General features: G+C 39.0%; 1 protein-coding gene and 1 non-coding gene across 3 annotated transcripts; both read right to left on the bottom strand.

Moving 5' to 3' along the window:
* Positions 1–21,824: 21,824 nt before the first annotated feature.
* Positions 21,825–130,978, bottom strand: RGS7BP (regulator of G protein signaling 7 binding protein). 2 transcript variants are annotated; one of them, XM_012462282.2, is made up of 6 exons: positions 130,111–130,978; positions 129,021–129,187; positions 59,511–59,641; positions 41,788–41,935; positions 37,903–37,973; positions 21,825–27,307 (listed from the first exon to the last, which is right to left on the bottom strand). In XM_012462282.2, exons 1-6 carry the CDS (start codon positions 130,273–130,275, stop codon positions 27,216–27,218), a joined length of 774 nt encoding a protein of 257 aa, XP_012317705.1. In that variant the 5' UTR covers positions 130,276–130,978; the 3' UTR covers positions 21,825–27,215. The 2 variants fall into 2 exon arrangements, with proteins under 2 accessions (XP_012317705.1, XP_021528872.1); XM_021673197.2 differs by lacking the exon at positions 21,825–27,307 and having other exon boundaries at positions 37,899–37,971; positions 130,111–130,319.
* On the bottom strand, positions 61,724–61,829 carry LOC135274974 (U6 spliceosomal RNA). Its single transcript, XR_010342713.1, has one exon. It is a non-coding gene; the product is annotated as a U6 spliceosomal RNA (small nuclear RNA).
* Positions 130,979–140,442: the final 9,464 nt, after the last annotated feature.

The raw sequence follows: 140,442 nt of genomic DNA, 5'->3' as shown, positions 1-140,442 counted from the left end.
GAAATCATAACAAACAGTCTCTCAGACCACAGCACAATCAAATTAGAACTCAAGATTAAGAAAAGCACTCAAAACTGCACAATTACGTGGAAACTGAACAACTTGCTCCTGAATGACGAATGGATAAACAATGAAATGAAGGCTGAAATAAAAATGTTCTTTGAAACCAATGAGAATGAAGACACAATGTACCAGATCCTAATGGGACATATTTAAAGCAGTGTCTAGAGGGAAATTTATAGCAATAAATGCCCACATGAGAAACAAGGAAAGATCTAAAATCAAGACCCTATTGTCAAAATTGAAAAAGCTAGAGGAGCAAGATTAAAAAAACTCAAAAGCAAGCAGAAGACAAGAAATAACTAAGATCAGAGCAGAACTGAAGGAGATAGAGATACAAAAAACCCTTCAAAAATTAATAAATCCAGGAGCTGGTTTTTTGAAAAGATCAACAAAATAGACCACTAGCTAGACTAATAAAAAAGAAGAGAGAGAGAATCGAATAGATGCAATTAAAAATGATAAAGGGGAGATCACCACCGATTCCTCGGAAATACAAACTACCATCAGAGATTACTACGAACAACTCTATGCACATAAACCAGTAAATCTGGAGGAAATGGATAAATTCCTGGACACTTGCACACTTTCAAGACTAAGCCAAGAAGAAATTGAAACCCTGGAAAGACCAATAACAAGGTCTGAAGTTGAGGCAGCAATTAATAGCCTTCTCACCAAAAAAAGTCCAGGTCTAGATGGGTTCACAGCTGAATGCTATGAGACATACAAAGAGGAGCTGGTACCATTCCTGTTGAAACTATTCCAAACAATACAAAAAGAGGGAATCCTCCCTAACTCGTTCTACGAGACCAACATCATCCTGATACCAAAATCTGCAGAGACACAACTAAAAAAGAAAACTACAGGCCAATATCCATGATGAACATTGATGCAAAAATCTTCAGTAAAATACTAGCAAACCGAATCCAATAGCACATCAAAAAGCTTATCCACCACGATCAAGTAGGCTTCATCCCAGGGATGCAAGGCTGGTTCAGCATACGCAAATCTATAAATGTAATTCACCACATAAACAGAACCAAAGACAAAAACGACATGATTGTCTCAATAGATGCAGAGAAAGCCTTTGACAAAATTCAACAGCCCTTTATGCTAAAAATGCAATAACTAGATATTGATCGAATGTATCTCAAAACAATAAAAGTTATTTACGACAAATTCACAGCCAATGTCATACTGAATGGGCAAAAATTAGAAGGGTTCCCTTTAAAAACTGGCACTAGACAAGGATGCCCTCTCTCACCACTCCTATTCAATATAGTATTGGAAGTTCTAGCCAGAGCAATTAGGCAAGAAAAAGAAATAAAGGATATTCAATTAGGAAAAGAAGAAGTCAAATTGTCCCTATTTGTAGATGACATGATCGTATATTTAGAAGACCCCATCATCTCAGCCCAAAACCTCCTTAAGCTGATGAGCAACTTTGGCAAAGTCTCAGCATACAAAATCAATGTGCAGAAATCACAAGCATTTCTATACATTTCTAATAACAGACAAACAGAGACCCAAATCATGACTGAACTCCCATTCACAATTGCTACAAAGAGAATAAAATACCTAGGAATACAACTAGCAAAGGAGGTAAAAGGTCTCTTCAAGGAGAACTACAAAATACTGCTCAAGGAAATAAGAGAGGACACAAACAGATGGAAAAACATTCCATGTTCATGGTTAGGAAGAATCAACATTGTGAAAATGGCCATACTGCCCAGAGTAATTTATAGATTCAATGCTATCCCCATCAAGCTACCTTTGACCTTCTTCACAGAACTGGAAAAAAACACTTTAAACTTCACAAGAGAGCCTGCATGACCAAGACCATCCTAAGCAAAAAGAACAAAGCTGGAGGCATCACATTATTTGACTACAAACTATACTACAAGGCTGTAGTAATCAAAACAGCATAGTACTGGTACCAAAACAGAGATACAGACCAGTGGAACAGAACAGAGGCCTCAGGAACAATGTCACATGTCTACAACCATCTGATCTTTGACAAACCTGACAAAAACGAGCAATGGGAAAAGGATTCCCTGTTTAATAAATAGTGTTGGGAAAACTGGCTAGCCATATGCAGGAAGCTGACACTGGACCTCTTCCTTACGCCTTATACAAAAACGAACTCCAGATGAACTGAAGATTTAAACATAAGAATTAACACCATAAAAACCCTAGAAGAAAACCTAGGCAAAACCATTCAGGGCATAGGCATAGGCAAGGACTTCATGACTAAAACACCAAAAGCAATGTCAGCAAAAGCCAAAATAGACAAATGGGACCTAATTAAACTTAAGAGCTTCTGCACAGCAAAAGAAACTATCATTAGTGTAAACCGGCAACCAACAGAATGGGAAAAAATTTTCACAATCTACCCATCTGACAAAGGGCTAATATCCAGAATCTACAAAGAACTAAAACAGTTTTACAAGAAAAAAACAAACCCATTTAAAAGTGGGCAAAGGCTATGAACAGACACTTTTCAAAAGAAGACAAATATGCCGCTGACAAACATATGAAAAAATGCTCATCATCACTGGTCATTAGAGAAATGCACATCAAAACCACATTGAGATACCTTCTCATGCCAGTTAGAATGGCGATCATTAAGAAATCTGGAGACAACAGATGCTGGAGATGTGGAGAAAAAGGAACACTCTTACATAGTTGGTGGGAGTGTAAATTAGTTCAACCATTGTGGAATACAGTGTCGTGATTCCTCAAGGACCTAGAAATAGAAATTCCATTTGACCTGGCAATCCCAAAGACACATGCACACTTATGTTCATTGCAGCACTGTTTACAGTAGCAAAAATCTGGAACCAACCCAAATGACCATTGATGATAGACTGGACAGGGAAAATGTGGCACATATACACCACGGAATACTATGCAGCCATAAAAAACGATGAGTTTGTGTCCTTTGTAGAGACATGGATGAACCTAGAAACCATCATTCTCAGCAAACTGACAGAAGAACAGAAAACCAAATACTGCATGTTTTCACTCATAGGTGGGTGATGAACAATGAGAACACTTGGGCACAGAAGGGAACAACACTCATGGGGCTAGGTGTGGGTCTGGAGGGGAGGAGAGCAGGGGTGGACATTGGGGGGTGGGAAGGTTGGAGAGGGATAACACTGAGAGAAATGCCTGATGCAGGTGACGGGGGTGGGGGTGGGGGGAGATGGAGACAGCAAACCACCATGGCATGTATGTACCTATGCAACAATCCTGCAGGATGCAGGACGTGCACATGTACCCCAGAGCCCACAAACAATTAAAATAAAAACTGAAAAAAAAATATTGACCTTGTATCCTATGACCTTGCTAAATTTACTTATTAGATGTAATACCTTTTTGTAACGTCTTTGGAATCTTTTACATAGACAACTACATCATTTGCAAATAGAGAAGTTTAATTCTTCCTTTTCAATCTATATGCTTGTAATTTCCTTTCTTGCTTTATTTCACTATCTGGGAGCACTAGTACATTAAAAAGTATAAGTAATAGCTTTATTGAGATAATTCACATACTATATGATTTATCCATTCAGTGGTTTTCAATATATTCACAGAGTTGTGAAAACATCACCATAATCCATTTTAGAACATTTTTGTCACTCTCAAAAGAAATGCTATATCCATTAGCTGTCACTTCCCATTTCCCCTGCAACCTCCCTACCCTCTATTCTAGGCAACTAGCGATCTACCTTCTATCTCTATAGATGTGCTTATTCTGGATATTTCACATAATTTGAATAATATAATATGTGGCTGAGTTCTTTCACTTAGCATAATATTTTCAAGGTTTATTTATGTTGTAGCATGTGTCAACACTTTAATCCTTTTTACTGCCATTATTATTTTGTTGTATACTTATACCACATTTTATTTCTCCATTCATTAGTTGCTTGACATTTGGTTTTTTCTAATTTTTGGCTATTGTAAATAATACTGCTATAAATGGTTGAGCACAGAGTTTTGTATGAACATATGATTTCATTTCTCTTAGGTATATACCTAGGGGTGAATTTACTGAGTCATATGGTAACTCTATGTTTATCTTTTGAGGAATTGCCAAATTGTTTTCTGAAGCAGCTGCATCATTTACATTCCAACCGGCAGTATACTAGAGCTTCAGTTTCTCCACATCCTAGCCAGCTGTGTTATTTTCTGTCTTATATGATAGTTCCAGTAAAATTTCAATAGAAATGGTAAAAGTGGACATCCTTACCTGCTCCTCTTCTTAGAGAAAAAGTATTCAGTCTTTCACCGTCAAGTGTAATGTTAGCTATAGGCTTTTTGTAGATTCCCCTTTTCCTTTTGTGGAAGTTTCCTTTAACTCCTAGTTACTGGGGATTCAAATTTAATACCTAATTTTTTTATTTAAAAAATCATGAATGGATATTGAATTTTATCACATGCTTCCCCTCACTTATTGAGATTATGATTTTTCTCCTTGGTTTCTTGATCTAGGGAATGACATTGATTCTTGAAAGTTAAACCAGTCATGCATGCCTGGCGTAATCCTTCCCTTTGGCTGTATTGTCGTCTGTCAATCTATCTATCTGGTTGTATTTTACTCACTAGTGTTTTGTTTAAAAATCCTTTTGAATAGCTATCTCAGTGATTGTTTTGAATTTTCATTAGCTCTTTTTTTTAAATTGCATTTTAGGTTTTGGGGTACATGTGAAGAACACGCAAGATTGTTGCATAGGTACACACATGGCAGTGTGATTTGTTGCCTTCTTCCCCATCACCTGTCTGGCATTTCTCCCCATGTTATCTCTCCCCAACTCCCCAGCCCCTGCTGTCCCTCCCCTGTTTCCCTCTGACAGATCCCAGTGTGTGATGCTCCCCTCCATGTGTCCATGTGTTCTCATTGTTCAACACCCGCCTATGAGTAAGACCATGTGGTGTTTGACTTTCTGTTCTTGTGTCAGTTTGCTGAGAATGATGGTTTCCAGGTTCATCCATGTCCCTACAAAGGACACAAACTCATCGTTTTTGATGGCTGCATAGTATTCCATGGTGTATATGTGCCACATTTTCCCTGTCCAGTCTATCAGCGATGGGCACTTGGGTTGGTTCCAAGTCTTTGCTATTGTAAACAGTGCTGCAATGAACATACGTGTGCATGTGTCCTTATAGTAGAATGATTTATAATCCTTTGGATATATACCTAGTAATAGGATTGCTGGGTCAAATGGAATTTCTATTTCTAGGTCCTTGAGGAATCCCCACACTGTCTTCCACAATGGTTGAACTAATTTACACTCCTACCAACAGTGTAAAAGTCTTCCTATTTGTCCTCTCCAGCATCTGTCTCCAGATTTTTTAATAATCGCCATTCTAATTGGCGTGAAGTGGTATCTCAATGTAGTTTTGATGTGCATTTCTCTAATGACCAGTGATGATGAGAATTTTTTCATATGTTTGTTGGCCTCATATATGTCTTGTTTTGTAAAGTGTCTGTTCATATCCTTTGCCCACTTTTGAATGGGCTTGTCTCTTTTTTTCTTGTAAAACTGTTTTAGTTCTTTGTAAACTCTGGATATTAGCCCTTTGTCAGATGGGTAGACTGCAAAAATTTTTTCCCATTCTGTTGGTTGCTGATTCACTCTAATGACTGTTTCCTTTGCTGTACAGAAGCTATGGAGTTTAATTAGGTCCCATTTGTCTATTTTGGCTTTTGTTGCCAATGCTTTTGGTGTTTTGGTCATGAAGTCTTTGCCTATGCCTATGTCTTGAATGGTTTTGCCTAGATTTTCTTCTAGGGTTTTTATGGTGTTAGGTCTTATGCTTAAGTCTTTAATGCATCTGGAGTTAATTTTAGTGTAAGGTGTCAGGAAGGGGTCCAGTTTCTTCTTTCTGCACATGGCTAACCAGTTTTCCCAGCACTATTTATTAAACAGGGAATCCTTTCCCCATTGCTTGTTTTTGTGAAGTTTGTCAAAGATCAGATGGTTGTAGATGTGTGTTGTTGCCTCCAAGTCTTCTGTTCTGTTCCATTGATCTATATCTCTGTTTTGGTACCAGTACCATGCTGTTTAGATTACTGTAGCCTTGTAATACAGTTTGAAGTCCGGTAGTGTGATGCCTCCAGCTTTGTTCTTTTTGCTTAGAATTGACTTGGCTATGTGGGTTCTCTTTTGGCTCCATATGAAGTTTAAGGTGTTTTTTTCCAGGTCTGTGAAGAAGGTCATTGGTAGCGTGATGGGAATAGCATTGAATCTGTAAATTACTTTGGGCAGTATGGCCATTTTCACGATATTGATTCTTCCTAACCATGAACATGGAATGTTTCTCCATCTGTTTGTGTCCTCTCTTATTTCATTGAGCAGTGGTTTGTAGTTCTGCTTGAAGAGGTCCTATATGTTCTTTTTTAGTTGTATTCCTAGGTATTTTATTCCCTTTGTAGCAATTGTGAATGGCAAGTCATTCTTGATTTGGCTCTCTTTAAGTCTGTTATTGATGTATAGGAATGCTTGTGATTTCTGCACATTGATTTTGTATCCTGAGACTGCTTAAGTTGCTTATCAGTTTCAGGAGATTTTGGGCTGAAACAATGGGGTTATTGGTTTATTGAAGGTTTTGGCTTCTTCCTCATTTAGACTTGGGAGGATGCAAGTGTCCAGGAATTTATCAAGTTTTTCCAGGTTTACTAGTTTATGTGCATAGAGTTGTTTGTAATAATCTATGATGATGGTTTGTATTTCTGTGGAATCTGTGGTGATATCCTCTTTATTGTTTTTTATTGCAACTATTTGATTATTCTCTCTTTTCTCTTTTATTAATCTGGCCAGTAGTCTGTCTATTTTGTTGATCTTTTTGAAAAACCTGCTCCTGGATTTATTGCTTTTTTGAAGGGTTTTTGTGTCTTTATCTCCTTCAGTTCTGCTCTATCTTAGTTATTTCTTGTCTTCTGCTAGGTTTTGAGTTTTTTTGATCTTGTTCCTGTAGTTCTTTCAATTTTGACGATAGGGTGTTGATTTTAGATCTTTCCTTGCTTCTCATGTGGGCATTTATTGCTATATATTTTCCTCTAGACACTGCTTTAAATGTGTCCCAGAGAGTCTGGTATGTTGTGTCTTCATTCTCATTGTTTTTGAAGAACATCTTTATTTCTGCCTTCATTTCATTGTTTATCCAGTCAACATTCAAGAGCCAGTTGTTCAGTTTCCATGAAGCTGTGCAGTTCTGAATTAGTTTCTGAATTCTGAGTTCTAACTTGATTGCACTGTGGTCTGAGAGACTGTTTGTTATGATTTCCATTCTTTTGCATTTGCTGAGGAGTGATTTACTTCCAATTATGTGGTTAATTTTAGAGTAGGTATGTTGTGGTGCTGAGAAGAATGTATATTCTGTGGATTTTAGGTGGAGAGTTCTGTAAATGTCTATGAGGTTTGCTTGTTCCAGGTCTGAGTTCAAGTCCTGGATATCCTTGTTAATTTTCTGTCTTGTTGATCTGTCTAATATTGACAGTGTAGTGTTAAAGTCTCCCAATATTATTGTTTGGGAGTCCAAGTCTCTTTGTAAGTCATTAAGAACTTGCTTTATGTATCTGGGTGCTCCTGTATTGGTTGCATATATATTTAGGATTGTTAGCTCTTCTTGTTGCATTGATCCTTTTACCATTATGTAATGTCCTTCTTTGTCTCTTTTGATCTTTGTTGGTTTAAAGTCTATTTTATGAGAGATGATAATTGCAACTCCTGCTTTTTTTGTTCTCCATTTGCTTGGTAAATCTTCCTCCATCCCATTATTTTGAGCCTTTGTGTATCCTTGCATGTGAGATGGGTTTCCTGGATACAGCACACTGATGGGTTTTGACTTTTTATCCAATTTGACAGTCTGTGTCTTTTGATTGGGGCATTTAGCCCTTTTACATTTAGGGTTAATATTGTTATGTGTGAATTTGATCCTGTCATTTTGATGCTAGCTGGCTGTTTTGCCTGTTAGTTGATGTATTTTCTTCATTGTGTTGATGTTCTTTACCATTTGGTTTGTTTTTGGAGTGGCTGGTACTGGTTGTTCCTTTCTATGTTTAGTGCTTCTTTTAGGAGCTCTTGTAAAGCAGGCCTGGTGGTGATGAAATCTCTGAGTAATTGCTTGTTCATAAAAGATTTTATTTCTCCTTCACTTATGAAGCTTAGTTTGGCTGGATATGAAATTCTGGATTGAAAGTTCTTTTCTTTAAGGATGTTGAATATTGGCCCTCACTCTATTCTGGCTTGTAGGGTTTCTGCTGAGGATCCGCTGTGAGTCTGATGGGCTTCCCCTTGTGGGTAACCTGACCTTTCTCTCTGGCTGCCCTTAGCATTTTCTCCTTCATTTCCACCCTGGTGAATCTGATGATTATGTGTCTTGGGGTTGCTTTTCTTGAGGAATATCTTTGTGGTGTTCTTTGTATTTCCTGGAGTTGAATATTGGCCTACCTTGCTAGGTTGGGGAAGTTTTCCTGGATAATATCCTGAAGAGTGTTTTTCAGCTTGGATTCATTCTCTCCATCACATTCAGGTACACCTGTCAAAAGTAGATTACGTCTTTTCACATAGTCCCATATTTCTTGGAGACTTTGTTCATTTCCTTTTACCCTTTTTTCTCTAATCTTGTCTTCTCATTTTATTTCATTGAGTTGATCTTCAACCTCTGATATCCTTTCTTCTGCTTGGTCAATTCGGCTGTTGAAACTTGTGTATGCTTCGTGAAGTTCTCATGTTGTATTTTTCAGCTCCATCAATTCACTTGTATTCCTCTCTAAGCTGTTTATTCTCATTAGCCCTTCATCAAACCTTTTTTCAAGGTTCTTAGTTTCTTTGCATAGGGTTAGAACATGTTCTTTTAGCTTACAGATGTTTCTTATTACCCACCTTCTGAAGCCTATTTCTGTCAATTCATCAGACTTATTCTCCATCCAGCCTTGTTTCCTTGCTGGTGAGGAGTTGTGATCCCTTGGAGGAGGAGAGGTGTTCTGGTTTTGGGTGTTTTCATCCTTTTTGTGCTGGTTTCTTCCCATCTTTGTGGATTTATCTACCTATCATCTTTGTAGTTGTTGACTTTCAGATGGGGTCTCTGAGCGGACGTCCATTTTGTTGATGATGAAGTTATTTCTTTCTGTTTCTTAGTTTTCCTTCTAACAGTCTGGCCCCTCTGCTGTAGGACTGCTGAGGTCCACTCCAGGCCCTGCTTGCCTGGGGATCACCTGCAGCAGCTGCAGAACAGTAAGGGTTGCTGCCAGTTTCTTCTTCTGCTATCTTTGCCCCAGAAGGATACCCACCAGATGTCAGTCTGAGCTCTCCTTTATGAGGTGACTCTTTGGATATACGGGGGTCAGAGAGCTGCTTAAGGAGACAGTCTGTCCTTTATAGGAGCTCAAGTGCTGAGCTGTGAGCTCCATTGTTCCATTCAGAGCTGCTGGGCTGGTATGTTTAAGTCTGCTGCAGCAGAACTCATAAACGCCTTTTTTTTTTTCTCCCCAGGTGCTCTGTCCTGGGGAGATAGGGCTTTATTTATAAGTTTCTGTCATGCTGCTGCCTTTTTTCAGGGCTGCCCTGCCCAGCGAGGAGGCAGCCTAGTCACAGTCTGCCTGCAGAGGCTTTGATGAGCTGCTGTGAGCTCCACCCAGCTGCTGTGATAACTTCCCTGCAGTCCTGTTTATAGGGGTATAGTTAGAACTGCCTCAGCAATGGCAGCCCACCTGTGGAATGGCGGACTCTCTCTGTATTGGTGGGCTGCCTCGGCAATGGCGGGCTGCCTCAGCAATGGTGGACTACCTCCATAGTGGTGGACTGCCTTGGTAATGGTGAACACCCCTCCCCTACAGAGTTGGACCATCCCAGGTTCAGCTGTGTTTGCTATGAAACTCTCAATCCAGAGCATTTCAGATTGCTGTTTTTTGTGGGGGTGTGACCGGTTAAGCCTGATCACCTGGCTCCCTGCGTCAGACACCTTTTTTTCAGTTGAATGAGTGACTCTGTCTCCCAGGCCTCTCAGTCACCAGTTGAAATGGCGCCTGGATTTGTGTGATTTCTCGTGCATAGACCCACTGAGCTGGCTGAAACAGCCGCTGGAGACTCGTGGCACTTTTTTCACCTGGGAATCTCCTGACCTGGCTCCCTGTTTCAGTCCCCTTTTTATCAGCTGAATGGGCAACTCTGTCTCCCAGGCATTCCAGTTGCCTGTTGAAAAGGCACCAGGATCTGTGTGATTTCTCGAGCATTGACCCACTGTGCCAGCTGTCAGCCACGTGGAGATTCATGGTGCTTTTCTGCCTGGGAATCTCCTGGGCTGGCTCCCTGTTTCAGTCCCCTTTTTATCAGTTGAATGGGTGACTCTGTCTCCCAGGGGCTCCAATCACTAGCTAAAATGGCACCCAGACCCGTGTATTTTGTGCAGAGACCCGCTGCGCTGGCCAAAACAGCCACACTGGTGACCCATGGGGCTCCTCTGCCTGGGAATCTCCTGGTCTGTGGGCAATAAAAATCCGTCTGGAAATGCAGCATCCACTCACGCTCCATGCTTTTGCTGGGAGCTGCAATCCTGAGCTGCTCCTAATCAGCCATCTTGGATTCTCTCCAGCTCTTTTTTTATTCTGTGATTACTGATTTTCTAAGAATACACTATATTGTTTGATGAGGATGCACTATCCGTCCAAATGTATTAGAGCATGGTTAGAACTATCTCTGTTTTCTCCAGTGTTAGTGTTTCTGATTTGCTTGTTTGAAAGTCTCTTTCAAGTTGTAGACTTTCCTCAGATATCTAGTGATCCTTATTTGTTTGTTCATAGTTAAGAATGAGCTGGTTAAAACTGACTGTCATTTGACTTATAGCTTCACCTTTGGGTAAATATATGAGGAGCACAGAATAGGTTCTGACGTTAGAATTTTGTGGTGTACTAGTTTTTGAACTATCCACCTGGTTGTCCTTTATTATTGTCCCAATTTTTAGTAGAACTGTTCAGTGCCATGACCACGCTCTCCTATATACTCATGAAGCAAAGCTATTGTATGTCCAGTAAGCACACAACCTTTTGCTTCAGTTTGATGATTTCTAAGCCTTTTGTCTCTCAGGAGAAGGTGATATCCTGCTCTGTAACAAGTCATACAATTGGTTCAGCTCAGTGAGAGACTCACCATAGCAATATGCAGCAAAAGCAAAACTTCATCTTGATCAAACTTTGAAAGCAATGTGCAGTTATATCAATGTTCTACTAATGAATTTGTAGAAATCCTTTCTAAGTCTGAGAAAACATAAGAGAAGTTGATTTCTGAATTAGGGATGGGAAGAAGGTTATTTTTAAGTAGAGTGGGCTGCTGAAGGAGGTGGAAGAGGCAAGCCTGCATCAGGTGCCACAGTCAGGTTTCTGAACATTTGGGGGTAATGTGAATGCTGAATGCTGGCCCCATACTTTACCTCTCTCAGTTGGGGTGGTGACTCCTCTTTTCACCCATATGGAGGTTGGGTTCTGATATAGATAAGGGACAAAATGAAATCCCTAGAGATAAACAGTGTACTGTATTAAGAGACGGAATTTTAGTAGGGGAGTTAAGGGAATTTTTTTAAAAGAAAAAAAAATGGATGTAGCCAGGTGCAGTGGCTCACGCCTATAATCCCAGCACTTGGGGAGGCCAAGGCAGGCAGATCTCTTGAGCCAGAAGTTCAAGGCCAGCCTGGGCAACATGGCAAAATCCCTTATTTACACACAAAAAAATTACAAAAATTAGTTGGCCATGGTGGCACATACCCTTAGTCCCAGCAGCTCGAGAGACTGAGGTGGGAGGATCACCTGAGCCTGGGGAGGTAGAGATTACAGACAGCTGTGATCATACTACTGCACTTCAACTTATGCAACAGAGTGAGACCCTGTCTCAAAAAAAAAAAAAAAAAAAAAAAAGGAATGGAAACAAATTCTCCATGGCAAAATTTTCTACATGGCATAGTTTCTTTTTCTCTCTTCCTTCTTAGATATCTAGTGCAGTAGATGGGTTTGTGACAGCTTTTTCTTAGGCATATTATTTCACTTTAAACAGGAAGTGACCAAGGCATAGTGACCCAGGATCACATAGAATGAGAGATAAGCTGACTTCTGCAGTTTTGTGCAGGCTAGAATAATACCTCATATCCTATAAAGCCAAACTTAGAGTACTCTCCACCATGTTACAGTTTCCTGAAATAAAAATAATATAGACTTTCACCATGTGGAGTTTTGTGGAAGAATTTCTTCATAGCAAAGTTTATCTTGCAGCGTCAAAGGGTAACAGCTGAGGCCCAAGCACTGTAAAATCATAATTCAATAGTGGTATTTCCTGGCATCTATATTAATTTATGGTTTTGTATTATTTTCTGCTAATATATGGTGATTTTTGGGCATTCTCAACCTCACTTTTGATAGGAAAATGGTAGTTGCCAATTTGATAGTAAAATACTCTTATGAAAGCCTAGAATAGAGATGTGATGGTTTTGTTGATTGAAAAGAGATCTATGTGTTTGACTTGTCAAATGATCAGACAGTAATGTCAACAATTTATTCATTTGAAATATTTCTTCAGAGATGACTGTGTGCCAGGGAGTCTTCTGGGCACTGGGGATCTAGCAGTGATTAAAAAGAGACAATAAACCCTGTCCTCATGGAGCTTACATTTTAGTATGGGGAGACATGAGTACAAACAAATTCTGTCATATGTTAGAAGATGATAAGCTCTCTGGAGGAAAATAAATTAAGGAAGGGAGCTGGAATGCTCGGCCTCCTATTTTAGATAAGATAATTATATAAGACCTCAATTAAAAGCTACTGTAGAAGATGCAGTTGGTGTCTTGCCCAGATCCCCTCTTCTAAGTCAGTGCACCTTCCAGTTGCCACTTCATGGCCCCCGCCTCTCTCCTGGGAACTGTCCTTTGCTGATATGCCATCTTTCCTCAAGAGGGTACTCTGCACAGCTCCCTTGCCAGATGGTCCACAGCCAATGCCTGACAGGTATGAGGGTCAAAAGCTGGCTTCTTTGCCTTAAGGGGGTACAATTAGACTATGAAGTTTATGCCCCAGATCCTGTCCCTTTCACCCCCAACAGTGGATCAGGTGAAACATAGATTTTACCTGAGACAACATCCTTGCTCAGCTCTTTCCTCTAGGATAGGAAAAGAGGTAAGAGATGAGCAAGGAGAAGAGTATTCCTTCAAAAATATTATTAATACATGCATATAAATCCTTATCTTAGAATTTGCTTCTATGAAACCAAGCCTAAATTTGGATACCAGAATTGTCCTGGGAAACTGATTCTAAGGATAGGATTACTCTCCAGATAGATGGCAGTGAGGTCCCTAGTCCTGATAGCAGGCTAGGGACCTCACTGCCCTCTGTCTGGTGAGCAATCCCAATGCTGAGCCTTGGCATGTTCTAGCAGTGTAATTTCTAAGGCATTCACCTGTCCTGTTGCAATTTGGACAGGATGCAGGTAGGAGGGGATGCACTGGCTCTGGCACAGGAGAACTAGCAATTAGGAGGGCTGTAGAAGTGGATGGTCATTGATGAGGGAAAATAGACTCAGGGCAATCAGTCAACAATCAAAAGCGAACTGTGAGAATGAGTGGGCCTTTTGGGAAGAACATAAAGAGACCCTCATATTCTGTAGCTGGAGGGCAGACATACCTGAAGACTAGACACACAATACTTAGTTTTAAGAGGAGCAGAGTTGGCTGGATGCGGTGGTTCATGCCTGTAATCCCAGCACTTTGGGAGGCTGAGGCAGGTAGATCACCTGAGGTCAGCAGTTCGAGACCAGCCTGGCCAACATGGTGAAACTCTGTCTCTACTAAAAATACAAAAGTTAGCCTGGCATGGTGGCAGGCACTTGTAGTCCCAGCTACTCAGGGTGCTGAGGCAGGAGAATCACTTGAACCCAGGAGGCGGAGGTTGCAGTGAGCTGAGATCATGCCATTGCACTCCAGCTGGGCGACAAGAGCAAAACTCCATTGAAAAAAAAAAAAAAAAAAAAAGAGGGTCAGAGTTTCAGAGCAGTCTGAATTCGTAATACTGGAGTTAGGGTTCCCATAGAGATGAAGCTCTGGAAAGGGAACTTATAAGTATTTCCCCTGAGCCCGTTAAATTGCACAGATTCTCCAGAACCCACCAAGCCTGCAGAAATGGCTCACTCCACCTTGTGGAAGATGGAGCCGCTACCCTTCATTTTGAAGATGATGCAGACATCTCAAATGATACTGGGACCTTACAAGACATTGCAGGTCTTCCTCATTGGAAGGAAACAGGATCTGCCTCTGTTTCCATTTCTGGCTGCCAGACAAGTAACTAAGGTCAGATCTACAATGGTAGATCTCACATATGCTAGGCTTGTGAAAGGAGGTGATGAATTATACACCAGAGGAGTTGACTCACGTGTACCAGCAGAAACCAGAAGAACGTGGATCCTAAGAGTGCTGGATCACAGGGTGACAAAATATAAAGCTGAAAATAGAAACACTCTTCTGTGACATAAATTTAACACTTTGGTAAGGGTCCTGGAAGATGGTTTAAACAGCAGTTATGGTATTTGGAAGCTTGATAAAAATAATGGGCCATACTAAATAAAGTTGTGATACAAGAATGACCGTGCGGAATATAGAGAAAGGGATTAGAAGACTCAGAGAAGTGAGCATGTTGGCATAGATCCACTATGAGACTGAAAAACCCACCAGCTGACTCTGTTCCTTGGGAGGATGCAGAGGACACTTTATTTTCCAAGACAATAAGGACTGTCCTAGTGAGGGCGTAGCAGTATTAATAAGGAGTTCTGTGATGTCTATCCTGTGTAGGACAGGGCTGATGGTAGAAGAGGCTCTTATTGAACTGGAATCCTATTAGCAATAGAGATGGTAGGATCCTGGAATAACAAAGCCAGGCGGAATCATCTAATCATCAGAAGCAAGGTGGGCATAATTACTGTAATGGACAGCAGGATCAGAATAGCAGCAGGAGAGATGAATCTGCAGGGATCTTTGGAGATGGCTAATAATGGTCATCAGGTATTCCTATAAGTAAGATAAATGGAAAAGGTATTACTTAAAATATAATTTGAAGGGAGCAAAAATGGATGAGCAGAAAGCTGACATCACAATCTCTTATCCAGTTTCCATATATGAACCAGTTTTCTCCACTCATCTACTGATTAGGGGTTACATGGCCATTAAGATGGTCTCTGCAAGACTTGCAAAGTTTATGCAGTAATGATTTCCCTAGTCCTTCCCCAGATGGCCCCATGACCATTTATTCAGGACACCAAACAATGGGAAAAGGGGAATACTCAACTCTTTCAAGGACTTTGGATGAAGGTTCTGAGCTCACACTGATATCCAGGGGCCCAACACCTGTTAGAGGAAGAACAAGTGGAGTCCTGACCCAGATTGGCCTCACAGTGGGTCAGCGGCATCCATGGACCCACCTAGTAATTATTTCTCCTGTTCTGAAATATATAATTGGAATGAATATACTTAGCAATTGGCAATTCCTATAGAGGAAGAGCTGTTATAGTAGAAAATACCTAGTGGAAGTCCCTCAAACCTTTCAGCCTCATCAAGATAGTTAATCAAAAACAATATAACATATCAAGGGTAATGGAAGAAGTTCACGGATGGTGAGTCTTATCATGTCCCCATTTAACTCACCAGTTTTGCTTCTTTGCAAACTGGACAAACCATAGCAGATGCGGTGAGTAGACTGTCACAAGCTTACCCAAGAGGCTCCAACAGTAGCTGCTTTGCTGAAAGTGGTATCTTTACTATAACTGGTTAATACAGCCACAGGTATGTTTATTATGAGAGTTTAAGATAATTCCAAAGATATCTACTAATTGTAATTATAATAAAAATTATTACAGAAAAAGATGCAAGATGTTTTAAGAGGATCAGGATTCTAGAGTTGTTATGGGTTCCCAATAAGAGTTGCTAATGTTATCTTCCCTGCAACAAATCAACTATCTTTAAGTGTCACTAGCAGAGGTTTTCAGGGAAGAGATGGGGAGGGAAACTTTAAAAGCCCAGGCTAAGTTTTATCAACAGGAAAGTACATGTGCACTATTACAAATTATGCTACAATGTTATGGGCTTTTATCTAACAATGAAAAAAGCACTCCACGTTCTCCTTGTATAATTTTTTTTTTTTTTTTTTTGAGACGGAGTTTCGCTCTTGATACCCAGGCTGGAGCGCAATGGCGCGATCTCGGCTCACCACAATCTCCGCCTCCTGGGTTCAGGCAATTCTCCTGCCTCAGCCTCCTGAGTAGCTGGGATTACAGGCACGCGCCACTGTGCCCAGCTAATTTTTTGTATTAGTAGAGACGGGGTTTCACCATGTTGACCAGGATGGTCTCGATCTCTTGACCTCGTGATCCACCCGCCTCGACCTCCCAAAGTGCTGGGATTACAGGCTTGAGCCACCGCGCCCGGCCCTCCTTGTATAATATTATTTGTCAGCAGATGTATACCTGGGGTATAGCCCAACTCCATGTCCTCAGAAGACCTTTTGGAACCCAGCTTCTCTATCTCCAGTAGACCTCACGTTTCCACAGCACTCTGTGTCTTCATAATATACTTTCTAATCACTGAGTGGTTGGGTACCTGGGATATAGCATAACTCTATGTCCTCAGATGACCTTTTGGAATCAGGCTTTTCTATCTGTAGAAGACCTTACCATGCCTCATGACAGCACAGTCTGAGCCTATTGATTGAAGGGTTCTTTGTAGAGAACATTGCCTCTCTCCACTAAGTTGATGGCATCGTGTTAACTGGACTTGGTGACCATGAAGTACTGTGAATGCCTTGGTAAAACACATGAACTCCAGGGGATGGGAGATAAACCTTGCAAAGATTAAGGGACCTAATACATCAGTGATGTTTTTAGGGGTCCCACAGTCTTGGGGATGCTGGGACATCCCTTCCAAAATAAAAACAAGTTATTGTGCCTTGTATTTCCTATTATTAAGAAAGAACTATAAAGCTTGGTCAGCCTCTTCAGGATTTGAAGGGAGCATATTTCCACTTGGGATGCAGTTTGTCCCAAGATAATTAAAAAAAAACGAAATTTTTTTTTTTTTTTTTTTTTTTTTTTCTTGAGACAGAGTCTTGCTCTGCTGCCCAGGTTGGAGTGCAGTGGTATGATCTGGGTTTACTGCAAACTCCACCTTCCAGGTTCAAGCAATTTTCTGCCTCAGCCTCCTGTGTAGCTGGAATTACAGGCACTCGCCACCATGCCTGGCTAATTTTTGTATTTTTAGTAGAGACAGGGTTTCACCATCTTGGCCAGGCTGATTTGAACTCCTGACCTCGTGATCCAGATATAGCTGATTCTTATTATCTCTCTGAGGAATAGAGCTCTGATCCATGTATCAGATGATGTTAAGGATGTTAGTTTTAAGTGGGTCCCAGAGCAAGGAGGGGCTCTGCAGCAGTTTTAGGGTGCAGGATTAGCAGCCCTGTCACTTGGGTCATATTTGGCAGAGGCCATGGTACTAGAGGTATCTGGGTATTTGAGGATGCTAATGGAGACTCTTGCAAACTCCTATAAGAGAGTCACAGCAGAGACCCTTAGGGTTTTGAAGCAAGGCCATACAATCTGCAGCAGAGAATTCTAAACCATTCAAAAGACAGCTCCTGGGAGGGATGAGGCTGTGATTGGACCCAACAGCATTGGTTTGTGGTAGACGGAATAATGACGCCTCCAAAGATGTTCACATCCTAACCCCTGAAACCTATAAATGGGTTATTTTACATGGCAAAAGGAACTCTGTAGATGTGATTATGTTAAGGATCTTGAGATGGGAAAATTATCGTGGATTATCTGGATAAGCCTGATGTAATGACAAGAGCCTTTATAAGAGGGAGGCAGATGGGTCTAAGTCAAGGAAGGAGAAGTGATGATAGAAGCAGGGGTTATAAGCAGAGAGGGAGGAGAATTGAAAATGCTACACTGCTGGCTTAGAGATGGAGAAAGGGGCCATGAACCAAGAAATGCAGGAGGCCTCTAGAAGCTGTAAAGGAAAGGAAATGGATCCTTCTCTAGAGCCTCTGGAAGGAATACAGGCTGGCAGTCCCTGCATTTTAGACCAGTGAAACTGATTTCTGACCTCAGAATGGTCAGTTGATAAATTTGTATTTTTTTAGCTACAAAGTATGTGGTAATTTGTTACAGCAAAAATAGGAAACTAATACAAGCCTTTCTCACTAAGGCTTAGAGACATTCAGCCTGTCGAATGTCCAACCTGTCGTTAACAGAGATTAACACTGTGCCCACGATACAAGGTCATTTCTTGATAGGAACTACTGGCCACTTGATGGCAAGTTGATTGCATCTACCTGACTAGGATTAACCTGTTTTCTGAATGTAGATTTGCCTTTACTGTTTGCAGGGTTTCATCCTGCACCATTCTCTGTGGACTCACAAGTGTGTGATCCACTGAAATAAGATACTGCATAACACTGCCTCCGACCAAGGGTCCCATTTTATAGGAAAGGTTATCAATGAAAACATGACTACGGGATTCACTGTTCCTGTCACACACTCCACCCTACAGAAGCTCCATCCTGGTGGAGTGATGACATGTCCTCTTAAAGGAGAGGACACCTTGCAACATTGGGTATTATCCTCCAGGGTACACTATTCTCCTTAAATCAATGGTCACTATGTGGTTGTGCCTCTAACAGATAGAATATATGGGTCCAAAAATCAAGGACTGAAAGTAGGAGTGGCCTCAGTAATCCACTGTATGCTTCTCATTTCTACAACTTTAGAGTCTGTGGGTCTAGATATCCTGGGTCCTAGAGGGGAGGAAATGAGTCCCACTAAACTTTAAGCTACAGCTGCTACCAAGTTATTTTAGATTCCTTACGCTACTTAACTTGTAGGCAAATAAAAGAGTTACCATACAGATAGGGGTAACTGGCCTTGATGATGGTAAGAGAGGGCTTCTACAAAATAATCGTGATGCAGATAAGTATTTGGCACTCAGGTGACCTGATGGATCATTTCTTGGTATTCTCATGCCCAGGTTTAACTGTAGGTTGAAAAGTACAGCAAACACAGCTCAATAAGGGCATGGTAACCCTCAGGACCTTATACCCCTCAGTGAGGGTCGGGTCATTCTACGAGGCAACCCAGAAGGGCCAGCCTAGGATGAAGGGTTCAAGGATTGGGTGGTAGAGTAAGGAGATGATGAGAATCAGCTATACAGTCTTGGGACCAAATGCGTAAGTGCGGGCTGTGGTTTGTCCCACTATCCCTCTTTTTATTTATGGCTCCAGGAACTGTGACAACAGAATTCAGAAGAAACTATATCTGAATGGAGCAAATTTAATGTGAGAAGCAAGTGGACCTGAGCAGTGCAGGGGGCAAACTGTCATAAATGCTGTGGTGCCTGCCCAGATTTGTATCACGGGGGCATAGCATTGTCTCTCAGCTGCTGTGGATGTTGGCTGCTGTAGCAGTATGCATTCTTTTGTGCTTAGCTTTTGTCCATTCATCATTGTTATGGTTATATTCTTTCATATGGTTGTAAGCGGCTGTAATGTAGTTCATTTGTTTTTGCTGCTGTTTAGCATTCAATTTGCTCATTCCATGCTTCTATTGATGGAGCTTTGAATTGTTTACAGTTTTTGGTTACTGCAAATAATGTTGCTATGGATATTCTTTTACCTGTCTGAATACCCATATATTTTTGTTGGGTTTCTATCTAGGAGTGAAATTATTAGATCAGAGAGTAGATAATAGATAATGTTAAACAGTTTTCCAAAGTGGTTTGTGTCCTGTTAGGCACTGTTTCACAACTCTGTGGGTGTGAAGATATTCTCCTTTATTATCTGTAAGTTTTACTTTTTAACTTTATATAGGTAATCAATTTGGAATTGATTTGTGTGTATGGCATGAGGCAGCAGTTGAGTTTACATTTTTTTCTATATGGAAATCAATATTTGATTAAAAAACACTATTTAAAAGATTTTCCTTTCCCCGACGTTCTCCAACACAGTATCATTCAATGTTTTGTTTGTTTGGTTTTTCTCCATAAATGAGTTTTGGTTCTAAGCACATAATTCGACAGTTATTTGGTTGAACCTCTTATGATGTTGGTATTATTATCCCCATTTTACTATGAGGAAACTGAGGCATGCAGAAATTCATTTAATGAACAGGTTCTTCTGTATAAAGATTCACCTCATTAATGCCTTAAACAAGATAGACATTATTTTATTTATTTATTTTTTTAGGAAATAGGATGGAAGTAGGTGGTCCAAGGCTGCTAGATATGAAAATAAATGAAATTTAAAATTTATTGGAATCCCCCAGACACTTTAAGCCTTGAGAGAGATGTGACTGTGATCTGAGCCAAATATGATTACAATCTCTGTTCTTAGATTAAAAATTAACTTGCTTTATCATTTTTCTTGTTCAGCTCAATGGCTAGAGAGAATTAAATATCAGGGACAAAACCTCCTGCCTTCTTAATTAATGACCCTTATTATAGACTAATTTCTCCTTTGTTGTATTGCTTTGCCTAGACCAGATGACAGAAAACTCATGGTTATTACACCCTATGTAAGAAGGTGTTAAGTGTACCATTCCCAGAAAGAAATACTGCCTATAAGCAAATTGCTATATGTGCCAACCTTGTATGAATAATATAATTCTGCTAAAATCTCCTTTGTCTCTGCCTATAGAAATAAAACCTTAACTTCCTTACTTTTGAACACTGACTCTATTCCTTTGGAGATGGTGTTTCTGGATGGTCCGTCTTCCCACTTGAGCTTGAAGAAACTCTCTTTAAGTTAGATTTTGATTATTTTAGGTCGACATAGGGAACTTCTGCCATCCTCAGTTGGTGTCTATTTCTGGATCTAGGATGGTTGCTTTGGTTCCCACGCTCATGTTCTCATTGCAGAGGGAAGAAAAGAAGAGCATAAAAATGCATGCCATTTATTTAATGAATGTTACCTGGAAATTGCACACTTCCACTCGTATACTTTTGGCCAAATTCAGTTATACAGCAATACCCACATCCAGAAGAGCCCAGGAAATGAAGTCTTTAGGTGACTAGTGGTGTCTTTGAGTTCTCTATTACCAAAGAAAAAAAGGAAAGAATGGATACTGGAACTGCTAGCCAAAGGCATGTACTTGGTTGCAGTATATCTGAGATTCAAACCAAAGTCTATGAACTCCAAGCTGTACTGTACAGCCCTTGGCACCTAGCTGGACCACAACAGTTTGCCCTTTGAAAAACTTCTTGGGATATGTTCCTGTTAGAATTTCATTTCTAGATGTCTCTCCGGGGTGTGTGTGTGTGTGTGTGTGTGTGTGTGTGTGTGTGTGTCCTTTTATTAGAAAACAAAATTATTTAACTTAATGTATTTCTTTTTCTTGCTGTAGCTATCAGAAAACCTGAGCTAAATTTAAAGCTATTACTATTGTTAGTGAAAAAGTTTCTAAACCTGTTTTATGCCTTCCTCCACTGACCTCACTTAGCAGTTTCTTTCTTTCTCTCCTGCCTTCTTTCCCAGACTCTTTCTTCCTTCCTTTCTCTTTCCTTCTCACCACTCTTTGTGTCGCTCTGTCTCTTCTATTCTCAAAAGCTCTGGTGCCCTGTTGTTTCCTCTCCATATCCCCATTGCCCATATCTTGACAAAGAATAAGCCAAGCAGGGGATGGGAATGGGGTGGAGAAAGAGGATGAAGACAAGTGGTGAGTCAAAAATGTCCCTCTCACATATTCATTTTTTAAAACTTTTATTATTAGTTTTTATTACACAAGTAATACATGTTCATTGTAGAAAAATTAGAAAACACAGAAAAGCAAAAAGAAAAAATAATCACCCATAATCCCACTACCCATAGATAACTACTATTAACATTTTAGTATGTGTCCTCCTAGCTTTCTTATGCATATATATATACATACATAGATATATTTATATATAATTTTCTTTTTACAAATATTGTGTCATACTATACATACTGTTTTATAACATGTGTTTTTCATTTAATATATATTGTGAACATCATTGTTTATTCCCTGAAAAATTATACAGATACTACATGCTCATTGTGGAAAAATTAGAAGTTACAGATATGCAAAAAGAAAATATAATTGCTCCAAATCTCACCTCCCAGAGATAAATGCTGTTAACACTTTGGCAAGTATCCTTTCAGACTCTTTAATGCACACATGCATGCATATATTTTTAAGAAGGGATCATACTATAAATATTCCTCTATAACTTCCTTTTTCATCTAACAATATAGCTTTTACATTTCAATTAATACACATATGGTGCTTATTCTTAATTGGTGCACAATATTCCATTGAAAGGATGTACCATATTTAACCAACCCTATAAAGTAGGCTTATTTACATTTTTCCACTTCTCCAAATAATGCTGCTATAAACATCCTTTCTTGCATATACTTTTGAATAATGAATAAATGCATCTTAGCTCATTTTATTTTCCAACCCATTTAAAGGAGACTTTCCCTAAAGTGGAATTACTGGGCATGCAGGAAAAATATATTACCAAAATATTTTTTCAGAAAGGTGGAATCAATTTATATTCCTGTTGACTCTGTAAGATGATGTTATTTCCATACTTCCTTTTTGTCCCTGGGAACTTTAATTCTTTATGCTCTTTGCCTTTCTGATTTGTAAAAAGGAGTATATGCTATTAACTTGCATTTTTATTACTAGTATATTAAAACACTTTCATATTTATTAGTAGTAGATTATTTTAGTTTACTGTGCATTGCCAGTTTGTGTCCTTGATCCCATTTTCTGTTGAAAAATTTGATTCTCCTTGAGTCATAAAATGTCATTTATTCATTCATTCATTATCCACTCTTTCAATAAGTATGTTTTCAGCATTTGCTTTGTGTCTAGCATTGTGTTAGGTGTATAGATACAACAATAAGCAAAATAAACATGGTTGCTGCCTTCTTATTTTTCCAATTTAATAGGGATAAACAGGCAATTAAACAATAATGAAAACGTTCAATAGGGAACGAATGAAATGGAAACAGTTGGTTGAGAAGGGGGTTGTAGTCATGGAAATGTCCCAGAAGTAGTGATGTTTAAGCTCTTGATATGTATTTGAGATCTACACTTTTTGTTGCATATATTGTTTTCTCAGTTTGGTTTATTACTTTTTACTACATAAGAGTTTTGCATTTTTAATTAGTCAAATTCCATCCACCCATTTTTTCTGTTTTTTTCTTTTGGTGTCACTCAAAGAAAGGCTTTTTTCATACTAGATTCAATAAATACCCACCCACTTTGCCTGCTAGTCTTGTTGTATGTTTATTTATGTGCTTGAATATGTAAATCCTTATTTCATCTGGAATTTATTCTGATAATAATTATGAGGTATAGATATTTCTCTCAATAAATGGCTAACCAGTTATCCCAATATAAATTAATAATCTGAACATTTTTCATCTATCTGGAATGTCATCTTTATAATATACTCGATTATTTTATATTATTAGGTCTATTATGGTCTATATATTTAATTCTAATGATTTATCCTGAGGTCAATAGTATCACAGCTTTTTCGCATCCTACCTATGGTTACCTGAAAGTTCAGCATTTTGTATTTGTTGACATTCCTAAGACAAAGAAATGATAGACATTGCTTGGGTGTGTGTGGGTAGTGTGGGAGGTTTGGCTGGATGATATCTTAATCCTTTCAATGTTGACACTTTCAGAGTTTTAAATTCCAGATGGGCTCATTGTTAATCTGGTCCATTTGTTTGCTGTTTATAACAAAGTAGATGCTTTTACATTCTTTTGTGTCACTCTGAAGCTCAGCTTTCAGTAGGTGGCACTATTGCCAAACACTGTTTCCTGACTGGTTTTATAGAAGCATAGAGAAACAAAATGGTCTGGCAATTTTAGAATTTACCCCAAGAGCTTTAATTGATTAGAGGAGGCATCAGGACTATGCTACTTCTAAAGCTCTCTATGTACACCTGAATAATGGCATAACCAGTAGTTTGCAGTGAGTCGGCTCCTAGATGCATGCAAAACATTATTGGACAGATTTTTTTTTTCAAGTGACATCTTGGCCTTGTGGGCATTTCTTTACTTATCTTACACAAAAGTGCCTTTGGGCCTAGCCCCTGACTGATTTAAAGCCCAGAAATGTGGTTTTAAACAATGTGGTCATGGTGGAATTCAGGTGATTTTTACTTTCTTTCTATTTGGTAGTATTTTTCAGATTTCCCACAAAGAACATGTATTGTCTTTGTAATCTGGAAAAAAATCAACACAGGATATTAAAGATATAGAGGGAAAATGGGTGAATGTATGCCACAGAAGTTTACATCCTTTTCTGTTTCAAGCATGTGGTATATGCGACAAAATGAGTTCAGTGTTCTCTTCTTACCCCTAGAGATCAGCTCAGTGTTATTGCTAATCTGAAAGTGAATTACCAGCAGGAAGCAGAGACAGTAGAACTTTATCGCTTGGAACCACACCTGAGAAAATCCTTTGGTAGGTGAGAGGAGAGTGGGGCAGCTCCTAAGGGATGCATTGGCTTATCTAAGGGGAGATGGTGAATTACCTACTATGTAACCATGGGCCAGTGCAGGTTATCAGGATTTTGAGCACTAAATTTATTGTAGGATATGCTACTGAAAGAGGATCTATAAATCCTGGAGTTTATCTGTGGGAACTACAAAACTGATCAAAGGCTGGAAAACAGGCACTATGAATAAAAGATACGGTAGCTGAATATATTACCTTAAATATGCAAAGTCTGGCTAGGTAATTAGACAAATTCCTATCTCCATGAATAGCTTCTACAGCCTTTTCAGACATGGAGGTGAAACCTGAATTTATTAACAGTCTTCAGTTGTACAAAGGACAATTGCACAGAAGGTAAGTGTTACTTTCACATTGAGACTAAGGTGAGAATGAACACAAGTTAACCAAGCGTAAGTTATTTAGGTCAGGCATTTAGAGGAACGTGCTGAACCTCAAGATTGGGCTTATCAGTTAATAACTCTACATGGATTAGTAGGAACTAGATTGAAGCTAGAGTTCATAGAAGTATGGGAGAGGGCTGAGGCAGGTGCTGAAAGCTGCCAAACTGGGCTACATCAAACTCTCAAAAACAAAGAGATCTGAAATGAAATAACCTTAGGGGATGAAAATGAATTAGATTCAGGAAAGGATATTAAGCTTAAATCAAGGTTTTCAGACCAGGTAATTCTGGGTTGCTTGTTTTGCCAGGGAGTATTCACCCTAAGAGTCTTTAAATAACCAAATAGTTTTACAAATATTTGATTCAGAAAATGGTGATTTTCTCATATAGCTTTTCATGGCTACTTCTTTTTTTGAAGCCAGGTATGCCTATAACCATGTATTAGTTACTGGTTCATTAGAACACAACTCTAGATTCAAAGAATAAGGCCAAAAACCAGCTGGTATGATCTAAATAGAGACCTGTGTAACATTCTCTTCCAACCCTTTAATTCCTTCACTTTCATTTAAAAGAGCTAGAAGACAATTCCAAGTATAATTTTCACATCAGATATCAGGATGAGCTATATGAAATTGCCATTTTGTAGGTCAAAACAGTCAAATATAGGAAATTTCATATAATTCAACCTAATACAATAATTATTACAGTAGTGTTCATCCATACCTTTCTTCATCTTCACTAAAGCTAAAGGCCTTAATATATTTAGTTTTTAGGTCAAAATATAGGTATACATATAGATGTCTGTGCATATAAGTATTGAGAAAAGTATAGGGTTGGGATTAAAGATGTGTCTTAGATAAACCACTTAGAGGCATCTAGCTCATCCTTCTCTTATACTAGATACTGGTGCCTCCTGTCTGACTTGAAGATTTTTCAGACCATGGAAAACAAGAAAAAAAGTGCAAAGACTTGATCTTTTAACCCAAGGGAAATTTTGTCTGAGAAATGGGCCAAAGGAAGAACAGGGGAAAGTATAACAAAATTTGTACCATGTTATAAGTTTAGTGAAGAAAGATCACAACAAAGCTGTGAGCAGAAAAACAAAGCATGTGGCTTCCTCCTTTCTAAAATGTAGTATTGCTTAATGTGTCCTGCTTTCAAGAGTCTAAGTGTAAGACAAGACACCAAGTACACATTGGAAAAGTCTTACCTGCATAGTCATCTAAAATGAGACAAGCTTAGCTTAACTAAAAAACTTTATTAACAATGTAAAATGTTAAATATTGTTACGATCTGAGCTAATTCCAGCATGCCCTATAAGATTTAACACTATGCTGATGTGCAGACACCATGCTTCAGATTTCAATTAGAACAAAATGTAATAATATTTGATTTTACATTTGAGGGTAATTGTATATGTTACTACACCATTTCCTAACTGGATTACTTCATTCTCCAAGAAGCTGAAAAAGACACCATTGGATCAAAAAGAAATTAGTTGCCCATATGCATTTGTACGAAGGTATTAGGATTATTGTGTATTTACAAAATTTAAGTACTTTTTGTAAGTGGTTTTTGTTGCATTATAAATTAAGATACTTTCATGTTGAAGCTCTTAGATTCTGACAGAATGGAAGACTAAATGTAAATGAGTGCAGAAAAAGCAATAGGTGAGGTGGTATATGTTTGCTTATAATAGTATTTCTAATGATATTGATAGATTGGTTTTCTGAACACAGTTTTTCAGTTTTAAATAGATTTCTATGTTTAACGACTTCTTTTATATATGATAAATTTTAACATGAGATCAGCAAGAGCTATACATATACTATCATATGTGAAATATTTTTCCTCTGTATAATACATTTAAAAAAACCTTTAAATAATTTAAAAATCATAAATCTTGCATCTGTCATGGCATGGTTTGGAGCAGACATGCACAATGTCAGCTTTAAAATTTCCTTTTAAAAACAGCCTGCTTTTTGAATCTGTTCTTTTTTTTTCTTGACGGCAGCTGCTTTCAAGTGTAAAATCATTTAAAAGGGCAGGGGGAGGCGGATAAAAGTAATAAGGAAGCATAGAAAACATAGTCAAAAACCAATAACTGTGTGGTTCAGCTGTCTGGAGGTCCTCGGGTTTTGTGATTTTTTTTCAGATGTTCTCAGTGGGTTTCCAGGAGGAGCCACCTAGCTTGAGACGAGACAACACAGCCCAAAGAACCTTCTCTTCCGTCTTCTCACCAGGGGGTATGGAGTTAGATTCAGAAGGCTGCTGTCATCTGTGATGAGACAAAATGTGCACATGAGTGAGGTATAGACACAACAACCTGCTTTTTAGGAAGTGGCTTAAAAAACCCGCTATCCTCCTAATCAGGATTTGTCAACCTCAGCACTGTTGGCATTTTGGACCAGATAATTCTTGGTTGTGGGGGACAGTCCTGAGCCCTGCAGGATGGTTAGCAGTATCCCTCAACTCATCGGATGCCAGTAGCACTGTATGACAATTTGTGACAACCAAAAATGTCCCTAGTTATGACCAAATGTTTCCTGAAGGAGAGGCAAAATACCTCGAGGCTGAGGGCTACTGCTTAAAATTGAACTGAAACTGCTTAAAGGCAATCTTTCAGTTGGGAGAAGTATATACTTTATTTGAAAGAGCACATGTGTATGAGTAAGGCTGGCTTCTTTTCTAAACCTGCCTCTGCTATTTGCCAGTTCTGTGACTTTGAACATGTAACCGAAGTTTGCTTTCTGTAAAATAGGATTTAATACATCTTAGCCCAGGTGAGGATTAGATGAAATAATCTATGAAAAACATTTAGCTATGGTGGGTAGCTTAGTGTCTAGCATAGAGGAAGCATTTAGTTAAAATAGCTATTATTAACTATTTTCCTTTACATTGGATCATTATCGTGCCTTCATTCACGGAATTCATATCTCTTCATGTTTCAATTATTTCCTATTGAGTCTTTTCTCAGCACTTCCTATAGATTTCTGTATACAAGAGCATTCAGAGAAGACTGCCAGCTGTTGAATTAATATGTTTTGGTTTGAGATTTTTAGGATGATGATGAGTACAGGAAGAAATAAACCAGTAAACCTAATCTGGTTTAAAGAGTTGGGTTTTTTTAAAAAAGTACAATCCAAAAGAGAAGATGGGTAGAAATATCCTGTTGAAGCAGAACTGGCTGATGTGGGTTCAAGACACAAAGGACTACAAAAGGATAATCTAGAATTTTCTAACCAGGGCAGTGCTAGGACGTGGTCAGACTGGAGCTAAGGTCAACAAAACGGTTGATTGGCATTGGTGACTGCTATGTACCTAAGCTTTGCCAAGAGTAGTTGCACTTTCCTTCCAGAGTAGGGTAAGGAGTTCCCTCCTTTCCTCATTCTAGTCTTAAAGGGAATGGAGGCTTGGCTAAGGGCACAGAAGCAGAAGTTAGATGAAGAGATAGCTAAAGTGAAGAATGTGCCCCACCTCAATAGAACTGATTTGTAGAAGAGGGCTTGTTTTCCTTGATTACTGAGCCTAGATGCTGTAAACCAAAAATAAAATCATAAGGCCTCCCCAACCACCTGAATGGACCCCTACTCTCAGCCGACTGCATTCCAAAGTTAACTTGAAAAACTAGTTCCAGCCATGCTGGGAAGAGGCAGTTGAACTTTCTTCCTTATACTCTCCTCCTATTTGGGATTCAGACAAAGCTGACTGGAGTTAACATCCCACAGAGACCTTAAGACTGATAGAACAGACTCTTTAAGTCTGATAAGAAATATTTATAATTTATTTTCTCCGAAGCCTGCTACCTGGAAGTCTCATCTACATGATAAAACCTTGATCTCCACAACCCCTTATCATAATAACCTAGACGTTTCTTTCTATTGATTCTAGATCTTTAGATAATAACTTAACCAACTACCAATCAGAAAATCTTTGAATCTGCCTATGACTTGGAAGCCCCACTTCCAGTAGTCCTGCCTTTCCAGACCAAACCAACATACATCTTATTTGTATTGATTGATGTCTTATATCTTCCTAAAGGTATAATACCAAGTTGTAGCCTTATCACCATGGGCACATGTTCTCAGGACCTCCTGAGGCTGTGTCATGGGCATGTGCTTAATCTTGGCAAAATAAATTTCTAAATTGATTGAGACTTGTCTCAGCTACTTTTTGGTTTACAATGCTCAGGAAACTGCCGAGAACAAAAATAGATCCTGGCTTTCCAGTCTTGTTACATAAAGTTTCATCTAAGTGCCTGGGCTTCTCCCCCCCTTCCCAAAGGCTCTAATGTGTCACACTTACTTGTAAATTAGTATCACCCACCAAGGTTGACAGTGTTCCTTAGAATGTTGCACTATGTTATATATTTAAATAGAACTAGAGTAGCAAGTCCAAGCCAGAGAAGAAAACAGGCACCCCCGCTGGGCATATCAAATGAATCAAACACAGTCTACCCTCCCAGTCTCCAGAGATTAAAATCCTCTCTTAAAGCTCATATTCTGTTAACATGGAGAAAAATAGGGAAAATAATTTACTATAGGGAAATAATTTACTATAATCTGGATGTCAACATTTTGAGAGTGAAAAAGAGGATATCTTTCTTTTAAAGTTAACTTGCCCCCAAATAGTTAAGACACTGAAAACAATGTTAGATACTAAGCATTAGCCTCACTTTTCAGGAGAACCTTTCAGAGATAAAACATGAAATATTTGGAGCAGAAAGAAATAACTACTTTTCTCATTATTTTTAGGACTCATACTTCTTTAACCATGAATTGATCAATGTATTTAACCTGGTTGGATATGGCAAAGATATAGCAAACTCTGAAGGGTACAGAATTTTACCTTTCAGTATCTCCTTGGACTCTGACTACCCTTTCTGAAACTCAAATTCACCTGGAATTCAATGCTTCCCTAAAACAGAGTCACCAAAACTATGAAGATATTTATGAGAAAGAAAGATCTTCATAGTGCTCTTTATTTAAGACTTAGAAGATGTATTTTCTAAGTTCTGGTATCTCCTTCCCTTTCCCAAACACATATCTGATTTGTGGAGGGACTTAAGAGGTCTTCATATGTTACAGAATGCAACTCTGATGTGTTTTGCTCCTATTAAATGAGGAAATGTCTACCACAATGTTATATTTACAAAGGAAAATGTATATGTGTATGTTACGGTTGTATGTTTAGTTCCACTCTCTTGTTTTTATATATATTAAAAGCAAGTAGGTATTATACACAGATATGAAGTTTTTATCAAGATTGACCCTTATATCTGTGTATTTACTACAGTGGATTAAAAAAACACCCCAAAGCCTTTCAATAGCACAGCCTTTGTGCTATTGAAATTCTCCTTGCTCAGCCTTCTTTATATGTATATACACACACATATATATGTATGTGTGTATGTAACCAGATATATATCTATATATATACAGCATATGTATACACACTATGTACACATACATACACAATATACATATGTATGTCTGTGTACTATATGTCTCTCACAAATGAATAGAATTGTTAGGATTGAGGGAGAAAGTGCTCAGATATTAAGCAAAGGGCAGGCTGCCTATTAAGATGCTGAAATTTGCCAACCAGTAATGATGCCTGGGATGGTCTGAAGTGCATCCAGCTCCAAGGAAAGGTGTCTCTCCACATTGATTGAAATCCTGTCTCTGAAGGCCTATCTCAGTAGCTCCAGGGTAGGGCCAGAGAATCAGCATTTCTTACAAGTTCTCAGATACTGCTGCTAGTCCTAAACCACACTTTCAGAACCACTGAATAAACAGAAGGGCTGCAAGAATGTAAGCAAAAGGGAATGTTTCCCACTCATTCTAAATTTTCTGGAATTATCCACTTGAACTTATCAGAAAACCTTTGATTTTTATTGCAAATGTTTGTTTAGATGTGGCTTATAATTAAAAATTTTCTAGCATCTTTTCTCCAAAGTACGTACTCTCAGAAAACTATAACCTAAGACAGTTTTAAATGTAAAAATGAAAGGTGGAAAGGGAAGCAGAGTAAGTAAAGCATAGGAGAAAGTTAAAAAAAAAAAAAAAAGGACAGCAGGAAATTTGGCCACCAGTAAGTTCAAACCTCAGTCATTCAATGTTTAATTCTTTTACATTATTTTAAAAATTTTTATTTATCTTTGGAGAGACAGAGTTTTACTATGTTGCCCAGCCTGGTCTTGGACTCTTGGCTTCAAGCAATCCTCCCACCTCAGCCTCCCAAAGTGCTAGGATTATAGGAGTGAGCCACCATGCCCGGCCTCAATGCTTAATTCTTGAATGCTGCTAAAGCCAGGGATACTGCAATTCCCCCAAACCACTTCTCCATTGCTCAAATGTATTTTGCTAATAAAATATTACTTACACAAGTGATAAGAAGTGCTTCCAATACATTGCAGTTACACATTTCTATTCCAGGGGAAAAAAGAAAAAAGAGACCCTCAGGTAACCCAGTGGTTCTCAAACATTAGCTGCATCAGCATCATCTGAGGGCTTGTTAAAGCACAGATTGCTGACCCTGCCTCCAGAATTTCTGAGTCAGTAGCTCTGGGGTGGGGCTAGAGAATCAGCATTTCTTACAAGTTCTCAGACATTGCTGCTGGTCCTGGTCCTAAGAGCACACTTTGAGAACCACTGAATTAACAGAAGGCCTGCTAAGTACAAGGCTCTACACTGGGTACTGAGGATAATACCAAGATGGGTCCTAATAGAAAGATGGTCCCTGGCCTCAAGGACCTTTCCTTGAGTAACTATGAGGCTTCATGAAAAATACCATAAGAGAGATCTGAATACATTGCTATAAAATTTCCAGGCAGGGGAAGTGGAGAGGTTCCTCCCATTTGTAGAAGAAGGAAGAAGATGTTTGTGGAAGATTCATGGAGGCCCTGGTGTACATTCTGGGCCATGAGGAATGAGAACATGGACATTTGGTGGAAGTGGCAGGGGATAGGCATTCTGAATGGAGGGAACAGTGTGAATAAAGAGAAGTGAAAAAGGGCAGCCTATATTTGGGTCCAAGTGAACAGTCCAGTCTGGCTAGAATAAAGGGCTTATGAAGGAGGAGATAACCCCACACAGAACTACTTAGAATTCCCTAACTATGCCTGTACTTTCTTTTGGCTGCTGCCTTTGCACTTGCCACTTCTCTTTTCAGAAAAGTCCTGCCTCCTTAGACAAATGGCAAGCCCTCCTTCAGAGATTAAACATTTTCCCCTGCAGTCTTTTCTGACGCTACATGCTTCTGCATTCCTTCACATTCCCATTGCTTCTATAAACAATCGCTACAGCTCTTGGCACATCATCTGCATCCAATCCCATCTTCCCACCACTCTTTAAGCAACTCTTTATAAAAGCCTTAATGAATTTACCCTGGTTGCCCCAGCTCATCATCTGCCATTCACTTCCCCTCCTCCTTAGCCAGGCTTCCATGCCCAAAATTCCAAGAAAGCTGCTTTTGCCAACATCACAAGTGACTACCTTGTTAAATCCTGTGGACACTTTCAGTTCATATTTAGCTTAACCACCAGCCATTCCTTCTTTGGAACTTTCTTTGATTTATTTCATAATGCTCTTGTAGTTTTCATCTCATTCCCTTTTGTACATGGCTCTTCCTGCCTGTCAAACCTTACGTTTTGGTATTCCAGGACTCTTGTCTGTGCACACACTGTTGGTAGGGCTTCAATTCCCACTATGCTGATGATGCTCAAATCTGTGTTTCAGTCCTCTCAGACCACATGTCTCACTTCAGCACTATTAACCACTGAGCACTGCTCCGGACGGTTCCCTCATGTCCAAACGTTATTCTCTGCCTTTATTACTGCTCCCGTGTTCTTTCAACTTGGTGACCAACATCATTATTTACTCCATTTTCCAAGTGTGAACTTGGGTTTTTTCCTTAATTCTGCTTCTCCTTATGCACCACATCCAATTCTCCCTGTCCTCCTCTCCAATCCCCTGACTTTAGGTAAGATCTTAAGCATTTCTCACCTGGATTACCTACCTGCCTCCTCATGAAATCCTTCCAGTAGCTCCCAATCCTCTTAACATGGCCTAAGGGGCCTTAATGATACAGTCCACCTACCTCTCTTCTCTCTCTCTTAAGCCTCTTGTCTAGAGACTTTCCCAACTACTTAAGAGCTTGTAGTTTATTAAAATCCCTCCTTTTTCATCTCCCCATATGCCTTCACACATCCAGAATCTTCTGCCTAGACTATCTTTTTTGTATCTCTTTCTTTGGCTAACTGCTACTCGTCCTAAAAATTCTCAGCACAGATACCTTCTAAAAATCAATCCCTAGTAATTCCCCATTTTCAATTCAAGCCTGGGCTAGATGAGAATCTAATATACCTTGTAGCAACCCATGTCTGACAGTTATGGCATTTTATATTGTGAGCACTAATTTCTGTGTCTTTCCAATTGCGTGTGTGTGTGTGTGTGTGTGTGTGTGTGTCTGCATATGTACTAGTTGTGTTCAGCCCAACTCTGAAAACTTTACCAGAATCTATGTGAGAGGAGGCATGTGGCATTTGGAAAGGTTTCCCAGGTGATTCCCATCCAATTTTTCCCTGTTGTGAGGGGCAGGTTTTAGTGGGGGAGAGACATCCCCAGCACCTAGCACAGAACTTGACACAACATTGGTGACCATTATATGTTTGATAATGATGGCGACAAAGGCTGCTGGAGTGAGAGGTCTGTTTTTCCTTCAGTAGATATCATGAGTAGACATTTCATATTTATGAGTAGGAGCTCAACATAATAGAGTAATACATTAAGAAATTAGATTGGTTTATATATGTCACACTGAATCCTGGACAAGAGATTGCAGAAATTGCAAAGGATATGGGGCTACCAGTAAAACTGCCCAGAATGACTTTCAGACAGCAGCTAGAAACACAGAAAATCTTTATGAGGCTCTTGGGGAAAGGACCTAAAAGGTCATCTCTATGCTAGATGGTGGCATACCTGTCCAGTGCTCTTCAGCCAGATATCTGAGAACTCTTCTGCCTGACACAGCCAGGTTTGGTTCTGGATATGGGGGTCCTAATTGGAGGAGCATGCTAGGAGTTTGGGAGAACTATTTCTAGGCTCAATTTAGTCTGGAGTAGTATTGTTCACAAGAGGGGACTCATTTTAGCCCAGGTCATTTCCTGACTTACCTACTTCCAGACTGATTCTTGTGCGTGGCATCAACGACCAAATTTTGTGCAAGAGTGAACATACCAACACCTCCCACAACATTCATCAAGTCAGAATTTTGGAAAAGGTGAAACTGTCTTTCAGGCTTAATTTATTTCTGTTGATTTGTTTTGTTTGATAACAGCATGCATTTAGAAGATGCTTGTCCTTCACTTTCCAATCTCCTTTTAGCCTTTGTCAATAACCTTGCAGGCTCCCCACAGGTGGTTCCATTTGTAATCCATTTGACACAGCGAGACTATCATAATTAATGAAGTTCCCTACAGCACTGCCAGTGACCTAGAATGTAGGACAGGAGGGGTGCTGAAGCAGTGGAAAGAACAACGGGCTGAGAGCCAGGAGATCTGGCCCTTGTCTGCAGCCCGCGGTGGAACTCAGCAGCGCAAGGGTGGCTTGCTCTTTTGTGCATCTCTTTGCCTCCAGTCTTAAACTGGATGGATGGAAAAGAAAAGGCTCTGTCTAAAAATGAAGGCATAATCACTAACCATTAAAATTCCTGCCCTTGGCCATCTTCCTTTCTTACATAAGAAAGTTGATTTAAAGTAAACTGTTGTTGAGTCCACTGAAAGTTGATTTAAAGTAAACTGCTGTTGAATCGAGTTTTGACTGTAGTAGAAAGAGGAGAAGGTAGGATTAAATCTTTAAATGCTGAAATAAACATGGAACAGTTTTGGAGTTGAGGGCTAAGAAAGAGCCTGGAGAATAGGGGACTCAGCGGCATTTTTACAGGTCAGGGGTTGAGACAGGAAAAATGGGGACCAGGAGTGGTATCTTTTATCTTTTTTCTGATTTAAAGACTCATGTAAATAGAATAAAAAGAGAAAAGAAATAAGCAGTCAGAAAACAGATGGCTTTCTATAATGGTTTTCATCCCATTAGAATCATGTTTTGACAATAAGGTCCTGCAGAAAAAGAACTGGAATACTTTTCTCCACATTTTACCCTGCACCATTTCCTACACATATTAACCTAGACCTGTATAATAAATAAACCACCTGAAAGGAATTCCAGGAAGGAATTGGGGAAGCCTGTATGGTCTATCTCAGTCTACGTAGAAAGAAGAATCTATGATATTTGTTCATTAAAGGTGCCATATGCGTCTGTCAAAATGTTCCCAGAGAGACTCGTCAGGTCCCCTCTGGATCCTCCAGTTCAGACACAGTCCCCTTCCCCAATGGTCAGCTCAGTAGGCTGTGAGGTCATGTTAAACACATATAGAACAGAGATGTATTGTCGCATGTGAAGGGTTCCCATTTCTCCCCTCAGGGAAGAAACTCAAATTTCCCATAATCCTTTACTTCAGTTATTTCTGATTATTAAAATCCTACTGCACCACTTCCTTCTGAATAAGTTCTTGCATCTCCTTTCTAGCATTTTCCTTTTTATTTCCCAGATAGATCCAAGGTTCAAGTCCTGGGTATAATTTATTTTGATGACTATTCCCTTTTCAGTCATGTTTTCACTCACAATACCAACCTTCAATTATTATTATTATATTTTAAAAAGTAATTACAATTCTAATTATTTTTTTCTCTGTGTGTAAAGGTGATACAAAGTCATATAAAATATTTATATGATATTCTTTATGATTAGAAATGACCTAACTAAATAAAACAAAATTTCTGTCTTTCTATTAACAAACAGTCAAAAACTGCTGGATGAATGATCACTAAATGGGGAGGGAATGTTTAGGATGATGTGATTTAAAATATAATGGTTTTCATCCCATTAGAATTATGTTTTGACAATAAGATCCTACAGAAATTCAGACTGGGGTGCCCTGGGCAGCCATCCTCCTGGAAAACTGAATGTGAAGGAGGGCGAGAGGCCAGGGTACAACCATTTTAGGAGCCTTGCCAAACCTATGAAGACACTGAGGACAGCTTCAGACATGAGCTGCAGATCTAAAGTCCCAGGGCCAATGCTTTGAATTGCAGGCTCAAGACCAGCCTCACATGTACACTACACATGGTCTGTTGCAGAGTGAGTGGTAGCAGGGATTCCTTTATTTGATGGTGATTTGGGGTTCTCTTGAGCAAAGTTGGGTTGACCAGCTTGTGAATAATAACAATAACAGTGACAACAATAATAATAACAAAGCATTTGTCAAGTGTTTGCTCTCTAAGTTTGGTAGTAGGCACATGACACATTGCTTCATTTAATCCCCACAAGAAACTTCTGAAGTAGGTGATACTATTATCCCCTTTGCAGGGATAAGGAAATACATTTGCAGAAGTCAAACAGTTTGTTCCCGGGTGCTAAGCTGCAAGGTGGCAGAGACAGCATTTGAACCCAGGGCTAGCTTTAATTCAAAGCCCTTGGTTCTAAACACTGTGCTTATTTCTGGCAACAATCTTCCATGTAGTGGTCAGAGCAGTCGCTCATCACTACAGCATGTTTTCCACTTTCTTAAAATATTACACCTGTGGCTCAAGCCAGTTGGCCTTGGTGACCAGCCCCTTCAGGCGATGTTCTGAGTTATCTGATGTGCTGTAGCCCCTGCTTATTTTCTGACCTCCACCCCTGTGCAGCTCAGGCCACACTACTCCTCAGCCTCTTCATCTGGTGTTCTCACTTCCACCCCTCCACCTTCTGCTGAGCTGCTCCTAGAGCCAAGAGGAGCCTCCAGCTCCACTGCCAAATCCACCTCCTCCTCCTCCTCCTCGCTTCAAGTCAAATGGCACCCTGTCTTCCCTCCCATCAGGCTTTGCTCAGTGAAAACAAGAGGAGTTTCTTTCTTGCCTCCTAGAAGCCTTTCTTGACCTCTTGTACCACTCTCTGAAGTTGATACTTCACCTATGGCTGCTTCAGCCATGTATACTTAATGTAAGTGCTTATTATTGGTCCTGTCAATCTCTGGGGCTGCAAAGGTAGGTATGGATTTAACAAACATCCATTGTTTGTGACAGGTGTTATTCTACTATGTCCCATGCTCCAGATACTGAGGATGCAATAGTTTCAAAGGCATGCAGAGGACTTTCCCTCATTCTAGCCCTCTCATTTCTGTGTTAGGGCATACACTCCCACAGGATAGTTCTGGAGACAGACTGCCCGAATTCACATCCCAGTTTTTCTACTTACAGCCTATGTGACCTTGGCCAAGTTAGCTAACGTTTCTGGGCACCAGTTTCTAATAAATTGGGAAACACTAATAGCATTTCCCTCAAAGTTGTTTAGAATTAAATAAGTTAATACATATATTGAGAAATATTAACATGTACTGAGAACTTACAGCATGCCACTATTCAAAATACATGCAAAGTATTTTGAATAGTGGCATGCTGTAAGTTCTCAATATATGTTAATTTTTTGGATTACTTTTTAAAGATAATTACACAAGTGGGTGGCAGAGATCTTCCTTTGAAAGTGTTCTTAAGTCTCTTGCTGTGCCTGCAATGGTGCTTTCCACAGTTAGTAACAGGGCCAGTGGAGGAAGAGTTTGTTTTAAGGTCAGAATGTATCTCAGGCCCCCTCAGAGCAAGCTGACTCTTCACCAGAGTCTCTAGCCTCATTTTGATATCTATTTGAGGAAAGACAAATGAATGCTCAATGCCTTCTACTATTTGTGTAAGACACATGCTTTAATTTCCAAGAAACAATTCCCAAGGTTATCCCATTAAAAACATCCTCTGCCTCAAAGAGAAATGACAAGACTCACCTTGATTTTTCAGTGGTAAAGGCATAGTTTCCCTGAGTTTGCTTAAAAGGTTTTTCATTTCTCGCATGTCTCTGTAAAATTGATAAAAAGACAGAATAATCAGCTGTAAATTTTCAAAACGAAATCTCAAACAATCTATTCTATGAGACAACTGAAGGATGAGAGTCTGTGTCTAATTGTACTAGCTCTAGTTTCCACTAGGCAAATATTGAAATTATTTTGCTTTTACAAGAAAAAAAAATCTGAGATGAGTTGGCTCAGGAAAAAATGAGAGCTACTCTGCCAAACATTTCTACAGGGCATTCTCCTGTAGGAGCCCTCATCTCTGCCTCTACTCTGACCTGGCTGAGATCAGAGAAGAGCCATTGGCCATGAGGACAGTGCTTTAGATTTATAAAGAGAGGCCAAGGATATACAACTGGAGCAACAGGGCAAACTTGAGGAATGGGTGATGGTGCTATCAAGGCTTTATGGTCAGAGGACTATAGTGGCTGTGTATATTCACTTGCCGTTATTTGCTTGTTTTTCAAAATTTGTATAAATTTAAGGGGTACAACTGTAGTTTTGTAAACTTGACATATTGCATAGTGGTGAAGTCTGTGTTTTTAGTGCATCCATCACCCCAATAATGTGCATTTTACCCACTGAGTATTTTCTCATCACCCACAACTTATCACCCTTCTGAGTCTCTGATGTCTATTATTCCATACCCCATGTCCATGGGTACCCACCATTTAGCTTCCACTTATAAGTGAGAACATGTGCTATTTGGTTTTCTAAGTTGCTTCACTGAAGACAATGGGCTCCAATTCCATCTTCTGCTTGGTTTTAATAGTCTTTTGTTACCATGATTAGAATTCAGCATAACTCAGGTATTAAGCCTTCACTAGGGCCAACACTTATTAAATTGACTTGGAGTAATGAAAGAGTAACAAATTCTAAAACTTCCAGAGAAGAACTCCTTACAATGGTTGAAACAGAAAGGGGTGCAGTATGGGAAAGAGAGGGAAAACTACCCCACCTCGGGACAGCTGGGCCTTCCTCTAGCAGGGACCTGTCCCTCCACACTTCCTGACTTCAGATCACAGCATGCAGTGCCACTGCACACATCCAGTATCTTCCTTCATCTCAGAGCATACATGGTCACAAAACCCCCGAACTGTAAAGCAGGAAGCCATCTCAGGAGGCTTCTAGTCTAAGGTAGGGGAGAACTGACCTTTTGGAACCCTTGGCACAATGGTTCCTACCCATGTCCAGGTAGTTGTGCATTGAAGACAGTGCTCTTGAAACCACAGGACACAGTGGCAGATTTCATTTAAAACAGCCATGAGCATAATTTGGTACAAAAGCAGATGCATCTTTTAATTAACTGAGGATAGGTAAGCACTGGCAGGAACCATGGGTTTAGGAAAGTTTTGTGGGGAAGAATATCCTAAAGTTGAAGAAATTGTACCCATTTATTTTTCTTCTGGCATTTGAGGAAAGACAGTCACCATTTAATTTTAGGTATGAAACCCCTCAGTCCACTTCACAAAACACTACTGTTCTGTTGAGCATGGTTTGAGGACCACTTTCTTAGGGTAATTCTGGAGACCTCATGGGGGCTCCTTTTCAAGTATTGACTGATATGTGAAGAGTAACTCAAGTCTCAGTAATAAGTGATTGGGAAAAAAAAAAAAAAGGGAAAGCAGCCTTGAGGATCTGCAGAAATATACCTGTAAAAATATTCTGGCTGGGTGCGGTGGCTCACGCCTGTAATCCCAGCACTTTGGGAGCCCGAGGTGGGTGGATCATGAGGTCAGGAGATCGAGACCATCCTGACCAACATGGTGAACTCCCGTCTCTACTGAAAATACAAAAAAAAATTAGCTGGGCATGGTGGTGCACACCTGTAGTCCCAGCTACTCGGGAGGCTGAGGCAGGAGAATTGCTTGAACCCAGGAGGTGGAGATTGCAGTGAGCCACGATCGTGCCACTGCACTACAGCCTAGATGACAATGCGAGACTGTCTCAAAAAAAAAAAAAAAAAAAAAAAACCATTCTAAATCCACTCCCATGGGTGTGAGGTGTGAGGATGTGTCTATGCGTGGCATGCTGATCAGGTGAGAGAGGAGGGCAGGAAAAAGGAAGCAGGGCCCCACGTCCAGAAATGCAAAGCAGTCTGTTTTCGTTTAAGATTTCAAAGGCAGATGGAATGGGTGAGAAAGGGCTAGGAATGCAACATGGGGGATTGAGGCAAGGTCTCCTCTAATAAAGCACCAATTCTCCACCTTGGCTGTGCACAGGAGAATCACCTTAAGCCCAGGTCCCGCCCCAACAGAGTCTGATTCAGTTGGCTTACAGTGGCACCGAGCGATCAGTATTTTAAACATTCCCTCATGATGACTTAACTGCATAGCCCAGTTTGAAACCCGTTATCTCTCAAGGCAGAGAGCCAAGGAGAACTGAGTTAGCCACATCCCAGACCAGGTCCACTGTGCCTACTTCCATCTCCTTTGACCAGAATCTGGGCTTTCAGGCTGAACTGAACCATTGCCAACACTGTGGGCCATAACTATCCTACTCTTACCACCATCCCTTCTTATAAGCTTATAAGGCTTAGATACAGCTGCTGTCCAAGGTCTGCAAAGGAAAATGGCTTCACTGATGGTTTATGCCCTGATATGGCATTTCAGCAGATATTTTTTTTTCCTGGGAACAGAGCTAAGAATTTTCTATTTTATAAATTAAGATAAATCACTCCCTCATCATTTGTCTATAGTGCAATCAAACTGTGCCAAACAGCTTTATTGTTTGAATTGTTGCATTCCAAGCTTATACAAAATCCAAGTTTTATTAATAGCACATAATTACCACATGCTCCAATTTTCTATAAACATAGAAATTTGGTAATTAGCTTTAGAATTATATTACAATCTGAAAGTAGAACCACAATGGCTATAAATGCCATTGTGTGTTATATTTCTAAAAATAAAAAAAATAAAATGTTCATTATCTTGTCAGTGACTCAACCTCATACACACAGAACACTCAGTGGAACTGCCCAGTATTCATTTAGCTGCTTGGTGCCAGCTCTGGGGACATTAGTAGCAAAGGGCACAGATATCAGTGTAAAGGCAAATAAACAAGAGCTCTATCTTACTGCCTCACAGAATGTCATTTTTAGCATCTAGATGGGACATGGTATTTATTATAGTATTATTATTACTCTCTTTTCTGAAATGAAACAAAATTACTGTAGAATCTCTTCTTTTGAGGAAAGAAACTGCCTCTCTAGAAGTGAGCTACTGAAGTTAAGACAATGCATTAACTTGCTTTGACCACTGAGGGGCCACCAGCCACCTTATGGAGAGTAAGAGAAGGGGGTCCCTGGGAAAAGCCTTTTGTGAAATGGACAAAATGCTTAGCCTCCGAATGGCAGCTAAGCAGGCTGTTCCATATACCTGAAATCGGAGACTCTACTGGAGGCATCTTTGTGTAATTTTGGATTTTCTCCCTTAAACAAATGGGAATTTTGGGCACCAGCCCAGTAGGTGAACTGTGACAGCATGTAGACTTTCTTCCCTCCAAGGCAGCACACTGTTCTCATTTTCCACAGAGATACAATGTGTTGGAGTGGGAGAAGCAGAGGCCTGGGAGCCTGAGCCTACTGTGGGTGCTGCTAGTGTTCCTCTGCAGGATTTGGACTGCTTACCCTCTCTTGTCTCAGTTTTCTTGTCTGCAGATTAGGCAGTCTTCAGGGTCCCTGCCAGCACTCTGCTCCTCTGGCACACCAAAGAAAGCACTGTTTCTGAGTCTGAACTAGAAAACCTTGTCTCTCTGTGGCTCCTAAGAGCATTAGCGGGAGGAGGATTGGCAGTCTATTCAGGGTAACTTCCCACTTACCTTTCAGTGTTCTCAATGTCTGTGGAAACCTGCCAGGAATGTTGCTGACTATCTACGGGGGATGATGAGGAGTCTTCTAGGGCAGGTGTTTCAGCACTCTCCTCAATTTTGCAATCCAAACTCTTGGTTCCCCCACCAGGTTCCTTTCCTAAGAGAGGGAGGGTGTTGGTAAAGAGAAGAGGAATAAGAAATTATAAATGCAGGTTCTATACACAGGATGTCAGTGCAAAGGTTGGCTATGCTTTGAGTCAAATGCTCCATTAGCCCTAACAGCTTTCTGAGTAATAAAATAATTATATATACACTTATGAGTGTGTGTATTCGTGTGTGTGTATGGCATGTCTTCACAACATTCTGGAAAGACAGCTTGAGGTCAATGCAACCTAAAGATCAAGATAAAATTAAGGCCTCTGTCTTTGATAGAGTATTAGTGTTTTATATCCCATTCTTAGTGAATTAGATTAAGTTAGCTCAGGAGGAGGAAGTTAGCTTGTGAAATCTACTGGCTTTTAGTGCTTAGATGCAGGGGCAGGTAAAAGGGCCAGGAGCAGGTGACACCCAGCGGAAAGAATGAGAACCCCTGCTGTTTTCTCTGATTCTAAACACTGGCCCTCTCAGCTTGCAGCAGGGATCACACAGCTGCCTTCCAATTCCTTGGCTCTCCAGTCTCCTTCAGCACATCCTTCTATGAGAAGAGAGCCCGACCTTGATTCAGCCTTACACTGCCGAGACCATAAAGCACCATCAACTCAAATGTGAAAACCATGTACTAGGTAGCCGTCCACAGCAGTGCACTGCGTACCCACTAAGACTTGTATTTACCATGATTGACCTCAAGTGAATAAATCAGTACTTTCTAGAAACAAATCTTCAAACTGGTTCAGCCATAAATTTATATGAAATTACATAGAAAGTTGTGATCTATGGCCTAGGCATAATCTCTGAATATGTTTTATTCTTTCTTGAAAATCTGTGCATTCACAGGGGGTATCCTATACCATGGAAATGGTCAATGAGACCCGAGAACTGAATTTTAAACCTGGCTTAGTCATTTGTTCATTCACTCACTCATTCATTCATTTATTTACAAATATATCTTGAGTGTCAGCTACCAGCACTGGGATTGATGCTAGAGATGAAGAGATGAAAGAAAGCGTCTCAGGAGCTTACAGTGCTGGAGTTAAACAACAAAAACATTATACAAATAATTACAAAGCTGTTGTATAACATTATGTAGTATGGAAAAAGGGTAACTATTATATATAGTTTTTTCTTCCTTTATCCAGTTTTATTTTTATCATGTAGATATGACTCCAGACTAGTTGTTAAGCAACTCTTACAGCCTGTATCATTGAATATTCTTGAGGTAGTGGCTATATCACCTTACCTCTTAGCTCAGTTTTCCTAATCCTGGTGTGATTATTTTGCATTAACAAGAAAACTAACAAAAAAATGAAACACATAAACTTGTGAAGAGGATGGCTGCTCATGGTAAAATCTAACAGGAAGTTTTTTCCTTGGATTCCTGCTAGAGGGAAGTAGCAAAAATCTCATCCTGCAGTTTCTAACCCATGTGGTAATAGCACAAGGAGAAAGAGCAAAGCAATTAATTGGTTGTATGCCTTTCACCAACCTATAGTAGGAATCAACCTCTGAACATTCAGCTAGAGCACATGTACAAGTTTACTGAGGAGAAATTTTGATCCTTTCTTGTGTGCTTTATGCACATTGATCCTGGATGATGGGACTTGCCTGAGGAATTGTTTTTCCAATTTTATGGTATGCTCTTGGGGGGATGTTAATTAAGCACATAATTTAGCACATTACCATTTCACAGTTGGAGGGCATTGACCTCTTAAAAGCATTTGCATTTTGCCTCCTGGCAGAGTATAGCAACTGCAGTGAGTCTACCAGCCACATATCTCTAGGCAGGGTCAGCCTTAGGATGTGAGTCTGAGCAGGGGTAGCTAAGGGGAGGGGGCAAAAAGAGGGCTCCCCAAAACAGTCTTCTGCTTTTCAAAACCTGAAGGCTTCTGTTACACTCCTGTGGATTGGAAATGCCTTGGGGAATGGAGTATGGTTTGGGCATCAAAGAGGAGGAGGGGAAGAAGATTCACCATAATTATCTGGTTCATGGGCTTTGGGGCCATATTATTCCCTGTCCTGTGGTCCAAACTATAGAGCCTGAAGCTTTTATCCCAATGGGGACAAGGGAGGACAGTGGGAAATGTGATATTCCTGGTTGGAGTCCTGTCTCCACCTCCCTCATATTGTACCTTTTACATGCAAAGCCATAAATGGAATCTAGTTGACAGCACTTTTGATTATACTTAATACCTGTGATGATTATTCTACTTATAAGACAAATGCCTTTCCGTAACTTTTTCAAAGTAAAGCATCATTTTAAGGATTTCAAAGATCCTGAAACAGCCCTATGGGCTTGTAAAGGGAGGTAATAACCTACTTTTCCTATTTTCAGTGACTTTTAGATCTAACTCTGCTAAAGTAGCTGAACCAGAATGGAAACCATGAACGTTGGCCCTCAGGTTAGGGGTTTCTGTGAGCTCACAAAATCTCTGTGGAAGTTTGATACAGTATCTTCTTAGCTAACATGCCTTAAAAGATAGAAAAGATCATTATGGATTTAAAAGGTTTTCAATTCCAGAATGTATGTGGTGTCATGTTTACTCTGCAAGTGAAGTATAATTGCTCTCATTTACCAATAGTACTGGACTTTATGCTAGGATCCCTTTTCACCACATTACCTGTTTATTGCCTTCATAGAAAGGTCCTCTATCAGAAATGATCTTGCTTATGTATTTGGTTACTAGTTTATTGTTTGCCATCCCCAGCCCCACATTCATCTCTCATCTCCAAACTTTGTAGATAAACTCTGTAAAGTCACTAATTATATCTGTCTTCTTCAATTCTGTAAGTCTACTACCAAAGACCAAGGCTTATACACAGTAGGATCTCAACAGACATACAGCATTAAAAAATGTAATTATACTATGTATGTTATACAATCTGCTTTGCTACTGTAGTCTGGCTTAGAGATATTTTCATGTTAGTGCATTTTAATTTATAGAATGCTTTCTAATGGATGGGCAGTATTCCATAATAAGGAATTTATGTTATAATTTTTCTCTTTTTCCACAATATGCCAATATTTATATAAAACAGATCCTTTGAGGCAGAATACTGAGACAAAGTATATGTATGCACATTTTATGTTTTAATATATATTGCCAAATTGGCCTCTGAAAAGGCTATGCTAATTTATACTTTACGTCCACCAGTGATAAACCAGAGGGCCCATTTCCCTACCTCTTTCCCAGCACTTCATATTATCAACATTTAATTTTTGCTGACCTATTGGGGGGGAAATAGAATCTCATTGCACTTTTATTTTTCATTTACTTTATTTCTACTGAGGTTAAACTTCTTTTCTTTTTTGTTTTCCACTTTTTTAAAAAAATTTAAGTTCAGGGGTACAGGTTCAGGTTTGTTACACAGGTAAAAATTTATTTTCCTATGTTTAATTGATCACCTTTCTTTCTTCTTTACATTTTCTACTTGTATCATTTCCCATTTAAACAATGGGTTGCCTTTCTTATTGATTTGTAGGGGTTCTCTCCATATAATGGGTACTGATCGTTTGCTATATATACTGTTTATATCTCTTACTCTATTATGTCTTTTAATTTTGTTTGCAATGTATTTTGTCAAAAGTTAAATTTGTATAGTCAAAGCTGTTCATCTATTCTTTTATGTCTTTTGGTATTATGTCTTGCCTATATTTTCTTCTAATACTTGCACAACTTTGAAATGTTCAGTTCTATAATTCATCTGTAATTTACTTTCATGTATGGTATGATATAAGAATCTAAATTTTTAGCTCAAATGAAGAGCCAATTGCCCCAACACCATCTACTGACTTTTCTATTGACTTTGCTCTTTCTAATTTATTAAGTGCCCACATAAATGTGGGTTTATTTCTGGATATGCTATTTTATTTTATTTTATTTTATATTTATTTATTTATCCTTGTGTCAATTCCACGACATTTTAATTATTATGTTTTTAGTATTTGGTAGAGAAAGTTCTCCTTCAGTGTACTTTTTCCACTGAAATTTTTGAATCCACTGCAAATAAAACTATAAATTACTATCATGTGAGACTTTGATCTTTATTAAAGCATGAATCATTGATTACTTTTTAAGTATTGTCTAGGTTTAATGGTTTATTTAAAATGTTTTCTCTTCTTGAGTTAATTTTGATAATTCATTCGTCCTAGAAAACCATCCACTGACAACATTTTTAATAGTAGAAAGTTGAATATGGTTTTCCCTTGTAACTGTTTCATACCCTAATGCTGTTTATTTATGGCTCCTGATTTCTTTGTATACCACCTTTTCTTGGATTTCAAACATATCTTCCTCTTTCTCAAATTCAGTTTTTATTTTTGGAAGCATATCCTTGACTAATTACTTCAGAGGAGACCTGTGGAATGCAAAATTTCTTAGTTTTTGCGTGACCAAAAATACATTTTCTTCTTCTGCTCTCTCTCTCTCCCTTGGTGCTCACACTTAGATTCTAATTGGCTGGATATATAAATTCATTTTTAAACTAAGTTTTTCTAATAACTAGTACGACATTGTTCTCTTCTCTTTTATCTATACTTAGGGATGCACCAAATTTTTTTAACTTTGATTAAATATGGTTCAATACAATTTGATTCTATACTATTATTTAATATATAGTCTATATTTAAATTTCCCCAATGGTTTCAATAAAATACTTTATCAGTTCTTTTAAAATGAGGGATCCATTTAAGGATTATGCACAGCATTTACTCTTTTTTTTTTGAGACAGGGTCTCACTGTGTCTCCCAGGCTTAAGGCAGTGATGATGATAGCTCACTGCAGCCTTGAACTCCCTGAGATTTCACCTTGCTTGCAAATTAGGCTATTGTAGTTTCGTGGATGCTGGAAGAAGACATGAGATTTCTGGGTCAGATACAAACGTTATTTATTACTCACAGAACAGCAATAGCCAGAGGATCAGCATTTGTACTGGTTTTTTGAGTCCTAATTCCCACAGTGAGGTGCAAAAGGGCCAAACAGTACCTACACACACACTGGGCTGTGTGACAGGAGTGGAGAACCCTGAGCTTAGGGATGCTATGTCTTTTATAAGAATGTCTGCCCTTTGCTGAAGAGGGAAGCATTTTCATTGTCCTGAATAGTAAGCATGCCTTGCTCTGGAAGAAACACTGTTTCTGTTTTCCAAGGCATTTCCTAAATAAACATCCTTGAAAAGTTAGGGTAAAACAAAGGACAGTCAGTGCCTTATTTTGCAAGATGTGCCGAATGTGAGAGACCAATGGAGAATTGTCTCCCAACACTAATTAACCCATCTATTTTTATTTGATTGATAACATTTTTACTTCCAACAAATCTGGCTGCTTCCTTTATGTTAAAGACAAAAATTGTTTTATGAATTTGCACTCATAAATCTCTTTGCATATATTGATCACATATATTTTAAATTTTTATCACTTTTAAAATTTGTTCAAGTGTTAGTCATTTGTTGTATTTTATTTTCTTTTTATAGTGTTTGTTTTTCTTAAAAATCTTGTCATTCCTGAATGTCTATTCAAATTTGTTTTTCAGGACCTCTGTCTGCCCATTATTATAACAATGTCCTTCTTCTGGTGATGATGGAGAAGGGGCAGGGTGTGTGGCTGGATGATATGTGTGTAAAGCATTTCTTCTTCTTGCATTGGAGATGCGAGAGTTTCCCATCTCCAATGAGGGTACCTGGGTATCCTGCCTGGTTTTGGCCCCGTGCCTGATCTAAGTTTCCTGTTTACAACTCCAACACCAGTGAAATATATTGAGCAATTTAGTCTGGAAAAAGCACTGTAGTCATGTGCTCACTTTCTTTTTCTTCTGCAGCTGTCCTTGTGGAGGCTCAGATTGATTTTATACTCTTTTCTGCTTTGCTGCCCAGTCCTGACACTCACACTAGGTGTCCTCCTGGGGCAAGCACTGATAGTCCTGCTGCTCAGTGTGGGGTAGCCCAGCTTTTCCTTAATACAATTTCAAACATGAATTTTCCTGACAGCAATTCCAGCAATCTTTCCCATGATTTGCATTTGTTGACTCTGAGTTTGAAGAATCTCTGGAATTGATCTCATTTTCACAGAAAATTTCTCCTGCTTGAATTTCTTCTTGAGTTTCTTATCTGCTAGGGTTTCCTCAGTTCATTTATTTTCACCAATCTAATCCCAATTGCTTTCTAGCTTTGACAGATTTCTCAACATTTCTAGTTTGTTGAAGTCATCCTTCCTTGTTTTTCAAGGTTGTGGGAGACTGTTTTGTGTTTGTTATCCTCTATTTTCTTTTACTCTTACTACTAGAAATGGCTGTGTGACAGAGCTATGGCCCATGGACTCTAAGCAGGAATGATGTATGCCTCTTCCACACTGGCCTCTAAAAGTCCTCCTGTAGGATCCCCCAGGATTTCCTTGTCCCCCCATTGACCATTTGATGAATGCAGAGAATGGAAAGAGCGACACTGCCCACTCTACCTAGCTCTGGCATTGCACTGTGCCATTAGTGAATAATGAATTTTATTGTTCTAATCCATTGAGATTTGGTGTTATCTCATACAGTAGTTACCCTATGCTGACAAATACAGGAACTAATATGGATTTATTCCTTGTATTTTATGTTTTTTCTTTATTTCAGTGGATTTTCACCAGGAAGGAAAATATATGCATAAGTTCAGTCCAACATCTCTGAATAAACTTTTCCTCTAATTATACTCTCTTACTTTTGACAATAGATACAGAATGAAAGCAATTCATTCACTTATTCAATAACCATTAATTGAAACTTTACTCTGCTCCAGGCACTCTGCTAGGTGCTGGGGATACAACAGTGAACATACTCATGGTGATCAAAGTCTAGAGAGGACAACTGGTAAGAAACCAGGCAACCACCTCTCAATGTAATATGTGCCATTATTAGTATCATGGAAATTCTTGAGGGACACATTAAGTGGGCATTGGCCCAGGCTTGGAGGGTGAGGAAAATCTTTCTGAAGAAAGTTATGACCTTCATAAATTATGACTTGGAGGGTAAGAAAAATCTGAAGAAAGTTATGACCTTCATAAGTTATCTAAGTTATGACCCCAAAAAAGTATAGGGATGGGCCAAGTGAAAGGGACAGGGCTAGGGTGAGGTAGGATGGGTCATATGTCCCAGGCAGAGGAAAAAACTGGAAGGAACCTGCAAGTTGATGTTCCTCAAAGTAGTTCAAGATGGCTCGAGTTGGGTTATAAGGGTAGGTGAGGTGGAGATTACTGGTGAGATATGAGACTGAAGAGGTTCGCAGGGTCAGTTCATAGATATTCTTCTGAGCCACTTGAGGCAGCAGAGTCATCCAAACCTGGAAAGTGGCCAATTTGAGTTCTTTATCCCCAGCATCCCCCGCTTTGACAGGTTATCCTCAGAACTGAGCACTTGTTTTCACATATCAGGTGGGCTCTCTGCCCTCTTCTTGGAAAAGAGGTCAACATGTGCTTCCAAATGGTGACTTCAAGTCAATGTTTTGCTTTGCCCAAGGGAGTTGATGTACATTTGAAATCATTTCTTATTATGAAATGAAAAATTCCATCCCCTGAAAAATCAATTTCAGGCCTCAGTGAACAAATATTTTCTCAGGAGGGGAGGGGGCAGGGGAGGAAGAGAACCCTTAGAGCACCTTAAAATCATACCATGCTGGTTGAATCACTGTTTAGAACTAGGACATCAAAAACTTGGCCACTTTCCTTAGAGTCTTGCAAAGCTTTTAGCCTTCAGCTCCTTGGGGATTTCCATGTATTTTTAGTTTGTTTATGGATAATATAATAGGCATGTTTGAGGAAAATTTAAGGGAAACCACCCATGAAGCACATAACAAATTGGAAGGCTGGTTATTCTTACATTCGTGAGAAATTGCTGGTCATTCAGGAGAAACAAAAACACATCTGACTATGGGGCAGTCTCAGGGGTGCAATAGAGCACTCTCAGCTTCAGAAGTCCTCAGCACAGGCACCAGAGGAATGGGCTGGGAGTCCTTTATCACACCCACTCTAGAGACCTCTTTCCTTCTCATCTCTTATTTCTCCCATCCTTTCTCTCCCAGTTGTGTTTCCCCCATTCTTCTTTTCTTTTTCTTTTCCCTTTCCATTCCTTGTTGCTTTCCTGCCTGTCTTCAGCCTGCCAGTGACAATGGGAGGCACTGCCATAGATAGTGTCTTTTTGGACATCCTTAGTTTGGTCTCTAGTGTTCAGTAGAATGAGTTTAACTATTTGAGCGAATTTCTCCAGGAATCAAAACAAAATAAACCAGTCTTCTCTGGGATGATACTGTATCACTGCCCTATCACTTCCTTGGTGGCAGGAGTAAATTTCCTACATCTTTTGTGCTCCTGACACATTACCTGCTATGATACTATGCACAGAACAGGCTTTCAGGATAGTTTTCATGCTGACTGAATGTGAACAACAAAATGAACATGGCTTACGTCAGATTCATGGATGCTTATCCCAACAGTTATACTAACTCTTACACATTTTCATAATTGCTAGGTGCTTTTTAACTCCATCACTGTGAAAAGGACTGGGGAAATGCAGGCTGTTTTTTTAAGTAATCCACTCTTATTCTCTTGTGTTTCTAAAAAGTACATAACTTAACTAGAAATAAATTATATTAATTCAGTTAGTCATTTACCCTTATTAAAAAGTAGTTTCAAAGGTTTTTCCACATGACAGTAAGAAGATATTCTTAGGGCCATAAAACACATGGCAAAAAATAATAATTACACCGCAGCCAGAGCTCCATTCTTCCCATGCACTGGGAGATAAACATTTTCCAATTCAGAAGAGATAGAAAACCATCCCCTTCCCCTACTGCCCTATGGCCTCTGGGCTCCTTGTGGCACTGCTGTCCCATCACAGCCCCCAGAGTAGCAGCCTTCATGGTAGTGCCAAGTAGCCATGTAAGAAGCACAGAGCCCCCTTGGAACACAAGAGAAGAGCAAGCAATAGAAGATACATTTAAAGGATGTCCCGTGGGGCTCTGATTGCTCCCTTTCCAGCCCCTAACATACAGCAGCACAATGTACAAGATGTATTTACTCTAGAGTTAATTAATTCAGACTTTTCCATACTGGATGTCATGGCTAACTCATGTGCCTTTTGGAACACATGAATATTTCATTTTGTTTATTTACCTTTACTGTATATAATAGTTTCTTAGAATTAAACTCTTTCACCCAATATAAAATATTTTGTAAATAAGATGACCTATGGAGTTTAAATTCTCTCCAGCCTTGAAAGTAACTCTCTGAACTTAGTGTTATTTTGGTAAGAAACTAAATATACAATGGATTTTAGCTATTAAGCAGGGTTTTGAAATATGCTCACTAATCATTAAATAAGATAAAATTCAGCTAACTGTGCTACTATCCTTTATTTCTCCATTTGATATGTCCTCCTGCCCTTCTCCAACATAGCTTAGTAAGAATGGTCTAACGCGGGGGAATAACCACAAACTTTGGGACCAATGTGCCATGATGTTGGGCAACTTACCTCAGTGAGCTTTGGGTTCCTCATGTGTAAAATGGAGAAAATATACTTGAGGATAAAACGAGATCATACGTATAATGCATCTGGCAAGTAGAAGGTACACAGTAAGTGGAAGCTACTATCATTGCTATTGCTATTACCCTATTCTTTTTTTTTTTTTTTTTTTGAGACAGAGTTTCACTCTTGTTGCCCGGGCTGGAGTGCAATGGCACAATCTCGGCTCACTGCAACCCCCACCTCCTGGGTTCAAATGATTCTCCTGCCTCAGCCTCCCGAGAAGCTAGGATTATAGGTGTGTACCACCATGCCTGGCTAACTTTTGTATTTTTACTAGAGAAAGGAGTTTTGCCATGTTGACCAGGCTGGTCTCAAATTCCTGACCTCAGGTGATTGACCCACCTCGGCCTCTCAAAGTGCTGGGATTACAGGTGTGAGCCACACCACCCGGCCTGCTATTATCCTGTTCTTCAGCCAACATCTTCGTTGACTAAAGGTGAAAAATAGTATCCATATGAAGACATGGAGATAGAATAGAAGAAGCCTTTATATTATCCTCGGGTTTCAGAAGTTGGTTATTTTTATATTCTTCAAACACTACATGTATGTTCTGGTCATTGGTAATATCAATGTTTATGAAATTGTTTCCTTCTTGTTGTTCAGGTCTCAGATTAAATTTTATCTCCTTGGAGAACTTTGACTGCCCCTTCCAAAGTAGCCACCCAGTCACTTTCTATTACATCATCATCCATTCTATTTCAGTTATTTGGATTGTACTTATTAGTATTTGGGACTTTTAGAAAAGTTGTTTATTTCTATTCTTTCTTTCCCCCTTCTCTCTTTCTTCTCCCTCCCCTACCTCTGCTCTGTCTCTCTCTCTCCTCTCTCCCTCTGCATTAAAATATATATTTCATAAGAAATAAAACTTCTTCAGTCTTTTTCTTTTTTTGGGAGATAGTGTCTTGCTCTGTCACCCAGGCTGAAGTGCAGTGGCACAATCTCCATTCACTGCAACCTCCGCCTCCTGGGTTCAAGCAGTTCTTCTGCCTCAGCATCCTGAGTAGCTGGGATTACAGGTGCCTGCCACCACATCCAGCTAATTTTTGTTTTTTTACTAGATATGGGGGTTTCACCATGTCGGCCAGGCTGGTCTGAAACTCCTGACCGCAAGAGATCTGCCTGCCTCAGCCTCCCAAAGTACTGGGATTACAGGCATGAGCCACTGCGTCTGGCCTACCTCTTCAGTCTTAATCATTACAGTCTCTCACCACCCAGAACAGTGCCTTACATATGACAGATACTCAATAAATATTTCTTCAAAGAATGACTGCATGTTTCCACTTAGAATCTGAATCATAGTCTAAGATTTATTCTGCTTTATTTCTTCTAATCCATTGTTCTATTTTCGTATTGATTGCCTCATTACATTAGGAGATAAGGCAGCTATATTCTATTTCTGTCTTTATGTTGCTGGCTTCTTTTATTGGTGTGGATCACCTCCTTTACATTTCTTAATATGATGCTGAATACGCTGGAGTTTTTACTGCTCCTATTTTATTCTTCATCTTGAGTTCATCCTGTATTTTGCTAGAAGATGGTTCATTAATTTCTCATTAGTGCTTCTTGAGCTCTTAGTTCCCGGAAGATTCTGAATTAAGATTTTTCGACTTTTAACATTTCTCTATTTTTTTCCTTTTGTGATTAAATCTCCTCTATATATTTTTATCTCTGTATTTACCATGGTAGCACATTTTAGGGAAGAACCCATCTTATCTTAGGGGGAAGAAGGGAGGATGGGGTACCCTCAGAGGACCTGGGGACAATTTTGCTGTAAGCTATGGCAGAGAGGACAAGCAGAGTCAGAGAGGACCACTGGCAGAACAAGGTAAAATGAGAACAAAGATGGAAAGGGCAAGTTCACATGTGAAGGGGAGCTGGACTGGAGTTTTTTTGTCATCTCTGCTCTTTTCAGAATGGGGCTGTTGCCGTAACTGTTTGAATGGGGAAAAGAAAGCAAGAGAGAGGAAAGCCATGGTCAAAATGGCAGGATCATTCAGTTCCTTTAGCAACCTGGCTCCACTTTCTGCCAACAAAGTGAATGAAATCGCTTTTCATCTGGTGGCAGAAAACAGGCATTAATGGTCACTGTGATACATGGACTCAGTAATGGGAAAAGATTTCCTACCTAACTAACTGTGAAGAAGTGAGAACAACTATTTTTCACCATAAACATAGAAATTAGACTTTGTCAAGTGATTTTTCAATCTACAACTTAAAGTGTTAGAATATGAAACTACAAGATGACTAAAATTATTCCCATCTGTCATCTTCTTAAAACAAACACAGTTTTTCAGAGCCATTCTCTACCTAACTCAGTAGCCTTTATTATATGTGGATTTTACCTCACTTTACTGTAATTTGCTTTCATTTTATTGGCTGTAAAGAAAGAAAATCACTTTAGTATTATTTTTCTTCATTTCTTTGGCAATAGGATGATCTTGCAAAGTGTAAAGGATTTCGAAGTAGATTGTACCAATCAGATGTATGAGACAGCAAAAATTTAGAAGCATGGTGCATGATATAAACATGAAAATCCACTGAAGGTATTGTTAAGGACTAGAAAGATAGTTATAAGTTGCTTAATTGGGGGAGAAGGAAAATCTTCATTACTAGATTCAAGATTACTGCAGGAGCTTTAGAGTTATTTGAGACTTGTTTTTCCCCAGAAAGAAACTATATTCTTAACCCCTGCAGTGACCTTGTGTGTCCCCTCTCTCCAAAGAGTAAACTCGTGTCATGACTACTCAATACAATAGTAAAACTAAGTGAGATACACAATTCTATCTGAACTTCTGATGGCAGCCAGGGAGGTGGATAGACATAAAAACAAATTAAATGTATAGGTGAATGTGAAACAGTTTGGTTTCAGTATCTCATCCTAATGAAAAATTGACTAGAGTCTCTCATATAGAGCCAAATTTAGTGACTCAGTTGCAATCCCTTTTTTTTCCTTGATGGAAAAGAAATGCTGAAGAAGAGGGGAATGGCAAACTTTTGGCACTCACACAGAGGGAAAAGAGTGTAGCTTGCACAAAGGATTAAAAGACCAGTTTTTATTTTATTTTATTTTATTTATATTTTGAGATGGGGTCTTGCTGTGTCACCCAGTCTGGAGTGCAGTGGCGTGATCTTGGCTCACTACAGCCTCTGCATCCCACCTCAAGCAATCCTACTACTTCAGCCTCCCAAGCAGCTGGGACTACAGGCACACATCACCACACCTGGCTAATTTTTGTATTTTTTATAGAGACAGGCTCTCACCACGTTGCCCAGGCTGGTCTGAAATTCCTGGGCTCAAGTGATCCTCCTGCCTCAGCCTCCCACAGTGCTAGGATTGCAGGTATGATCCACTGTGCCTGGCCTCCAGTTTTTATTATAGGATTCAAAGAAATAAACCAGACAGAGATTCTATGCAGAAAGAGATTTCAAGTGTTACAGATTAGAATGTGAGCCATAATTCCCCTAAAACTCTGGGAACTATTTGACTTCTCAAAGGAATGTATTTAGTGAGGTCATCCAGACAGGCTCAATCCCCAGCCTGAGGCCTCACCAGAGGTACCACTGTTTGGTTAAGAGTATATTATCATGTAAAAACTAGTCTGGCATCTTCAATCTCAGTAAGCAGACCTCTTTCTATTGAATAAATGGTCCTTTTTGCTAAAATATGACATGAAATTAAATAAATATATGTATATTTATATTTTATATATGTATATATTTATATGAATTTATATCAATTCTGGGGAAAGGAGACTAATTTCTTGATCCATGCTTTCTCCTGCTACCTCCACCACCTTGCCTGAAATTTGGAATCACCTACATTTCAATTCTTAATTGACTGCTCATTTCGCGTCTATACATATTTTTCCTGAATCATGCATTTTGACTCAAGGCCTTAAGTCACATTAGCATAGCCTTCCTTCCCCATTTCTTGCTTTTATGAAGATGAAGCATGAAGCATTTGTCTGCCTTTCTCTTCAATGGTAGTAAGGCTTCCTGACTCCTCTCTGCCTTTTTTTTTTTTTTTTTTTGAGACAGAGTCTCACTCTGTCACCCAGGCCAGAGTGCAATGGTGCCATCTCGGCTCACTGCAACCTCTGGCTCCCGGGTTCAAGCAATTCTCCTGTCTCAGCTTCCTGCGTAGCTGGGATTACAGGCGCATGCCGCCATGCCTGGCTAACTTTCTGTATTTTTAGTAGAGACGGGGTTTCTCCGTGTTCCCCAGGCTGGTCTTGAACTTTTGAGCTCAGGCAATCCACCCACCTTGGCCTCCCAAAGTGCTAGAATTACAGATGTGAGCCACCGCCCCTGGCCTCTCTGTCTACTTTTATGAGTCGGGGCTCCAAGCTTCAAGGGTTGCAAGACATGTGTTATGTCTCTTAATTTGTCTAACTCTTCTGTTGTAGTTTAATACTCTTGGGTTGTGGTCTATGGACCTATCTCTTCCTCAACTCATTTCTGGCTATTCATGGTCACTGGAGCCAAGTATTCTTATTCTTTTAGCCACGGTCTCCTAAGAGTCATACACTTCTGTACTAACTACAGGTTCCTGGGCAGACAGGTTATTCTATAGTTTCCAATGATATCAAAGAAAGAACAAAACCTAGTGACATCTGCTGACATTTTCTATGCTATCTTGATGGCAGGAATATGAATTAGCACACAATAGAAACAAACCAGAAGTCCAAAGTGTTAACATAGTGTTAATCTCTTAGTCATAATAAAGAAATTAATGGTGAGAATAAAGAAATAGAAAGACTGTATCATACAAATATGTAACTAAAAAATTTAAAAATGATTTCTTTAATGTAATCATCCCTCCCTATAAGCTAATATTTTGTCATTCCAGATTTTTTCAGGAAAATTGTCTAGTATATATTTTCATTCATATGTTTGCTAGCATTTTTTTTCCTCTGGTTTAATGATATTTTTCTTCATGCTTACTGCTAGTGACTTATCTCCACCTTCAATATATTTCATAAGCCTACATGTTGCTATTTTCTTTACTCCTAAATTAATTAAGAATTTCTCACCAATAAAGCAGTCTCCTCCTCCTCATTGCTTTAACTCTACTGGTACCAAGAGAAAGGTAACAGTCTATAGGACAGCTAGTTCTTGAACTTGCATTCTGGAAACACAAGAGACTTGCCAGGAGTGTAGGGTACATGCATACTTCCAAAAAGAGCAAAGAATTATGGTTTCTTGGCTACAGATGTGATCAGGGGGTTACACACATATTCAGTTGAAGAAATATCCCAGTGACTTGTTCTTTTATTTTTTGCCAGCAGTTAAAAAAGTAGCTTTAGAGGCGTTTCTGATTCAGTACGTCTGGGGTGAGGACTAAGAATTTGCAATTCTAATAAATGATTTGGACATGATGCTATTAGTTCAGGGGCTGCACTTTGAGAAACACTGCCTATTTCAGTGGTTACATCCCCAGTTCCTGGAGACAGCGCACTGTATGAGCCATCACACAGCTCACACTCATCTGAGGCACCTATCCCTTTTGTATTTGCTTTTCATCAGCATGGGGGAGAAAGAAGAATGCATAAAGCCACAATGAAAATGTACAATTAGGGGAGTAGACAGTAGCAAAGCAGAATGGCATGGTAAGGGCTTGGAAGTTTTTCCTTTTATTCATATGGAGGATGGGGTGTGATTTATGGTTTTTGGTCTTAAAGGGTACAGGGGCAGTTCTTAATCCTCATTGTGTTTCAGGATCACCTGGTGTGCCCTCAGAGATTTGAATTCAGTAGGTCCTTGGATAGGATCCAGGCATCTGCATGTTTATCCAGCATCCTGGATAATTTTGATGCAGATTTTCTAAGGATTACACTTTAACAATGATTTTAGAAGATAGAAATCCAAGTGGACACTTAATCCTACATGGGGAAGAAATCAAAGATACTGTTAGGTATTTTCTTTTTACAAGTTGTACAAGGGAGTTTAGGCACTAGAGCAGGGGGCAGCAGTTTATCTAATTATTTTTAAAAATAGGCAGAGAAGGAAGCAGAGCAGAAGCTGACAGTGAAGACAAGAGGCAGTGAAGACCAAACGAGCTCTCAGTTAAGAGGTGACTCCTTTTCATTTGTGTGAAATGACCAAATGCAATGAGGAAGCAGTCTGGATGGAGAAATTCCTTTTAGTTATTAAGAGAGAGCTAGCAGAGAAGAATTGTTGCTTTTTAAAAAAATCAGTTGTGAAAAGACAAAAAGAAGGAGTGGATGGCAAAAGGAGACCAGGTGGCAAATTGGGGAGCTAGAGCAGGAGTGGGAGTAGAGATCACCAGGTGTTAGGACATGTCATCAGCAAAGAAAATTCCAGTGGCAACAGGGCATAAAATACTGCAGGTGCAGCTAATGCAGACCTGGGAATAAAACTACCTATCCGTTGTCTATTCATTCATTAAAAACAATGAAAATACTACTCTGTATGTGTGTTTATGTGTGAATGCATGTACATGTTTGTGTGTGTGTGTGTGAGTGTGTGTGTCAGAGAGAGAGAGAGGGAGAGAGAGACATCAGGCCAATGACATCACTTTGGATGTCATGAGTATGTCTGAGTATTCAATTTTCTGATCAGGTATTAGGAATATCAAGGAGCTAATCTCTCTTATATTAATAACAGAAGTAAAGATAGAAACCCTTGCAAGATCAGCCTTCAGAAGGCAAACAGAGAAAGACCTAATATGCACATATTGGGAAAAATGTTCTGTCTCTGGAGCAATGTAGCAGAGTCTTGTTTTTAGTCCACCTGTGTGCATACAGACATGTATGCACAAGATTCGGTTTTTACAACTACTTCATGTCCTTTAGTTCCCTCCAAACTGAAACGTTCATTTGATTTCAAATATTTTCTTTAAATGCTTCTTTTTTCATATGAAATATCGCTCTTTTTCCTTCCCTAACTGAACCCTAGCTTCAGAACCCTAAGATTTTCCCTGAGTATTTCTAAGTTCTCTGGCCTTTTCTATCTCTCAATTTAAATCATAGGCAAGGATTATCTTCTATGCACAGCTCATCCTCTACCATTCTCCTGAGCTTAAGCACAAAAACACTGTATTCTAGAAGTTCCCAGTAAATTATTGTTCAGTGAATTAATAAAGAAAATACAGGTTGAATCCTCTGGTGATGGATACTTTTGGCTTCCTACCTGGCATCCTTCCCATCCCACCCTTTCCTATCACAGAATATCCACTGGTTGGTGGGGATGACTCCACCCCCTAGCTCCAGGAATAGGCCTTGATTGCCTTAACCAGTCAGTGGAATTCCTCCCGTCTATCTACAGTGATTGGTTTAGGCATAGGCCTGGTCCAATCAGAATGAAGCTCAGAACTTTTGCTCTGTAGTCGGGAGAAGTTCTCTCCCATAATGGACTGTGTGGGGTGCAGATGTGATGACTACAATTGTTGCAGTTAGCTAATGTGAGGGAAGCCAGCTTGAGGATAAAGCCAACACCCAGAAGGCAGAGCATCATTTAGAATTGGAGTTGGAAGTCTGGTGAAATCGTGCTGAAGCCATGACTACCTCTGGAGAGTACAGTCCTTTGAGCCAATATATTTCCTTTATGGTTTAAGCCAGAAAATGAGGTTATCTATTACTAACCTCCTTGTTATTTATGGAGTTCCCTCTATTTTTAAATCTTTGGGACACTATGTAATTCGTCTTCTTGCAACTTAATTCATTTAGGAAAATAGCACTCTTGGATAGCATTTTCTCCCCTAGTAAAATCAGTACATGTTTTGCTGTTTATGCTAAATCTAACACAAGTCATGTTCACAACAGCTAAAATAATAAATTTGAGAACTGTTGCTACCCTAATTTTTGCTCAAAACAATTAGTGTTCTTATACACTTACATAGTACTGATACAGACTTCTTATTAATTTATATAGCAAACATTTCCTGAACATTTAAATTCATTCTAATTGCATATAGGTAGGCATATGGTATATATGGGCACTTTGTCAAAGATTAGCTTTTGTTCAACATTCCTCAGTGTTTTTGGCAATATTAAATATAGATACCTTTTCGATGAAACTGAAGAGACCCCAGCAGACATATGGATTTTAGCATCTCTGTGGTATACATTTCTAAGCAGCACTGCAGCTGGATGTAAAGCCGACAGATTTCTGGATGGATCTCACCATCTTCTGGGCTGCAAGAGAATGAAAGAGAAAAGCTGTGAACATTCTCAGATTTCACTCATCAGCCATTTGTCTCAGCTCTGAGAGGGAAAAATGCTCAATAAAGATTCCTTAAAGCCTTGATCCTAAAATATAGGACTTCCTGCTTTCAAACCAATGACCAATGTGACAGTTCTTATATAAGTGTCTTTCTGACTAACAGTTCTTAATTTTTTTTCCCCTTCAGCAGCAGAGTTCTGCTGGGAGCTTAAAATCATAAATGCTTTACATAATTGAAAATATCAGACATCTTCAATTTAGCTGTTGGAACAAATTCCAAAATATATTTAAACCATAAGAATCTCCTAGCCTGCAAGAAGAGATTAAAAAGACTTGTTTTTAGAGAAACTGACAAGAGCAATTCAATTACCAGTTGTAAGTCAGCTCTTTAATATTAGGGCCCTAGTATAATATGATTAGAGAGCAATTTACAAATTATTTTTATCAAGATTTTTTGTCTCGGTCTAAAGGGTCTTCCTTTATTGTTTGCTATGGCTAATTTATGAAAGACCAAATGTTTTTTAATGAAAAAATAAAAATTTTATGAAAAAAGAAAAGTAATAAAATTGTTAATTATGCTTAACAATCTAAAGCTATATACACTGAACTTATGATCTAAAATTTATTCTAAAGTCCTTGTGTCTTTATTAAATATGATAAAACATATATAAATGTGAATATGATAAAACGGGAAGCGATCACTTTTGTTTTTGTTTAAGGAGAGAAAAATTAGTTGTTGATAAAATAATACTCTATTTTATGCGACTAACTTGTTGAATAAAGTAAATCAAATAAAAGGGATAAAGTTTAGAGAGAGATTAGAAATAAAAGAAAAACTAAAAGTGAACTCTATCAAATGTCTTAATGAGTTAAGTTTACTGCTATCCCTATTAATTTAAAATGCAATGAAATCTGATTTTTAAATAAAGCAATTGTATTTGATTTCTTTGTAATGTGGGTCAGTGGCAAAATATTGGGAGGTAATTATCAGATAAAAATAGTGGCTTCAAGTTCTGGAATCACAGTAAAGAGAATTTGTGTGTACACAGCACTTTACAATGATAATTAGTTTTCATTTTCAATAGATGAGCAAGAGTTGATCTAACCATATGGCTTATATAACACAAGAAAATGCAAAATTCTTAGCCTCAGCATCAGTGATGCCTGCACGCCTTTCCTGTGTCAGACAGAATAAAGTATCTCAAAAGAGCTTTCATGCAAAATTTGGCTTTATCTGAAAATTAAAGATGTAATTTTTTCATTTGTGTCTCATGGTGACACCCTAGGTCAACATTGGAAACAAATGTATCTCTGGGGAAAGCATCAGGTTTTTTTTCAGAGTATCCTCCCATAGTTGCCTTCCACCCTCAAGCTGTCCTCCTACCACCTGGAGTTTCTCCCATCCCACCCCACTCAGACATACCCAGACACGCACACACACACACATACACACACACACCTCTGATTATTTCATATCATCTTCAGCCTGTCAAAATGTCTCTGACTGTGTCCTATTCCCTCATGGACCTGCTAGATTCTGAACAGATAATGGGCATTAATGGTTCATGTAATAAAAATTGATCCTTGTATATTATCTACTAATACATTAATTTTCAGAGCAGAATATGAAGATAATGTCTTAACCTACAAGAAGGGCAAAGGGAAAATATTTTAAGGCAGACAGGTCTTTTCTATGTTGGTTCATCATCCCAACATCAGCTGCCTATTTTCACCTACAGATAACATTGGCCTTGGTGGCTCACAGGCAGATTTTTTTTTAATTTTATTTTATTTTTAATGGATACATAGTAATTGTGCATACTATGGTATATAATGTCATGTTTTGATACATGTGTGTATTGTATAATGATCAAATCAGAGTAGTTGTCAGATCCATTACCTCAAATATTTATCATTTCTTTGTGGTGAGAACATTCAGAATACTCTCTTCTAGCTATTTTGAAATATAAAATACATTATGGTTAACTATAGTCACCCTACTTACTGTGCAATAGAACACCAGAACTTACTCCTTTTATCGAACTGTAACTTTGAAGAATATAAAATACTGCACAAATTTGCATGTCATCCTTGCTTAGGGGCCACGATAATTTTTTCTGTATCATTTCAATTTTAGTGTATATGATGCTGAACACTCATATGCAGATTTAAAAAAAAAAACAAAAAAATCTGTTGTATGTATTGCACATTTTATGAGTGGGACAATTAGCCAGTACAGTAGCATCCAAGCCATGGAACGTTCTTATTTTCAGAAGTGTAAAATATGTGCCTCGTGGCTTAGTTTCAAAAATATGCAAACTTCATATATGGATGACATTTTATGTAATTTAAACAAATGACTACCATATTAACATATTTTAAGAACCAGTATTTTTTTTTATTATTTTACAGCTAGAAAAAGAGAGGTAAAGCATGTATTAGGTGCTTCTGGGAAAAGGCAAGTCAAAACAGATTAAAATGCCTAATTCAAAACATTTATTTGGGTGCCATCTCCCATATGCCTCTAACCCACAGAGATTCTGGAAACTGGACCCCTCAAAAATGTTGCAAGAAGGAACTGAATAGGTGCCACCAGAAATCCAACCTGCCTAAAAAAATTAATTGATGCTAAAGTTGCATCATAAATTTTCTGGGTAACAAAGTCGTATATACACTCATATGTTATCTTTTAATGTCTAGGGAAACTGCAATATAGCAAAAGAAAGGAAGTATTTAAAGAAGAGTGGAAAAGCTAAGGTATCTTTTATGTTAAGAGTTTCATGATGCCTAGACTAAGTTACATTAACCTCAGGCCTTGTACAATTTATTTATCCCTCTTTAGAGTTTTAATATTTATCACCATTAGTGATTACTGAAAGTTCATTGAAACACAATTTGTCAAACGAGTTATAATATGTCTGATGTTATAAGCAGTGAACTGAAATACATTTTCGAGAAATATTAAGAGCATTTGCGTTATTTTAATAACAAATGAGTAAGAGTTGAATCATGGAGAGTGAAAGAAGAGCTAAGAAAATAGCAATAAAAGCTTGAAACTTCCTAGGAATAAATTACAAGACCTAAGGAAACATTTACATTAAAATGAAATTGGACCTGTGTAATTCTTACAGGAACTGGAAGCAACTTAACTTAGAGGCAACTTTACCACATTACTTATGTTTAGTCTAACACAATTCACTCTAGTTAATCGGAGTTTAGGTCTATGAGAGTCACCCTGAGGGTGATTCATTTAATTCAGTCAAATATGTTTTATGAGTTAGTGATTAGATTATGATTATTTATTTTTCTATTGAGTGTAAGTCAAGAGCTAAGCTAATCATTTTGATTAATTTCAAAGCCTTAGTATTAATAGAAAAAACCCCAAGAATTAAATTCAACAAAATTTCAGTGCTTTAGAGCTCAAGTTGAATCCAAAACCACTTAAAATAATAACCAAATTATAAATCTGCTTTCAACCAACTCCTTACAGATCAGGATTTAATGACTAAATCATATGGCTTAGGAAACCTGAACTGCTGTAGGAGGAAGATGACATGAATACAGACTTTGCCTAAGTTGCCTCTTGATAATGGAAACTCTCTCTATTGTTAATATTCTTATTTTATAGTTCAAAAAGTAATATGATAAAGGCCTGCCAGAATGGCTAACTGTAAAAAGACTCATAATGCCTAATGGTGGTGGTGATGTGGAGCAACAGAAATGCTCATACATTTTTGGTGGGAATTAAATGGTCTACAACACCTTTGAAAAAAGTTCTGGAAGTTTCTTATAAAGCTAAACATACACCCATCCTATGACCTTGCATGTCCACTTCTAGGTATTTGGCCAAGAGAAATAGAAACATATTCACAAATAGAGTTCTACAAGAATATTCATTGTATTTTACTTAGATTAATCCCAAACTGGAAACAGCCCAGGTGTCTGTCAAGAGAAAAATGGTTAAAGAAATTAGTACACTTCTACAATAAAATAATACTCAACAATTAAACGAAGCTAACTCCTGATCCTCAAAACAACATAGATTAATCACAAAAGCATTATCTTGAATGAGAAAATCCTTACACAAAAGAATAAATACTGCATTATTTCATTCATATGAGGCTCTAGAACAGGTAAAACGGATGGCAAATATTAGAACAGTGATGGGGAACTGGCTGAGAAGGAGCATAAGTAAACTTTCTGGGGTAAGGGTGATACTCTATATCTAGGTGGAGATTTAGTTACATGGGTGTATACATTTGGCAAAATGTATTGAATGGTACACTTAAGATTTGCATTTGATTACATGCAAATTTTACTTAAAAAAGGAAATAAAATCCAATATTGAACTCAGTTAATACTATATATGCTGAATTGTTTACAAGTAAAGTTTGCTGATGTCTGCAGGTTTAGGAAAATAATATGGATTGCTGGTTGGACAGAGAGATAACACAGGTAGATATGTAATAAAGCAAGTATCATAAAGTGTTAATTATAGAATCTAGGGAGTGGATATTTACTTGATGACTGAGGATTTACATTTCCCTAAATAATTACATGGGATAAATTAATCAAAACAACTGCGAGGCTTTATAATTGGAAGGGTCAAGTTCAGGAGTTAACACACTGGGGATTTTAGTTACGAAATGTCTTGGCTCTGCATCTGTCTGCTCTTTTGCTGAGGTTGCCAGACTTCAGAGGCCTATGTAGCTGCTAATAGCTTTTTAAAAACAGCAAAATGTTTGTTGTTTTAATGGTCTGTCCCTAATGTAATGATTTATGTATTTAGTTGAATGGAGTAAGACATAATGAAAGGAAAATAAGTCCTGGAGTCAGAAAACTTAGATTTAAATACAGGTTTGCCCCTTAGAATTGTCATCTTCGGAAAACTACTTTAACTTCTCCGAGACTCAGTTTTCTTAGCTGTGAAATTGGAATAACAAGTATATGAAGTATCTCAAGGTTGCTGCAAGGATCAAATGAAATCATGTGTGGGAAAACAAGTATAAAAGGCAAAGGATGGTAAGAAGTTGGCTACAATCCCTTTTAGCACATCAAAATTGTGTTTACTTAGCATTCTGCTTGAATAAAGTCTTTAGTAATAAAAATTATCTGCTATTCTATAAAAGTCTATTTGCTTTACAGTTCCCTAATATGGACTTGACTTAAATAAATATGCCATTAGGCTAAGGAAAAAAAGGTGTGACCTCATTGACAACCACTCAGCATTTTACAGAATTTAGTGATGACAGATAAACACTCGGGGTTTGTCAGCTAGCAGAAATGGAAACAGAACTCCTGTCACAGCAAATATATCCAAGTTTCTCTTTTCGGAATCAATTCTGTTGTTGGCTATTATGCCAAGTGGCAAGGAAAGACTCAGGAAGCGAAAACAGGATGAGGGAAGGGGATGGTATCATTTGCTTTCTTTTTAGAGCAAATAGGAAGAAAAGGGATTAAATGACTTCTCCAAGGAGAGTGAGCTCCAGGATTTCTCTTCAGATATCCCCACTGGTTCCTCTCAAATGGATTCCATTTACAAGGATACACCCTATTCAGTGCCAACTTCAGTGATAGCTTCAGAGCTTAGTCTTCATATGGCTTCTGTGAGGGACATTTCTCAATGTGGTCCCATACATCTGTGTAATCATTGGAGAGTTGGAGGCAGAGAAGACACAAATGTGTGTGTAAACCCAGTTATTAATTTTGGTTTCAAATTCCTAAAGGTAATTACAAATTCTCATAAATACAGAACAGATGCCAGATACCTACTGAATAACTACACTATTTCGTATCAAAATAAGCACTACGATAAAAAAAAAAGAAGCCCAGTTAATCAGAAGAATAGAAATAAGACATTTTTCAAGGCACCTATACATACTGTAGTTGAGTCTTATCTCCATTTTTCTCATAATCTTGCTCCAGTGAGTTTTTATGAAACTTGTGCTTTAGGTGGAAACCTGTATTTTTTTTTTCATAGAGAGACTTAGCAAGTGTGATTCCACCAGGAGCCTTTGAAGAATAATTGCAGCAATTCCCCTCACTTCACAGCATGTTGTTTCATGGGAACTTATGGCTGGCTCTGTGACTTCCTCACCACTGAACATGAGCTGGGATCAAACTCTGCCCTGGAGCTATTCAGGTTCAATCAGAAATAAAACTTGACTTTTAACTGTATGGGGGATCTTGAAGTGCAACGGAATTTTCTTTTGGTGGCTACTTTGGGGACGTATTTGTAAAGCAACAGGCCTTAGAGGGGCCAGCACCTTTTATGGTTTCTAGTGATATTCTGGTGTCCATCTCCCTGTTGTCCCTTGCTTGCCCTCTGCCAGCACCTTTGCCATTTCCCCATGACCCAATCGGGAGAGTTGATATATAATGGGTAGCATTACTAAGCACTTTATTCACTTTTTTTCATTTAAAAAGAAAAAACTATAAACATTTAAACACTAAAAAAGTCAATAATCATCAGTTCCCTCACCTTCAATGCTTATAATGAAATAAGGCTAAAAATATTACTATTAAATTGTAAGTCATCTTTTATTCATCTTAAATGTAACCATTTGATGCAATACTGGGGAAAGTCGGGAATAAGTGATGACATTTAGGGCAATTCTGAAGGGGCAATCTAGGCATTTCTCAGGGCATTGGAGGTGGCAGGAGTTAATGGTTGATAACATCATGACTTCGTGTTTTCGGGACAGGAGTATCACTCCTAAAAGTCATTTTTGTTAGCAAGGAGAAAACTAACATGTACAAGGCAACATTTCTTTAATCTTTAAAATAAAATGTCTTTCTTACTCTGTCTTGGCTTTTTCTTCCTCTGTCTTGGCTTTTTCTTCTACCTACTTATCTCTTTTGGCTTGAGAGTCTCTTGGCCTCTCTATTTTTCCCTTTGATTCTCTTAACATTGTACTCTTCATAGTTTTTGGTTGGGCAAACAGCTCTTTAGGTCTTCATCTTATAAGGTCTTGTGATTCTTAGAGCTAGCAGAGACAGGCCTGCGACTGATAGAGTCTGGGTGCTGAATTCTTCAGTCTCTGCTAGGATAAAAATCAGTACCATGGATTACATGGTTAGAATATAGCCCTTTCCCCGTGAATATAGCTAGCATTAGTTTATTTTTAAAAGTATATATTTAAGTATATTTATATTTAAAGATATATATTTATATATAAGATATTTATATTTAATGATATATATTTATATATAAGATACTTATATTTAATGATATATATTTATATATGATATTTATATAAGATATAAATATATATTTGTATATTTATATTTATATACAAGATATATATTATACATAAATATATATTTAAATCTTTAAAAATATTTATATCTATATATTATTTTAAAAGAGAACTACATATACTTGAATTAAAGAAACATACATGTTTCCACATTTTAATCTGCAAAATATTTTTGCATCTAAAATCAAGATTTTCAACCTCTATTGCTTACTGTTTTAATATGATATCAATGATCTTCAAAGGTTAATTATCATTCAATTATCATGCATTACACTGGAAAGAAATTAACTTGTTAATTTTCATTATATCCAAAGTCTGAGTCATTCATTGCAGTATGCAGTTAATTTCTGCTTTTATCCACTGGAATTTTAGGGGTCAAAACATTAAACTTTTGGTTTATTTAAATGGTATTTAGCTTTTTATTCTTAATTATGGCTTTAAGTTAGTGATACTGTATTTCTCTTCAGGAAAGCTACAGGTTTTACGATATCAGTGTTGCCAAAAACAATGACATAGCTTTAAAACAACCAGAGGCAAGTGGGTTGACTATGTTTAAATTATTCAATTAATGCTGATGTTTGCAACTTCAGAAAAATAATATGGATTGTTGGTTGGACAGAGGGATAAACAGACAGGTAGATTTGTAATAAAGCAAGTATTGTAAAAATATTAATTGTATAATCTAGGGAATGGGTATTTGCTTGATGACTGAGGATTTACAAAAGAGAGATTTTGATTTAAAGAAGACATTCTATCATCTCATTTAACAGTAACAGCACAAAATGTTGATCAATACTTTAATTATGACAAATAAGTTATATAGTTATAGAATACCCGATTGTTGAATCCATTGTTTTCCAGTACCAAATGGCCTCCTCTTCCATGCAAGAGATGGTTTATCTAAAACAATGGCCCACAGAGTGACAGAAAGACCGTAAGGGTCCCCAAATATAGACCACACAGGCCTGAAATACAATTTTTAGACTCACAAAAGGATTAAGCTTGAAAGGCTCTGAGGCAGGATAGGTAGTAAAGGAAGTAATCATGTTCTCAGAACCCAGCAACTGTGGTGACCATACAGTCTACACAATAAACCCCAGCATTCCCATTGTAATTGAGATCATTCAAGCAAAGCTGTCTTCAGTAGGGAATTTTCCCTACTGAGAGCATGTACACTTTAATTTTACCTGTCCTCAAACTGAACTTTTGCTCATTTTAATAGTAAAAAAAACCCTCCCCTGGCTGGAAATTTAAGATGCTAATGAGACATGCAATATATGAACAAGCTTGTATAGCTACTGTGCATGTGCACCCAGAGGACCACCCAGAACATGCTTACTAGTAACACCTCTTCCCACCTCCTTATGAATAATCATGTAAGACTCCCATAAAGCAGGCTCCCTAGTGCCAGTCTTTGCTGTTTTGCTTTTACAAGCAGGCTGCCCTGAATTATCTCTCTCAGGGTATACTGTCTATTCTGAACCTGACTTACAAGATATTCTTCTTTTGCAATAGATTACTCTATGCTGCATTTCCTTTGCTGTGTATCCCTTGTTTAAATTATTTTAAGTGAAGAAAACAAGAACCAAGGTATCACATCAGCTGTCAATAGCTCTTTGGGGAGGGTTTAGGAAGAGGGTAGAAAACTGGCATCTGTTTATCATACTACTAATAATAATAGCAAAAACAGAGAGTTCTACTATGTGCCAGAGGCCCAGGGCTGCCAGCTTAGCTCTCTGTTTCATGCTTTAGTTGATATGACAACTTTAGAGGAGAGTTAGAGCTTTCTTCCCCAGGATGCTGTAGTCTTTTTCAGCTTCAGACTCCTACCCAACACTAGGGGTTCTGTACACATTATATCTAATTGGATTCTGGAGTGTTATTGTCTTTTCATTGGCATGCAATGATAATTTCCACTTTTTTGCATAATTGTCAAAAATGACACTTCATGCCAATATGAAAATGTATATATCTAGACAGATGTAAGAGCTATTTTCTACAAAAAGTCACATGCTTTATGCAAACAGAAGAGGCCAGTATCTATATACATTGAAAATATCATATTTCATTATGAGTTTCTTCACTGGACTGTAAACTCTTTGAGTTAAAAAAAAGATTATCTTATGTATCTCTGTAATTCCCAACCCTTAACATATTGTCTGCTACATACAAAATAAAACAATTCTAGGGTAGCTTAAAAAGTAGTGCCTTGTGGTGTGAGAAGTTGGAAGGGTGGGGTTACAGTGCTGGGTCTGCCTCATCTGTTCCATTTCACCACTAGAGATTGGCTTCTTAAGGGTTTCTTTTCCTGAAGCCTTTTTTTTTTTTTTTAAACTATTTTATAAAAAAATAATACATATAAACATAATTCCTTTTATGCAGGAAAGTCACTTTGGAAGTCTAGCGCTGGCACACCTGTGATTTTAAATCTAAAAAAGGAAAAGATGACTTATACCAGAAGTAACCATCCTAACATTTTGGTATATTTCCTTGCAGATTAAAAAAATAAGTATATAAATATACATATGCCACAGGCAAATATATAAGTGTATATATATAGAGAGAGAGAGAGAGAGAAAGAGGGAGCAAGTGAACAGCATATAATATATATATTACATTGGAGTTCACTTTTTTACCTAACAACATTAGTTTAGTTACCTGAACACCTATTAGTTTAGCCTTTCTAAGTAAATTAGCTTCTCTGAGTCTTAGTTTTCTTATCTATAAATTGAGGATAACAGTGCCTATCTGAGAGTGTTGTTGTGACGAATGAAATTATTCATAATAAAGTCTCCAGGATGGTTATGCATGGAAAAAGATGAATGCATTTGGATGCTTGTCCAAGTTTCTTCTTTACTTGTAATAGTTTGATGCAGAGATTGTATACTGGTGGCATGTGGTCTAAACATGCCCACAAACTTGTTTCATTTGGCTTGCAGTAGTCAACCTTTTGTTCATGAATTCACACAACAATCTTGATTTCCCATGTTTCTTAATGTCAGAAGATGATGGCACCAGGCCTGCTTTGGAATGGTAGCACTTAACTAGGGCTGAGGAATAGCCACCCTTTTAAACAAGCAGAAGCTCCCCAGTTCTCCAGAGACCCCTGCCCAGACTGCTTCACATACTGACTGTATCAGTGTGGCTCCTGCTGCATCTAGATTTGCTAGCGCTGGTTTAGAGAGCAATGAATTAGGATATACAACAGTCTGCAAAGTGAGCTTACCAAACAACCACGTTTTAGGAGGTAAGTCTGCAGGCAGCAAATGCTTGCATCAATATCAGTGGAGTAGAATTTCCTTGATAAAAATGCTTTCTTTGATATGAAACATAAAATTGGAAATTAAGACTTGGTTATTATTTAAGGATATATAAAAAGTTCATCACAATCTATACCCTTCTAATAAATTATAAATCATATCTTAAAAATAATTATTAAAAAGCTTCAAAAGCTCTTGAACAAACAAGATCCCAAGTCATGAAATAAGCCACATATTTGAAATATTACAAAATAAGTCTTCTGATCTTATTCCAAGAAGCAAAATTTCAGTTTGTCACTTAACCAAGAAGTGTGTATTAAAGACAATCAGCAAAGATCCTCGAAACTGTATGGTTGACTTCAGTTGCTCTACAATCAGAACTTTGGAAATACTTCCATAATGGCAGTTACTGAATGAACTGCAGTGTTTTTGGGTAGACTGAGGCAGAACATGACCAGTGGCAGGGTGGCATATGGGACTGTATTAAGAGTATGGTGGCATTGTAGACTAGATGACTGACAATTTTTCTAGGTCATTCACTTTAAAATGCCACTTCAATCTTGGCTAATTGGATTCTCCAATTCAATGTTGAGAGATAGGGAGTCTCTTGACTAGAGAGTGATGCTAACACTAACACAACACTGAAGTTGATGTTTAATACCTTTCAGGTGAAGTGCATTGATGGACTTCTCTGTGAAGGAAAAAATGGGAGACAAACACACAATTACAAATAAAAGAAGTGCAGAAATGTTCAGACTAAAAAGACAGGCTGTAAAGCCCTGTAATCAAAGTTAATATCATCTTGAAGGATGTCAAAGAAGCACCACAGACTTATTTTTGAAACTCCAAAAATTCCTGTTAGGTTTAAAATAAACACACGTAGAAGAAAGCAAAGGTATTGTATATTAGTTTGCTAGGGTTGCTGCAGCAAATTACCACAAACTAGGTGGGTTATATATTGTCTCACAGCTCTGGAGTCTGGAAGTTCAAGATGAAGGTGTCAGCAGGGTTGGCTCCTATTGAGGGCTGTGGGGAAGAAACTGCTCTTTACTTCTACCTAGCATCATAGTTTTCTGGCAATCACTGAAGTTCTCTGGCTTATAAAAGTATCACCCCAACTTCTGCTTTCACCTACACAGAGCTTCCTGTGTGTGCCTGTCCACATTTCCCATTTTGATAAGTATATCAGTCAGAATGGATTAAAGGCCCACCCTACTCCAGTAAGATTTTATCTTAACAAATTACATCAGCAATGACCTTATTTCCAAATAAGGTCACATTCCAAATAAGGGTTAAGACTTCAACATGTGAATTTTGGGGACATACAATTCAATTAATAACATTGCTGTTTGAAAAAGCAGCTGATGAATTTAAGAAACCCTACCAACCAGATCGTCCAGGCTCAAAGTATAAATGGGTTCATGGATTAATTAATAAATGAGAGATCTTTATCTATGATACATAGAGTTTTGAGTAGTTAACCGTACTTTCCTTTTCTACCCTTTAAAGTAATCAAAGAATTTATTGTCCTAGATTTAGAATCACAGGTGTGCCAGTGCTAGACTTCCAAAGTAACTTTTCATCATGATCCAGGGAGAGGGTGCAAGCAGGGAAAAGGAGCGGCTGGGGAGACAGGAAGGGAGTGTGAGAGGGTGGCGCAACATTCTTAGAAAATCTGTGTTCTATCAGATACAGATTCTTAGATTACAATATCCCTAGGAACAGTAAGTTTTAGGAACAGTAAGTTTTACTCATTGTCTTGGTTTCCCCAGCACCTAGCTTACTGCTTGTCTCATTAAAGGCTCTCCATCCATGTTTGTTGAAATGGATTAAACTCAGCTTTCAAGGCTGACATTGTGGAAGATGCCCAGTCCTGCTCACCCACCAGCTCCCCTGGTTTCACTGTTGGAAACGGTGTTGTGTTGGATGGACCATGGATTTGGGTCCATGTGGTACATGTAGCACTTTCAAAGGGACAAGGCTAGTAACTTCAGAGTGTTCAAGTTGGTGAAGGAAAGCAACGGTCCTGGGGAAGGAGAGTCTACTTGACTGTGGGAGATCAGGCTTCCTCAAAAAGAGGAAAGAATACTAACATAGGCCACTTTCTAGCCTCCACATGAAGCATAAATGCTCCAGAGTCAGAAAGACCTGGGTTTCTATCTTAATTTCATTACTTACAACTGTGTGATTTTGGGCAATTTTCTTAATCTCTCAGTGCCTCAAATCAGTATAATAACACTTCATAGCTTATCAAAAATATTTATGTGAAATAATATGCAGAAAACAAGGTCATAACAAGCAGAAATGAATGGAGGATGTGTTCCAGGGAGACAATTCTTTACATTATGCCTAGATAACCTTATATCTTTGTTACAGGCTTTTTTCTTACTTATTGATTCAAATACTATTTATTGAGTCCCTGCTATTCAAAACAGGATGAAATTGGGGAAAAAAAGAAAAGCATTACATTTTCCGGAGTTCTTTCCTAAGAGTTTATGAAGACTCCCATTATTATCCTATGGTGTTTTTATTTGATGATAACATATTGTAGTCTCCTCTAACACAAATTGATTTTTCTCAATAGTGATAAAAAACTTACAGTCCTTTATTCCTTCCTTGATGTAGTATCATTTCATTGCCAACAAGTTTTCAACTAAATGGCTCCACTGTGAAGATCTACATATAATTTTTTCTTTCTTTAATGATGAAGTATAACTAGGTGAAACAGAATGAAAGTACTCTGCACCTCTGCCAATGGTTAGCTCAAGAACGGAAATAGCACTTCAGGCAGACAGACATATAGGCAGGAGGAGACAGTGATTAGCAAATGTTTAGGTCAGTCTCTCCAATAGAGACATTACTTTTGATTTTCAAAGTGGCATAAATTATGTAAGATCATTTTAGTGAGGGGAAAAAAGGTTGGTGAACTTCACTAAGAACTTGAGGTTAGGAACATGCTTTTATTATTTCTCGGCACTCAGTTCAGCATTAGCAAAATATAATAACATTTATTGGGAGTTTACTGTGTGCCAGACACCATGCTAAGCACTTTTATCCCATTTAATTCTTACAATGAGTCTATGAGGTAGTTTCTATCCCTATCCTCAATTTACAGGTTGAGGGAAATTAGGCTTAAGAAAGGTTATGAAAGTTGCTGAAGGTCACCCAAAGAGTAAACACAGTGGTAGGATTCAAACCCACATTTATGATTTTAGCTGTTGCATACCATTACCAGTACAGAGTGCTCAGGAATGGAAGTATATTTATATGTTTGTTTATTCATCCCAGGCATAGTTATTGAGGGCATACATTTTGTAAAATATTCCGCTAGGAATGAAATAATCATTTTATTTTTTTCTTTTTTGAGTCCCTAAATTATTGTGGCTTAAAAGTTGGCCCTACTCCTAGTTCTTCAACTTTTCCTATAATAAGTATACAATGTTATTTTCTGCCTAGCTCGGAGGAACACATAACAGAAAGGATGCGTCCATGTCTTGCATAGGAGGACCACCAGGCTAGTGCAAGCTAGTGTATGTGGGGTATGGGAAAACCGCCAACAAGAACAGGGTGCTCCTGCCCCCTAGGGGTCCCTGCCTCTAAGCAGAGCAATGAGAATGGGAAAAGGATATGGCAAGAACCAGGCATAGAACTCTCCCTAGCTTTTCGTGCTCTTTTCTGCACACACAAAAATGAACTCATTGGGGGAAAAGGGGAAAGGTGGCATCGATGATGTTCATGGACTGTCATTATTCTCTCTTTTTCCCAAGGAGTGACAAGACTCAGGATGCAATGCAGCATCCCCTTCTTATTATTTCACTGGGAATGTGAGACTTCTCTGCATAAGAGGAGAAATGAGTACTGAAAATTATTGGCAAAGCATTTTAGAAGTGAGAAGATTATTAATGCAAATATATGACATTGTTAGTGGTTAATGGCTCAGTTGGATTTACAAAATAAGAGCTTTCAAATATTATGCTGAGACAAATGGTCTTCAAACTTTGTGTATCATGCATTTCTATGAGTAAAAAATTAAGCATGCACTTCTAGTGTACAATATGTACTTGTATATATGCACACATAATGATATTAACTATTAGACATATTTTTAGAGACATAAAAATAGAAATTAGGAAAGGAGTATGTATTAAGAAAGTTATATAATATTTTCTTTCAGGTCATCTTGTACAACTTCACTTTGAAGCCTGAGTTCACAGACTCAGCTTGGAGGTTCTCAAACTTTAATGTGCATCAGAATCACTTGGAGGGTTTAAACTACAGAATGCAGGGCCTATCCCTGGAGTTTCCAATTCAGTGCATCAGGGTGAGGCCTGATCATTTGATTTGTGTTAAATTCCTAGTTGATCCAGGAACCATACCTTGAAAATGACTAGGTTAGCCTATTACAACCATACCTCTGTAAACACATTAAAACAAATTTGTTTTTAAATGCTAGATATAGACAAAGTAGCGACCGTGAGGCTAAATTTTGACGTTATAAGTAGGAATTTCCTGATATGAGTTGTTTGCATGAAACAGCCAGTGTGATATATGTAGGGCCTTATTAAATGATGAACATGTTATATAATATGACTTAATTTAGACAGATTTGAATGCAGGATCTCAAACAATGATTTCTGAAACCACTTCTTATTCTTTGTTTCTAAAGTATTCTGGCTCCATGTAGACTGGGTGATTATTTTTCTTTATCCCTGCTATTATTTTTATTTGACAGTATTCCTTTCTGGTAGAACACTGTGTGCTTGACCTAAAAAAAAAAATCTGTGTGTGTACGCCTCTATGTGTGTGTAAAAGAAAAAATAGAGTGCTGAGGAATGCAGGGCTCTATCCCTGGAGTTTCCAATTCAGTGGGTCAGGGTGGGGCCTGATCATTTGATTTGTGTTAAATTCCTAGTTGATCCAGGAACCACACCTTGAAAAGTAAAGCTTTATCCATTCAGTGCTTCTCTAAAATGAGTGTTTTTCCAGGCTTTTGCCCAACTAGTTTGAGGAGGACCTTTCATTATATTTTTAGTAGATGAGTTTTTTTTTTTCAATCCCACATCTATGTTTGATTTTTTAAATACCAAATAAATGCACATATAGGTCAATGGAACAACACAGTGTTAAAATAAAATGTAACTGTTGGAAGTTAACTCTTTCCCTTTTCTTCCTAATTTTCTTATAGTCCTCCTCCTTCCTCTGATCGCTTCCATCATTCCTGGGTCCTGTTCTGCTTTTATTTTCGTCCACAACATTGGCTAAAGTGTTAGGCTGAAATACAACTTGCCAGCAGAGATTTTTACATTTAAGAAAATAATTATTGAAGATGAGAAGGCACCCAGTGCCCCAGCATCCAAAGGAAAGCAGTAATAATGTTGACATGCCAGTGGTAAGGTTGATATTTAAAGCAGGCAACCCAATAGAGTTCCCCCAAACGTAACATACAGCCATAGAGCTAATTCCATGAACCAAAAGAGTAGCATCAGTAAACGTCCACCCACATTCCAAGACCACACGTGGAGAGAAAAATGTTTTCAGATGCCATTCAGGATACACACTAGAGAAATCTTAGTAGATCCAAACCCACACCTTAGCTCAAAGTTAAGCAGATGGAAGACCATGGGAGGCTGCAGGCCCACAGTGATATGGCATCCCACATGACAGGCACCCCTGAGAAGTCAAGCATTGCTTGGCAGATTATTCCAGGAGGCCTCCTGGAGTGTGTGCATTCAGATTGCAAATCCTATTTGGTTTGCACTCCAGGTTTTACTACTCAAGGTTTTATCCTAATTTAAAAATGTCTTGTTTAAAAAGTTTTGCTTCATTTTGGCTTTCTTTCATTTCTTGTCCTTGAACTTGTGTCACAGCAGTCTTAATATGAAGTGACATCATATTACAAATCAAAGGAAATGCAGCAACACCCACTTTACAAATTAGCATATAAGTTAACAAAGAGTCCCAAATGGTGAGACGACTAAAAAGGGGAAATGTTTCTAGGCAAGGGCAAGGGCAAAGTCAAAAACGATAAACTCAGAGGCTTTCTGCCTCCTGTCCTAAATACATCACTTACAGAGGTGTTCATTTAAAAGCAACTGGGAAAGGCAGAGGATACACAAAGTCACATTCCTTCTCACACCACTAAAATTCCGGAGATTCATAACAGATATCCAATATGCCTACAGCTGATAAAAAGTGCTTGAAGGATGTCAGGCTGCAGCTTCTGCTAAGGCCTAAAGTCTCAGCAAAACAGTAGAAAGACAGCTCCTGCCTGTCTTTGTTATCGTGGCTGTACCGTCTGAACTTCCTGCAAAGAGCACTTGTACCAGGATGGAAAACAATGAAACAGGAGGGAAATTAGAAAAGTTGGTCCAGACAGAAAATGAAAGCGTAATACCAAGAAAACTGGCTGACAATATGATAGAAAGAAAGGACCCAACAGGACAAATCTGCTTGGGTATGTGGGGGAGCGTACATTTCTCCAGTGTAAGTTTACCCATGCTGGCTGCTAGCATTGTAGTGAAACATCTTATAGAATACAGCCCATTCTTTCCCAAGCATTTAGGTGGGCAGGAAGTAATTTTTTTAGTTTAACATTACAGTTTCTGTTTTGTTTGTTTGTTGTTTTAAGCAATGCAGTTCTACTTTTTAAGAATGTCATTTCTTTCCCAAGTTGACTACTTAGAAATACGAGTACCAGTTACATTTCCAAAATATGAATAAGTGAAGTCTTCAAGCGATGTGCACAAATTCATTTTCCTCTACTAAGAATTATGAAAAGCAGTCTCCTTTACAATTTAAACATGTTGTCTAAAGATACAAATCTTGAAATGTCTTTCTTCTGTCAGCACTCTATTCTTTCTTTTACACACACACAGAGGCATACACACAGATTTTTTTTTTTTAGGTCAAGCACACAGTATTCTACCAGGAAGGAGTACTGTCAAATAAAAATAATAGCAGGGATAAACAAAAATAATCACCCAGTCTACATGGAGCCAGGAGAAAGACTTGAAAAACAAAGAATAAGAAGTGGTAGGGCAATTTTCCCAAATCTCAAGCAAAATTATATTTGTTTTGCTCTTTGAAGATGAGAAAATAGTATTAGGGCGATATTAAAGTCATTTTCAGATAAAAAGTAAATTTCCCCAAATATCACTATCTTAATATATCTAAGTTAACAGTTGTAACAAATTTTCCAAACTTTAACCATCTAGACATTTTCTTTTACTTCATTGAAATTACTGAAGGCCAATTTTGTGTGTGTGGCGGGGGGGAGTTTTTTTTTTTTACTTATCATTATATCATAAACATTTTTTCACTGTAAATCATTTCCACTTTAAATCATTTCAACTAATGTGGAAAAAACATAAATAGGAAACTCACAGAAAAGGAAATCTGAAAGGTTAATAACTACATGAAAATATTCAGCCTTATTAATAATCAGGAAAGTGCAAATTTAATTCAGTGAGATATATCATTTGATACCCATTAGATCAGAAAAATAAAACATAAAAATAGCAAGTGTTTAAGTGAAAGGAGATGAAGCCATGTACCAATTGATGGGAGAGTAAATTGATACAACCATTGAGGAACAATTTAAAGTACCAAGTAGAATGGAAGTGGTGCATATCAATAACCCATCAATTCTACTCCTACGTCTATTCTCTAGAGCAGCACAATTCAACAGAATTTCCTGCGATGATGGAAATATTTTCCTGTGCCTAGCAATATGGTAGCCACTAGCTTCATGTGGCTAAGGAACACTTAAAATGGGCTGGTGGACTAAGGAACTAAATTTCAAATTTTAATTATGTAAATTTAAACTTCAATATTTCTAGCATTGTGTAGCATATGTGTACCAATTTTACCACAGAATTACCAGAACTGAATGTTTTTAAATTTTGACATTTTGCTAATTTACAATGTGTGAAATTCAATTTCTTGTTTTACCATGTGCTTTTTCAACTATTAACACAGTTGAATATTTTTCCTTGTGTTTGTTTATTTCAATTGTCTGTTCAAACCCTTTGTCCATTTTCAGCTCAAGTCCTTACTATAAATCCCAGGTAATCTTTTTCTCTGGCAATAGTGCCTACTAATTTTATATACTCCTTAATTTCTTTCTGATTTATATCTCCTAGAAATTCAGTGCGGTTTTCTCCATTGTATTTTTCAGTAAGCATTAAAATATTTTTGCTTAAAGTTCCTTGCTTGAAGGTTAAAACAACTTTAGTTAAGATCAACAGGTTCAATTATGTAAAAAATAAACTACTACTGAGACAAAAAAATATGCATTAAGTAAAACAGACAAATATGTTTGTCTAAAATGTGATGAACTCCTTTAGTTCATAAGAAAACAGTCAATTGTGAAGTATAGCAAGGTGTTCATTGCCTGCAATCTGCTAAACATTTTATTCTGTTGCATCTGGCTTCTATTTTTATTGCGGAGAGATTCACTTCAAGTTTAATTATATTGTAGTATTGTAGTTTCTCTGTAGGTAATATCTTTTCTCTCTTGTTGCTTTTAAGAACTTTCTTTGTCCTTGGTATTTTGTAGTATCATTCCGTTGTCTATTTTCTCTTTCTGAAACTCTTATTACAAATATGTGGGATCTTCTCATTCTGGTCTTCATATCTTCTTAATCCCTTTTTATATTTTCTATATCTTTACATTTCTCTGTTGCATTTCTTCAGATCCACCTTCCAGTTTGCCTTTTTTAAGAGCTGTATATAATATAGCCATTAGGTTTTAATTTTAATAATTATATATGGGCCGGGCGCGGTGGCTCATGCCTGTAATCCCAGCACTTTGGGAGGCTTAGGCGGGTGGATCACGAGGTCAAGAGATTGAGACCATCCTGGTCAACATGGTGAAACCCCGTCTCTACTGAAAATACAAAAAATTAGCTGGGCATGGTGGCACGTGCCTGTAATCCCAGCTACTCAGGAGGCTGAGGCAGGAGAATTACCTGAACCCAGGAGGTGGAGGTTGCGGTGAGCCGAGATCGCACCATTGCACTCCAGCCTGGGTAATAAGAGTGAAACTCCGTCTCAAAAAAAAAAAAAAATTATTATATATTATATGTATTTTCATTTTTAGAATTTATTTGATTTTCCAAATATGCATGGTCTTTTTACATACTCTTTTGTCTCAATTCTTCTCTTGCGTCTTTAATAATCTGACATATTTATTCTAAGTCATTAACAGGTAATGGTATTAGCTAAAGAACTTGAAGAACTAAATCCTGCTGTTTATTTTGCAAGTTAACTCACACCTTTGCTAGATTCTTTCCTTGTGTGTTTTTATTTGTTTGTATGTTTGGTTTTTTTATTATACCTTAAGTTCCAGAGTACACGTGCAGAAGGTGCAGGTGTGTTACACCGTATACATGTGCCATGGTGGTTTGCTGCACCCATCAACTGGTCATCTACATTAGGTATTTCTACTAATGCTATCCCTCCCCCAGATCCCACTCCCCAACAGGCGCTGGTGTGTGATGTTCCCCTCCCTGTGTCCAGGTGTTCCCATTGTTCAACTCCCACCTATAAGTGAGAATATGCAGTGTTTGGTTTTCTGTTCTTGTGTTAGTTTGCTGAGAATGAAGGTTTCCAGCTTCATCCATGTGCCTGCAAAGACATGGATGCATCCTTTTTTTTTATGGCTGCATAGTATTCTGTGATGTATATATGCCACATTTTCTTTATCCAGTCTATCATTGATGGGCATTTGGGTTGGTTCCAAGTCTTTGCTGTTGTGAACAGTGCCACAATAAACATATGTGTGCATGTGTCTTTATAGTAGAGTGATTTATAATCCTTCGGGTATATACCCAGTAATTGGATTGCTGGGTCAAATGGTATTTCTATTTCTAGATCCTTGAGGAATTGCCACACTATCTTCTGCAATGGTTGAACTAATTTACACTACTACAAACAGTGTAAAGTATTCCTATTTCTCCACATCCTCTCCAGCATCTGTTTCATCTTTCTAACTGGTGTGAGATGATATCTCATTGCGGTTTTGATTTGCATTTCTCTAATGACCAGTGATGATGAGCTTTTTTCATGTTTGTTGGCTGCATAAGTGTCTTCTTTTGAGAAGTGTCTGTTCATATCCTTTGCACACTTTTTGATGGTTTTTTTTCTTGTAAATTTAAATTCTTTATAGATTTTATATATTAGCCCTTGTCAGATGGATAGATTGCAAAATTTTTCTCCCATTGTGTAGGTTGCCTGTTCACTCTGATGATAGTTTCTTTTGCTGTGCAGAAGCTCTTTAGTTTAATTAGAACCCATTTGTCAATTTTGGCTTTTGTTGCCATTGCTTTTCGTGTTTTAGTCATGAAGTCTTTGTCCATGCCTGTGTCCTGAATAGTATTGCCTAGGTTTTCTTCTAGGGTTTCAATGGTTTTTAGGTCTTACATGTAAGTCTTTAATCCATCTTGAGTTAATTTTTGTATAAGGTGTAAGGAAGGGATCCAGTTTCAGCTTTCTCTATGTAGCTAGCCAATTTTCCCAGCACCATTTATTAAATAGGGAATCCTTTCCCCATTGCTTGTTTTTGTCAGGTTTCTCAAAGATCAGATCATTGTAGGTGTGTGGTGTTATTTCTGAGGTCTTGTTCTGTTCTGTTGGTCTATATATATCTGTTGTAGTACAAGTACCATGCTCTTTTGGTTACTAGAGCCTTGTAGTATAGTTTGAAGTCAAGTAGCGTTATGCCTCCAGCTTTGTTCTTTTTGCTTAGGATTATCTGGGCTATGCAGGCTCTTTTTTGGTTCCATATGAAATTTAAAGTAGTTTTTTCCAATTCTGTGAAGAAAGTCAATGGTAATTTGATGGGAATAGCATTGCATCTATAAATTACTTTGGGCAGTGTGGCCATTTTCCAGTATTGATTCTTCCTATCCATGAGCAAATAATGTTTTTCCATTTGTTTGTATCCACCCTCCATTCCTTGAGCAGTGGTTTGTAGTTCTCCTTGAAGAGGTCCTTCACATCCCTTGTAAGTTGGTACTTTCTTCCCTTTGTAGCAATTGTGAATGGGAGTTCATTCATGATTTGGTTCTCTGTTTGTCTGTTATTGGTGTATAGGAATGCTTGTGAATTTGCACATTGATTTTGTATCCTGAGACTTTGCTGAAGTTGCTTATCAGCTTAAGGAGATTTGGTCTGAGGTGATGGAGTTTTCTAAATATACCATCATGTCATCTGCAAACAGAGACAATTTGACTTCCTCTTTTTTTATTTAAATACCCTTTATTTCTTTTTCTTGCCTGACTGCCCTGGCCAGAACTTCCAATACTATGTTGAATAGGAGTGGTGAGAGAGGGCATCCTTGTCTTGTGCTGGTTTTCAAAGGTAATGCTGCCAGCTTTTGCCCATTCAGTATAATATTGGCTGTGGGTTTGTCATAAATACCTCTTATTATTTTGACACATGTTCCCTCAATACCTAGTTTATTAAGAGTTCTTTGCTGCTGAATTTTGTCAAAAGCCTTTTCTTCATCTATTGATATAAGGATGTGGTTTTTGTCATTGGTTCTGTTTATGTGATGGATTATGTTTATTGATTTGCATATGTTGAACCAGCCTTGCATCCCAGGGATGAAACAGACTTGATTGTGGTGGACAAGATTTTGAAGAGCTGCTGGATTTGGTTTTCTGGTATTTTATTGAGGATTTTCACATGGATGTTCATCAGGGATATTGGCCTAAAATTTTCTTTTTTATTGTGTCTCTGCCAGGTTTTGGATGATGCTGGCCTCATAAAATGAGTTAGGGAGGATTCCCTCTTTTTCTATTGTTTGGAATAGTTTCAGAAGGAATGGAACCAGCTCCTCTTTGTACCTCTGGTAGAATTTGGCTGTGAACCTGTCTAGTCCTGGACTCTTTTTTTTGGTTGGTAGGCTATTAATTGCCGACTGAATTTTGGACCTGTTATTGGTCTATTCAGGGATTCAACTTCTTCCTGATTTAGTCTTGTGAGGGTGTATGTGTCCAGGAATTTATCCATTTCTTCTAGATTTTCTAATTTATTTGCATAGATATGTTTATAGTATTCTCTGATGGTAGCTTATATTTCTGTGAAATCGGTGGTGATATCCCCGTTATCATTTTTTATTATGTCTATTTAATTATTCTCTCTTTTCTTTTTTATTAAGCTGGCAAGCAGTCTATCTATTTTGTTGATCTTTTCAAAAAAGTGGCTCCTGGATCTGCTGATTTTTTTAAGGGTTTTTTGTGTCTCTGTATCCTTCAGTTCTGCTCAGATCTTAGTTATTTCTTGTCTTCTGTTAGCTTTTGAATTTGTTTGCTCTTGCATCTCTAGTTCTTTTAATTGTGTTGTTAGGGTGTCAATTTTAGATCTTTCCTGCTTTCTCTTTTGGGCATTTAGTGCTAGAAATTTCCCTCTACACACTGCTTTCAATGTGTCCCAGAGATTCTGGTATGTTGTGTCTTTATTCTCATTGGTTTCAAAAAACTTACTTTTTTCTACCTAATTTTGTTATTTACCCAGTAGTCATTCAGGAGCAGGTTGTTCAGTTCCATGTAGTTGTGCAGTTTTGAGTGAGTTTCTTAATCCTGAGTTCTACTTTGATTGTACTGTGGTCTGAGAGACTGTTATGACTTCCATTCTTTTGCAATAGCTGAGGAGTGTTTTGCTTCCAATTATGTGGTCAAGTTTAGAATAAGTGTAATGTGATGCTGAGAAGAATGTATATTCTGCTGCTCTCTTCAGAGCTGTCAAGCAGGGATGTTTAAGTCTGCTGAAGCTGCACCCACAGCCACCCATTCCCCCAGGTGCTCTGATCCAGAGAGCTGCGGTGGGCTCTGCCCAATTTGTACTTCCTGGCGTCTTTATTTACTCTGTGAGGGTGAAACCGCCTACTCAAGCCTCAGCAATGGTGGATGCCCCTTCCCCCACCAAGCTGGCATCCCAGGTCGACCTCAGACTGCTATGCTAGCAGTGAGAATTTCAACCCAGTGGATCTTAGCTTGCTGGGCTTTGTGGGGGTGGGACCCGCCAAACCAGGCACCAGAGAGAATCTCCTGGTCTGCCTGTTGCAAAGATTGTGGGATAAGTGCAGTATCTGCATTGAATCCACCATTTTTTCTCCTGGTACAGTCTCTCGTGGCTTTCCTTGGCTAGGAAAGGGAGATCCCCCCAGCTCTTGTGCTTCCAGGTGAGGCAACACCCTACTCTGCTTTGGTTCACCCTTTGTGGGCTGCACCTACTGTCCAACCAGTCCCAGTGAGATTAACCAGGTACCTCAGTTAGAAATGCAGGAATCACCCACCATCTGTGTTCATCTTGCTGGGAGCTGCAGACTAGAGCTCTTCCTATTCGGCCATCTTGCCAGCAGATCCTCTCCTGTGTGCTTTACTGTTTAACTCATGGTCTCATATTCAGCAGACTTTATCTGTTGGTTCCTGAGATGTATTGCTTTTGGACTATAATGAGTTAAGTCAAGCAAACATCCTAGTTATCTTCTTGGCCTGGTGGTAAATTTTCCCTACCTCTTCATTAAGCATGTAGTCCTTTAAAGATCCTGGCTTGAATCACAATTATAACAGGAAACAAATGATGATTGGAAGAGCATCTCTTTATACAGGGGTAATTACAAAGGTATGGGTGGCAAACAGAAACCACAAGGAATTTGAGGTGGGCTGTATGGTGCTGTTACCACTAAGAATGAGAGGAGGAAGAGGTTCCTGGAACCTCAAAGGAGAAAGAGTTTTATAGTGCAGGCCTCCTTGTGGAGAACAGTGACCTGAAGTTATGGGAGACAGATGGTTCAAAATAATCTTACAGAGAGGGAAACAGGAGAATAAATTCCCTGGCTTCACTCTTCTCCTTCCCTCCAATGTCTTGCCAGGTTTCCTGATTGACTAAGCCCAAGTGAAATCCAGAGGATAAGGGAGTAGGATGATACAGGGTAGAGAAGGGTAAAGAGTGGATCTGGAGGGCCAAAGAGCAGACATTCAGCAAACGACTTTATGTACATATCTCAGTTCTAATTCCTGCCTTCATAGGATCTTCCAACTGCAAGCCCTTTGTTAGTGGAATCAACGAACTCCCTCAGGGAAGCCATAGTATCAGACCACTTTCACCTTTCACCTCACTTTTTATTTCCTATCCATTTTTGACCCTGAAGATTTCTCTTACTTTCCTGTGAGGTTAGTTATATATTTAAAAGGGTGTTTTATACGTTATACAACTTAATTATCTTGTTTATTTTAGGGTTATCTAATCAATGTCATGCCAGAAATACATTATCTCACTCAATCTAATACAGACCTTATGATGTAGATATTATTAATATTTTAAAGATAAGGAAACTGGGCTAATTCTCAGGGGTCATAGATCTATGAAACCTAGGATTGGTACTCTAACCCCAAAGCTCTTTCTACTACACTGAACGTTGGGTGCAAGCATGCTATCAGAATGGTGGCTGACATTTTGGGGGAAAAAAAAGTGTCACTTTGAAAGAAAAGAAAGAAAGAAGGTAGAAAAGGATAAAGGAAGAAAGGAAGGGTCAGGGCGCAGTGGCTCACGCCTATAATTCCAGTACTTTGGGAGACTGAGGCGGGTGGATCATCTGAGGTCAGGAGTTCAAGAACATCCTGGCCAACATGGTGAAACCCTGTCTTTACAAAAATACAAAAATTAGCTGGGTGTGGTGGCACATGCCTATAATCCCAGCTACTTGGGAAGCTGAGGCAGGAGAATTGTTTGAACCTGGAAGACAGAGGTTGCAGTGAGCCCCAAGACTGTGCCACTACACTCCATCCTGGGTGACAGAATGAGAATCCATCTCAAAAAAACAAAAAACAAAAAACAAAACAAACAAGAAAAGAAGGAAGTCCTACAGATTCAAGTAATACCAAGTCATCTGAAAGATACTCCAAAAATAAAAGACAAATAGACTAAAAAACAAGAATACTAGAGATTCATCAATAAGGACTGACATTAAAGTATTACAGGTTGTAGATACAAATCTGACATTGAGTCTCCCATGGAAGCTATTATTAAGGGAGGAAGAAAAGTAAGTCCTGATAATTTATTTTCTTTTGGACAGCACAAGACTATGAAACAAAAACATCCTGATTTCAAATTATCTGGGCTTTCGCGACTGTACCATGTTACTTCAAAATAGAATCAACTACTTGCTGAGGCAGGAGGGTCACTTGAGCCCAAGAGTTTGAGACCAGCCTTGGCAACACAGCAAGACCCTCTCTCAAATAAAACAAAACAAAACAGAATCAAATGCCTCTACATTGACAAAATAGTCAATAGATACCATGGAAAGAAAACAGCAACATTTACAAGTCCAGAAAGCCACAATCTAAATTCAGACCCAGGTGATAAAAGTTAATGCTGCAGAGAGGAAATTCTCATTCCAGATTATGTCAAATCAGGACACTTATTTCATGTATAGAGGCAATTCAAATGAAGATATGTTAGGTATGTCGAGTCAATTATAATTCTGCTTTGTTGAGAAATTAGTAAAAAGATGAAAGAAAAAAAGAAAAAAGAGTATTCCCTCAAATGCAATTAGATACATTCTTCTTCATAGGTTAAATAATTAAGGCAATGTCAGAAGTAGTTAAGATAGTCTAAAAACGTAATAAGTTTTGTAAAGCTATTTAGAAAATATTACTGGCTTTGGAAAAAATAATCAGAGTTGGGAGAAGAAAAAAGAGCAACCATTTCTAAAAATAAGAACAAATTTTTTTAATAATATATACATTTTAAAATACCATTTTACGAGATGTTATTTAGGCAATAAATTTTTCTAGACTATTTACATTACACCATATATCATCATTTGTGACCATCAAAAGACAGATTTTATTGAGTGTTGAGGGGAATACAGTTTAAAATATACCTTGAAAATAAGGAAAATTAATTCTGCAGATAAAAAGTAAAGAGATGCCTTATTTTTCAATATTTTTGATAAAGGCACATATCCAGCTTCTAATCCAAATTCTAATCAAGTTTATAAGGTATCAAACATGCAGTTGGCAAGTTAACCTGGTTCTGTTTTTAGTATACTGAAGAACTTACTGCAAGGATGTCAGCTGAACAAATATATTTTTAGAGGAAACTATATATGAACCAGATGATATGTAATTGGAACAATTAAAAAATGATCTAAAAACTTAAAAAGTAAAAGATTTTTGATTAGCTATAAAGAATAGAATACTAATATATAATCTAATTAAGTATTAATAACTGCTTAACACATAATAAAGAGAGAAAAAAATTTTCAACAAAATGCAGAAAAACATACTGTATTTTCTTGATCTAAAAAAGACCAGAAGATGTATAGAATAATACTTTTGGTCTTAATAGTCAAGTGCTGATTTGAAATATTTTTTCCTAAATACTTGATATCTAAAGATGAATTGAAGCATACTCTATAGTCTTGATATAGGCTGACTCTCATAAAAATTCTTAATTCACACACTTTGGGAGGCCAAGGCAAGTGGATGACTTGAGGTCAGGAGTTTGAGACTAGCCAGGCCAACATGGTGAAACCCTGTCTCTACTAAAAACACAAAAATTGGCCGGGCGTCATGGCACACACCTGTAATTTCAGCTACTCAGGAGGCTGAGGCAGGAGAATTGCTTGAACCCGGGAGGCAGAGGTTGCAGTGAGCCAAGATTGCGCCACTGCACTCAAGTCTGGGAAACAGAGTGAGACCGTGTCTCAAAAAAAAAAAAAAAAAAAAAAAAATCCTTAAGACACGGAATGCTTCTATAGACAGTAATCTTTGTCTCTTTTAATACTGTATTGGCAGAAGGGGGAACATTCTTGAATATGGGTGACAAATAAGCAGAAAACCCAATACAGAGAGTGGGTAGAAATGACTTGTGTTTCAAGAAAATAAATCCTTAGTTCAGCCAGCCTTCAGTCTGGGTAATTGCTGCTATGATTGTATTCTGTTTAAAGGCTTTGGAAATAATATTTACATAATTTCAAATACTTCATTTTTAATATATTTTAAAATGCATTTGTTTTACAAAATGAGAAATATTCTACATTATGGACTGAATGTATCTCCCCTCACCCAATTCATATGTTGAAGCTGTAACCCTCAATGTGATGATGGTATTTGGAGATGGGGTATTTAGATGAGGTCATGAGGGTGGGGCCCTGGTCTGAGGGGTTAGTCCCTTTATAAAAAGAGACACCAGAAAGCTTGTTCACTCTTTCTCCCTGCCAAGTGAGAATACAGTGAGAAGGTGGCCATCTGCAAGTCAGGAAAAGAGCCCTGGCTCTCAACTATGCTGGCATCCTGATCTTGAATGTTCAGCTCTCGTAACTGTGAGAAAATCAGTGTCTGTTGTTTAAGCCACCTGGTCTGTGGTATTTTGTTATGGCAGTCAGAGCAGACTGCTATAACAAATACCTAAACATGTGGAAGTGGCTTTGGAACTGGATAATGAGTAGAGGCTGGAAGAGCTTCAACGTGCATGCCAGAAGTATGGAGGTTAAGGGTGATTCTGGTAAGGTATCAAACAGAAATGAGGAACATATTTTGGAAACTGCAGGAAAGATGATTCTTGTTATAAAGTAACAAAAACTTGGCTGAACTGTGTTCTCATGTTTTGTGGAAGGTAGAACCACTAATGGATGACATTGGGTATTTAGCTGAGATTTCTAAGTGTCGAAGGAGTGACTTGGCTCCTCTGAGTGCTTACAGTAAAATGTAAAAGAAGAGAGATGAATTGAAGAAGGAATTGTTTAGCAAAAGGAAACCAGAACTTGAAGATTTGGAAAATTCTCAGCCTACCCTGAAAGCTTGTTCTGAAGAGAACACCAAGGGTGTGGCTGGCCCATCACTTGATAAAGAGCTTATAAGATTATATGAGCAGAAACACTGCCAGTTTGAACAGAAAGGGGATGGAGCCAGGACAAAATGAAAGAAAGCTGTCAGACTTTTCAGACTTGACAGGAAGGAATGATAAAGCTATTCAGCCATGTGTCATATTCTTCAAGAAGAAGAAAAAATGACCCTGAAGGTGATTCAGAAAATTCAAGGCCACTGCCTCAGTATCAACAGGCCAGATGGCCTGTGCCTGAAGCCTTGAGGGCAGAACTGCTTGGCAGAGCCACAGGGGCAGGATCCCTACCTGGAGCCGTGAGGCTGACTCTGCCACCCAGTTGACCTGGAGGACAGAGCATTGAACCAGAGAGGATTATTCCCAAGCCTTAAGAGCTAAAGGAATTTGTTTTGTTAAACTTTGGACTTGACTGGGACCTGTTACCCCTTCCTTCTTTCCTATTTATCTCTCCCTTTAGCAATGGGAATGTCTATCCTGTGTCTGCCCCATCATTGTATTTTGGAAGACGTTGTATTTGGAAGACAAGACATAACTTGTCTGTTTTCACAGATATACAGCTGGCGAGGAATTCTGTCTCAGGATGAATTATACCTCAACTGTAATTCATATCTGATTTAGATGTTATTTAGATGAGACCTTGGACTTTAAAATTTAGAGGTGATACTGGAATGAGTTAAGAGTTTCCTATTGGGATGAAATGTATTTTGCATGAGACAAGTACACAAATTTTGGAAGGCCAAAAATGGAACGTTTGTGGCTGAAAGCTGTGTCCCCCAACCCCGCCCCACAAATTTATATGTTGAAATCCTAACCCACAATGTGATGGTATTTAGTGATGAGGTCTTTGGGAAGTAATTAGGGTACTTAGTTAAAAAAAAAAAAGAAAAAGAAAAAGTAAAGGCCTTTTAACTTTGCCTTTTTATAAAAAAACAAGAACAAAGCCAGGCATGGTGGCTCACACTTGTAATCTCAGCACTTTTGGAGGCTGAGGCAGGCAGATCACTTGAGGTCAGAAGTTCAAGACCAGCCTGGCCAACATGGTGAAACCCTGCCTCTACTAAAAATCCAAAAATTAGCCAGATGTCATGGTGGGTGCCTGTAATCACAGCTGCTCAGGAGGCTGAGGCAGAGAATCACTTGAAACTGAGAGACAGAGGTTGTAGTGAGCCGAGATCATGCCACTGCACTCCAGCCTGGGCCACAGAGTGAGATGCCATTTCAAAAAATAAAAATCATAAAGAAGACAACAGGTCAATTGTCCAGTAAAATATTTCAAATCCGGAATTTATGTTTCTATGTGGTGTAATTTAACTTGCGTACAGAAATTTTAAATTATTATATTGGCAAACGTGTCAAAGATTTTCTTGAAGGCCACTGGTTTCAGTGTCACTTTTTATAAAGGCCTTTCTGACTCAATTATACAAATATGTATCTCTATTATTTTCTAGTACTTTATTACTTCAGAGTTTACACTTAAATCTGTAACCTATCTTATTTTGGTGAAATGTTTAAACAGATTTCTAAATATGTTTGCCATGATACTTGTGAGAATTCAATAAATTATTAGATGATAGTATTGACAAGCAATATTGCATATATTAACACAAATATATTATTTACTGTAACAATAAGTTATATTGTTAGACAGTAAGAAGTTATTACAGTAAATAATTATGGATAATGTTATCTGAATTGTCATATATTTATTTCCTGTGTCAGGTTTCAGATGTTGCATCAAACAGAAACTACATCCAAGAGGAAAAGACTGTGAGTCAAAATATAGAAGAATCAGTATTCAGTTTTATGTCAATAGTTTATTTTATTATTTTTTTCCCCAAAAGATCTATTAGCATTCTTCAAAATAAGTCTATACTTCTGATTATAGTGAATGATGACTTCAAATGTAGCATTAAAATGAAAATGAGAAGAGCAAACAGAACCATTACCTCTAAACTTGCTACTTATGCAGAATGCAAATTGGAATAGACACATCAATGAGAAACTTCCGCCATCATAGAAGTCACTTCTTTCTTTCTAATATATTAGATGGTACTATTTCCTGCATATTCAAATTATATGTGAGACTATTTTGGACAGAATTTTCTTGATCATTATGTTATAGTTAACTAACTGTAACAGATAATTAAATCACTTCTTTCTCATAAAACGTCCTGAATTATGTTTACATGTTTTAATATTAGATTTGCTTTATTGGAAAGGTGGTAGCTAATGATGGGAAATGCTTAAGGTAGGAAACTTTGAAATTGTTGTAAGTATCAACTGAGAAGCTGTGGTTTATAAAGTCAGAAAACCTGAATTTCAAAATGTCTATTCACCAAAAGGCTAAAATAAAAAAGACAGACAACACCAAGCTTTGGTGAGAAGAATTTCTGTACATTTCTTTAGGGATTGCAATTGATTCTACCACTTTAAAAACTGTTCAGCTTATTCAAGTTGAATATATACCAACCCTATCCTCCAGAATTTTACTTCTAGATATTTACCCAAAATAATTGAAAATCTTTGCCCATCAAAAGATATATACAAGATTATTCACAGCAGCTTATTGCACAACAGCTCCAAACTGGAAACAACTCAAATGGCATTCAATAGAAAAATGGATAAATTGTAACACATATATACAATGAAATATGGTAATAAAGAAAAAAACACTTCTACTTGCAACACGTAGATGAATCTCACAGATATGCTGAACAATTTCTTTTACATGAAGTTTAAGACCTGGCAAAACTATGGTGAGAGAAATCAGAATATTGATTATTTACCTCTTGGGGTTGAGGTTGATGGGAAGAGGCATGAGGGAACCTTCTATGGTGCTGGAAATACTCTACATTTTGGTCTGGTGGTGTTACACAGGTGTATATGTATGTAGAAAATAAATGAACTATACACATAGATTTGTACACTGACTTGCTTCACTGTACATATATCCTGCTAATTTCATAAGAGACGATAAATTCTACTGCTGATGATTTTAACAGCATGAAAGTTGGAATAAATATATTCAAGTTTCTCCCATCTTAAAAAAAAGTTCTTAAACTGTGTCCCTTCTCAGTATATGCCTGTCTCTGTCTTTCCCTTTACAAAGTTCTCTCAAAGATGTCTGAGTTCACCTTCTTTGTTTCTCATCTCCCAGTCTTGTTTCAACCACTGTCCTATTCCCTCCCCTGAAATAGTCCTTTTTCAGGGTCCCTAATATCCTTGCTATTAAATCTAATGGACTATTTTCAGTTATTTTATCATCCGTTGGGAGCATTGCACACTGTTGACCACTCTTGCTCCTCCTTCAAAGTCTCTGTGACACTGCCTTTCTTGGTTTTACTCCTACCTCTCAGGGTGCTGCTTCTTGGTCTCCAGTGCTTTATCTCTGTCTGTTTATTATTCTTCATGGTCTTCAGGGTTCTGCCCTACCACTCTTCATCTCACATTACACACTCTCCCTGACCACCTTATCTATTTTTGGCTAATTTTTGTGCTTTTAGTAGAGATGAGGTTTCACCATATTCGTCAGGCTTTTTTTTTTGAGACTAAGTCTCACTCTGTTGCCCAGGCTGGAGTGCAGTGTCACAATCTTGGCTCATTGCAACCTTTCCCTCCAGGGTTCAAGCAGTTCTCCTGTCTCGCCTCCAGAGTAGCTGGGACTACAGGTGCACACCACCACACTCAGCTAATTTTTGTATATTTAGTAGAGACGGGGTTTCACCATATTGGTTAGGCTGGTCTTGAACCCCTTTACTTTCATAAATACTTGTAACATTTATTTCCAACCCAGAGTGCTTTACCAAAGTCCGGATCCATTTATCCAGCAGCCTATTAGGCATTTCCATTTTGATTTCTCACAAGTACCCCAAATTCGATATTATTATCTCACTCCCAAATCTCCTTTCATATGCCCTGGCTCAGTGAATGTCGTTCCCATTTATTCAGGTGACCAAACTGGAATTTTATGCGTTATCCTGTTATTCTTAATTTATTCCCCTCTTTCTCCTCTCAGATGCAACTAACCACTTTGAATCTACCATTTGAATTATACTTACTTTCCTCCACTTCTTTCTATTCTCACTAATGAAGTTCAAGTTCACATCACTGCCCACATAAATTATGCTGCCATCCTCCTAAGTTTTGCCACCTTTCCACTTATTCTCTACCGTATAGCTAGAGTAAATTTTCTAAGATGCAAATTTAATTATATTATTGCTTTGCTTAAAACTCTCCAATGGTTCTCTATCGTATTCAGGATAAAAGTCAACTCTTTTTTTGTTGTTGTTTGAGACAGAGTCTGTCTCTGTCGCCCAGTCTGGAATGCCGTGGTATGATCTTGGCTCACTGCAACCTCCACCTCCTGGGTTCAAATGATTATCCTGCCTCAGCCTCCTGAGTAGCTGGGAATACAGGCACATGCCACCACACCCAGCTAATTTTTGTATTTTAAGTAGAGATAGCGTTCACTATGTTGACCAGTATGGTCTTGATCTCCTGACTTTGTGATCCACCCACGTGGGCCTCCCAAAGTGCTGGGATTACAGGCATGAGCCACTGCACCTGGCCACAAGCCAACTCTTTAATGTTACCACATGGTTCCTGCTTACCTCTCCAGCCTAGTTATTTTCTTCTACTCATTGATTACTATAGTCTTAGATTTTAAATGCTTAAAGTTCTAGAATGTGCCATGATTTATTGCATCCCAGAGTCTTTATATATGCTCTTCTTCTAGTCATCATGCTTTCTTCAACTCCTTTTTCCTTACCAACTCGTATATAGTCTTTTTATTTTCCTTAAGAGACAGGATCTTGTTTGGTTGCCCAGGCTGGAGTGCAGTTACATAATCAAAGCTCACTGAAACTTTGAACTCCTGGGCTCAAGTGACCTTCCTGCCTCAGCCTCCCAGGTATCTAGGACTACAGGCATGCACCACCACTCTTGGCTAATTTTTTTTTTTTGCAGAGACAGGGTCTCACTATGTTGCCCAGGCTGGTCTCAAACTCCTGGCCTCAAGCAATCCTTCAGCCTCAGTCTCCCAACTTGCAGGGATTATAGACAGGAGCCACAATGCCTAGCCTCCTATACGTCTTCAAGTCTTATCTTTGATATCTACATCACTCTCTTTGTGAAATCCTCCTTAAAATCCCTAACCAGCATGAAGTATCATCCCTGTGAGATCCCAGTATGTCTCCTAGGATGATACACGTCATACTATCTTTTCACCACCTGTTTGCTTCTTTTGATCCCACTGCAGCATAAGCTTTATGAAGGCAAGAACTGGGTCTTGCTCACTTTTGTGCCCCAGTGCTTAATACAATGCCTGACACATTGGCTCAGTATTTATTGAATAAAGAAGAATAAGTTAACCATTTCTAAAGTATATATATCAAATATCATTAGTGCAGTTTCATGTAACTCTGCTGTTAAAAGAGATCAGTAAATCAAAAGGTGTCTAAGTATCATCTTTTTGGCATTTCTGGAAAGGGAATCCCATTCAAAAGTTATAAAAAATGCTGAAAGTCTACCTGTTGTATAGAGATGCCAGGGATTTTATTTTGGCCACCGAAACTAGAGCTCAGGCTCTAAAGTTAGTGATTGAAGTCTGCAGTTTAATGGCCTCTGCCCTTCCCTTTTCTTTTCATTCTTTATAGGGAAGATAGAGAGGACACCCGTGCTCCTGCCCTACTCAACCTTCATTTTTGTAGGGGCACAGCAGCCCCTGGAAATATGGCTCTCCCTGTTCCACTTATGCCACTTCTGCAACCTGTCATTTTCTTTCATGACCCTGATACCCTCTCCACAGGTGATTGTTTACAGCTGGACACTGGACTTAAGCTATTAATCATAATACCTGTCCCCTGCCCCTAACTGATTAGTTCAGTGATGGGCACAAATCTGTTTCCTTTCTGGGAATTTTTTAAAAAAACTTTTTTCTCCAGGTGGAGGGAGCTGTCTTGAGTGAGAGATATGAACTGCCACAGAAATGAGAAACAGAGAATCCTCATGGTGTTTAAGTTCTGGATTCAGTTAGTTGTGAAAGTTACCCATATGCCTATCCTTCCCACATTTAGTTTCAACACTTTCATGGAGTTTCTGTGCCAGTTAATTCTCTTTTTGGCCTAAGCCAGTTCAGCATTAGTTTCTGTCACTTGCAACTAAAAGAATCTTGTCTACTTTAGAGTGAAATGTTCTACTTTTGTCTGTCTTTCCTGACACTGCCAGAAGTAAGCTCCCAACATTCAACAATCTGGCTCAATACACAAAATACAGATAATATGGTCATATTTTACCAGTAGAGGTCTTTTCTAACATAAGTCTCCTATGACTATCCTCAGAGTGATTCCTCCATCATTTTTCTTTTTAGATTTATTCCTGCATATATCCTATATATTCTAAGCATTTATTTTTAAATATGAACTATCAATGTTGTACCATTTTCAAGATGGGGATATGCCTCCTTTTATGGCTCAAAAAGATCATAAATATGACATAATGAGTCTAATTAAGAAAACTCAGAAAGAAATATTAAAAAATGAGATACAATTTTCTGTGTATTACATTGGCCACCCTTAAGAATGATGGGAATATCCTGTAATGATAACCAGGATCCTGCAATGCAGTTGTGCTCATCTCCACTGCTGGTAGAAAGTGAATGTAGCAGCCATGGAGGAGAGAACCTGTTGTGCAGGCACGTGAGCTCACCATCTACAGCTGCTGCGTTTTTGGGACTCACTGATATGGTTTGGATGTTAGTCCCTCCAAATCTCATGCTGAAATGTGATTCCTAGTATTGGCGATGGGGTCTGGTGGGAGGCGATTGGATCATGGGAGTGGATCCCTCATGAATGGTTTAGCAGCATCCCTTTGGTGATGAGTGAATTCTCCCTCAGTTAGTTTCCATGAAATCTGGTTGTTAAAGAGCACCTGGGACCTCCTCCTGCTCTCTCTCTTGTTCCCACTCTCACTATGTGGCAAGCTGGCTCCCCTTTGCCTTCTGCCATGATTGTGAGCTTCCTGAGGCCCTCACCAGAAGTAGAGGCAGGCACTATGCTTCATATGTGGGTTGCAGAACCATGTGCCAATTAAACCTCTTTTCTTTATAAATTATCCAGTCTCAGGTATTTCTTTTTTTTTTTTTTGAGACAAAATCTCACTCTGTCACCAGGCTGGAGTGCAGTGGTGCGATCTTGGCTTACTGTAACCTCTGCCTCCCAGGTTCAAGAGATTCTCCTGCCTCAGCCTCCTGAGTAGCTGGGACTTCAGGTGTGTGCCACCACATACGGCTAAATTATATATTTTTAGTAGAGATGGGGTTTCACCATGTTGGCTAGGCTGGCCTCAATCTCTTGACCTCGTGATTCACCCACCTCAGCCTCCCAAAGTGCTGGGATTACAGGTGTGAGCCACCGCACCTGGCCCACAGTCTCAGGAATTTCTTTATAGCAATGCAAGAATGGACTAACATATCTACCAAGGTGTTCATGCCCATGCCAAGTTCTCTAGAATCACTAGCCACTGACTAAGCATGATGAGACCACTAGAAATGGGCCATTCTGTTTAATGCAGGACTCCTCTAACAGGTGTTCTTTGCTCAGGGGTTTCCCACTTGAGGCTTTTTTTTTATGCTGTATGGCTCTTTGTAGCCCTCCCTCTTTTCTTCCTCCTCTTCCTTCACAAGTGTCAGTCCTGCTGAAAACCATCCTGTCTTCCCACTGCTTTCTCTAGCTTTCATACTTCACAAGAGTTCCCCCAATAAAAATCTTTTTTTTTTTTTTTTTCTAATTTCTAGGTTCATCTCAGTGTCTGGTTCCCAGAGGACTTGAACTGAAGAAAATAGATTAGTATCATCTTTTTGGAGGTCAATATAGTAATACCCTCTGACTTGTATCTCACTTTTATAAATTTTTATTAAGGAAAAAAGCAGAAATATTTATAAAGTTTCATGTAGAATCATTTGACATATTTATAATTGAAAAAAGTGAAAATTAATGATAATGATTGGATATTTTATTGTAGTCCATAAAACACTATACATGGTCTATCAAGTTTAAAGATATGGAATGTTCACTGCTGCTTGTTTGGTTGGTTAAAAAAAGAAAAAAAGATATTGCAAATTACTTATACTGTTAAATAAAAAAAGATGATAAGTGGTACATACAATATGAGCTCAATGTTATTAAAATATGTGTGTAGACAAAAGAACAAATTATATACTCAAGGATGTAATTTTAATTTTCTTCTTTGTGCTTTTCCCTGTAATTTCTAAACTTTCTGCAATAAATACATCATTTTTACGGTAAAATGCATATTATTTAACTATAAAGGAATTTAAAAATCAACTACAGAAAATATCAAACTATAATCAATGATTTTTCTTTGGGAGATAATATTATGAGTGATTTTTTTCTGCTTTACTCTTTAATTTTTCAAATTTTCTAAAATCAAAAAGAATCTTCATTAAAACTTTTACTAATTTTTGAATAATGGTGCAAATCAAATGACTAAAGAACAGATAACCTCAACAACAAATAATACTGAAACATTGGACATTCATATTTTAAAATATGAACTCAACCTATACATCACACTTTGTTCAAAACTTAGCTCAAAGTGGTTCACAAACCCAAATGTAAAACATAAAACTATAAACTTTGCAATTTTTTAAAAACAGGGTTTCATTATGTTTCCTAGAGTGGAATGCAGTGTCTGTTCACAGGTGCGATCCCACTAATGATCAGCGCAGGAGTTCTGACTTGCTCCATTTACAACCTAGGCTGTTTCACCCCTTCTTAGACAACCTGGTGGTCCCAGGTCCTGGGAGGTCACCATGTTGATGCCAAATTTAGTACAGACACCTGATAGGTATAGTGAACTACAGCCCAGAAATGGGCTCAAGCAATCTTCCTGCCTCAGCCTCCTGGGTAGCTGGAACTACAGGCCAGCACCACTGCACCTGTATCATTTAAAACTATACAACTTTTAAAGGAAAATATAAGAGAAAGTCTTTGTAGCCCTAGGTTAGACAAAGCAGTCTTAAATAAGACACCAGAAGCACAATTCATAATAGACAAAAATTGGTAAATTTTAGTTTATCAAAATTTTTAAAAATTTATTCTGTGAAAAACACTGTTAAGAAAATGAAAATAGAAACCTCAGACTGGGAAAAAATATTAAATTACATATCTGACAAATAACTCATATCCAGAATATATAAAGAACTCTCAAAACTCAGTAGTAAGAAAACAAACAAACAAACAAACAAATAAGCCAAAGACTTAAACTCTTTACTAAAGAAGGTATATGAATGGCAAATAGCACATAAGCAGATGCTTTACATCTTGAGTCATTAAGGGAATACAAATTAAAAACACGAGCTATCTCTCTACACTTTTAAAATGGGCAAAGCAAACAAAAGCTAACAATACTTAGTACTGGAGAAGATGCAGAGAAATTACAATTCTTGTACAGTACATTACTGGTTAGAATACAAAATAGTACAATTTTTTTTGAATACCACTTGGCTGTTTCTTATAAAGTCAAATATGTAATCGTTATATGACCCAGCAATTCCATTTCTAGGTATTTACCCAAAATAAATGAAAACTTATGTTCACATTAAGACCTGTAAGTGAATGTTTGCAGCAGTTTCATTCATAATCATTAAAACTGGAAATAGCTGATAATAAATGGATAAGCAAACTGGGGCACAACTGTACAACAGAATGCTACAGAGCAAATAAAAAGGAATGTGCATTCAATAATGTGGATTAGTCTCAAGTGGAATCTTAAATGAATTAGGCTAGTGAAAGAAGCTAGACTCAAAGGCTCTATGTTGCCTGTAATTCCAGCACTTTGGGAGGCTAACCAAGGTGGGTAAATCACTTGAGGTCAGTAGTTCAAGACCAGCCTGGCCAACATGGCGAAACCTCGTCTCTGCTAAAAATGCAAAAATTAGCTGGGCATGGTGGCAGGTGCCTGTAATCCCAGCTACTCAGGAGGCTGAGGCAGGAGAATCTCTTGAACCAGGAGGTGGAGGTTGTAGTGAGCTGAGATCATGCTACTGCACTCTGGGTGACAGAGCAAGACACCATCTCAAAAAAAACCAGAAAAAAACAGCTATACACTATATCATTTAGCTTAGATGATATTTTGACAAAGACAAAATGAAGGCAAAACAAAGACAAAATAGTAGGGACAAAGAACAGATCAGTTTGCCAGGGGCTGTGCAAAGGGGAAGGGATTGATTATGAAGGGGTAACATGAGAGAATGTTTTCGGAATGATGGAACTCTTCTGTATCTTGATGTTGGTAGTGGTTACACAACTGTACACATTTGTCAAAACTCATAGAAATGTACAATAAAAAATGAATTTTTGAGTGTAGGTTAAGCAAATTTTAAAAGATTTAAAAAATTAAGTAGAGAGAGAGAAAGGTAAAAATTAAGTTTTATAAAAGCATTCAAATCTTTGGTAATAATATTAATTAAAATTATCTATTATATGGTTTAGGCTCAGTAGGTAAAATAATGCATATTTATTAGTTTTATCAACTTTAAAATTCATAAATCCATAAGAAAACAAGTTAAAGAAGAGATTAAAAAAAAAAAAGAGCTTTATATTTACTTGGTTGAAACATTAGTTATAGCCTTGGGTTAGACAATAGCTCTAGGGTTATGCATTCTCTCCTCTTTCTTTCCTGTCTTTTCCACTCTTCCAACTCTTCCCATGAGGCTGCCTGCAGATTTTTAGCACCAAAGAGAAGTCTGTCATGTGGATATTCATATATCAGGCTTTGAATAGCATAATGGAATTCTTTCGGCAGTGTAGCAGAGCAGGCAGAGATATGACAGACTCTTTCCTGGATCATCAATGAAAGTCAAGAGTCTAACATTAAAATCACATATCTGTGAAGGAATTTCTATCATAATCTAAAGCAAAATGGTCCATGATGTAGCTTTCTGGGGCTCTGTCTTGATCCAGTGATAGAACTTAGAGAAATTCATATTCCTAGGCTCTTTCTCTGGAATATCATGATTTTAGCCAAGCTTCTGGGAGAGGTAAAGCTTGGAGAGCCCAAAATGAACATCCCTAGCAGGTACAGTAAAAACTCTCCTACCCAGTTTACCAAGACTGGTAATTGGGTGGTTAAAAAGTCAACTATAATTATATATCTTAAACTTGTTTTAAATTGAGATACATAATTGTACACTGATCTACCAGTCTTCTGGTAACAGCCTAAAGCAAGCTTGTAACCATGGTCCAAGGGCTACATGTGGCCCAGGACAGCTTTAAATGTGGCCCAACACAAATCTGTAAACTTTCATAAAACATTATGAGATTTATTTTTGCAATGTTTATTTTTAGTTCATCAGCTATCGTTAATGTTAGTATTTTATGTGTGGCCCAAGACAATTCTTCTTCCAATGTGGCCCAGGGAAGCCAAAAGACTGGACACCCCTGGACTAAGGTCTTCTCTTTGAATATGAATCCATTGATTGGAGTTCTTCATCTGGCAAAAACTATACTCACTATACATCATCTCCACTTGATCTTAGCCAAAAGACTGAGAAGCAACAAATAAAACATCATCTCCAATTTCCAGTTTCAATTTCTTTAAAGTCCAGCAAATACTTGAAGATACTTGTGATGCACACCCAGTGCAGAAGCCTTCTGGAATTTTATGGTGATTCATCATAGCCTTTTATAGTTATCTTGGCCACACCAAATTTGATAGCATTTTTCTTCTAGCTAGCTTATCAAATTAATTTTTATGTTAACAGCTTTTTGCCCTCCTATTTTTTCAAATCACCTAATCAAAATGTGGCAAAAACAGGTCTGGAAACCAGCATAGCTAACTTTTGATAAGCATACAATTCAACAGGTGGGCCACAAGTCCATATCTGACACTAGAAACAGCTTGCTAACTAGGGCATTTGTCAATAGGTTTCACAGAGGGAATGGAAAGTTTCCCTTAATCCAGTGACTCAGACAAGTGAAGGTCAGTTAAGAGAATACCTATTGCACCTGAAATGTAGGTATTCTATGTTATTGATACGTTTTGTTTTGAAAGTAAAGTGTGTGATTCACACACTGAGTGGCAGGGATACATGTAAATAGGATGAAGATTTTCATCCTATAACAACAACTACTACTGTTACTAAAGGTATTTGGATTTTTTATTGTGAGTGTGTGAGGCAATAAACACCATAAGGAACATAATCACCCTAGTTAATATAATTTCTGTTTCTCCATGTTCCCCCAGCCTGAGATATCTGATGCTCATTGGATTTCTCGCATAGTCCCTCTCAGAATTACCTATATGTTCTCCACTTCCTCACTGTACTCACAAACTCTTGCCCCCAGTTGAAGTTTGCCTGCTGAAATCAGAAATATCTTCCCTTTACTGTTATGGCTATGGGCTTTTGTCTTCAAACTCCGTCCTGCCCCAATATCATAAGCTACTTTTTGGCCGTTCCTTGATGTTTAATGAGGATATTACCTACCCAAAGAGACTTCTGGACTTCAGCTCTGAAAGCCCTGCTACACAGGGCAAAACTATTGTATTTTGACTTTAAGAGTTACAAATTATCCTTCTCTGAAAAATACAGACTTAAATTAGCACCTATAATTTATTTCCATCACGAAAGTCTTGTTTACATCCCTTGGGGGTGTAGACACCCCAGATAACTAAGTCTTTTCAAGACTTTTTGTGTTATCCATTTTGATTCCCAAGACTCTCTTCCAACAGAGTAGATTTTTGCCTTTTTCAAAGCTGATATTAAGCTGCTTGTTTGACAACAACTGGTCAAACATTCTGTGGCTTCTTGAGGTCATAATCTAAAAGATACTGGCAGGACCATTTAATCTCCATAACGGAGGATGTATGTCTTCCTGTTTGGTATAGAAGGAGAGTGAAAATCTAGTTCAGCTAAAAGCTATGTGAATTTATTCAGGTTTTTAAGTTGAAATGAATAGGAATGTGAGAAAGTCCTACTTTGTGCTACTTAAAATTGAAGCTCCCTACATTGGATAGTCTTTCCTGTCAATTAATAATCAACCTTTCTTTCTTTATAGTCATTTTAAGGGGATCATATATTTTGCTCTTTGATTATGATGGTTAGCTGAAGAGGTAAGGCTGGGAGGGAGCATCTTTCCAGAAGTTATTCCTGCATGGGGTGAGAGTAGAGCTAATCCTCCTGTTAGTATTTATTCAAGTTTCAAGTTTCTTGTAGCCATTATGTCAACCAGGGAATGCACTGAGTATATTTAAGCTGAGATCAGGCAGCTAGTGTATACACTTGTTCTTTAACAAGAAAAATGTGTACATTTTAATAGATCTGTATATCCAGAGGTCGAGATCAGGATAGGGAATAAGTACATGTTTCTATGAAGAGCAAAACTTCTTGGTAGGTGGGCCAATAGCCGCTGCCTCCACTTCCTCACGTCTCACTTTCTCTTCAGCCTTCTAATCCAGACTTCTGTTCCCAGTGCTCCTCTGGCTGCACCAAGAACTTCTCTCACAAAATCCACTGGTCCCTCTGTCCTTATCTTATTGGAAATTTCAGCAGCATGGGCAAAACTGTCACACCTTCCATGTGAGACGGTTTTTCTCTTGACACCCAGGGCCCTAACACCCTAAATCCCTGGCCCCTCCTCAGTCTCCTTTGCTGGATCTTCCTCTTCTTCCTAGACTTTAAGAGCACCTCAGTGCCCAGTCTTTAGCTCTCCTTTGTTTTCTATCTACATTATCTCCCTAAATGAACTCATCCAGTCCCAAAGTTTTAAATACCACCTCTATGCCAGTGCTCTCCAAATTTAAATTTACAGACCTGACCTTTCTTTTGAGCTCCAGATTTGTCCTAATGGACATTATCTTTTAATGGATATTAATGGATGCTGAAAGGAATCACCAAGTTATTATGTTCAAACACAGCTTTTGATTTTTTGCTCTCTCATCTGCCAAAGGGCACCTCACCTAGACCTCCATGTTTCATGGCGTAGCACCACCATCAAATCAGTTACTCAGACCAAACACTTGTTTCTGATTCTCCTCCTTCCCTCATCCTCCTCATTGCCCCTCCAACCTGCAACCCACCTGCAAATTCTGCTGGTCTCACACGTAATAGTTGCTTACCTCTAAAATAAGCAACTATTACCTGAGGGACGGATTCCTGTGTTGCCCTGCACAATCTTTTCTAACACATCTTAAAAACATGAATCTCATCCTCCAATGGCTTTTCACTGTAATTTAAATCAAATCCACTCTTTCTTGTGACCTAGCAAGGCCCTGCCAGGCTGGTTGCTAACTTCTTCCTGACCTTGTCTTGTCCTGCTCTCCCGCCTCTCACCACACTCCAGTCTGTCAGGTTCTGGAACTAGCCAAGTTCGTCCCTGCCTCAGGGTCTTCGCATTCACTCCTCCTTCTGCCTGGCATGCTCTGCCCCAGATCTTCACATGGCTGGCTCCTTTACCATTCAGATCTCACCTCAAATGTCATCTTCCCAAAAAGGACTTTCCTGGGTACCTGAATCAGCTGCTCTTTTTCTCCACTCACAGATGCAGCACACTTGCTCTCATATTACCTTTTTCTATTACTGTCCTTATAAACATCCCACTTTTGTAAATCTTGTTTATTTGCTTTCTTATTTATCACATGTCCCCTCTGGCAAATATAAATTCCACAAGTGTAAGTCATGTCTGCTTTATTTCCTGGGGTATCCCCAGTGCCTGGTACATAGTAGGTGTTCAGTACATCTTTGTAGAATGAATAATTGTAGAATAAATAGTTGTAGCTTAGAAATAGACATGAGGTGGGGAGGGAGAAGGTTGGCATAACCTCTAAACTTCTAACAGAGTTTTACTTCACTGTGTCAAAATGCAAAGAGGCATAAAGCTTTGAATGTATGTAAAATTGTTGTTAAAATCTTGGTCTCTTGTACGTAGTTTATTTACGGAAGAAAAATGTGAGGAGATGATCTTTATGTTTAATTCCTCATCCTGCCACTTTCTAGGGCAGTGGTTCTCAACTTTGGTTGTCCATTGGGATCACCTCAGGGGCAGGGCTTGGATCCCACCCCTAGGTGATTCCAATTGATGTGGGTCGTGGCCTGAGCATCAGGAGTGTTAAAGCTTTACAGGTGATTTTAATATGCAGCCAGACTTAAGAATTCCTGTTCTAGGAGATATTTATGGAACTCATGAAATATGCTTTCCAAAGCTCATGGAGTCTGGGAAATAGATCCATTTACCTGAAAATCTAGTATTAGTGTCTCCAAAGCTTCTTATTCATTCACATAGACAGGGTTGAAAGGACCTAACTCATTCTGGCTGAGTTTGAGTATCACCACATCAGTCTCTCTCAGCTCTAGACGTTTCAGGAGCAATGAGAAGAGAATTTCTGAATGCAGGTGGAGGATGGAGGTCCACTCAAGAAGAAAGAAATGAAGGGACTACCTAGGTGGTTCAACTGAGAAGCTGGTATGGTCATCACCTGGGCCATTGGCGGGCGTAGATGGACTGGTAACAACAGCCTAATGTGAGCAGTGCCCTGGGAAATGAAGGCACGAGAGTGGTGGTCCAGATTCCAATCAGTATGTGTATATTGATGAGGCTGTGAGGTAAGTGGGCCAGAGACAGAGCTGCAAGCAATCCTAGAGGGGCAGTGTGGTAACCTTAGGGATTCGACTGCAGCATGGGCTGACTCAGCAGTGAATGTAGGACAGGTCCGTGCTACCCAAATTCACTAGAGAAGAATGGCCTGAAAAGGCGGTTGGGGTGTATGGGGGCAACAGACTCCACACATAATGTGAGAGGTGGGCTCAAGTCATTTTACTTGGGTGCTGAAGGTAAGGGTAGCTTCCAGGAACTGAAGAATTTAGAGAAAGTTTTGTTTCATTATTTATAGAGGGTTTTGAGCAGCTGATGCTTTTATTTTCACTGGGAAGTAGGAAACCATACCATCATTCTTTTTACTTACTGTTTTAACATGGAAATGGCTTTCCAAATAACTAAGAAAGCAAACATAGGTGTGTGTACATTCAACTTCCAAAAACAAAAGGTTATTATTTTGACACTTGAAATGGTATTTACACAATTTCTCCTAAGAATAAATGCTCTTTCTAAAGCCCATTCTGCCTCTCTATGCTTTGCAGATGAAGCCTCGTTGTTCTATGGAGCTCTTCTGTTTGGGTTTATGAAAACAGACACTGAGCTGATACAACCCAGGTACCCATCCAGAAAGAAAAAAAAAAAAAAAGATGTTACAACAAATTGTGGTGGTGCTTGCACTGTTTAGAAAAAGATTTAAACAATGATAACATTAAGTCATTGTTTAGCTCTTCCCATATATGACTCCAGTTCAGTTTTTATCACCCAAATTAGTCCAACTTTAAGTATAAATCTGTCTTTGGTGAGCTCTTTCTTTTTCATTTTCTGAAAGACAGCAAGCATGCCAAAAAGACTTATGAAACAAAATCTTTCAAGACCTAAGATTCTCTCTAAAATTAGCACTTCCCGATAAGCAATGAACAATTTTTATTCTTTACTTGTGCTTGTATGCACATAGCAAGAGATAGAGGAAAGAAAAAGGAAAAAAAAACCCTAGCAGGTAGGAAACTAAAGAAACTAAAGGGTAGAGCAGAGGGGAATTTCCAAAATGATGAAAAATTTTAGCGTTGTTTAAACGTATTAGTAAATCTGCTCTACTCCAACGTTATTAATAAAGGAGTTCTCTAAATTACCTAAATACCCTATGTTGTTTGAAAAATTAAATTATCTCTAATTCTTGCATAGCAACATACATTCAAAATCATGTGAGAACAAGCCCACCATAAATATGCACAGACAAGATTTTTTTTCAGGATCTATGAATTTTTATCTTCATTTTCCCAGAAGCAGGTGCTGGAAACCTCAGTGCCTAGGACACAGAAAAGTGCATACTAAATGTAAGTTGAACCAGTAAATGAATGAATGAATAAACAAACAAGGAGCATGTTTCCACACTCTGCCCTAGAATGGCTGTGACCTTATTGCATGGGGTGACTTATTTAGGGGCTGGAGCTGGATTAGAAAATGAATGAGTGGGCTGGGCAAAGTGGCTCATGCCTATAATCCCAGCGTTTTGGGAGGCCGAGGTGGGCAGATCGTGAGGTCAGGAGATTGAGACCATCCTAGCTAACACGGTGAAAACCATTTCTACTAAAAATACAAAAAATTAGCGAGGTGTCATGGCACGCGCCTGTAGCCCCAGCTACTTGGGAGGCTGAGGCAGGAGAATCACTTGAACCTGGGATGCAGAGGTTGCAGTGATCTGAGATTGGGCCATTGCACTCTAGCCTGGGCAACAGAGCAAGACTCCATCTCAAAAAAAAAAAAAAAAAAAGAGAAAAAGAAAAAGAAAATGAACGAGTGTAATCCAACAGATCTACTAATTTGGAAGATGTCAAATAACAAACTCCCCAGGTGCAAGTTTTTTTTTTTTCTCAGTGTGCAAACTGATTGATGTCTCCAATGACGTTGTTATTTACCACAGATTTTTAAAATTAAGAGTGAATAAAGTATTCTTTTTAAAATAGCTTGTAAGTTTCCTTGGAAGCTTCTCTTATAAGATTTTCTAATACTGCAGAAAAATAGAAGGATATGGACATACAGTTTTAAACCACTGTTCTGCAGGAGACTTTTTTGGTGTCTTACATTCAACCCTTCTTCCTATTGAGGGATTCCCCATTATTGATGGTATTGAGGGTGCACACTCTAGAAAGACACTCTAGAAGTGTCTTTCCATGGGGACAGTCTTTCTCCTCCTACTCCCTGCAACCAGGATGCTGCACATGACCAACTGGGTGTTCCTACCAGAGCCTGGAAGCTGGAGTGTTTGACCCAAGAGGAAGGGATAGTTAGGATTCATTTAGGGCAGGAGCATCCATCAGTGGTGTTGGCTAGGGCAATATCCTGGCCAGCCTGTCTCAGCTATGTAGCTTGTGCATTCTTCTTGGTTCGTGTCCATTTTCCAATCCCTTTTCTCTCATTTCCCCATTTGATTGCAATGATTCATAACTTTCCAGTGAATTATTCTACTTAATGAATATATCTAGAGCCACCTGCTCTTGCTTGCAAAAAAAAAAACCTATTGATACATCTCCTCAATTACTGATTAATAACAGAACTAAGTCTATTCTTGGCAGTTATAAGCAAAATGAAGGGAAAAGCAAAAATTATAAATTACCTAATAACTTTGAACTACATTTAGACACGATTTGTACTTCCAGTCATGGCACAGTGGAAAATATAGTGGCCTTTGAATCAGGGGGATGTAAGTTCAAGCACTGACACTAGCACTTATTGCCTATGTGACCTTGAGCAAGACACTTAATCTTTGTAAGCCTTCATTTCCTCATCTACTACACAAGAATAAAAATATCACACAGGTATGTTCCAAGGACAATGTGAGATTATTTTTATCATGAAAGCATTTTTAAATCTTGAAGCTATTTTTGTCATTCTAGGCCAATAATATCTCTTCTATATAATCTCATTTTGTATGCAATCTACATGTATTACATATTTCCTAGTTTCTTTTTCAGATAAACCTGGGAGATGAAATACTTCTGGCTTCAAATTCTAATTTTTAAAAGGACCTTATGTCATTACTTCCAATGTGAGTAATACAGTTAAACTATGTTGTAAAGATAAGTAGATAACTGTTTTTTTCTCAATTTGAAAGCTACATTTACATTTGACCTGACTATCTCAGTTTCCTAGTGACAGGTGCATGCACACAGAGCAGTTCAGACCACAGCTCCTTGGCCTGCTGATCCTTCAAAGATGCCATCTGAACACTTTGGCTTCTACCAAAAAATAATGTGGTACATATTTTCCAGATTTATTGATGTCACCTGGTATAGAATTCTTATCAAAGTCCTGAAATATAGAACAATAGAATTGGTATAGAAGTCCTGCCCATGGAGGTTTGTAAGTAGCCATAAATGAAAGTTTTCTGGCCATGTGATGCAGGAACACAATTAAGGAAGGTTGTGAAAACTGAAGCAGAGATGCAGAGAATGGGAGATGACATGATGCTAGCACAGCAAAGATCCAGAATCTGGTCACTGGTCTTGTTGAAAGAGGAAAGGAGACAGACCTTCTTGGAGGCTATACTTGTTCAAATGGATCCCTTATCTATGCCAGTGGTTCTCAAACTTGTCTGCATATCAGAACCACCTGGAGGTATTTTAAAAATTCTGGAACCCAGGCCATGCCCCAGATCAAGTAAATTAGAATCTCTGAGGGGGCGATCCAGACGCTGGCATTTTTTTAGGCTCCCCAGGTGATTCAAACAGGCATCACAAGCTTGGGAACCATTGGTTCATATTGCTTTTATAACCTATTTATTTCAGTAAAGCCTGTAATCTGAAACCAACAATATTTTAGAGTTTCTTTTCCCCAATTCCTGTACTCGCTCCTGGTTCTCTTGAATCTTGAGCCTGACAAAAAGTCAAGATACATTCATTATACGAGGTGAGTATACTATATCATTTTGAAAACATTTCTAAAGGCCTAATCACTTTTTTAATAGAAAAATACTTGCCTTAAGGCCAAAGTCATTTCTAGTGTAATTTCCTTTATTAGCAGCTCGTCACTTCTCTAAGGCATTCTTTCTGAAATGCAATATTCTATTTTTGGTGTCAGACCTTAGGGGGACTATTTTTAAACACTTGAAATAATTCTTTTATTTGGTATTAAAATGGAAAAAAGTACATTTTTCTAATCAAAATATAATCTCCCAAACTATTTTTATCATCTCATCCCAAATTGTTAAAGCTATAATCCATACATTTTTATAATTATCTTTTTCTGGATTACAATAAAAGTGTTATCAATGCCGCAAGTATTTTCGGTTAAGGAATACTGGAATACACTGTAATAATAGTTGGCCTGTATTGAATACTTCTTATGTGCTTTATGTTTTGCTTAGTGTTTTACCTGTATCATATCATTTAATTCTCACTGCAATCCAGCGAAATTGGTGCCGTTATTAACCTCCCTTTTTTAGGGGGGAAACTCAGGCTCACAGGGGCTAATTCTCTGAAGTCACATGTTTGTTAAGTAGCTGTTATGTCGTGTGTGAGTGAATGAAAATTTATTGAACAATTGTCTGCTTAAATGTGACCTAATCTTTTTCACTGATGTCTCTTATTTCATCTTCATAACCACCAATACAGCAGGCAAAAAATATCACAGGATGCTCTAGGGAAGAAAAACAGATCAAGAGCCCTCTCTCCTGGCTCCCTGGCCTCCTGACTTTCTCACTTCTGCTTTCTTTCTCATTATTCTCTCCAATGAAATGAGGGCAGCCCCGCCAGGACCTAGAGCAAATACTGCAGGAGAAATGCCTTTTCCATCTTGTCCCTAGATCTTCGGTCTTCAAATCAGGAAGATGAACAAGTCTAAGGTTAGTACGTTTTTGTAGGTAACCTAGAGGACAAGTAAATTAGCCAATTTTTGCAAATATCTTCCTAATAAATATAAAAGCTAAAGCTCTACCTATAGAGATATAATTATTTTTGAGATTTTCTACAACTATATTTAAGACTGATATTCAAGGTTTGACATGTGTGGATAGATTTTTTTCTCTCTTTTAATATTGACCACAGATTATTTAGAAAACACAGACATGTAAAAAAAAAAACAAAATGAAAGTCATCAGGGAAGAAAAAACTAAAGATTTTCGTGTATATCCTAATTATATATATATCTCTATATTTTTTTATTTGGTGTCAAAAATGAGGTCATAGAATAAAACTTTTATAATCTGCTGTTTCACTTAATGTTGTTTTAAATGTTTGCACTGTATTCTAGCACCTGAGTATGTGTTATTTATTTTAATTAATCCTCTATTGGATATTTAGGACACTCCTCCTTTTTTTTTTTTTTAACTAGCATAAACAATGCTGTAATGTACATACAAATTTTTGCAGCCTAAAGAAAACTTAGAACTGATACGAAAACCACAACGAAGAGTGTTCAGGGAATTGACCAAAATTACCCAGCTGAAAAGCTTGGCAGAATCTCTAAGTGGGGTCTTCTGATTTATCAGTCCTAGCCTCTTTCCTCCATACCAGTAGTTCTCAATCCCTACTGCAGGTTCTCAAATCACCTGCTGAGATTTAAAAATATATCACGTCCTCGCTTCACCTCCAGACATTCTGAATTAATTGATCTAGGGTGGAGCCTAGGTAGCAGTACTTTTAAAAAAACTCCACGGGGGATCTAATGTGCTGCAGGATTAGGAGCCACAGCTCTACACCAAGCAGCTGCTGTAATCAAGACTTCACGGAGAGCTGTCCTGGAACCCTCCCAGCATTAGCTTCCGCTAGTTAAAGAGGGAATGGTATAATAGAGCCTCTCAAAACATCCTATAATTATTCTTTCTTGAGCTAACCAGACCCAAATATGTTACTCTGGTAACTTCTTGGTCCATTTTCCTGGGGCATTTGGTCTTGAAAGAGAAATTTCAAGTGTGTATTCAGGAGAATATACTGGAAGAGAAGTGCTGCTTCATGTAACTGCTCAGGTTTTAAGAGAGCTTTGAATGTTTGCTTTACAGCTGGTACAGGGGAAGGGCTGGAGAGCAAATGAGGAGCTGCAGCTTGAGGGAAATTGGAGTATCTCAGGCTTTTCCCATTTGTACTTTCAGCCACAGAGCCCTTTAGCATTAGCTCACACACAGATCTTCATGGCTCTGAGCCCCCACCTGCTTGGCTGTAGCTAGCCTCTTCAGGCATCTCCAGGAACCCCAGGGTTGAATTTCTGTAAAATACTAGTAGGTGTCCAAATGGTTCCATTAGTTGCTCACCGGCATGGTAAGCTGGCCTAAGCATCTGCAGCCTCAGGCCCTAACTCTCCTACAGAGATATCAATCAGACTAGCACTTGGCCATCGCTGCCATTCATTGTGCCTTTTTGGTTGCAGTGAAGTTGAAAATAGGTTGTAAGCTGAGGGTAGGGGAAATGGTGCTCACTCACCATGTTTTCAGGCCAGAGATTGCGAGTTAGGAAAAGACTGCCTTCTGTGTTTTCCAGTTATTTAGACAAGTGTCAGGAGGCAAAATTAACTGGCCCGCAAAGCTCTAGGATTTAGCGATTCAGCAGCTCAATTCATACCCACAGGTTCCCGCTCCAGGGTCTGAGCTGAGAAGAGTTTGGGGCCATGATATACCCAGAGCACCACTCTCAGTGAAACTGGCCCAATTTTCCAACAAGTCAGATGCCAATAGAATTGAAGCAAACTTACATTTGTACAATGAAACATAGCTGCTGCCTGTTGACCAGCTCCTTTTCCTTGCCCCTCCTGTTTTCCTCTCCTGCTATATAAATGCTTAATTTTAGTCAGGAATGGATTAGAGATCTGGCTCCTGTCTCTCTGGTTGACGCCACCCGTAATATAATAAAGCCTTCTTCCCTTGTCAATACTCATCGTCTCAGTGATTGGCTTTCTGTGCAGTGAGCAACAGGACCTAGTCTGGACCCTTGGTGTTCAGTAACATTAGAAACTACAGCAAAATGCTAAATTCCCTTCTCCCTTATGGTGGATTTGCTCCTGGGGACTTCCTGCTTTCCCTCCTGTGGTCTGGATGCTTCAGGTCTGTATAATACATCAGGACACCAATTGAAGATAAATGATAAAAATGGAGGAGATGGGTGTCCATTTACAAATGATAGAAGAATCTGCTTGGTCCTAGCTCTGGTTACTCAGAAATTCCTTAATGATAAATAACAGGATGGCTAGAGAGGGACACCTGTGGGTAGCAGGCAAGCTCACGGGCTAGAAGTCAGGAAACCTGGCTGCTCATTCCAACTCAGTCACTCACAAGTTGTGTGACTGAGGTGAGTTACTTCACCTCTCAGGGCTTCAGTTTCCTCATATTCATATTATCCTCATATGATAAAATGAGGATAATAATTCCCAGCACGTAGAGGTATAGAAAGGATTAAATGACATAATATTGGTGAAAGCATATTATGTCTTGTAAAGATGTAGAATATCCACAGTGATAGTAGGGTCCACCTATTTGGTAAAGGGTAAGTGTGCCTCTCAGAGGTCTCTCAGGCTCCAAGATATCAAGGACTAGGATACAGCACCCCCTTAGCTCTAAAGTTGAAGTCTAAACAACAACAACAACAAAAACTCTGTAAGGGATTTCATGACACCTAGGAAGGAATACAGTACCAATAGCTGTTCTTTTCATTGTTCCTTGGCTTGGATTGCTGAGCTAGGATGAAGATGTTCCCACATCAAGAACACCTCCTATATCACTTGCTCTTTTCCATCTCCACCTCCATCACCAGTATTTACATATATGGATCTGCTTGGGGCATCTCTTTTTAACTCTGGAGGAAGGAGGAAATTAAATTGGGTGGGAAAGAGACCTGGAGAAAGGCAGAGGATGATGGTGGGTTGAGTGGTATGTTTACCACCTGGACCCTAGAATAAACTCAAACCTTGATGAGATGGAGTAGAGGCAGAAGTGACAAGAAATACATGAACAGTTTATGAGTGGCGCTCTCTCAAGCCCCAGGCCACTGGGTATGGCATAGAATTGGTGGGGAGGCCAACTCACATTTCAGTATATAACCCACTCACTCTGGGGACTGCGAGCTTTCAGAGCACCTCAAGACAAACCTCTCACCTGGATTTTTCAAATGATGTCAAGGAAGTTGTGCTAAGGAGCCTCGTGGGCAGTGGGCATGGACAAGGGACAGCTGAAGCAGGAGCAGGAGAGCAGGGTTGAAGTTGCCGTGCGATGCCTGTGGTTGCAGACTGATTGGTGGGCTCATGTGCACTATCTCTTTGGGGACTAATACAATAATAAAAATTATATTTTTGAGACAGAGTTATGTCTTTGGGGATTAATACAATAATAATGATAATTTTTTTTTGAAATGGAGTCTCTGTCACCCAGGCTGGAGTGCAGTGGCACAATCTTGGCTCACTGCCACCTTGGCCTCCCAGGTTCAAGCAATTCTCCTGCCTTAGCCTCCTGAGTAAAGGGATTACAGGTGTGTGCCATAACACCTGGCTAATTTTTGTATTTTTAGTAGAGCCGGGGTTTCACCATCTCTGGTCTCGAATGCCTAACCTCATGATCTACCTGCCTTGGCCTCTCAAAGTGCTGGGATTACAGGCGTGAGCACTGCGCCCAGCCAAAAAATAAAATTTTTAAAGAACAAGAAAGTGTAGGAGTTAGGGATTCAGTTGTCCTCAAAAGCCCCAGAAAATGCAATTGCATTTGCAATATAATAGCGATGTTTAAAATGTTGATGCTGAATCTGTAACTAGAAGATACTACTGAGGAAAAAATTAAAATTAAATTATCATAGAAATCCCAGATCTTAGAGTTTTAATGAACTTCCGAGTTAGTCATATGATCCAGCTTCCCTTCAAATGCACAAATTTCTTCCCTAAACATCACTCCACAGGTAATACCTGTGTTTCTGGATCCCTAATCTCCTTCACCTTAATTCTGTTTCACTTGACTACTTTATTGGAGGAGGGAGAAGAAAAGGCAGGAGAAAAATGGATGGGCTACATTAAATCTTGAGTCTTAGAATAGGGACAAATTAAGTTTTGGAAAGGAAATGTTTGATGTAGCTTCCACACTTGTAAGCAGAAAAAGCTGATCATAGAACACTGTGCTGGGAATTCAGAAATAGCTGTGTAGAAATGGCCATAACTCTTTTGTGTAGATTGGCATTTGTCAATGTTTCCTATACGGTTTTCTCTTGCAGTTAAATCCTACCAGCTACTGAATCATATAAATAACAAGAAAGTAGGTTAAGAAGTTTTTTTCCTCTTAGAGTGTCATTTAGGTAAAATTAAATATGTATGCCCAATATTTAGCACGCATGCAGACCTCAGACTCTTATATACCTGACAGACTACTTGTCTTGATCTTAATTATAATGAGGTTGATGACTCCTGTTTGATACGAGAGTAATATGTGAGCCATATGATAATTTGCATTTGTCATCTTGGCAAAAGAGAGGGCTTTTCAAGCAATTTGACTTCAGAACAAATTAACAAATATTATATTTTCTTTATCTTCGATTCCAGAAAGGTTTAATATGTTCCTAAGGCTAATTAAAAAGATTTGATCTTCATTAACTAATAATTCAAAGCCAAAATATATTTCCTTTTTTTCTCAATATTTGGTATATTATTTTTATTTTAATTATGTGACAGGTATTGACAAGTTTTAGCACTCAACAATGTACCATTCTGAAAGCAACAAAGAAAGAAGGTGATAAAGGTCACAGTTACTAATATAAACTCAAAGTGATAAAACACTCAGGCATTTCTTTAATTGTTCACATCCAACAATCCACAAATATTCTAAACAAATAAGCAGGTGATAATTAACAGAGGTAGACACTAATGGCTGAGAACCACTTTTAGTCAGCAGACTTTTTCGTAGGCCAACATACAAAAATCGTGATATTTCACACATAAACTTGAATTCATAGATTCTCTTAAAAAAAGAAGCCACAAAAAACAATGGCACACTGGGCCAATATTTCCCCATGGGAATCAGCAAACAGTGAAGCCTGGGCGGCAGCTGCCTGCTTCCAATCCAGGAGTACGTGCTGCCCCAACAGGACCACCCCCGCTTGTCCACTTCACTTTTTCACTTCTCCTACCCAGGGCCCTACTGAACCTGGGTTTGGAGACCTTGAATTGCACACTCCCTCCAATCACTAACCCTGCGACTGGGTAGTCCCTTTATTTTCCTTCAACTACATTCCTTTATCTCCTGACGGTACCCACTCCTTAGTCAGCATAGTTCCCAAAGAACTGGTTCGGCCCTCCTTCCCATTTTCTCTTTTCTTTTCCAGCTGAATCATTCTCCTTCCCTGCCTCTTTCCCCCTCACATCCCACAGAATTTCCTTCTCAGAGGATGGAGAATGACTATATAATGCTGACACGTGAGGCAAGACTTTCCCGGAATGAACTGTGTGATCGCATATATCTTTTGGAAAGATTGCACCTAAATAGATATCTGAACTCACCTCACATTTTCACATTAGATCTGCAATGGCGCTGTGCAATAACTAATCCTAAAATTTAGAGAACCAACCACTCTGAGTCTGAACAGATTTGGTAGCTTAAAACATATTTCATCCTCAGAAAACAAAAGATTGAATCCATGAATATAGAAACAGTTGATATGGCTTGTTTTATGGAAGGAACATTTGCCAAGTGATTTTGCATTATGGTGTATGCTGTGGCCTAAAATAATCCTCATTATTCAATGACGGTACAGTACTCGAACAGATGCAGCCATTCGAGCTCAAACTTCAGATAGTAAGAAAATGTGACTTATGGTGGAAAGATATTCATGGGAGTCACCCAATTTGGAAGAGACAGCAATCTCCTTCAAATTGCATTCTTCCCTATGTAGAGACTCTTTGGTGAGGACTGAATTATGTTCTGATTCCTGACTGTGCTGACTGGCAGGGGCTGTCTCTCTGTGCACACACAGAGAAGGCTTCTCAAATGTCCACAGGTGACCACCCCACAGCTACACTCTTCCCAAATGATGAAAACTGGGACCTTTGGTCATGTGCTGTGGTCAACGGAACTGACTCAGCTGGGAAAAGGCCTTCCATTCAGCCTTCAGTAGGGCTAGTATTTCTCTCTTTCAGGCAGGGGACAGCTATACTCATTGGAACTAGATATTGCCAAATTACGGCCACAAAAAGATTCTGACCATTTATATTTGCCTCACCTAGCTCACTTGAGGATAGAGAATCTGTTGTAGTCCTCACAGGGAAGGTCTTTCTACACTGGCCACTGTTTTTGAGCAGGACCCAGAAAAGGATTATCACATCTCCAAAACAAATAGATTTTTGTAAAAGTTAATAAAATGCTTGTAAGAACAGGAGCAAGAGTCTGAAGGTGATTGTCATTGACTTGCTTTCCAGTTACTTTTTACTCTGTGGAAATGTATCCATTTCCTCCCACCTACTTTTTGTTTCATCAGGATAGGACAGAATGGAGTAGAATCATTTGTTAGAAAAAAGAATACACGAAGCCCAAAATGTTTGTGATGCACACTTTAAGAAACATTATGTGCTTATTATATATCAAGGACAATTTTAGCAACAAATTTCTATTTCTACCTAAATTTTTCCTACCTCAGCAATATTTTGGTGAGGGTAAGGGAAGATGATTTATTCTTTAATTCTAAGATAAATAGGACTGTTCATGGTAATGAAAAAATAGGAATATAATATAAAAGATGAAAAATCAGAAAATATCTGTTTACTGACAATATCCAAAAGAGAAAACAGGCTGGGCGTAGTGGCTCATGCCTGTAATCCCAGCACTTTGGGAGGCCAAGGTCAGGAGTTCAAGACCAGCCTGGTCAACATGGTGAAACCCTGTCTCCACTAAAAATACAAAAATTAGCTGGGCATGGTAGTACACGGCTGTGGTCCCAGCTACGCAGGAGGCTGAGGCAGGAGACTCCTTGAACCTGGGAGATGGAGGTTGCAGTGAGCCAAGGTCACGCCACTGCACTCCAGACTGGGTGACAGAGCAAGACTCCATCTCAAAAAAATAAATAAAAGAGAGAGAAAAACCCATCAAGTTTACAGATTTTCTCAGCTTAGTGAGTGGATGGCAAGACTGGAAATAAGAATTCCATGCCAAAATGGAACAGTTCAAAATTAGACCCACTAAGGGAATAAAAGAGTCTAAAATTCAGAGCCTGAAGCCCTAACAATCAGTCATTTTGACTGGAAACTAGAAATCTCACGAGGGAGGCAATTTAGATAATTACCGTGATGATTTTAAATGCCGTTTGTGGGAGAACAGGAGCTCTTGTGGATTTATTGACAAGGGATTTCTGTATTTAAGAAGTAGTGTTTTTGAGATTGGTCTGATAATCTCTCCCCAATCTCATTTCTTATGAGTTCTTCCCATCTTTTCTCCCAGCCTCAATGTTACTTTCTTAGGAGTGTTCCTGTCACCCCAGTGAGAGGCTGTATCTCCTTCAAACCCTCTAGCACTTTCTACCATTCCCCACCCTCACCCCCTGTGCTTTTTGGTGACGTGCAGTGGAGCTGGATGGCCAATTCCACTGTGGTGATGGGATATCCTGCCCCTGCTAACATGTCCTCCCCTGGGAAAAAGTAGGTCGATTCTTGAAAGACCCAGAATTCAGCCCACCCAGACCTGGGTTAGAGTCTGATCCCACAGGGTCATGTCTAGGACTTGCACGCTCAAAAAACCAGGAAAGAAGGTGCCCCCAGATGAAGAGATGTGAGTAAACCTGGTATAGGAAAAGAGAGTCTGAAAAATTCGGGGTCCAGAGAAAAGTGCTGAGGCCTCAAGAATGCAGAGCCAAGATCCATTTACATTCCACTGGCGGCTGCAGTAAGGCCATAATTTTGTTATTTTTTTCCTTTCTGCCTGTTTTCCTCCTCTTAGTAGCTGAGGAAACCTTAAAAACCCTCAAATCGGCTGATTGCTGGCTGAAGAGATTCTTGTTCTGAAGTGTGTCCAGGGGAAGAGAGGCTCTGAGTGGAAATAATAGTTTGTGGCAGTAGAAAAGAAGGAAAGCAATCCTGTGGCCAGTCCGAGAAAGAAGGGTCTGTCAGGAAACAGCCAAATATGGTGGCAAGAATAAAGACTCTGGCACCAGGGAGACGAGTGTTCAAACTCCAGCTCCACCAAACATCTTGACCAAATACCTCAACTTTTCAGAACCCCAGTTCACTACAAAATGGAGACTTAAAAGATACCTAACATTTTGGGTTCTCTAGAAAGCTTCCAAATGAGTCTCACCTAAAATCCAGAGACAGCTCTGAAGCCTCATTTGCTCTGGACAGGACCAACATCTTGGAACCATAGGGAAAAGTCAAAAGAATCACGAGGATCTCAGTCCTGACATTCTTGAGTTGGTGAAACAGTCTCAGCTCCCACCCACCTACACAGTTGGCTCTATGATGAGGCCACTCTGTGAACAGGTTGGTCTCTGTTATTTGCAGGTACATGTGCTTCCCAGTTAACATACCAGCCTTTAAAAACAGTATATTCCCGGGTTGTAGGTAAATATTATTTCAGATGAACTCATTTCATAATAAATATGATTTAATCATGAATCATATGTGCAAAGGGAACAGCACACAGTAGGCTCTTAGCACATTTAAACTCCTAGTTCTGTTTCCCTATGGTTCAAAATAGACAAATAGTGTCTCCTGAGGTTTACCTATATGGCAGGAGGCCTATGGCTGCATAAATAAAAGAGAAAGGACACTGCTATTTGCTCTTCAAAGTTCAGCCCAAGTGACATCATTCTCTTTATGAAGTCATTTTCCCTGGCTACACCCAGTCAGACAGAGCTGATGACTCTTCCTCTACTGTATCCTCTGCCTATTTCTATTGCAACATTGATTCCGTTGTTCTGCAATGATTTGTTTAGTGTCTATCTCTATACAGATGCTGAGTGATAAGTTCCTCAGGGGCAAGGGCCATGTTGATTCATCTTTAAGCTTCTGGAGGCTCACACAATGTCTGGCCCATAATATGTGTTCAATGTTTAATGAAAAGAACAAACAAACTAAGAGGAAAATGAGCAGGAAGGAGAGGTCATTGCTGAGGAATCGACTTTTACTTCTTTCTCCCACTCCAGCACCCCTTTCCTCACTTCTCATATCCAAGCTCCTTACTTTTCCTATCTCCCCAGTCTTGCTAGAGATCCTGCCCTAGCCTCAGGAAGCATGACTTTGGCTTATAGATTAGGAAATTTGTGTTCTCAGCAGACAGCTGGTATGGAGAGAGATGTATGCAAATCAGATCATGAAACTTGCAGGTAGGGAAGTTACATGACACAGCCCTGGCCGCTGAGACATTCATGGAAGTTGCTGTGTGAGGCTTCTGAGAAACTCTTTTAAGAAGGGCCACACTTAACTGGCTTATGTCTGTGCTCTCTGCCCTTTCTACTTATCTGGAACATGGATACAGTTTCTGGAGCAGCAATATCCATCTTGGGATCTTGAGGAAAAGCCCCAGAGAACTACAGAAATCTCAGTTATGATGTTCTTCAATCATGAACCAATGTTTGCCATCCCTACCCCTTTAGCTGTTTAATTATGTGAGAAAAAGCCACCTTTATATGTTTAAGTCACTGATGTCTGGCCTATGTTACTGGCAGCTGAAGACAATTCCAAACTGATAATGCAGTCTTCAAGGAGCTTTACCCTTGCTGTTGCGCTGCCTGAAATGCTTTTCTCTAAAATTATCATAGGACTGGTCCCTTCTCAAAGTCAGATATCCAGTTAGAATGTTACCTCCCCAGAGGTGCCTTTCTGACCACCCTATCAGAAGATAACCACCCACACAGCGTATATCATTCCTTAACAATATCATCTTGTTTTATTTTCCACATGGCATTTGTCACTACCTGAAATGCTCTCTTTTGTTTGTTTCTTCTCAATCACCACTCGCACCCCCGCCTCCACCACCACACACACCATGAATACAAGGACTTAATTTTGTTCAAAGCTGTTCTATCTACTGCACCTAGAAGAGTACTATGAGTAGATTCCCAGAAGGAAAGATGACTTCTGGAGTTTGACATGAATGTTATTTTCCCATAGAAAATACTGTTATACATGATGAAAAGGTTTATAATTTAGGAAATTGTGGGTTAAATACTGTTTATGACCTAAGTACTATGTATAACATTGTTTATATGGGATAATGAGTTCCAAGTCCAATTTCCCTTAATGAGCTCATTATGATCATGACCATAGATCATTTTGCAGTTTATTCCCATCTCCAGAAAACCCTTCCTGCTTCCCTGAGTTGTCTAGCTTCTTCTCACCTTTTATTCACAACAGTTTGTCAGATTTTAACTCCTTGATGATATTTTTTCTTTAATTTATTTACAGGAGGTTTAAAAATTGTTTTTAAAGAGTCCCACTCAATCTCAGGTAGATTTTTTAAAAATTGATTTCTTGAGTGCCACTACCTATACTCCTTGCAGGCTGTATCCCATTTCACATCCTGTCTCATGAAAATTATACTTAAGTCCTTTCAAAGGCACCTCGCCTAACTTCCTGCCCTCTCAGTGGTTTCTAAACTTCAGATCTTTTTCACGAGTTCATTTAAAAGCAGCAAAATCCTTTTCTCAATCCTTTCTGTACCCTTTCCTCTGTTGTGGTTTTCAGTGTGAGGAGCATGGTGAACTATAATGAGAGTACAGGTAAGACCTTGACATGCAGGGGAGTGAAGTTTTTCTTTTACTGGCTAAGGAGAATGGATTTACATATACAAGCCATATATGTAGACTAATAGGATAGGATCACTGTGTTACACCCAATTAAGGAATAAAACGTAGACCAGTTTGAGGAAGTGGAATATTTAAAAGTTAAGTGGTAAAAATTCCAGGAATATAGGTTGGATACTGTGACAGAAATCATTAGTTGTTTCCCAATATCCATTCTTTCCCTTTTCGTTAGTAATGAAGGCCTTTTTATTTAAGGTGGCAATGAAAAAATACTATATTTCCCAGTCTCTCTTGCAATTAGGTATGACCATATGGTACAGTTCTGGAAGTTTTGTTTGAAACTGGTTAAGGCAAGGTGACCCATCTGGACATGACCCTTTTGCCCTTCCTCTTTTCTTCCTTCTTCTATGCTGGAACATGAACTGATGGCTGGACTTCTGTGCTCCTCCTGCCTCATAAAACGAGGTTGAGGATAGAAGCCATAAACAAAGAATGGGCAGCAGAGCCATGTGATTTCATGGAGCCACTGTACCAGTTTCAAATTGCCCAACATAGGACTTTTTTTTTTTTCTGGGAGGGAATAAGCCTTGGTGTCTTTAAGCAATTGCAACTTTGAATTTTCTGTTAAATATAGCCAAGTATAATCCTTTTTGACACAGATGCTCACTTGGGAAGCTTTTAAAAATACCCCAATGCCCAGGCAGCATCCCAGACCAATTAAATCACAAACTCTAGGGATGGAATTCCAGCATCAGCAAATTTTTAAAGCTTCCTAGGTGATTCCCACGTGCAGCCCCAGTTGAGAATTGCTGTTCTAGGCAGATAGGTCTCATATGTTGAATGTTCAACAATCTCCCAGGGGATGCAGTGGTTCTTGTTAAAAATTTGTATTTCCTATCCTTACCTCCCCAGAGGTTTTGATTCTTCAGGTCTGAGGATATCCCACCCAGGTGATTCTGATACAAGAAAGCTAGGGATCAAATTTGAAGGTACGCTGCTTTAGGCAATAGGAAATTTTTGGAAGTTTTAAAGCACAGAAGTGACAAGATCAGAGGAGTGTTTTAGAAGGAGGATTAGCCTGGATCTAGTGAATAAATTGAAGAGAAGAGGTAAGAGATTGAACTCAAGGAGACCGATTGGGAGGTACTACAACAGCTGATGGCCTGCAGGGATACATTTGTGAACTAAGAGGTGGCCACAGAAATGGGAAAAAAAGAAGGGACACAATAGACACTGAAAAAGATAAAACACTACAGGACTTGGTTACTTATGAGATTGGCGGGGGCTCTTCAAGACATTCTCAGTGACTGAAGAATACTTGAAGGCTTTGGCTTCTTCTGGGTTAGTGTATATTTCCCCCTAGTGCTCAAACTCAGATTGGTATAGATTATTAGTTTGCTACATATCTACAGCTGCAAATGTTAAATTGACTTTTGTTAACCTGATTGTATCTAGAGTCTTCTATTAGGTTGAAAACATTTATTTAGGTTGAGAGCTGCGAGTCACACCTATAATCCCAGCACTTTGGGAGGCTGAGGTGGGAGTGTTGCTTGAGGCCAGGAGTTCAGGACTAGCTTTGCCAACGTAGCAAGACTTCAGTCTCTATAATAATTTTTTTAAAAAATTAGCTGTGTCAGGTGGTGCATGCCTATAGTCCCAGCTGCTGAGGAGGCTGAGGCATGAGGATTGCTTGAGCCCAGGAGTTCAAGACCAGCCTAGGCAACAGAGTGAGACCCCATCTCTAAAAATAAATAATAATAACTTGCTAAATCATTTCTATTTAAAGGCTCAGATACTTTAACCTAACAAGAATCAATCTCACAAATAAGTTTACCCTGTATGTGTATTATATATGTATATACATGTATGCGTATAGACAAGTAATTAAATATTTTTCATGAAGTTTTACCTTTTTAATGTCATGTCTTGTAAAGCAAAGGAAATAAATAAACAGGCAGTATAGATACAGCTCTGGAGCTGTGCTTTGTGTAGGTGTCTTTCTGGGATAAGACACAACTAAACTCTCAAGGCCTAGAAGTTTAAAGAACTGTTTGAAAAGGTGATCTCAATGGTAAATGATTACTTAACTATTCAATATAAGGCCACTAAGCAGAGAGATGTTATGGTAATATTTTATCAAATAACCTAAATTAAACACAATTACTTTATGAGTAATTCTAAGATACACATTGCCTGCTGTTGGTTGTAATAATGAACACCTATGCCTCAGAAATTGCTCTTAGGTATGCTCTTCAAGTCCTCTGTTATTTAAAAACCAACATGTTGGTTTTAGAGTTACAAAACAGAAAAAAAATAGTTAAATGTAATAGAAATGTAATAAGATGTAAACTAATCTAATCTCTCAATTCTTACTAAAGTCTGTACCAAGACAGAGTTTCTTTTAGAATAGATTTTAAAATACCAAGTAAACTTGATGAACAGAGAAGACAAATATATCATCACTGAGCTTACCACTCAGGATGCAAAGATGAATGAAACAGCCTTGCTCTCTTGCAATTCAGGGTATACATAATAAAGTGACAATGAATTTTTCCAAAGTTAGTTTTAGATTTAATTTTTCTCTCTAATTGGAATATCGATTAAGAAGACTCTAACAAGGTGAAAGTCATTAAATCTGTTCGAAACATAGAAAGGCTAAACTTCAATAGGCAATGGGAGAACACTTGTCTAGATGCCTTATCATATTTAGTTGAGTTGCTAATAATAGCACTTTTCTTTAATCTGGTGTGAGTCAGAACCTTGTCACTTGCTCCAGAGTATGCTTATGGTCCTTAAGCAATAGTATTAGCACTATTGAGGGGTCACCACCTGCTCAATTCTCTCATGCGCACTAGGGAAAGTGAACACCCCCTGTGTGGGTGTGGGTTGTCAGATGCCTCACCAGCTCTCCCTAGTATTCTCTCTTATAGCTGGGCTTTGGTTCACCTTTATCATATAATTAAATTCGTTAGAGAAAAGTGCTAACTGTATTAGAGACTCAGTATCTTTGTGAACAATCCATTTCATACAGAAAACATTCGATTCCACGGTCACAAACTCTACCTTATATGAGTTATGATCTTGCAGATGATTAAACATTGGGCCTGAGGATGGCTTTATATGAAAGTGTAGAGAGATTATATAGAAAGCCCTAGGCAAAACCCCACCTCCAGTTTGGGCAAAACAACCCAAAGTATGTATTTAGCTGCAGATAGGTCAAACAAATTTGTTATGGGTTAAATTATGTCCCCCTTTCCCCCACTAAATTCACATGTTGAAGTCCTAACCCCTCAGTACCTCAGAATGTAACCTTTTTTGGAGCTAGGGTCATTGCAGTTATAAATAATTAAGTTTGGATGAGGTCATACTGGGTTAGAATTGGCCCCTAATTCAATATGACTGGTGTCCTTGTAAAAAAGGGGAAATTTGAACATGGGTGCACACACAAGGAAAATGCCCTGTGAAGCTGAAGGCAGAGATGCTTCATCAAACCAAAGACTATGAAAGACGGTCAGCAAGCCAGCAGAAGGCAGGGGAGAAGCATGGAGCAGATGCTTCCTCTCAGCCCTCAGAGGGAACCAACCTTGCCGACACCTTGACCTAAAACTTCCAGCCTCCAGAACTGTGAGACAATAAATTTCTTTTGTTTAAGCCACTCCATTTGTGGCACTTTGTTATGATAGCCTTAGCAAACTAATACTGAATTGTTCTTCCATCGTTATCTTTATGGATAGTATATTCTTTTGGTAGAGACATAACTTGCCTTTAACTATTTGACCAGTGAGAGCTAAACATTTTAAAGCAAAACACCTTTAATAGGAAGAGAAAAGAAAAGACAGAGTGGGTGGCCTGGCATGCCTGCCAACCACAGGTTCCTTTTACTAACGGCAGAGGCTGTCACTGCCCACATAAGGCCTCCTCCACTGCGCGGATCACAGAAAGCTGAGAGCTGCTTCCATGGTCACCAAGCTCTTCCACACTCTATCACTACATATCATTGCTGCTGGCTCAGCCAGTGTTGAAAGGACTATTACTAAGCTGCAATTCTTTATTCTTCCTTACCTCACTCTCTCACCTCCCAATTTCCTAGCCAACAGAACAAGGGTAGGAAAAAGAAACCAACTAGAAGTGCAACTGAAAAAAAACACGGCAAAAAAAAATACAAATAAAAATAAAAACAGACTCTACCCCACCCCCAGAAAAAGGCGTGAGGAGAAGGAAGAGAAGGAGAGGAGGAAATAACATGAGGAAAGAGAAGGAGAAAAGGAGAGAAACATAGGTCTGGTTGGTCAGGAAAATCATTGCTAGAGGGAAAAACCTGAAATCTGTGATTATGGACCTCTAGGATGGTCATTACCTTGCCCTAGAAAGCCAACAGGAAATTAAGATTCTTCTTGTGAATGTACTATGTTTGGATCTCAACAAATTATTTCTGGAATTCAATCATCAAACTTCCTGCATGATATTTATTTTTTCATAGCTCAGTTCTGTAAACAAGGTCCACATGATTCTCTATGAATTAATGTAGAATAATGGAATGAGGAAGCCAGGAGATTCAGAAGTCCTTTAATTTAAGACTATAATTTTGGCATGCAGGGAATTTAACAGACTTATCCAATGTCATATAGCCTATACCAGAACTAGGCCAAAAGATTTTGTAAATATTAGTTGGTATATGAAGAATCTAGGCTGATTTATATACAAAATTTCTAAAGATGACTACTTTTGAAGCTTCACATCTCCGTGTAATTTTTGTGGTATCCTGGAACAGGCTTTCTGATAGCCATTTGGGAAACTTCAACCTAGAAAATGTGTCAGAATATAAGAAACCAAGGTAAACAAAGATTTATTCCAGTTCAAGTATTTATTTGGAAGATATTTGATGGATTAACATTTTTTATATAAATGTATCTCAACAATTTGTGTTTTTAAATGTCTCATTATAATGAAAACTAACTTGTGCTTAACAGCATTTACTATATGCTTGTAGTCTTCTAAGTACTTGATCCTCACCATGCCATAAACTCTGGTCCCATTATTCATTAACTCCATTTTGCTATTGAGGAAACTGAGGCAGAGAGGAAGAGACAGTATCTTTGCCCGACTTCAAACTACATGTGAATAGCAGCACCGTCAGACCGCCAGTCTGGCCCCAAAGTCTAAGTACTTAACCACTGTACCAGAGTACCACTAACCACTCTGTGAATCAATCTGCCTACAAATTCACACATGTCCTTAGCAAGTGGTCTAATCTGATTTAGAATTAGTGCTCTTTCCCATCACGCTCTACTGTCTCTCACATTGTCATACTTAAACTTAAGATCTGGAGTAAATCCTTCTACATTTTGATTCTCTTGAGCAGCCATTAACCAAAAGCAGCAGTGTGAGAAAGATTCAGTCCAACACAGACACCACAGAAGCACAGAAGCAGAAAGAGAATCCTGACCACCAGCCCCCTAGCCATAGCAGTAACTCCCGAGGTGTGCTGGAGGATGTTGGCTCCTGGGGACACTCTTATCTTGTGTACCATGCTTGTCTCTCCTCATTCTCAGGTGTGGTTGATGGAACAGGTACTAGCCCAGGGAACAGGAGACCCAGGTTACAGTCTTAGAGCAGCCTCTGACTGGCAGTGCCATTGACAGGCTGGACATGTGGTCCCTGCTTCACGTACCTAGCTCACTTAACTCTCTCAACTGCCCTGTGAGTGGGCATGACACTAGTTTACAGATGAAGGAATTGTGACTCAGAGAGTTAAGTAGTCCATCAAGGTCATAAAAGATGATACTCAGTCCGGGTCTGTCTGACTCTAAAATCTTCGTGTATTCTTTGTCAAGTTCCCTTGAAACTCACTTAAATCCTCTGAATCTCAGACTCCTTAAATATAAAGTACCATGGAGCTCTAGGGATTCTTTGAAGTGTCTCAGAAGTTACTTTGGGTAGGAAGTCCAAAAGGCAGGACCTGGCCTGCTCCTTATATGCACGTGGACACACACACATACCCCAAGCAGTGCAGAATAATGCCACTGTGGCCATCTTTATAAATGTGGCTTTCTACATTTAGATTGAAGGGAGGATTTACTGCTAAAAACTTTCAGGCCCATTCTTGCAAGTTATCTTTAAGGCCCCTCTTAGCTTTAATGTCTGGGAGAGGATCAGAGTTGTAAAGCTATCATAACTTTAGTAAATCAAGTCAGTCAGAGGAGACTTTGTATTCATCTGACTGGGTCGTCCAGAATGCAGATATTTGATGCCTTTGAAAGAAAAGCCTGTGCCTGAACTCTGCTGATATAACCGTAATTTGAGAAAGTGTGCTGATTGCTTTTGTGAAGATGGCCTTCTGATACAGGGCCAGTTAGAAAAAACATAGTCTGTTTTCCTCTCTTGTGAGCTCCACCATTCCTTAAGGGCTTCAGTAGGTCAGGCATGAAAGGTATGTAGCATTAGTGGCTTGTTTAATGCTAACTCCTTGTTTTCCCTCTTCCTCTCTATCTTGCCTCATCTTATTTTTACCCTGTCCACCTTCAATACGGTCTACCTCCTGTGGCCCCAAAGCCAGCTGGCAGACCAGGAAGTGAGGGTCTGTATTGGTAGAAAATAAATAAATTCACTTACTCCTTCAAGTCCTAGCCTTTCCCACACTTGTATTCCTACTCAGAGCAAAGCATTGGTGCTTAAACAATAGCCATGAGGCAGGTGTCTTGATGAATGCGTGGGGAGCCAAGTGTGACTTTTCCTTGCCCTATAGCCCATACCCCTTCATTAAAAGCTACATATGTAGAAAATAATAAAGTCGACAAAAAAAAGCAAGTGTTAATCATGGTGATGGTGATAATACCTTTCTAAAAAAACAATTATTGAGTTATACTTTATATGCCATAAGATTCACTCATCATCAGTGTACAATTCAATGACTTTTAGTAAATATGCAGTGTTGTACAACCATCACCACGGTCTAATTCTGGAACATTTCCATCATCCCAAAAAGATTCCTCGAGCTCATCTGTAGTCTCTACCTGCTCTCACCTCCACTCCTAGGTAACCACTAATCTACTTTCTGTCTCTATAGATTTGCTTTTTCTGGGCATTTCACATGAACAGAATCTTATGATATGCTGTATTTTGTGACTGGCTTCTTTCAGTTAGCATACTGTTTTTAAGATTCATTCATATTTTAACATGTATCCTTTATACATAACACCTTTTGAATGGCAGCATTATATAGAGGAAAAAGCATGAATATCAGAAGCATGCAAACATGGGGTAGAATCAAAGCTGTGTCACTTCTTAGCTGTGTGACTTTGGGCAAGTTCCTCAATCTCTCTAGACCTATTTGTAGAATAATAATAATAATCCCTCCCTCGGCTGAAAGGAAATAGCTGGATTGTGATGACAAATAGTGGGCGCTCAAGAAATCCATTTCTTCTCTCTAAATTTTGCCAAAAACCTTTGCTTTTTTCATCCCTGCTTCAAACTTTAAAGTGACTCCTACAGCCTCCCTCCCAGCCTTCACATCAAGCTTGAAACAAGAGCCCACATAACAAGCCATGTCAGAAACGGATTCCGCCAAAGGGAATCACATCCTTCATTAATGGAGCCCAGATGGTGAGGAATTAAAGGGATTTCCTTCAATTATATTGCTGTCATTTTTTATAAAGAATGTTAAATTGCATTTAATTATTATTGTAAAGAAGGAAAGGTGTCAAATTCTATCCTAGAATATTTTATGGAGTCGGCTTTCCTTTTGCAAGGATCTAGTAACACCTTATTTTCCCACTAATTCTTATAAAACTGCCCCCATTAACATCAACCTGTAGATAACATGTAAGCAAGTAGCAAAGAGCTAAAAAAACCAGAGTAAATAACATCCACCTCAAGCCAGGTGCCACGGTGCATTCTCGTAGTCCCAGCTACTCTGGAGGCTGAGGCAGGCGGATTGCTTGGGTACAAGGGTTTAAGACCAGCCAGGGTAACAGAGCTAGCACACCTCTCAAAGAAAAAAAAAATCCACTGGAAATCCTCCAAACTCAACTTTTAGCCAATAGTTTCAGACCCTTTCTTTCCTCAACCTTTAGAAGACCTTGAATTTCGTGTGTGTAGCAAAATAGACTGAATCGAACTCCTTGTTCATTTCTCCAGCCCACCTTCTCTGATTAAAACATGTTCTCATTTTGAGTCCCAACTCAAAGGGATCCTAAATGCAATCCCATCCTATACTGCAGGACGTAAAGTTTACAGAGATGCTACTCCTTAACTCTGAGAGAGAATTTCCTGTCCTAAATCTGCTTTTCCTTCTGAATTATTGTTTCTCTGTACCTTTAAATTTACCAGTGTTCCTTCACATTTCTGATTTTTTCCCCCACTCTCTCTCCTTGTCTGGAATTTATCACAGTTACATTTCTTCCCCAAACTCCTGAACCACTTAATTCCCCTGCTTTTTGGAGAATTACGTGGTTCAGATTTTTGCAGATTTACTTCTTGTTAAGAATAGCATAAGAGTTAAAACAGGAAAGGATAACCTCTCAATATTTTTACCAAATAAAATAGGGTTATAACATATTTTGTTTATCCCTCTCTTCAAGGAGATGATTATAGTGTATCATTTTTCATGATATAAAATGCCTGTGGTCAAATGTAAAATAATTATTAAGAGAGGCAACATGTAATAGTCACTATATATATTATTGGAATTAAAGATGGCAAAGAGTGGTTTTTTCAAATAGGTAAATTAGATATAATTCCTACAGGTGATCAGTTTGTAACATTATCAGGTGAGTGACTGATTTGAACTTCTACTCTGATAAATTTATACTCACATAGATAAATAGATAAAGGCTATCTCCAGACTGAATCAAGCACTTAAACTAATGTATCAATGTATTTGTATAAGGATTCCTGTGTTTCTTTGCTCTAAGTACTTATCTTGAAAATAGGAACTGTTAAAAAAGCCATGGCTAACTTTTTTCCCAATATTAAGAGATGAAAGAAGGAGTAGGTAGGGTCCCAAGAGAGAAATTTTCACACACTGAATTATCTCCTAATACAGGCTTGAAAAACCATAAATCTGATGAAAATAAATAAAAATTTGGGGTACAATGTCAGCTTAGGTTTACTGAGATTTGTGAATTTCCCTAATCTTTAAAAACTGTTCTTATGCTAAAACTTACCCCTTCATATCACCACAGTGAAGAGAGTAATTTATATCCAAGACCTTATTTTAGGGATTTTATTTTAGGCGGTATCATAGGAATTTATCTCATGGTATAAATAGTTTAGTAAATCTGGGATTTAGGAAAGATTTTTTTTCTCAACAGCACAGGCCTTTTGTTCAGTAGCAGATGACAAAATAATCTTGAGGCATGATGATTTAACTTCAGTTTGATACCCAACCATCCATCCCAAATCTTATGCTCCAAATTCCAGTATGTGGCCAGCATATTGAAAATTAAGTTTAAAAAAATCACTTGATCCATATCTTCTAAATATATATACCTATATACAAGAATCACTCAGTCTTCAAATTATACTTGGCCTATAGTTTGTGTATAGCTCTCTAGAGAATTTCGATCTCAAGGTTAAAATCTCAAATATGTGGAGATCATCTCTGAGGACTTGGCTACCATAAAATTCTGTCAGCATCCATGCATCATGTATATGAATTACCAAATAATGCCGAGTCTCCTACCCTGAGATGGCAGCCAGTTTTTGGTGTGCCTGACGGGCCATTTCACAGCCTTTGGTTCTTGTCTTGTGCATTTCCGCCCGGAGTGAGGGGCAGCTGACCGAGACATCCCCAATAGAAATAACCAGCTCTCGGTACAGGGCCACTTGTGTGTTGAACTCTTGGACAAGCTGGAAAAGAAGTGAGTTTTTTTTTATTTTACCAAACATTTCTCATAAGAAAGTTTCCTATTTCGGAGTACATAAACAGGGAACTTCACAGACCCCTGAGTCAGCTCCCCAGATCTCCAGCTAAGGAGCCTAGGAATTGTTTAAACCAGAAGGCACCAAGATGGTAAGTCTCTTTGTCAAAGGCAAGTGTTTATTTTCATAGGCAAGCCTGGCCATGGAAGCTCTATTTCCAGACCTACTTGCCCTCACCCTTTCGGACTCAGTTTCTGAAGAGCAAGAGAGCATATTTGGAGCGCTACCCTGCCACTCCCAGGTCAACAGAGAATGATGCTGGGGACTCCGGCATAGACGCTCCCCTCCGCTACTGCTAGGATATGGCTTTTAAGTTGCACGGCGAGAGGGGCGGGGGAGACCACAGGTAGGGTGTAATAGGCAAACCACCTCTTGCTGGGCCACTGAACCTCTCGGCCAGACGGCCTGACGGCCTGACGGGAAGACCAGCTACAGGCTCTGCGCTGGAACCTTCGACCCCTCCGCAGCGCCCTGTGCGCTGTATTTGGGTTTGTTTGCTACTCTCTCCCAAGAAAGCAGAATCCCCACCTCCTCATCCCTCCCTCCCCTGTGAGCGAGCCAGTTAACAGTGTCTTTCGCATCCATCCACCATTCTTCGAGGGGGTAGAGGCACAGCCCACAGCCGCTGATCCCCAAGACCCTTGCTGTGACACTTCTCTCTGCAGGGCCCTTACGACCTGGGTGTCACCCCGAATTTGGGGGACTACAGATTTAAAAATAGTGCATGTGCCACGTGATCGGCATTGAGGAGCTGAGGGTGGGGGAGTGGCTGGCACTCAAGCAAATGATTAACATACAGGACTCCCCCCACCCCCTCTCAAAAAAAAAAAAGAGTCGCAGTTTTCACCCACCATCTTGCAGTCGTCCAGGGCTCGTTGGGTTTTGTGGGCGCTCTCGGAGCCGCTGCCCCTGCGCTCCCAATCTCCGCTCTGCAGCGGGGGCTTGCTGATCTGGAAGATCGAGGAGCGGGTGGACCGGCTGGGGCGCTTTTTGCGCCCATTCGGTGCAGAACTCATGCATACACATCCACCAAGCCGAAGCCGCTGGTGCAGTGCGCCCCGGCGCGGGCGGCCCGGTCGTTGCCCTGCGCGCCGCCGCCAAGCACCCGGAGCCCGGTCCTGAGGCGCGCAGCTCACAGTGCTGGGGCTGGCTGCGCGGGTCGGTAACCTTCAGCTTGAAGGAGAGCCGGGGAAGCGCTGGCTGTGCCTTGCAGCATCGCTTCCACTAGCAGCGAGGAAGGGGCGCGATCAAGTTCTGCTCAGCAGCATTGCCGACCCTGTCCCGGGAGCTGGGCGCTGGCGCGGGCTCGCTCTGCCTTCCTCTCGGCATGGATTGCAAGGCTGGGCGAGAAGGAACGCGCCGCCCGGCGGTTCTGAGTTTCCATTCAGGTGGGGGAGCAGCTTTCAAAGCCTGCGCTGCAAGGTGGGGGGCGGAAAGGGGTGTCGCTCTTGCTTCAGTGTCTTCCCGCAGCGGCGCTCGGTTCGTCTTTCCCCTCCCTCCACTGTCGCCAGGCCTGGAAGGACTGGCCGTCCCCAAAGCAAGCAATTGGCTCTAATCGGCTGCCTTGATCCCTCGTCTCTAAGGGCTCGTCTGTTTGAAGATCCCAGATGAATCTGTGGCGGGACTGGCAGACGCAGAGAATCGGTCCGGCTGACGTTGTTCACGGGCCCGCACATTGATAGGACGGGAATACTAATGTGATCTGTCCATGCAACCCCCTTCCCCCTCCACACTTTATGCACTTATCCAATCAAATCCCCGGGAACATCAATTGCAATATTACTTCATCTGCTCTATTATTAGAAACTAAAAGTGTCATCAGAGTGGAGCACATGCCACATACTGGGACCTAAACATGGATTTCAAATAAACCAGTTTGGGCTTGAGGCCCTCACCATCTGAGACTGAGACTGTCTGGGGCCGCAGGAGAGAGTGAGATTTTGCTCCAATTGGAAGATCTCTTGATAACCTAAAAGGAAAGCTTTGTTTCCCTGAGTTGTTTTTGTTTTTATTTTGTCTTTGTTCATGGAGGGGGAAGGAGGAGAGCCAGTGAGGCAGAATGCACAGAGGCATTCACTCAGATTGGCCCTCATCCCCACCCCATTTCAACTAGTAAAGCTCTTGGTCTTGAATTCCAGGGTCTCAGGACCCAGCTCCTAGAGTTCTTTCCAGAGACTTGAACAAATAAGAGCCAAGATGTCTCCCTGGACACTCAAAATGATCTTCTTCTCATTTATGGGGTATCAGTAACTCAGAGGCCAACAGAGGTGGCCCAGAAAAGTGGAGATGATGCCTGCATGAAAAGGAGTGGGGGTGAGGCCCTCAGCCATTTAAGTTCACCCTTTCCACTGACATCCTCCTAAGGTTCTTCTGGGAGGAAGAAAGAGTGTTGTGGGCATTCAACTCTAATGCTTTAAGGATGCTTGTTCTCCTGAATGATTTGTTTGGAGACAGAGATAAAGGAGTCTGCCGTAGGAAAAACTAGCTATGTATTAGTAAGTCTAATAAGAACAGGTCAGAGGTTCCTAGTCAGTCTGTTAAAGGGATATGGGGAGCATATAGAAAGCCAGAATAGCCAGGAAGGCTAATATCCTAAGGAGGGTGGCTATACATTTTTTCTTTACAAGATAAGTAAACATAATTAGGTGCTATAATAAGAGAATTATTTGGTCTTTGTCCTCAGTTCCTGGTGCAGAATTCCTAAAACCCTTGGAAATTGCCTGAGTTATTAGGATAAGTCATCTTGTCACCAGAAAGACCAAGGCTTGATTAGATGCTTGCAACTTTCACCCTCATCCTCAATCTCAGGGGAAAGGAGAGGAGCTAGTGACAATGGCCAATTATTTAATCAATCATGCCTACATAAAGAAACCTCTGTAAAACTCCTAAGTAACAACAGAGTTTGGGGAGCTTCTGGGTTGTGGAAGACATCTAGGTGCTGGAAGGGTGGTACCCCAAGAAAGAGCATGGAAGTTCCATGTCCCTTTCCCATACCTTGTTCTATGTTTCTCTTTCAGTTGGCTGCTCCTGAGTTGGCTCCTTTAGAATAGACTGGTAATAGAGGGTAAAGCTCTTTACTGAGTGCTGTGAGTCAGGCTAGTGAATTACCAAACCTGAGAAGGAGGTTGTAGGAACCCCTGAATTTGTAGCCAAGATCGACAGAAGAGTTGGTAACCTGTGAATCCCATACTTGTAACTGGCCTCGAGGTGAGGACAGTCTTGTGGGACTGAGCCCTTAAGGCTGTAAATCTGGTGCTAACTCTGGGTAGTTAGTGCCAGAAATGAATTGTAGGCCACCTAATTGGTGTCAGAGAGATGGAGAAGTACTTTTGGAAAAGACATTGTTTTTTAGGGGGGAGGAAAAAACTCTAACAGGTGGATAACCGAGTGAATATTTGGCTGCCCTTTTTTTTTTTCTTTTTCTGAGACAGGGTCTTGCTCCGTCACCCAGTTTGGAATTTAGTGGCACCATCACAACTCACTGCAGCCTCAACTTCCCGGGCTCAGGTGATCCTCCCACCTCAGCCTCCCAAGTACTTGGGACTACAGGCACATGTCACCACACCCAGATAATATTTTGTAAAGACAGAGTTTCACCATGTTGCCCAGGCTAGCAACATGGGCTGAGCTCAAGTGATCCATACTTCCCAAAGTGCTGGGACCGCAGGTGTGAGCCACTACACCTGACCAGAACTTCACACAAGCTTGAGAGTCAGTTTTCCCTGTCAAAGACTAGAGGAAGGAGGCATCAGCCCTTATCCCCAGAACTCGGTGTGCTGCTATCCTTCAGGTGTTTAGATGGCCCAGAGACTAAGAGAAAGGGCTCTTCTGCTGGCTGAATCTCCCCAAATATAAGAAAATAACAGGTTAGTGGTTAGTCAGCTCCCTGACTCTTTTTCTTTCCTGCAGTGTCAAATTCTTTCCCTTCCTTCCTTCCTTCCTTCCTCCTTCCTCTCTGTCTCTTTCTTTTGTTCATTTGTTCATTTTACAGACTCTTACTCTGTTTCCCAGGCTGGAGTGCAGCCTTCTGAGTAGCTCCACAGACTACCTTAGTTGGCTGCTCCTGAGCTGTATTCCTTACAATAGACTGGTAATAGTAAGTAAATCTCTTTCCTGAGTGCTGTGTCATTCTAGTGAATTATCAAATCTGAGAAGGAGGTTGTAGATACCCCTGAGCTGAGTGGACCATAGGCATGTGCTACCATGCCTGGCTAACTTTTGTATTTTTAGTAGAGAGGGGGTTTCACAATGTTGTCCAGGCTGGTCTGAAACTCCTGACCTCAGGTGATTTGCCTGCCTCAACCTCCCAAAGTGCTGGGATTACAGGCATGAGCCTCTGGGCCTGATCCCAGTTTTCTTTCTACTTCATGTGTGTAAAGAGAGAAGCAGAGAAATACATCAGGTGCCTGGGGGTTTGTGAGGGGTGAGGATGCTTGGGATGATGAGGAGGAAGATAACAGAGAGGCTAAGAGGCTTTAAAGAAGATGGATAATATTCATATGTAGATGATTTAAGTCTTGTGTTATAAACCCCTTTCATTATCACTAGCTTACCCTTGCACCCTCCCCACAACTTTCAGGAAAAGTCTGCTATAACCCATTGTTGGTGGTGCTTTGGAGAATTAAGGGAAAAGGGGCTACATTTTACGTGTGTGAACATGGGTTGGAGAGGATAAGACACTGGAGATCAATCTGCTGGAAATCTTTTTCCACGGCTCTGTTGCTCCTTCCCCTTTTCCTGCTTGGAAATAGCCACTTCTACCAGATTTGAGCATCTCAAAGCTACTGAGTAGTAGGTTTCTACTCCAGTTACAACCATCTGGTTTCTAACCCCCACCTCACTTCTTCTGCCTAGAGACAATTTTAACAAATTAAAAGAAAAAAAGGCAATATAATTGCACTGCCCTGTTTCTATGCCATATTTCTTGCAGGAGCTGGGGGGCAGGGAGCAGGGGATGGAATAAATAGGTCAAATGCAATGCCACATCTGAAGGACTACTGACTTAGGAACCTGCTGGGGGATTAAGCGGAAATTGTCACTCATAGGTGCCCCTTGGCCTTCCCTGATACACAGCCCAAGCCATTTTCCTGAGAAGGGAGAAAAATAGCATCAATCTCAGAGCTGTCTCTCCCAGCCAGCGACAAATGCTGTAATCAGAATAGCAGCAGGCAAGCTTAGTTTCCTAACCTTCCCCCACATTCAAAACTGCATGAATTTACATTCCTGAGGCTGTCTGACTGCCAAGTAGAAGGGTAAAGTGTAGTTGGAAATCTCAACAACAGGCACATTTTCTGGTTACCCAGAAGTGATATTGGGACATCTCTGATCTTTGGTCCCCTATAGGTATGTGGCTTTGACAAGAGGCATATCCTAGATTCACTCCAATATAAGACATATCTTACATTTTGTGTTCTCTCTGTGATAGTTATGAGAATTCATTTTGATTTGGAATTTTAAAAAAAGAATATCAGTTTAGAATAAATATGAGCAATTGCTGAGTTTCTTCAAATTGGTTCTGTAGGGAACCATAGTGGGACCCAGAAAGGAACACCTCATAATGGATTGGCCTCTCATGAAAGGTGATATTAGGAGGCAGGTTTCATCTGGAACTAAAGTTAAAAGAAGTGAAAAAAAAAAGAAAGTTGGGGGGCCTTATCTGAGCGAGTCTGTGATAAAGGCAGAGAAAAAAGCATTAAGATTCCAAGTTCCAGAAGCTAGGGAGATCTGAAGGGCATGATCAAGTTATTTTTTTATTCAGGTCAAAAGATAAGAGATTAAGTTATTGTGAATAATTTAGTGAATAAGCTATCTAACAGATGGTTTCTTTCTGCTAAAAGCAGGAGAGGGTGCAATATGTTGAGAACATTTATTTATTAATTTCACTAATATTTTTGAGTAGTCTTATGAGGGGCAGATCCAGGTTGTGTTGATCTTGAAGCTTATACAATTTAGGAGCCCCTCTTTAAGAAAAGGAACACAAAAATTTAAATAGAAAAATGAGATACATCGTCTTAGAAGGAGCTTATGCAAGTGAACTTCCCTTAAGTTTAGGCTTCATTAAATTCACGGTAGATTTCAACCTTAGAGTGTTTCTTGTATGCATAATGAGCATCTAGTGTTTTGCTTGCTTAGTTTTTATTCTCCCTTTTCTAATGATAACACCTTAAATTTCCTATGAGAAATCAGTCCTCTTTCGCTTTTTGTCCACATGGGTCAGTGTGTGGGCACATGATTCAAGACTGACCAATACGAATACTGCATCTCAGTGGCCACAATGACTGGTTTAATAATGGTTATGAAATCTAAGCTGGACCAGTGGGCTTTAGCATTGGGACTTTTGCTGGAACTATTAGGTTGGAAGATATGAAACTGCCATGATTCAACCATTTTGACCTACATATATAGCAATTTTATATGTTTCAACCTAATATTTAGGTCTTTTTTTCTTTCCATTGGGTTGGTAGATACCAGATGCAAGCTGGAATTTCTGGTGGCCTCTTTTGCCATTCCTGGTCAACACACTGCCTGAGATCTAACCTTGAGGATCAGAATGGAGAGATGGAGAGATATTGATTCTTAATTATATTATGTGAGTTTGTAGACCCATCCCTGCCTTAAGTCAAACTACACCTGCAATTTCAATTAGGTGGACCAAAAAATTTCCTTTCAAATTAAGTCAGTTTTATTTGGATTACTACCACTTGTAACCAAAAGAGTCTTGATTAAAATAATGTGTAAAGAATAATTGTGAAAAAGTATAGGATACATCAAATCAATACATCTAATACTTATTAAATGTTTACTATGAGCAAGGTACTACATTAATGACAAGAGAAATATAATAAGAGTAAAGATATGATTCTTCTTTTTAAGGCACTTACACTTGGGAGATAAAATATACAGATAAGAAACCACTAAGAACAATAAAATATGTAATAGTGTTACTTTCTGTTATATATAAATACTGCAGGAATTTAGAGATGGGATGAATCTCTGTATGCTGAGGTCATTAGAAAAGGCTACATGATAGAGATGGAACCTGAGATAGGAATTAATGTATATGTATGTAGGATCAGGATAGATGGAAGAGTGTGGGACAGCTTTTCAGTGGTTGGCTAAGAGCAAGAGTAAAGGAGAAAAGAGTGGAGGGCATCAAGAGTTGGACCTGAATTGAAGATAAGGAGGAGAGGCCATTGTGAAAGTGTTGTGGGTGAGGCCACAGAAGTAGAAAAAATGATCTGGTTCCTTTGGCTTAGGAAAGGAAGAAGGACAGTACATTAGCAGCAGAGAAAACCTAACAATTTTCTTTGGATGACAATAGCGTACATGATTTGAGACTGCATTGGGAGTAGATACACCCACAGGACTTATCTGATGTCTACTGTTGACTTCCTACAGCTTTGCAGAAGTGAACTTGGAGGCTAAACTCCAGTGTAGTGAGAAAATGTTGATGCAAGTTATGGGTAGAGTGAAAGTTAATGGTAGCTAAGAATAACATGGTTAACATTACTTAGAGCTTTTAGAGCAAAACAGAGGAGTTTGATTCTGATGCTGGTTTAAGATAGAACATTGGCAAAAGAGGACCATTGTCATTTCTTAAGTGAACTAATGAGGCAAGTGATGTTTTAAGAAAACTGCTTTGGCAGTGATATGTACAATGCATTGGAATGAAGAGAGTGAATCCATCTACTGAACTATTATAATAATCCAAGTGAAGAGGAACCTGATTGTGCTGGGAGGAGAGTCAGAATCAGGGAGAAATTTTAGAGGGTTTTAGGGTCAGAGCATTATCTCAACACAGGACTGACTAGAAAAAAGTCTAAACTATCTAAGGTAAAAAGCAACAGGTATTTTAATTTCCCATGGAAATAACAAAATTCATTGACAATTGTCCCTGAAATTTGTATTTAGTCCTGGCTCCACAGAGTCTTGCCTGATATGTACCCAGGATGTATACCCATTAGTCAAATCCGCCAGCCTACTTTGTCTGTGAATTCTACTAAGACCTCTAACCCATTTGACTAGACCTCTTTCTAGCCAACCACAGCTCTGGCCTAAACCTAACCTGCGCTATACCAATATCCAGACACTAGTCAGCCACTGCTTCACTGACCCTGTTTCCTTCTGCTGGCCTCACCAACTCTGTCTGCAGTGGCTACTTTTCCAATACAACTTGGCTCCTTTAAGGACACTTCTGGGCCTGCCAAATATGCTGAAACACACGTTGAAGGAACACTGCAGTGGACAGGATGTGTCTGCGGAACCAGTTCCTTAACTTTCCTTTGACCCATCTGTGCCCTGGCTCATTTCTGACCATTCCATTTTCTTTCTACCTCTGCTTTATTCTCTGTGTCCTCTTTGCAGTTTCTCTCTCTCTCTCTCGTAACCACATAAGTAATGCATGTATATATTTTCCTTATTTTAAAACAACTGAATTGCAGATAAGGATGAAGTTCTTCTTGAGCACCAATCCAGCCTCAGTACTCTCCTGCCTCCCCTAAAATAATCTTTCTTATAGGTTTTCTGTGTAGATTTTTCATTATGTAATTGTATACTTATATCTTCCTGAAAAAACATATAGTATTTTTGGTATTGTTTATGCATGTGTGCATTTTTATAGAAATCATACATTGTATGTCTTTCTACAATATGTTTTTTTTTTTTCTTTTGAGACGGGGTCTCATTCTGTCACTCAGGCTGGAATGCAGTGGCATGATCATGTTTCACCACAGACTTCATCTCCCAGGCTCAAGTGATTCTCCCACCTCAGCCTTTTCAGTAGCTGGGACCATGGTGCACGCCACCATGCTTGGCTAATTTTTTTTGTATTTTTGGTAGAGATGGGTTTTCACTGTGTTGCCCAAGCTGGTCTTGAACTCCTGAGCTCAAGTGATCTGCCCACCTCAGTCTCCCAAAGTGCTGGGATTACAGGTGTTAGCCACAGTCGCCAGACATTTTTTCTTTCTACTTAACACTAAGTCTTTGGAGAGGCTTCTATATTAGTAGACATCTACCTCAATCCTGTACTTCTACATGATATTCTAGAATAATAGATATATCATAGCTTACTAAACCATTCCCCAGTTGGGACATTTAGATTGCCATTGTTTTAGTATTATTAACAAGACTGCAATGAAATTCTTAAGCATACTCTTTTCTTTCTTTTTTTATTCACAACATGAATAATGGAAGCACTGTGGTTTGTAGCATGCTCTTTTCTTCATATGAGAGTATATACAATATTTCATAAGTGTATGTAAAGAAGTGAAATTGCTGGGTCATAGAGTATGTACATTTACATTTTTAAGAAGCACTCTGAAATTTCTTTCCAATATGGTTGTATCAGATTACATGCCTGCTGGCTATTTATGAAACTACCTGTTTTTCCACACACTGGCCAGTTGAAAGGCCAGTTTAACATCATTAAGCTTTTGAATTTGTTCCAACTTGATTTTTCTATTTCAATGCCATATTCTTATCTCTCAGCCTTCTAATTCCTCTTCCCAGGCTTTCACTGATTTTGATTTAGCAGAGAATCTCTATGGGATCACACTTGATAATGCTTCCATCCACCTCCCTCCAACCTACCCGCCACACTCATACACTACCCTCCCACCCACTATGACTCTCAAACTCCTGCTCACATCAGTAACCTTGAGTGGATGGAACCCATCACTGAAAGAGTAAAAGATGAATTTGAATTTCCTAATCTGAGAAATTACAAAAATGGAGCTTTCCCTGACAGAATTGGACAACTGAAAATATTAGATTAGGTGACGGGTTGGGGCTGGCGATGTAAATTGAGAAGTCAGAAACAAAAAGTGTTCAAGTACGTCTTTTTTATTTTTATTTTTATTTTTATTTTTACTTTTTTGCACGGTGGCTCATGCCTGTAATCCAAGCACTTTGGAGGCCAAGGCGGGCAGATCACCTGAGGTTGGAAGTTCAAGACCAGCCTGACCAACATGGTGAAATCCAGTCTTAAAAAAAAAAAAATCAAGTACATCTTAAGCATGAATGCGTTTCCAGGAAGGAGTAGTACAGAGAGGAAAAAAGGCAGAGGGTGAGGATAAAGTCCTGAGGCATGTCAACAGATAAGCGGTAGAATGAGATAACGAGGCTGTGGCGACCTGGAGAGGGGACTGCCAGAAAGACAGGAAGAATCCACTGAATTCAGTGACCCAGAAGCAAAGGACAGAATCAGTTTCAAGGAGTGAGCTGTATGCTCCAGAGCTATCAAGGAGAAGAGGATTTAGAAAAATATCTTTTGGAAAGAAGAGGTCATTGTGGAAAGTTGTGTATTTAGAATAAAAGAAGCAAAACCCAAATTAGAAGTGAGCAATGAGGATGCAAAGTGGAAGCAGGCAGAGATCACAAGTACAAGGGCAAGAAGGAGACAGACAGATACCCACAAATGGCAGGTTCTGATCAGTGCATGTTTATTTTTTAAAAGGACATGTTTGAAAAAGAAGGAAAGAACCAGTAGATAAGCAAAGATAGACATTGCTTTAATAAGGCATAATTATAGGAAATATAATGTCAGCTAAGAAAAGAAAGAAGTGGTCCAATGTACAAATGAATGGAAGTCTACTGATTTTTTTTTTTTTTTTCCCAAATGAGGCGTTGTGGACAGTCTTCCCAGGAGACACTAGTAGGAATTCAGTGCTGTTGGTCTCAGTTTAACACCGACAATAATAGGTTTAAAGTGTCTAGGTCCTTAGAATGCGTTAATAAAATAATCAGTTGAACAAACAAGGGCTACAAAATAACAGCATCAGCTGGCATTGGGGATTGAAGCATTAGAACTCTTGAGTTTTCTAATTTTTGAAATTCTGATGCATCAGAGGGTGATGAGGGAAATTCAGTCTTCTGCTAAGGAGTTTGTGTTTTTTCTGAGGTTGGTTCTGGAAGAACATTCTACAATTCCTCTCAATAACCTGTTCTAGCATCCAACAAGTCAGGACATTCCTATTTATATATATATTTCAAATTTCTCCTTGGAGTGATTTAATTCCATTTTCTTAGTGAATATGGGAAATAAATAGCATGTGTTGCCAGACTTCAAGTAAGACTGATAACTAAAAAATAAAAATTGGGTTTTCAAAATGATGGTGTAGGTAAGTTTTTACCCCTGATAGAAATGGAGAGAGAACTAGGTTGGAGAGAGAATGACTCCAAGGTGT

The sequence above is a fragment of the Aotus nancymaae genome, unplaced genomic scaffold, assembly GCF_030222135.1.
Source record: "Aotus nancymaae isolate 86718 unplaced genomic scaffold, 86718_ANA_hifiasm-v0.15.2.pri h1tg000014l, whole genome shotgun sequence".
Taxonomy (NCBI): domain Eukaryota; kingdom Metazoa; phylum Chordata; class Mammalia; order Primates; family Aotidae; genus Aotus; species Aotus nancymaae.
The sequence above is the reverse complement of the archived record's forward strand: the minus strand, read 5'-3'. Positions and strand labels throughout refer to the sequence as shown.

Bases quoted from the DNA above. Each gene is read 5' to 3' on its own strand.
- RGS7BP (XM_012462282.2), bottom strand. From the start codon at position 130,275: ATGAGTTCTGCACCGAATGGGCGCAAAAAGCGCCCCAGCCGGTCCACC. The intron at 41,936-59,510 runs GTATCTATATTT...TCCCTCTCTTAG, and splicing joins TCTTCAGTTTCATCGAAAAG to GAAAGGAACCTGGTGGGGGA. The intron at 27,308-37,902 runs GTGAGTCTTGTC...GTCTCATCACAG, and splicing joins TTTACCACTGAAAAATCAAG to ATGACAGCAGCCTTCTGAAT.